Below are 102331 nucleotides of genomic sequence, written 5' to 3'. Positions count from 1 at the left end.
TTATTTCATTCCAATTTACGTAATATGTTTTTAATTTAGTTTTTATATCCGTAATACATTTGTAATTCGATTTTGTATACATAAGAACTCAATAATAATGTTATATAAGCCGCATTAAGTGCAGTTATCTCTTTTTACATAGTTTTATAAGTCTCGATTATTTAGAAATCGAAGTAAAAAAGCGGTAATATTTTTAAAAATTTGTTAATTTTTCTATCTCGGATCATCAACCAACCGAAGTCTATAAGGACTTTTATGCTTCGGTTATAAGTAAATCGAAGCCTATAACTCATCAGAATTCAAAATTTTTCAAAATTGTCATTGTCAACCGAGTTTTTGGCCTCGGGTGGAGTAAGATCGAGGCAATATCGAATTTAGGCCTCCATTATTAATTGAATTGAGGTCATATGCCCTATTTAGGTTCTCAAATTCGCGAATTCACAATGTTCACATTCGTCCCTGTGCGAACACTCTGCGCACGGTGGAGGCGTTTTCGTCTTCGTTTTCTCGTGCGGTGGCGTTTGGTTTGTCACTGGCGGAGGAGGCGTGCTCGCGAGTCGCAACAAAGGTGTGATTTGGTTATCACTCTCTTCCTTTGTCTGCAGTGGTGATGGCGGCATTCAGGCTCAGCTCCTGATCTGGTTGGGTATGCGAGAGTTGTAGTGTTGTTTGCGTCACAGTAACCCACCAAATTCAATATATGTATATTTCTCATAAATTTGACAATCACATATTCTTTGAACAAAAAACATGTCTTCCGTAACAATTAACATTTTGAAAACTAAGTTTTTTTTATCAATACATGGAATTAAACTACCAATTAACAAAAATCTCCAAATTTACTAAAAAGGAAATTTCCAAACTTGAAACAAGAACAAACCTATAATTTCATAATTCAATAAAAAAAAACATACTAAGTCACAATCATTAGTTTCTCTTATCTTAAAAGATGTTAATCCAACAACATACTCCAAAGAAAAACACCACGACATGACTATAAATTAGAGAGACGAAAGAAGAACGTTTATTAAGTTCGGAGCAGAACGTAGCTCAAGCCTAAGAGAGCTCATGTTTCAAAAAAGAGAAAAAGACAATGAGTAGTTGCTAAGTAAGGAAATAGAACGAGAGAATGAGTAGCTAGAAAAAAGTCCTAAAAATAACAAGCGGACTAACCTTGAATCCTTTAATAAAACTAACCCAAACTTTTTTAAAACATAAAGGGATATTACATTAATTCTGAACGAAAAAAACCTTTTAATTTTCTTTCATACATACAATATCTAATTCTAACTAAAAAAAATCCTCATCATTTAAACTTAAATATTGGAAACGTACAAGCATTACTAAAATTTAGTTCGTATTTAGATCTCAACAACTCCAATAGAAGATTAATTAAAGCTGAAATTATCATAATTACAACTCTATATTTTCAAGAGCAAAATATACACTTAAAAAGAATGTCTCTTTTCCACCTAACAATCTATATGTTGTTACATTTTTTTTATTAAGTATATCTTAGGTATTAAACACTAGAAAATGGTTTAAGATATTTTTTAATTTCTTATATGATAATACACTTAATTAATTTTATATAGAATACTATAAACTTTAAAGAAAAAAAAAAATTCATTCTTACATTTAGTATGGAGTTGTGAAAATGGTTCTGATGACAAAGTTGAGTTTGCCAACAACATCCCTTCACCACTTCAATTCGAGAGATTCCGAACACAACGGCGGCGTCACCACTATCAGCCACCATCAAACCACCGCGACCTGAAACTCGTTTCACAGAAATACAGTAAATTTTTGGGCATTCGCCACTTCAGACTTGAGCCATCTCCATCATACGTTAGGGTTTGCAGATTCTCCATCGTGGAGCTTGCTTCAGGTGATAATTTGCAACTCTTGCTTTGTCCACGCAATGATTAAGCCTTGTTCTTATAGAAAAAGTATATTATCCAAATGGGGGTTGTTTACGAAAATGCACAGCACAAGTGAGGCGATTCTGGACATTGGAGAAGCGAGCGAGAAAGTGAGCAAGGTTATGATGACGTGTCCCACACTGGCACTTGACACTGCTCTTAATCAAACTGGAGTTAGAGTTTCCCCTGATTTAGTTGAAAATGTTCTCAAACGATTTGAGAATGCGGGCATGTCAGCATTTCGGTTCTTTGAGTGGGCAGAGAAGCAGAGAGGGTACTCACACAGCGTAAGGGCATATCACTTGATGATTGAATCTTTGGCTAGGATCAGACAGTACCAGATTGTGTGGGACCTTGTTAATGCAATGAGGAAAAAGGGCATGCTAAATGTGGAGACTTTTTGCATCATGATGAGAAAGTATGCTAGAGCTAACAAGGTCGACGAGGCTGTTTACACCTTTAATGTTATGGATAAGTTCGATGTGGTTCCAAATCTTGCTGCATTTAATGGTTTGTTAAGTGCTTTGTGCAAGTCCAACAATGTGAGGAAGGCTCAGGAGATTTTTGATGCTATGAAGGGTCGATTCGAGCCAGACGCGAAAACTTATAGCATTTTGCTGGCGGGGTGGGGAAAAGCTCCTAATCTTCCCCGGGCAAGGGAGGTTTTTGGAGAAATGGTTCGTGCTGGGTGTGATCCTGACGTTGTTACTTATGGTATAATGGTTGATGTTCTTTGCAAAGCAGGGAGGGTTGATGAAGCTGTTGAGGTTGTGAAGGAAATGGATGAGAGCAATTGCAGGCCTACATCTTTCATTTATAGTGTCCTTGTTCATACTTATGGAGTGGAGCACCGAATTGAAGATGCTATTGATACATTCCTGGAGATGGAGAGGAAGGGAATCAAGGCTGATGTTGCGGTTTATAATGCCTTGATTGGTGCCTTTTGTAAAGTAAATAAGTTTAAAAACGTGCACAGGGTCTTGCAGGAGATGAAGATCAATGGTGTTGCTCCGAATTCAAGGACCTGTAATGTTATCATAAGCAGTATGATTGGTCAGGGACAGACTGACAGAGCTTTTAGAGTTTTCCGCCGGATGATCAAGTTATGTGAACCAGATGCTGACACTTACACAATGATGATAAAAATGTTTTGTGAGAAAAATGATCTGGAGATGGCTCTGAGAATATGGAAGTTTATGAAATCAAAGCAATTTGTTCCAAGCATGCACACCTTTTCTGCCCTTGTCAATGGGCTGTGTGAAAAAGGTGATGCCGCAAAAGCTTGTGTTGTGCTTGAAGAGATGATAGAGAAGGGAATTCGACCATCACGTATTACGTTTGGGAGGTTAAGACAGTTGCTTGTAAAGGAAGGGAGAGAAGATGTGCTCAAATTTCTTCATGAGAAAATGAATCTTCTTGTCAAGGAGCCTTTATATGGTTGAAAAAAGTGAATGCAGTTGGCAACTAGAAACATATAGCAAGCTTTGAATACTTGATTTTGTCGTCAAAACAGTTTTGTATACTTGGGACCTGCATGTAATATAGAAATCAGACCGCTTAACTTGTAAACTTTTTGCTTTACTTTTTCACTCTGATTTCTGTTATTATAATTTTTATGTTGCTTCTTTCATAAGATTTTCCTTTTCCTCTGGCAGATATGCGGATATTGCCAAGTCCTTCCCAAATATGAAATGCATTGATGATCAAACGTTGTATACCATGTCATGCTGATGATATCATAAGACCATTATCCACTAGATTTTCGAATGTGACATAATGATGTCGTGCATGTTATAGGAAAAAGTTCCTCTAAAGTTAGATATCTCTAAATTAGCATGGGTGTATTCACCCTTTGAATTTGAGTGAGTTAAGATTTGATGCGTCATGATTGATGAAGTTTTATTGGAAGTGAGCGGGTGTTAAAAATATTTGCTTTGGATTTGTCTATAGTGCATTGGAAAATATCCTGATTATCATTTAGTAAAGAAAAATCTTGCGCCAGTGGCTGTTCATGATCTCTGACAAATATCAGTGATGTATGTCACTTACCCTGCTGGTAAAGCTCCCTTTAAAACTTACTTTTATTGATTGCAAACTTAGAGATATGCTTATATTTCCAGTATGTTGTTTCTTTTGGCTCTAAATTTTTAGCTGTTAAAATGCCATTTGAAGTGGGTCTGCATTTCATGATGTCACTTTGTTACGAGCTTGTGTTGTATGTAATTTAATAATGTTGTACATTATACAAATGTGTTCATTTTCTGCAAAAACGGAATCAAATTAGGAATTGTTATTGGGACTAGAAAAATAATTATATTACACTTATTTGGATTGATTTTAATCCTTGGTTAAGATAAAGGTTGTCTGGAAGAAAAATTCAGTCACTTGGGATTTTGGGAAATGGCTTTGTTGTGAGATTTGCGGAAGTTCCGGGTTAGCGTTGAAGGTAAAAGTAGGAATCAATTAGACCATCGAAAAGTAGATTGAACCAAAACGGCTTGCCTACTTTTCTCTTCTGGTGCTCTGATTTTTCTTACTCGTTTAACTTTTACAGGAAGGGAGGGGCTCTTTTTGTTTGATTTGCTGTAGTTAACCACTATGCAATGTGCCTCGGCTACTGGTTTAAAGTTGAAATGAAGCCAATTACAAAAATGACAAATGAGGATAATATGGAGACAGCTAGAGATAGTCACATGGCAGTTGAAATGATGAAAAAAAGAAGAAAAAGCTCACAACCTAAAATAACCAACGGATGGTTATGTGTGGTGAGGCAAATATCATAAAGCTCAAGCTGGTTGGAGAGAGAAAAAGGGAGGAAAAAGTTTAGTGTTTGTTTTCTTGTAAGAAACCCAGTTCGAGGAAATAATACAATTACTTCTTTTTTCCATATAGCTCTCTCTTACTCCTGTTTATTGGTACAATTGTTATATTGGTGCTTTCATAGTGGAAAATATGCACATGAAAGACCTTGCCTTCGATGTGAAGCATTTGATGGAAATGATGAAAGCTTGTGATAAAGGTTACTCGTTTCAATACTATAGGATCAACAATGGAAGAGGATGTTGAAACGTGCTCTGTAGGTGGACTCTTGCTCTTCAAACCTATCCTTCAAGTTTGCAATGTTAAATTGGATTTTTTTTCGTTTTGATGGATTTGATGTTCTCTAATGGATCTTTAAGGCTGAGCAATATTTTTATTATTACCATCCACTTGATACACAACAAATATTTTTATTATTACCATCCACTTGATACACAACAAATGACCATTGTGGTGATTCATTTCGATAAAGATGTGGTTATGTGGTTCCAGATGATGTCACGATCGAATGATTTTCAATCATAAGTTGTGTTCACTAGAGATCTAGTATCGAAGTTTGGACTCTTTCCTCGTGAAGTCTCTCGATCAAATCTGTTCAAACTTACTCAAATTAGTTTCGTACAATATTATTATACTCAATTCATATCAGGTTTACAACATTAAACTGAAATTTTCATGTTTTGATGGATTTGATGTTCTCCAATAGATCTTTAAGGATGAACAATCTTTTGATTATTACCGTACACCTGATGCACAACAATTGACCATAATTATGATACATTTCAACAAATATGTGGTTTTGTGGTTCCAGATGATGTCAGGGTTGCGTTCACAAGAGATCTAAAATCGAAGTCTGGACCCTCCTTTTAAAGTTGCTTAATCAAATTTGTTCAAACTTACATTAGTTATATACAAGATTATTATACTCAATTTACAATTTTAGTTAATCATATCTAAGGAGTTACCATCGAAGCTCTTTTGGATAGTTTTATGGGTGGTCTTATATTGAACATTTGTAGGGATGTAATTGCACAACCCCAACTACTTTGCCCAACTCTAGGGGTGATCATGGATTGGATTTTTAATGATCCAATCCACATCCATTTTGGATCCAAATAATTGGATTAGATTTTCGATCTAAATTCATTTTTTTTAAAAAAAAATAGATTGGATTTTTTAAAAATTCAGATCCAAATATTTAGATCAAATTTAAATTCAGATCTACAAATTTAGATCAAGTTCAAAATTCAAAATTCATTTTTCATAAAATAAATTCAAATTAATTTTTTTAAAACTTGTGTCCATAGAGCTGACACCATAGAATTTAGCAGATTTTTTGTTGGGGCCAACAAGACCAAATTTCAACATAGATGAACTTGGATGACTTTAGAACGAATTTCGATCGGGGACGACGTGACCAAATTTGGGCTAAGGTCGACTTGACAAAATTTCAGTCAAGATGGACTTGACTGGATTCGACTGAATTTCGGTCAGAGCCGATTTTGCCTAATACGACCAAATTTTGGCCAAAGCCGACTTGGCCAAATATGGCCACATTTGTGCCAGGGCCTGATCAGTCAAATTTTGGTCAGGGTTGACTCCACTAAATTTGTCGGTTGGGACCGACTTAACTGAACATGGCCAATTTTCGATCACACTTAGTTGAATATAGTCAAATTTCGTTAAGGACTTACTCGACCGAATACGGCTAAATTTGGACTAGTGCCGACTCGACCAAATTTTGGTCATGACCAACTCAACTGAATTTGGCCAAATTTAGGTCAGGACCAACTCGCCTAAATATGACCAAATTTCGGTCGCGATCGACTCTGCCGAATACGACCAAATTCAGGTCAGGACCAACTCGGTCAAATTTTGGTCGAGGCCAACACGACCGAATTTTGACCGGAGCCGACTCGACTGAATTCGGCCGAATTTCGGTCGTGGCCGACTCAGTTGAATACGGCCAAATTTTGATCGTAATCGACTCATTTGAATACGGCCAAATTTCATCCTAGGTCGTCTCAACCGAATACGACCAAGTTTGGGCCAGGGCCGACTCGGCCAAATCTTAATCGGGGCCAACTCGATTGAATTCGACTGAATTTTGATTGCAGCCAACTAGGCTAAATACAACCAAATTTGGTCGCGATTGTCTCGGTCGAATACAGTCAAATTTTGTCTAGGTCGACTCAGCCCAATGTAGTCAAATTTGGGTCGGGGTGAACTCAACCGAATACTTCCAAATTTTGTCCAGGACCAGCTGGGCCAAATTTCGATCGGGATCGACTTGACAGAATTTGGCCTAATTAAGCCAAATTTTGTACAGAGTCACGCCAACTCAATCAAATACGACTAAATTTGGGTTAGTCCATCTCAACCTTTAGCCTAACCTAACCAAAAATATAAACTGAAAATTTGGATTGAATATTTTGGATTATCCATTTTGAAAATCTAGATTTAGAGTATGGATATACAATCCATAAAATATATAAAATGTAGATCAGATTGATATCCAAATCCAATAAAATGGATTGAATTTTTAATAAAATTAATATTAAATGGATTGGATCATAGCAAAAATGGATTGGATCATGAAAATTAGATTTTTTGTCCATCGTAGTTTAACTTTTCAGATCATCCTTTGCTTCCTTCCGCTCATTTAAGAGTTCAATAAATATAAATTATTGTTGTTATCCTCATAATTTTTATTTTTATGTGTTAAATAAACATTAATTATTACTTTTATCCTCATATTTTTATTCTTTCATTTTTATATGTATTTAATATCTTTTTATTAATACATTTTTTTACAAGAGTATAATTTAAATTTGTTAGTACAAATTTATGGATACATTAATAATTCTTTTATTAAACTTCTAAAATTTCCAATTAAATTGTAAGCTTTAAAGTTTATGAATATAAATTTCAAGGTTTAGTGTTTACGGACGTCAAACGTCTCACGTCGCACGTCTCACGTCGCACGTTTCACGTCTCACGTCGCACGTCTCACGTCGCACGTCTCACGTTTCTCGTCTCACGTCTCTCACGTCTCAAGTCCCACGTCTCACGTCTCTCACGTCCCACGTCTCTCGTCTCACGTCCCACGTCTCACGTTCCACGTTCCACGTCTTACATCCCTTGTCCCACATCTCACATCCCATGTTCCACGTCTCACGTCTCAAGTCCCATGTACCATGTCCCACGAGTCACGTCTCACGTCACACGTCTCACGTCTCACGTCTCACGTCGCACGCCTCACGTCACATGTCCCACGTCTCACGTCTTACTCTTACGTTTCATGTCTCACGTCCCACGTCGTCTCACGTTCCACGTCCAACGTCCTACGTCCCACGTCCTACGTCCCACGTTCCACGTCTCACGTCCCACGACCTACGTCTCACGTCTCATGTCTCACGTTTTATGTCGCACGTTCCATGTCCCACGTATCACACCTACGTCTCATCTTCCACGTCAAACATTGCACATCTCACGTCCCACGTCTCACATTATTGCACTGAAATACTTGATTCTTTCATAAAATAATGGTGCTTTGGTTTACTGGTTGCAATATAGCTAAGATTCTTCTTTGTTGTTTATCCTTCCTCAAGTTTCTTATTGATTGAAAAAAGAGAAATGACATTATTTGACCGGAAATAGGAAAGCTAACCTTATGCAACAACAATAATTTGAAGCTTTTGCAGATGTCTGCTATCATTAAATGGATGATTTTAGAAAAGTGTTTAGATGTTGGCAAACAATAATTTTTTATTGGTTTTTTGTTCTGATATTAATATGCGAAGAGATGTATCAAAAAATTATAATCAAGGGTGGACAAAAAATCCATTTTTTATAATCCAATCTATTTTTTCTATGATCTAATCCATTTAATATATATTTTATTAAAAATTCAATCCATTTAAAATTCATTTTATTGGATATGGATATCAATCTGATATATATGTTATATATTTTATGAATTGGATATCTATTCTTTAAATCTAGATTTTCCAAATGGATAATCCAAAATATCCAATCCAATTATCCATTTTGAAAATCTAGATTTCGAGAATGGATATCCAATCCATAAAATATATAAAATGTAGATTAGATTGATATCAAGATCCAATAAAATGGATTTTGAATGGATTGGATTTTTAATAGAATGAATATTAAATGGATTGGATCATAAAAAAATAGATTGGATCATAAAAATTAGATTTTTTTGTCCACCCTTACTGAGCTCAATGTCTCAGCTAAGTTCTATGAAGAGAAATACCTACCCAAACCAATAACATATTACCCTCATTTTCATACCAAACCTCAAACCCCAAACTCTAGCCTACCCGTGTCCCAATCACTAAAATCTATCCATCTTCTACCCTTATTGTTGTTGATCCCTACAACTCTTACCACCATGACCAATCAAAGAAACACCAACATTAAAAGAATGATCTCAGCTGAAATGCATAAAGAGAATGAAGAGAATGGGTTGTGTTTCACATGTGATTACAATTTTTCTCCAACTCATAGGTTCGGAAATAAGCAATACCTGTTGTTGCATTTGAAAGATGATGATAATACTGACATTCAACCTTATTTTGCCTAACATCTCATAGAAATTTTGTTTCTATAGGAGCATCACTTATCATATAATGTCTTAAAAGAGTCTGTCTTCTGGAATAGGTACTTTGAGGTTCCAAGGAAAGGGTCTATCAAGAGTACGGAGGTGCAAGTCTTACTTGATAGTGGTAGTTTGGATAATTTTTTTTAGTTCAATATTGCTCAATGTTTAAAATTACTAGTTAAGCCCTTACCTATTTCCAAGTATCAGTTGGGGATGACAATGTTCTTGTAGTTGAAGGATTGAATGAAGGGCTAGAAGTAACTTCCGATGATGCACATCTAGGACTTTAACTAGCTATTACTCTTGGGTGATTATCAGGGACAGTAAACATGTTCAAGAGCACTTAGTCTAATGGGAGGGATTGGATAACACTCAAACAACTTGGGAGGACCATAATTTGCATTTTCATAATTTAACCATGAGGATAAGATTGTTCTTAATGGGGAAGGACATGTAATGAAGTACAAAAGAGACAAATGAGGAGCTGATACAAACGATGGAAAAATAAAATAAAATCCACAGCCCAAATAATCTACTTTCGATTTAAATGAGTATTTGTGATGAGACAAATAGCACAAAGTGAGACTAGTAGAAAAGAGAAAAGACAGAATAAATGATACTTCCTCTCTCGGATGGTTCATTCTTGTTTTCCTCTATTCATCTATGTTGCTCGTTCTTATTTTTCTCTGTTCATCTTTGTTGGTCTGTAATTATTGCCATACCTCATCATAGTAGTATTTATTTTCTTGTAAGAAATCCACTTCCAATAAATAAAACAATTATAGAGTTTGTTCTTTTTTCCCGTGTAGCTCACTCCTGTGTTTATTGGTAACGATGTTACAAAATCTTAACCCGTACACTTTTTGGAAGAGCAGGCCTGTGCTATCATAAAATCCGTGACAAATTTTACGGCCAATTTCTCTGGTGTCTTGTGCATGCACACAGGCTTGGATGATCCCGATGTGCCAGGTTTTCTTTGTGCACATTAGAGAGAGGTTGATAAACACGAGATCTAGATGTTTAATATTTGTTAGAAGAAAAATAAAATCGAAGAGAGATATCTTATTACAGATTTTATTGTTAGAAGAAAAATAAAATCCAGCTCCCGATGTGCCAGGTTTTCTTTGTACGTTTGACTATCTTTAGGAAAAACCTATTTTAGTGATTAATCTTTTTATTTTTACGTAGATGTCTCGAATTATAATCATGTTCATTTCAATATTTCATTAAATTTTTCGCCATGGGGGAAAGACAATCTTTTTCCATGCTAAAGCTTTTGCATTGAAAAATTTATTTCACTAATATCCAAACGAGAAATTCGGGACGGTTTCAAATTTTTAAGTTCAATTTCCTTAAGTTTTAATTTCCCCTAAATCCAGAAATGTCTCCTCTAAACACGAGTATCTGGGGATGCATATCACACCAGCTGAGTGTAAACCCAGGCTATGCCACTTCAAAGGAGGTGGAGAGTTCTTTCTCGCTCGAGTTGCTATGAGCTAAAAATATACATGAAAGTTACATGAAAGTTGGATCCATCAGAAGTTTAAACCCCTCCTAACTCATTATGGTTGCATTATTTGATGAATTAAAAAGCCCACCTGTGAAAAAAATGACTGATCGGTTTATCGTTAGACGCAGATCGTTCAAATTGTATATCATTGAAATTGTACAAAGAAATGTCAAACAAACTTAAAACACTCTTGTAATTTATGATCATACTAGGGTTATAAAACTAATACTACTGGGGAAAATTTTCTAAAGATGCCTTTATAGGAAGCATACATATGCTTAAGCTCTTCCACTTTGCTTTTTAGTCCTGATGTCGCTTGTTGAGACAGAAGACCCAGAAATCTTGTTAACCTCGTACAGCAATCCAGCCGAGAACAGGAAACTGCATTTGTGCAAATATGAAGAACATCACCAACGAGTTCATTAGAAAATATGAAAATGATGCATTTTTAGGGTTTTTAAATACTTAAGGATACACAACTAGCCATTGTGTTGCTAAGTTTGAATATGATTTCCTCTTTACAAGCCAGACCACGATAATGACAATACTTTGCTACACTAGGCCATCATTAATTGCTAATATATTCTTCATAGGAATCCTTTTTGTTTCATTAAAATACGTGTACCCTCTGAAATAGAAACATCCTTATGACATTTTGCAATTTGCAAGCATATATTAAGCAGCTAAAACTAATGCACACTCTCACGAAAGTGGAAAAATATGAAAAGCGATTTTCTCGAAATATGTTAAATAGAACGTGCACATTTCTATTTAAGTAGTTGATCTATCTTTTCTTAATAAAAAAAGCGCCATGCACCAATAAGTTGTTGAGGGCATATGATTAACTAGGCCTTAAGAAGGTTTGCCAGCAATATCCTACTCAATTATCAGCAGTTTGATTATTCTAAGACAAGAGGTACGATTGGCTTTTGAATGTGTCCCCGTCTCATACTCTATTAAATACATCACATAAGGCAAAAGAGGATTGAGAGGAGCATACCATGTAGTGATGCAAACTCGGTGAACAGTGCTTGCAGCAATCAGAGCAACTGCTTCTGCGACTATGACTGAAAAATAAAAATTAACTATCTTCAATTTGCATAAACATAAAACGCAATATTAGAAGTTCTTTCTAGAGATAACAAATCCTTATAGCAATGAGTGACCTAGAGAACAAAATTTGCAGTTCTTCAGCAGCATGTGCCGCTAAAATTGTTATTGCTTAAGACAATGTAAATGAAAAATAATTTCGCCATTAACAAATCAAATATAGATAGATTAATAGAGAAAAAAATTAAGAGTTTAAGATACTTGCGACACTAAATTTTATGGAAAAATCTAGTAATCATACAATTTCTTTTTTTACTTGTGTATGTACTCGAGGGAATAAACTTTTATATACAGTCAACCTTACTATACTAAATTATGAGACCAATGGTACGTAATACTGCAGATGTTCACAGAAAAGGTATCACAATTTATAATATGGTACTTGTCTGGGACAAAACTCTCTTATGACATCTTCGTTTTTTTATAAAGAATTGATATCTATCTTTAGCCTTCTGTAAATGCTGGCATAATCTCGTTTGCCTTCTATAAATATGGCAGAATAATATAATCTGCATATGTAAAACCGTCATGCAGAAAGCTCTCCACAAAATAACAGGCTTGGACTTCTTTTCACAATGAAAGAGTGAACGTGTTATGGCAGAGAAAGGAAAGCCTATCCATAACAGCCTAAAAACCAGGCCCCATGCTGGTAGACTGGCATAAAAACTGGTGGAAACTAATAGTACTAATGTATAAAAGAGTGTACACCAAGTTACTAACAAATAAGCGCCTTAACCTTAAGTAGTATGGCTCAATGTTCAACATCACAACATTGGAAGTTACAAACAGTACTCATTCTGTTAAATTGATTTTAAATTCCTTTACTATAAAATGATATCATTAATCATTAACATTCAAATTTCAAAATTATATGTGTACTTACCAGCACCCCAACCAGTTCTTGCACCAATTGTTTCCTGAAAATTTCCAATGAACTGCAAACACAAATGTAAATACCTTAAATTACCTTGAAAGATTTATCCTTTATGGAATTATTGGAAGAATAATGACTAGAAAATAATTAAGAGAAGCTAGACAGATAAATATAAAAATTCACATGTTTCTCATTAAAATAGGCCACCTTGCTTTTCACAAATTAGAAGGATTGTATAAAACCAGAGAAGTATATGTGCGTCTGTGTGTGAGAGAGAGAGAGAGTGTGTGTACACATAAATGAACATTAACCTACAAACTACAAAGTAACAAAAATAAGTATTTTCCAAAATCTTCTGGCTACATTTTACAAAATGTTCCTTCTCATAAAATTAGGAAGACCCATGCAGTGCAATTTGATGCCTTCTAGAGACAAACCGTTGTACAAGTATGCTTATGAATTATAATGTATGTTCAAATAATAGTATCGAAAGGATGCAATGTAAAAGGAATACGTGGTAAACATTCTTTATTTTCTGATGTCACGAATAGCTATTAATTTCCATTCCTTCTAGCATATGATATTATTATTCAGAAAATAACAATATTATCAGCATATAAAACTTCGAAGTTGAGAAAATGTGCACTGATTGTGACTAAAGAGAAAGAAATCAAGAGACAGGTTCAGAACTCACAGTTAGGAGCACAAGAAATAGGAGGGAGCTGATGAATCCTCCCAGTATAGTGAATAGTTCTGATGATGCTAGTTTCCCACGGTACATTTCTTGAAGTGAGAGAATGACTATGAAAAGAAGAAAGGAATACAGCATGGAACTCCCAGATCCCGCCATGGCCTTCTCATTGCAAGTTAAGCAACAACGAACACAAACAATTGTGAGAATAGCAGAAAAAAAAATTACTATCACCTGTCACTCAGTTGCCAACGGAAATAGCGCATACGTATATATAAACTACCTTATACCAAAATTAAAACAAAGACTTGCCATGTGTCTAGCAGCCACATACCTCTAGAGCTACAAGTATAATCCACTAAAACATATTCTACTAAAAAAATTACTTAAATGTTAACTTTAATTCAAATCAAATCAATCCATGACACAACATTCTTTTCAATAGTATATATACGACAAGTCAAGCTCAATTAGTTTTAAACGATTAAACCACCAAATTTATTTTCAAAGTATTACCTTTACCTTTGATCCTTTCTCTTAAGCACTCCTTAAAGTGTAAATAACTACTTTAGTTCAAGAAGTAAGAAAAATCACGATAAGTAGTATCCTAAATATTAAAAAATCCTAAAATTGATTCTCAAATCCTATTATACATCAACTTAGGACTAAAATATTACTTTAGAAACCACTTGTGCGAGAGGATGATAGTTCAAGGACAACATTGATAGTTTATGCACTTCAAAACATGCAGCATAAGCACATTCTCTTAGCCGAAAGTAAACAAAGAAGCCACTGTGTTCAAGAAGAGTTAAGCTATGATACGAAGAATTCTACTCAACAAACAAGCAAAGCAAAGAGAAGCTTGAATGCCAGATTTCGCTTACAAGCAGCTGAAGCTACGAAGTTCGCGAACAAGAAAAGTCAATAACCTAAGTTCAACGGATCTAACAATGTTATCAAGGCACACAGATCCTAAATGTACAATAACTTCCCAAAAACCCTAACTCCAAGCTACGTAAGCCGAGTTTCATCAAATCCTAACAAAAATTCGCCACTCAAACAAGCAGAACAAAAGCATCAAGGAATTAAAGATCTAATAAATCAATTTATTTCCCTCTAAAACTCGCATTTTTCACAGAAAACCAACAGAGAACGATAGAAGTGAAGACGAAGCGCACACCTCAGATCGGAAGCAGCGGTTTCAGTTCAGATCTCCAGCAACCCGAGATCGTCGTTTTAATGAACGAACGAGACAAATACCCGAGGGCAATTTAGGAATTGGATCCTATATAATCTTCAGCTACCAATTTTTAGTAGCTATTTTTTCCACAAAAATAATATTTGAGTTTTTTTTTTAGGTTTAATTAATTGTATAGTACTCAGTTTGGACTTAGTGTGTCAAATAGGTATCCAGTTTTAAAAAAGTGTCAATTGTATCCAAATTTTTGAAAATTGCTTCAATTAGGTCCCTTTCGGACAAAGTTGACTAATGCCGTTAGTCAACATGCCACGTGTCATACTGTGGTTTTTTTTATTTTTTTTTTAATTTTTTTTTAAAAATGCCACGTGTCAAGTCCCTGTGTGTGACACGTGACATTGTCAGTGTCCGTGTCATTGTAATGCCATGTGTCAGTGTCACTATCAGATGCCATTGTGATAATTTCGATTTAGTCCCCATTTATGTTTTTTCGTTTCAATTTAGTATCTACTTATGTGTATTTGATTCAATTTTGATCTAATAATTTTTAATAATTAAAATATTTTTTAATAAAATTAAAAGTAATTAAGTATAAAAGTTTTAAAAAAATTAAGTATTTGATATTTATATTAAAATTTAGTGGTAAAAGTCATTTTATTAAGTCATTTTTAATAAAAAAAATTAGTATAATATTCATACCAATAGAAATTTTGATTTAAAATTAGTAAAAGATAATATTGTTCTATTTTAAAAAAAAAATTAACAAAACATGAGTACTTAATAAAAAAATAATTAATAAAGTAATACATTAAAAAGTCGTTTTTAATAAAAAAGTATTAGTATAACATTTATACAAATAATAAATTTGGTCTGAAATTGAGAGAAACATTATAAATATTAGTACTTAATTTTGTAAAAATATTTATACTTAATTATTTTTAATCTTATAAAAAATAGATTACAAAAATATTTTAATTATTAAAAAAAATTAGGACAAAATTGAATCAGATACACATACTTATGTACTAAATTGAAACAAAAAAACACATGTGGGGACTAAATCGAAATCAACACAATGACATCTAATAGTGACACTGACACGTGGCATTACAATGCCACATGGCACTGACAATGCCACTTATTACACACAGGGACTTGACACGTGACATTTTTTTTTATACAAATTTTTTAAAAAAATTAAAATTAAAAAAAAATAAAATTAAAAAAAAATCAAAAAAACCACAGATTGACACGTGACACGTTGGCGTTAGTCAACTCGAAAGGGACCTAATTGAAACAATTTTCAAAAGTTGGGATGCAATTTATACTTTTTTAAAACCGAGTACCTATTTGACACACTAACCCCAAACTGAGTACTATACTATTAATTAAACTTTTTTTTTAATATTATATTGTTTCACCGGTCCCCGTGGGTATTGCCCGAACCCGTCCCCGTTTTGACGTGGAATCCCCGCATTGACTGGGTATGGGTATGGGTATGGGGAATCCCCGACTTTTTCAGTTGGGTATGGGGATGGGTATGGGGATGTACATATACCCGCTATAATACCCGTCCCCGCCATATCTTCATTCTCGTTTAAATTATTAAAATATTCACAATTAATCAAGTAACCCATATATATATATTCTATTTTTTATTTCTTTTAATTATTTCATTTGTCATTAAACTCATTCTCATCTCCAATATATTTTTTATCTTATCATAACATTTATGTAATTATGTTAAAATAATGTATGTTAATAAAAAAAATTATGCCTTACATTTGAATATTTATACTATTTTTTAATATTTTTATTTATTATAAATTTTCCTTTCACATGAGAATGTTTATACTCTCAATTTAAGGTAATATAAAAAATTCTTTACTTATTATTATTATTATTATTAATTTTTGTTTAATTTGAAGAACTCTTTTGTTTCATTAAAGTAATTTTCGTTATTTTTCAACCATTAAGTATATATGTTGATATTTGAAAAGTTTTCTTAGTTCTCTGAGATATTTTTCGTCTTATCATACCTTAGTTATACATTTGATTTCCTTTGTGTGATTTTTTTCGATCGTCTCTCAAATTATTTCTAAAACACACATTTGTTAGTTTTTTAATATTTTTATTTATTGTTTTTATTTTCATCATGTAGAATAATATATCATAATGTAATTGTTTCACTTTAAATTCTGTTTGAAGTGGTTAAAATTATATATATATATATATATATATATATATATATATATATATATATATATATATATATATATATATATATATAATGATATTTAGGAATAGTATATGATAATTCACTACAAGAAAAAATGAAATGGTGACTGATTTAGTCAGTAACCCATATCAGTCACTATTTTTCGTCATTGGTGGTAGTAGTTGATTTATTGTCTAAATTAGTGACTGATTCAATGATCGAATCGGTACTTGATTTAGTGACCAATTTAATTACTAATTTATTTGTAATTTAATGATAAATTTTTTGGTCACTAATGATATTTCTATTTATTTTTAACCACTTCAAACATAATTTAATAATTAGTTCTCTAAGGTTTTTTCATTTTATCATACCTTAATTATACATTTGATTTCCTTTGTGCGATTTCTTTCGATAGTCTCTCAAATTATTTCTAAAACACACATTTGTTAGTTTTTTAATATTTTTATTTATTGTTTATTTTCATCATGTAGAATAAAATATTTCGATATATTCTATCTAATTATTTGTTATTTTATAACTCACTATTAATCATACTGTAATTTTTTTTACTTTAATTGTATAAATAACTTTTATTTACTACAATATAAAAATTTAATGTAATTTCTATGAATATTTTTTTGTCACTATGCAACATATATTGAAGTTCAAAAGATACAAAATCTATGTCAAAATTTTATTATTATGTTTATTATTTGTTTTTTGTGTTATTTTGATCAAGTGATGTATTATAACTTTTTATTAGTGTATAAAAAAGAGATTCATTATAATTTAAAAAATTGAAGTAAACAAATATTTAAAATATATTTTAATTTGAATATTTGTTCTTTGTGTCATTTTGATCAAGTGATATATTATAACTTTTATTAGTGTATAAAAAAAAGATTCATTAGAATTTAAAAAATTGAAGTAAACAAACATTTAAAATATATTTTAATTTGAATATTTGTTTTCCTTTTATACTTTTTTGAAATATTTTTTAATTTTATCAACTAAGTTCATTAATGTTGTAGATTGCAAATTTAATAAATGTTTTGGTTCACATGAAATTTTATTTGGTATTCTAATATAAAATATAAACAATTATAATTTATTTTAATGTATTTGGCATCGAAGAAAATCCTCCTAATATTAAATATTTCATAATATTATGTTTTCTTTACCGTAATTTTTTTTTCTTTTATAAAAATTAATATTGAAGTAGTTAGAACATGGGTACGGGTATGGGTACGAGATTATACCCGTTACTCGGTGGAGATGGGGATGGGAAAAAAGTTTGATACCCGTTGGGTTTGGATATGGAAATGAGGATGAATTTTTTATGCGGGGATGGGTATGGGATAGTGAAACCCGTCCCCGCCCCGTCCCGTTGCCATCCCTACACCTGAGTCAGGTCAACAGGTAACGTGAAACTGTAGTTTGTGATAATAAATGCATATATAAACGTAAAAAATAAAAAACAGAACCCGCATAAGAAACGACACCGTTTTAAAACAATTAGTTTCGGGTCTTGTAACTAAGTTACTAACTTCGCTTACCACCGCCGGCAATGGAGCTGCCGGAGTGCCCAGTGTGCCTTCAATCCTTCGACGACCGCGACGCAATTCCTCGGGTCTTATCATGTGGACACTCGGTTTGCGAAGTTTGTCTCGTGGAGCTTCCGCAGCGGTACCCGGATACTATTCGGTGCCCCGCTTGCACCCAACTCGTGAAGTATCCTTCTCAACAAGGCCCTTCTTCTCTTCCCAAAAACATCGACCTCCTCAGACTCTCGCTCCAACACTTCCCTTCTTCTTCTAATCGTTCCCACAACAAACGGTCCACGGTCAATTCTGGTTACGATCACTCTTCGTTCTGGTCCCCTGAGTTCTATGATGCATGGAAGAATTGGATTCTTCCGCGCGACGCTGTTTTAACTGACGATCATTGTCATGGCCGGTTCAGTTCGTCCAAGGGTAGGGTTTGTTTCGGAGTTAACCGCTGCGTGAGTCTCGCTCCGATTGTTTGTTTCTCTCCTGGGAATGACTCTAAGTTTAGGTTTAGTTATGTTGCATGGGTGATTAAGTGTTTGGAGGGGATGAGCGAGGCTGCGAGAGAGGAGTTAGCATGGATTCTTGAAGCTTCCGTGAGGCAGAGTAGGGTGTGTAGGGTTTTTGGGTTGTGGAGTGAAGGGGTGGAGGGACCTCTGTATATGGTGTTTGAGAGGCAAAGTGGTAATCTTTTAGACAAGTTTGGTGAATTGAGAAATGGATTTGTTGGTGGGAATGAGGGTGGTTTGGAGTTGGACACTGGTGGGATTTTTAGTTTTTTAACGATTGGGAGGGGTATATGTGAAGCTGTGCTTTCTTTGCATTTGGAAGGTTTGGTTGCTGGTTGTTTAGGGCTTTCTTGTTTCTCTTTTGATGAGCTCGGTGGGATTTGTGTTGATTTGAATGAGGTATTGGGAATGGGAAGGCGGTTGCACGCTGTTTTCAGTAAACATGAGAAAGAAGCAATGTCTAAAGATTGCTTGGAAAATGAGATTTTTGTAAGTCCTGAGGTTTTGTATGAGTTGTTGCACAAGAGGAGATCTGGTCCTGATGGTGGGCGTTTCAGATATCCAATAGGGTATGGCTCAGATGTATGGTCATTGGCCCGTGTACTGTTGTGGCTTCTTATTGGAAATGTGCTGCCTCGGAATACCTTGGAAATGAATGAAGAGAGTGATGGTGATAGCACAGCTAGTTATGTGTGTTGGGTGGAGAAAGTTAGTTCTGTTTTGGAAGACAAACTAGGCTCTGAGTATCTGTCACTGGGGAAGACTCTTTGCAAATGTTTGGACGTCAATCCAGGAAACCGTCCAGATGTGGTAGATGTAAGGAAGTGCATTCAGGATATGTTAGTCAAACCTCAATTTGAAATTCTGGGCAACTTAGAGGTCACCATAAGTAAGGACAGTACAGGTCGCTGTTTGGTTCTAGGGGAGCTGTCTCTGTTGCCTAAGGAATGGTCTGACGAACCAAGAGAGTTTGAGTTGCGGGAGAAACAAATTGGTGGTCAACCAAATTTTGCTCAAGATGGCCAAGACAAGTCTGATGAGGACTCTGCTGCTGGTTTATCTGGGGGATTGACTGAACTCAAACATCTGCGAGGCCATCTTGATTTTGTCAGTGGATTGGCTGTTGGAGGTCTGAATTCTAAGTTTATGTTCAATGTTATTTCTACTAATCATATCTCGTGATATCATTCTTTGAATGTTTGAGTGACAATATCCTTAAGACTAGTTATGGGTGATGAATAAGTTATCTAATAATTGACACATGGCATGGGTTGGATCCTTTGAAGGCCAGTTGAATGTGAGGCTTTTCAATTGATTTGGTCATAGTTTCTCATGCTTTCTGTGCATTGCATTAATATAGTTTGAAACCACATGGTTTAATGAAACTTATAAACTAAGCTCTCATTCAGTATCTGGATATAGGCTGCTTCATCTATACAATTATGCATGGTCAGAGTTTCATTTGTACTCTTCTAATCTGTAAGAAGATGTGGTGATTATGCAATGCAAAATTATATTTCGTTCTAAATGAGTATTTGTTTAGTTTTGCAGGTGGGTATTTGTTCAGCTCCTCATTTGACAAAACTGTTTGCGTATGGTCCTTGAAGGTAACAATTTTAAAACAAAATGATGTGTCACATTCTACTCGGCACATTCCAAATAGCATGATCTCATTTATAATCTTCGCATGAGGATCCCTTCATTATTGTTTCAGTAAATGCGGCAGAATTAGAAAAATTCTTCGATATTTTCTGATAAATAGTTCTTCAAGGTTCTTTCCTCCCTTGACTCCATTAGTAGATACCTTCTGATAAATATTCAGTGATAATATTAATAGCTAAATAAATAAGAGAAGAGAGAGGAAAATGATTGGGATATATTTTTTTTTCCACTTGTGATTTGCTGGCTTCCTTTTTAATGTCAAAATCTAAAACTTGCATACACAGCCTAACTAAGAAGGTCTACTCAAGTGGAGTTTCAATATTAGAATTCTATATTAGAATTCTATTTTATAAGACAAATTGCTTCTGGAATACTTCCTTCAGATGCTCGTAGACTCTTCCTACCTTGTGCTATGTAGAATTGTTGCATTCTTTGTCTTACGTGGATAGATAAAAAGTACCATCTTGGATGCTAGATTGTTATGCAACATCAAAGCATGATTTATGATAATCAAATATAGTGAAACTAGGTTTGAGATTAATCTCCCTTGTGTAGAAAATATACATATGGGCTGTATTTATAATAAAGAAAATATGGGCTAAGCCCAAAATACATATGAAGAATAATAACAATAGAAACAAAAAATAAGATATTAATGATATCTTAACACTCCCCCTCAAGCTGGTGCATACAAATCGTATGTACCAAGCTTGTTACAAATATAACTAATTCTTGATCCTCGTAAAAACTTAGTGAAAATATATGTTAACTGATCATTTGAGTTAACAAACTCAGTCTTGATATCCTCAAACATAATCTTTTCTCGAATGAAATGACAGTCAATCTCAATGTGTTTAGTCCTCTCATGAAACACATTATTAGAACTGATATGAAGAGTAGCTTGATTATCCCATATAAGTGTTATTTGATTAACGTCTCCAAACTATAACTCTTTGAGCAACAACTTAAGCCAAACAAGCTCACAAGTGGCTGAAGTCATGACTTTATATTCTGCTTCTGCACTACACCTTGCCACAACACTTTGTTTCTCGCTTTTCTAAGACATCAAGTTACCTCCAATGGAGACACAATATATGTATATAGACCTTCCATCAGAAGGAGATTCTGCCCAATCAACATTTGAATAATAAACAACTCTTGTATGTTATTAGAACCATATAACAATCATTTTCCAAGAGATCCTTTAATGTACTTCAGTATACGAATGACTGCATTCCAATGATCTTCGCACGGAGAATTAAGAAATTGGCTTACCACACTGACTGCAAAGAAAATGTCAGGACAAATAACTGTAAGATAATTCAATTTCCCAACTAATCTTCTATATTGTTCGGGATCTGACATAGGCTTCCCCTGATTTGATAGAAGTTTAGTATTGGGATCCATGGGTGTGTCAACAGATTTTGAACTCAATAACCCAATTTCTTCCAAAATATCTCGTGCATACTTCCTTTGAGAAATAACAATACCATCTTTGTTGGACTGTGCCACCTCAATACCCAAGAAATATCTGAGTTTTCCAAGATCTTTAGTTTGAAAATGATCACAAAGATGTTGTTTCATCTAAGAGATGCCATGGTTATCACTGTCGGTAAGAACGATGTCATCAATATACACTATCAAGTAGACACATCCAACACTTGAGTGACGATAAAAAACTGAATGATTTGCCTCACACCGAGTCATACAAAATTGTTGAACAACATTGCTAAATTTTCCAAAGCAGGCCCTTGGAGACTGTTTTAGGCCATATAAAGATTTGCGAATACGACATACCAACCCAGAAGACTACTCCTAAGCAACAAACCCAGGAGGTTGCTCCATATAAATCTCTTCTTGCAAATCGCCATTGAGGAATGCGTTTTAACGTCTAGTTGATAAAGAGGCCACTTTTGAAGAGCCGCCATGGCAATAAATAAACAAACAGAAGCCATCTTCACTACTGGAGAAAAAGTATCACCATAATCCAACCCAAAAATTTGGGTGTAACCTTTGGCCACAAGACGTCCTTTGAGATGATCAATAGTACTATCAGGTCCAACTTTAATAGCAAAATTCCACCTACAACCAACAACAGATTTTCCAGATGGTAATGGAAAAAACTCCTAAGTTCCACTATTATGAAGAACACTCAGTTCATCGAGCATGGTCTTACACCAACCAGGATGGGCTAAGGCATGAACAAATTTAGGAATGGTCACAGAAGAAATAGACGAAAGACAGGCATAAAAAGGTTAAGACAATCTATGGTAACTTAAAGCAATATAATGAGGAGAAAGATTACGTGTGTAGAACAAATACCTTTTCTGAGGGCGATTGGAAGGTCACTCGGTGGAAGGGGAGACTTAGTTGTCGGATTCGGAAGAGACACACTAGTTGGCACTTGAGGTGAGTCACTTGCTTGTTGTTGAGGACAATGGCAGCGACTATAAACTTGAAGAGGTAGTGGAGCAAAAACTGATGGCCTACAAGGCACACCTGGAAGAACACAAATCATAGGAATATTGACGGGACTAGGAAAATCGACGGTATTAGATGGAGACTCAGTGGAATGAGAAGAACTTTTATAGTAAAAGGAAGACTCATTGAAGGTGACGACATATGCACAAACAAAATAGTTGTATCCTTTTTGGGATCGCGTAAACCCTTAAAAAATACATTTGTGTGATCGAGAAGATAATTTATCAAGCCCAGGACTAAAATTGTGCACAAAACATGTAAATCCAAAAACCTTGAGAGGTAAGGGATGAAGAGGTCCATGAGGAAATAAAATAGAATGAAGTATGTTGTTATTTAAAACTGAAGAAGACATGCGATTAATAAAATAACAGGCGGTAAGAACAACATCACCCCACACCATGAATTAAAAGAGTGTGAGTTGTTCAATAAGATGTCTATTTTTCCGTTTAGCCACCCCATTTTGTTGAGGTGTATATGCGCAAGAAGTTTGATGCAGAATGCCACACAAAGCCATAAATTGTTTAAAAGAATTGGAAAGATATTCATGACCATTATCACTTCGCAAAATTTTAATAGGAACACCAAATTGAGTTTCAATTTCATTAAAAAAAGATTGAAAGATATGAAATAATTCAGAACGACTTTTCATTAAAAATAAGGTTAAAATACTCCGATAGTCCTCATTTTGGTTTAGAAATCTCAAATTGGTCCTCGAATTTTAATTAATCTCAATTTCGTCCTCATTTTTGTAAATGTGTTTTAAATCAACCCAATCGTTAACAGTGTTAAAATTTTTAACGTTAACTTCATTTTAATTTTCTGACATGGCTTTATGCATTATTTTGAGGACTGAAAAATGGGTGTGTGGACCCTGATAATTAAAATAAGCACAATCCTTGAAACCCTAAATTACTGAATTAGGGATTGGAATTGGGTGGTGAAGGTAGTGAATGCGATTTTCACTGCACCATGAAAAAAAATTGCAGCCAACAACTTCTTCACTTCCACCCTGTCCAACGAAAAATCAACACCACCAATTACATACCAATTACAAAATTAGGTTTTCCAAAATCAAAATACGAAAAAAAACGTCCACCAAAACAACAAATTTCATAACTTGAACTTTCGGCAACCCCAAAAATTTCTCCCCATGTTCTTAGGAGTTCTAGCAGTTCTCGTGATTGCCTTTTCACCGCAATAGCAAACAGGTGTTAAATCGAACCTCCTCACCGCACCTCCATGAGAAGAAACGTTGGAATCTTTCATTTCCCAACCATTGCAAGTGCAGGACGAGCAAGAACGAAAGAGAGACATTACCAATCTTACCAAATCAGAACGCAGGAGACAACTTCACCTCACCCTTTTCAAACCCTAAGCTTCAAAAGTTATGAACTTTTTAAAAGAGAAACCAAGAACACATGTTCCAAAACAACTGAATGACACGTCACAGGAATAAACGCTGTTTGTGAACTGATAACGGAAATGGTTGATTTAAAACACATTTACAAAAATGAGGACGAAATTGAGATCAATTAAAATTCGAGAACCAATTTGAGATTTCTGAACCAAAACGAGGATCATCGGAGTATTTTAACCGAAAAATAACTAAGTACATCGTGAATAATCATCAATAAAAGTAACAAAGTATTGAAAACCTAGACTAGATGCAACATGACTATGTCCCCAAATGTTAGAGTGAACTAAGGCAAAAGGGGACGAAGCACTGTGCGCGACACTACGAGGAAAAGAACTACAATTATGCTTGCCTAACTGACATGACTCACACACCAACTTGGACAACTTGGAGAAGCCAGGAACAAGTTGCTGCAACTTGGCAAGACTAGGATGGCCTAACTGAGCATGAAGAAGAAGAGGTAGAGACTCCATGATTGCGCCAACATGAGAAGAAGGGCAGAGATGATAAAGTCTGTGGGACTCACATCCGGTGCCAATCACCTGTCTCGAACTCCGGTCCTGTAAACAAACAGAAGATTGGGTAAAGGAAATAACACAATCAAGAGGTCAAGTTAGATGACTAGTGGATAATAAGTTAAAAGGAGATCCAGGGACATAAAGAACATTATCAATGGATAAAAAAGGAAAAAGATCGACAGTCCCAACACCATCTAAAACACGAGTCCCATTAGCCATTGTAATAGAGGGTAAATTATTCAGAGAGGACAAAAAGGAAAACAAAGATTTCTTACCAGTAATGTGATCGGTGGCACCTGAGTCGAACACCCAGGGACCAACAAACATAGATTGAGTCAGACCAGCAAAAGATGTACCTGTGTGGACAACAGAAGCTGTGGAACTAGAAAGCTTACAATCCTCACTCCATTTGAGAAATTCATTGAAGAGAGCAGATTTGTCGGTGGTGGAAACAAATGAATGAGGATCCACAGGAGATGGTTGTGACGGAGGATCACTGTGAACAACAGCAGCAGATCGAGGAGGATGACCATGTAAAACATAACACCGATCAATTTTGTGGCCAAACTTGTCACAATGATCACACTTGTGACGCCCTTTTTTCGGTCTTGCATGAGTGATGGCGATCATCACGTAGAGATACCAAAGCAGAGGAATCATTGGCATGGACAGGTGGATCAGCAGAAGGTTGACAAGGCACACGCAAAAGGGTAGAACAAGTAGAGGTAAAATTGGGTATAACAGTAAAACCCAAAATATGATCACAGACATAGAAATATTTTTCAGGAAGTCCGTGTAACATCACAACCATGAAAAAATGTGATTGTTGCTCGATTTCTTCAGTAGAAGTAGAGGCAGGAGGTAATACTTCACAAAATTCATGAAAAAGATCATTCACCTTACCCACATAATCTGCCACAGTCGAGAAGCAACAACATTAAGCAGGTCATGACAAACACCATATAGACGTTGAATGTCATTGGTGTACAGTAATTTGGCATGTTCCAGACTTCATAAAATGCACCGTAGGCACTAAACAGTGGTTTCAAAGAAGTGTAAATCGTATTCTTGAGAACCATGCATAAATCAGCATCAATTCTCTTCCAACGAGGAAACTTAGTGGGATCAACATCAATCACTTTGAGGATGATCAAGATACCCTTGACTCTCAAGCCAAAGTTTAACGTCGAATGCCCATGTCGAATAATTCTTGCCATCTAACTTATCAATGGGCAAGTGCACATTAACATTTGGGGGGAAAACGGACGAATCAGACATGGAGACAACGAAAGTGGACAAAGCAGCAACAAAAGACGCTATGGAGGGGAGAGAGAAAGCCTAAAAATTGAAAGTGCGCCAAAGGAAACACGTAGCCCATATCTGGAAAGCCGAGGATGAGGCGAGTGCAGTAGTGGTGATTGGCACCGGAAATGACTATGCATGCGTCGCCACCGCGGTGGAAGCAGACAACGGCTAAAACATTTGGACGGCGTGGGACCTCCGATGACCGTGAAACCAACGGCGTTGAGGTTGCTTGGCCGAGACGATCACAACCATGTGGTCGCCGGTCGAAACTGGATCTCCGGTGACGGCGGACGGCGGCCGACGACCGTGGAAGGCGGTGCTGGCAGTGGATCAATGACAGAGGTGAAAAAGAAATCCTTAGGCTCTAGATACCAAATTAAATATAGTGAAACTAGGTTTGAGATTAATCTCCTTGTGTAGAAATACACATAGGGACTGTATTTATAATAAAGAAAATATGGTCTAAGCCCAAAATACATATGATGAATAATAACTATAGAAACAGAAAATAAGATATTAATGATATCTTAACAATGATGATTACAAAGTTTGAAGGGCCGCGATATTTTCTATAGATTACTGTGGTTGTTATTGTACAAGCTGTTTCACGGACTTTCAGATTCAGATATAATGAGATTTTCTCATTTAGTATAATTTATGTAGGACCTTTCTCCTTTACACAGATTTAGTGGTCATGAGAATAAAATCATGGCCCTAGTTTGTGTAGATGGAAAAGAACCATTGTGCATAAGTGGTGACAGTGGAGGGGGCATATTTATTTGGGGAACTGCCCCTTTTAGGCGAGATCCCTTAAGGAAATGGTATGAGAAGCAGGATTGGCGTTTTAGTGGTATCCACTCCTTGGCTGTTTCCAAAAATTATTCTCTTTACACCGGAAGCGGAGATAGAACAATAAAAGCTTGGTCATTAGAGGTGAGTCTTTAACTTTCTTTGATTACTTATTTGCTGCCTAAAATTGAAACTTCATTGGTCAATGATTCTTTGGGTTTCTATAACTTTTCTCAGGATGAAACTTTGATATGCACAATGACTGGTCATAAATCTGTAGTTTCCACACTTGCTATTTGTGATGAGGTTCTTTACAGTGGTAGTTGGGATGGTACAGTTCGGTTGTGGAGTCTAAATGACCACTGTCCATTGACAGTTCTGGGGGAAGATAGGATTGCAGATATGCACTCTATCCTGGCTATTACTGTAGATAGGCATTTGCTTGTTGCAGCACATGAGAATGGATGCATAAAGGTTTCTTATTTTTCCATATTTTACCCTTTTGAAGATTAATGGTGAATTTTGTAGCCCAATTGAAGTCAAATATGGACTTGACCCATACAATTAACTCCTGTCAATATTGTTTAAGATCTCTTTTATCATTTGTTTGTTTAGGTCTGGAGGAATGATGTGTTCATGAAGTCCAAAACATTGCATAACGGAGCCATTTTTGCAATGAGTATGCAGGGAAAATGTCTTTACACAGGAGGTTCGGACACAAATGTTAATATACAGGTAGAAATGCAACATCTTGTGCTCTGTCTTGGAAATTACAAGGCAATTTGCTCAGCTTATAATATTTTATTTAATATTGTTTATTCAAATACCCTAGAAATTCATTATAGAATTTGGTGAATTGTAGGAATTATCTGGAGACGAATTTGAACTGGATGTCAAACCATATGGATCCATTCCATACCGTTCTACTGTTACAACTATATTATACAGCCAAGGAAAACTGTACGTCGGATATACTGACAAGTCTATTAAGGTATTCATTCACTTCATCCAATTATTTTAATTTTTAAATTCAGGCCTCGATGAAGTGTATTAAGAGAGCTAATTTAAGTGTTGCTTTAATAAAATATTTTATATAAAAGAAGTCACAGCTCACAGCCCGTAAATTTTGTTCATTTTTAATAACACATTTCCCCTTGCACTTGCTTATTTGTCTTTCTAAATGGAAAAGAGAGAATAATTCAACCTGGAGCCATTTAGAGATTGCTCTTTTCTCCCCATTCAATAGAAGAGAGTGCTTATTGTAAACCATACCAATTGAATTCTATAGGCAGATATGATCAACCAGGAAATATTGTCCTTTTCACATCTCAATTATTTGGCAACATGACTTCTTATCGTGTTCTAAAAGGAGAGTCGATGTTTGACAAACATCTATGGAGTGCAAGACACTACCAGCTGATATAATGGTTGACTTGTTATCACTGCATTTGTCTTTTTATTATGCTTGTGAATTTTTAACACTCAACAGCTATTGTTGATTTGGTTCCTCCAGGTTTATCAGTAAATAGTAAGAGTTAGTTGTGTGCATCTGCTCAACTCATGGTTTGGCTGCTCAAGTTGCAGCAATTTTTTTTATCTTAAATTATGCATCATCCTTGTGATGCTAGGTTTTGGAGTGACATTTTCGACATAGATACAGATAGTATGATCCAAGTGATACGGAAAGGTGTTCTGTACATATTTTACACTATTTCTTTCTCGGGCTTGATGCTTGAGGTTTGTATCTAATTTGAAACTGTTGCGGTGTATACTTAATGTAATACACCATAGTAAATAACTCGGTTCAGATTCAGGATACATGCCAAGTTTCAGTGCAGATTTTTGCGCCAGTTAGTTCTACTTTTTCTTTTTCCTTTTTTGGTACAAAATGATTTCGCCTTGTTGGTTTTTATAAATGTTTTCATCATTCATTGAAAAGGGAGATTTAATGGAGGAAGCAATTTTCAATAAAAATTTTACATAATCAATTACATCTCATGATTATCTCATTTTGCAACATACATATTCACCCTTTACAATTAACCGTATTAATTGATTTTTGTCTTCATTATAAAACAAAAAACAAACAAAATTCAAGAGGTAAAAGTTTATTTAACTGAAACCTGTTACTTTAGTTTTCTTATTTAAACTAAATACATTTTAAATACACATTGGCCTTTAATGTTGGACAGAGGACATGTTAATCAATCAAAGGAGTAGATGAAGAATTTTGGAGACCTAAAATAAATTTAAAAAATAAGATATTTTATTTAAATTTATTAAATTGTAAAATTTAATTTTATTTAATATTTTTATTTTAATAAATTAGATGATAAGAGTAATTCGATTAAGTTTTAAAAAAAAAAATTAATCACTATCATGACTTATTCTCATTAGTTACTTATCTTTTTCCATTGGTTTTTTTATTTATATTTATATTGATATTACCTTGTCTATTCAAAAAGCACACTCACTTGTATTTTTTAGTTTAATTTTCTTATCTATTTTTATGATGCAATTAGTCTTAACTTTTATCTTTCTTTTGGATTTTTAAATAATTTGATTCAATTTTTTTAGTTGACATATCTATAAGTTTTTTTATTTAATAAAAAATTATAATATATAAAATATTATTAAAAATAATTATATAAATAAAATGAATTAAAATAATAAAATCTCATCTTAATTGTCAATAAAATATACTTGATCGTAGACTTATAATATCTTAAAAGTCTGAAATTTTTTCTCCCTCTTAAACTTAAACTATTTCATAAACATGCAAAGTACGTATTTCTAATCTAATACTGTTGGACCATGGACAGTAAACATGTCTGCACAAGCCCTTTGCCTATGCCACGCACACACAACTGTATAGCACGTGTACACCTTCTTCAGTCATGCACGGTTACACCTCTTTGGCACAAATCATCAAACACACAAAATACAATTATATGGAAGATGTGAACACAGATAGAGAAAACAAAAAGAGGACCTTTCTCACGAACCCTAGTGAAAGAATACAAAACTATTTATACTGTCTTGTTAGTTGAGTAAAATTACTATATAAAAAATTACGTAGAGATAAAAAAATAAAAATTGAAGTAAAAGAAAGATAAAAGATGGAAATGAAATCAAAATTAAAGTCATGTAAAGATAAAACAAAAAATAAAATCAAAATTAAAGTCACATAAAAATAAAAAAAAAAGAAAATTAAAATTAAAATCACCAAGATAAAAAAGAAAATAGAATCAATTTGATTATAAGAAAATAAATATTTTTTTCTAAACAAAATTATGATTTATTGAAAAAATATTTTAATTTATTAAATATAATTTTCAATACTAATGACACTAAAAAAATTTAATTATTTTTTTAAACATAAATTTATAATTAATTTACTAAAAATATATTAGTACCAAATTTATTTTTAAGACATTTTTAAATCTTAAATATAAATTTATAATTAATTTAATAAAAATATATTAATACTAATAATTGTTTTAAAACACCTTTTCTTAAACACAATTTTATAATTAATTTAAAAGAAAAATATTAGTACTGATTGAAACCTATATTTTCTTTAACATAACATTATTTATAATTAACCATGTTAATTAACTTAAAAATCAAACTTAAAAATGAAACTAATTAAAATCGGTTATTTGCTTTCTTTTCTTTTATTTGAAACAAAATATAAAACAGTCTACCCGTTTCATTCCGATACTTTAACTATTCAAAATAAAATATTTAAATTTGTTAACTTTTAATAAAAATTGAAATTGATTTTTTTTTTTAATTTTGGACTAATTGAATTTTTATCTTAAAAAAATACATAAATTTAATTATTTTAACCAATTTTATTAAGTTTAAATCTACAATATTTAAAAATAAAGAATTAAATGATCCAAAATTTAAAAAAAGAATTAAATTAAATTTTTACTAAAAATTAACAAAAAAAATATTAAACCCAAAATAATATAAAGTGTGGAAAGACTTTACGATATTACAAATTGTGAATGGGATATTCATCGAGTTTTGATATAATTATATTCTCGTAGGAACATTTTCCATGATAACAATTTACGATGAATAAAATAAAAAGTAAAGTATAAGGACAAAAGCACATTTAAAATTAAACTGATTTTACAATTCAAAAATGCCACAGCGTTTGTTTCTCCGTCACCGGAGTCCTCTGAGCAGTAATAAACACCACTGAAGAAAACCATCGTATCCAAGCTCATTTGCATACGCGCTATTGAAGTTGGAAGCACTAACACACCTTTATGGCCGCGCTCACGTATCCACCTTTCTTCGCCCTTCAGAGAATCACTTCCACCGATGCCAACGCCAACGCTTTCTTCGTTCGCTCGCGTCCTTCTGTTCCGCCCTGGCCTCGCCTGCGACGACGTCGTTGCGCACCCGCTCTCGTCGCCGTTGCCTCCGTTAAGGTGTGTTTCACCTCAGCGCCCGCTACCTGTTCGACGAATTGCCTTAGTTACTTCTCACATCACTTTCTTACTTGTAGGAAAATCTCGGTCGTGTTCAAAAGCGTTTCACCGACTTAACGAGCTTGAACTATTGGGTTGTTCGCGACTACTACCGTCTCGTGAACTCCGTCAACGCCTTCGAGCCTCAGATTCAGGTGCTCTCCGATGAACAGCTGGCCGGGAAGACCTCCGAGTTTCGCCGCCGGCTCGCGCGAGGGGCTACGCTTGCTGACATTCAAGCTGGTTCGCTACTCCTCTATGCTGTTGCGTCATTGCTGGATTTGTCTCTGAACTGTGTTTATGATTGAATCGTAATTAATGTTTCAGAGGCGTTCGCTGTTGTTCGTGAAGCTGCATGGAGAAAACTTAGAATGCGCCATTTCGATGTTCAGGTCTCATTCTATCATTGACTTGCATGTGTATATCTCTTGTGTTGTGCTTTTTTGCATGTCACTGAATGATGAGTATTGTTGATGTTAGATTATTGGTGGGGCAGTGCTGCATGATGGGTCCATTGCTGAGATGAAAACCGGGGAGGGTAAAACCTTGGTTTCCACACTAGCTGCTTATCTAAATGCCCTGACCTCTGAGGGTGTTCATGGTATGTGTTACTGCCAACAGTCCAAAAGCTAGCTTGGGGAGTTTCTTCAGGTGCCAGCACTTGACTTTTCGAAAAGTAAATTTCTCTAATTCTTGATCTCTTTGCAGTGGTAACTGTTAACGATTATTTAGCTCAGCGTGACGCCGAATGGATGGGACGCGTTCATCGTTTCTTAGGTCTATCTGTTGGTCTTATTCAGGTAATTTTTCTCTGCAGGTGGTAAAATTTGTTTTCATCTGCTATGTGTTTGGTGATGAGATAGATAAGAGCACATGTTTACGGATATAACGTACGAATGGGCTGGCTCTAGCAATGAAGTTTTTTATTAATTAATTTGTGAAAACGCACTGCAAAACCTTCTTTTAACTTGGTTATCTGATGTTTGCATGCACAGAGAGGAATGAATGCTGAAGAACGAAGAATCAACTACAGATGTGATATAACATATACCAATAATTCGGTAATTACACTTATCAGTTACTTATAGTGTTTCCTTTTTGCTGTACATTTATATTTTTACTTATATTATTTTCTTTTCTTCCTTTTTATCCTTTTCTTACCTTAGGAGCTTGGATTTGATTACCTGCGAGATAATCTGGCTGGAAATCGTGACCAGCTTGTAATGAGATGGTAGCTTGTATTACTTGGGTAGAACCAAGTTATTTTCTTCTTTTGGTTTGGAATATGTTTTGTTACAAGTGACTATTATACGTGAAAACAGGCCAAAGCCCTTTCATTTTGGAATCGTTGATGAAGTGGATTCTGTCTTGATAGACGAGGGAAGAAATCCTTTGTTAATCAGTGGTGAGGTAGGCTTAACATAATTTTTAATTTTGCTTCTTGTGGTCTGCTAAATCATTATCATCCCGTTCTTTCATACCCAGGTTGGCGGTATTAGAAAGATATTTCAACTGCTCAAGCTCAATGAAAGATGACTGCTTCTCCTTCTTTATCGCAGGCTAGTAAAGATGCTGCACGATTCCCTGTTGCTGCAAAAGTAGCTGAACTTCTTAAACAGGGCATTGTGCGTACATTCTCTTTCACTTCATCATGTCATTTATTTTGTTTTCCTATTTTTCTGTTCTTCTCAGTTTATCCAGATGGTATTATACACTGATTTTATTTTATTAACAGCATTACAAAGTGGAGCTTAAAGATAATTCTGTGGAGTTGACTGAGGAAGGAATTGCTCTTGCGGAAATGGCTTTAGAAACTAATGACCTTTGGGATGAAAATGATCCGTGGGCAAGGCGAGTACTCTTATACTCTAATAATTTGTTGCTCATTTAACATTGGTTGGTGTTTACTTCTTTTGTAGTCCCAATGGTAGTTTTGCAAAAAGTAGATTAGCATTAATGTCAGCATATCTTTATTCATTTTTTCCATTATGCTCTCTCTTTTTGATGAATTGTATAACATTAAAATCACAACGTCCTGCTAATCAGTAAAGTACAAGTTAAAATTTTTTCTTTTCTTTTTTAATGCTAAAAGAATAAATTTATTCAGTTAAAAATAATAATATTAAAAAGGGATTGTCCTTCTTAGGGTTTAGGGTTTAAGCAAAAGCATGACAAGTTAGGAATTAATATAGTAAAACCTCCTGATCCCTTGACATATATGTAAATGACACCCCTGTAAAAAGATCATGTGCTTTATATTTTTCTGTATTTAAAACATATATTTGTAATCACGTTTTTTTAGGTGCATACACTTTCTTAGAGATTTAGATTAGTTTATCATAATCATAATTGTTATATTTATTTATATGAAGTTTCTGGCTAACATGTTGGAATTGGAAATTCCTGTCCAATCAGTTAAATTACATTTGACTAATAAGAGTTGAGTTACTGCAGATTTGTGATTAATGCTATAAAAGCTAAAGAATTCTATCGTCGAGATGTGCAATACATTGTCAGAGATGGAAAGGCTTTGATTATCAATGAGGTAATACTTTCAAGGCTTCTTTATGCTTTCAATATTTTTCAACTTTTGTGTACCTATGAAAGCAAAGACTTGCAACAAAACATGACGCAGGAACACACCAAATTCGATCTATTGTATCATAGGACACAACGCAGATACACAATGAGTAACATGTCTTTTTGTTGGGTGTGTCGGTTGTCCATGCAAGGTTAATGGAGTAATGAAGTTACTTTTCCTCCTTGGTTCTGAATTTAGTAGATTTTTAAATTTTAAAACTCGATATTTAGAGGATAAACATCTGTTATGTATTGTGATTCTTGGCCACATGTTAGTTCCTTTGTTTTCTAAAATTCATCGTGTCATTGACTATTGATACAGCAAAAAGTAATGTTATCAAGTGAGGGCATCCCTCATCTTATGAATTTAGTTTTTGGGGTTGAGTTATGTTTAAACCGAAACTCTATAATATTAGATCTTATTCTAGTGGTTTTTATCCGACTACTCACATGTCAAAGCATTTAAAGTTCATGTTTGAGATGTTTAATTTTTGGAGTAAGGGGAATGTGTTAAGAGATTTGATAAGCACCCAAGTATTTGAGAAACCTACAGGGCGGGAACTTAAATACTTCACCGAGCATTTTATACTACTTGATGTGAAAGTGGAGGACAACTTTTGCCTCATGAGCAAGCTTTTGAATGGATTTATGTCTAAGCCCAAATTCTAAGACGTAGAAAGATAAGAATGAATTGTTATTGAGGCTGTTTGTGGGCCAAGCAGGTAATTTTTGAAGGCAATAGAATGGGTTTAAAGAGGCTATTTTGATGCTGAGAAATGGTCCTGCATTGGGTTTGCGGTTTATAGACTTTAAGAGTGGAGACAAGAATCTATCTTTGTGATAGAATACATTTCTGATGCTGTCTGCTATCTTCATATTTGAGCAGATTACAAAATTAGAGTACTAGAGAATGAAGTAAATAATACAGTTAAGAATTAGCAACCTTGGCCTCACACCCAGAGTTTAAATGCATCACACAATGAAGTGAGTAATTCCATCCCATTGATGTAATCTCATAATATTATAAATTTTAGGGTAAAATATAGTCCTTGTAAATAAGACTAAATTTGGTTTTATCATTTTTATTCATTTTTTTTGGCTTTAGTCTTACAAATTTACAAATTTTGAAGATAATACGTACTCCCTGTCATTACTTACTATTGATATGACATGCAGTTAACTTGCCACCCATGTAATGTCACTACCAAATAATGATAAGTAGAGTTTTATAAAATTAAATTTTTGAGAGGATTAAACCAACAAAAAATATTGGACGGTATAACTAAATTTAATCATGTTATAATTATAGGCATATGGAACATATCCTATATACTTTAAAATAATCTGAATTGTATATGCGTTACTAGGAACATTATTATTTATTTTCGCATTATATCTTTATTATTAGAGAATCTCAACTATTTATTGTATTGACTTCGTTTTCTCAATATAAATAAAACGTATGTGCTGTCATAGAAATGTAAGGTTTCAGCTCACTTTCTCTTTCCTATAGTATACCAAGTAAGTCGTATTTAAAAGGAATAAAAATATATTTAAGTCCAAGTTTATGATTTATTATTCTTTGCTAATTGGATACACACTGAGCAAAATTAAAACTCATGTACATTTATCTAAATCTTAAGTTTAAAAACTAGTGAAATACATGATCAACGACATTTTCTAGAGCTTGTACACCTTGATTTGTACGATTTCTCAAACCTGTTGTACTGTTACTATTTGATAAAACTGGAGGATGTTTGGAAAACCCTACCCAATATAAATGCAAGTGTTTGTTTTATAGACTGTAAAATAGGATAGCTTATATTCTACATTGTAATACAGGGTTGTGCAAAACAACTCAAGATTGAGCACATTAAACATATGTAATACTTCAACAGTAAATATGCATGGCTGAGACATTTTGTTGACGACCAACTATCCCAAAACTTTTTTTTTTGTAGGTGATGCATTGAACTAAATTTCTTTATTATAATGTCTAACATACTCCCTCTTGCAAGAGCTCTTTGGGCCTGAAGTCTGGACTGCTGACAAGCTGACTTTACCTTGTGCTGAATTTAATTTAATCACGAAGAATAGTAGTGAAAAAATGAATTTATTAACAATTTGGTCATTAGAGGCTTTGGTGCCATATTGAGGACTAATTTTCACATAAGTTATCAGGTTGAACCAAATGCATAGTTTTATATCTTGAACATTATTGTTTCTTGTATTTCTAGTAACAGTGTGAATCTTTTATTTTTATTCAATAATTAAACAGATACTTTTTTATTTTATTTTGTTTGCTATTGGTTTTCTTAATAATATGATGAAACCGAATTCCAAAAATATCTCAGCTGACAGGAAGAGTTGAAGAGAAAAGGAGATGGTCTGAGGGGATTCACCAGGCTGTGGAGGCAAAGGAAGGTTTGAAGATTCAGGTATATATGTGGGTTCTTTGATTTGTTTTTATGTTTCATGACACTTGTCATCATAATTAATTGATTCTAAATTTCAAAGTTTTAAACTTGCACAGGCAGATTCTATTGTTGTGGCACAGATCACATATCAGTCATTATTCAAGCTCTATCCGAAGTTGTCAGGAATGACTGGGACTGCCAAAACAGAAGTAAACATTTATATAGTTCTGACATTGCATTCAAGTTTAACTATTACAATTTGTGCTTTTATCAGTTCATGATGGTGGTATATATCGTTGCAGGAGAAAGAGTTTTTAAAAATGTTTAGGATGCCAGTCATTGAAGTGCCCACAAATCTTCCTAATATTCGAAAAGATTTACCAATTCAAGCTTTTGCTGTATGCCATTTAATAGCTTCTTTAGCATCTGCAGTTTCAAAAAATCATTTTCCCATTGCAAAAATCATTATTTTAATTAAGTGTACGATTTTTCTATTAATAAATTATTCAAGACTGCTCGTGGGAAATGGGAGCAAGTTCGCCGAGAAGTTGAATATATGTTTAGACAAGGTCGGCCTGTCTTAGTTGGAACAACTAGGTACGTATTATGGCTAATATGATGGGTGCTGTCTATCACTGAGACTTGTTTTGCATTCTTTTAAGCACAAATGGTCATTGCAAAATATTTCTTTCTTAGCCTAATGCTCTGAATTCTGAAACACATGATAGACACTGTTTAACAAGGAAGAACTCTCATACGTGCTCGCTATTTCTTCAGGGTCTTAGATGAACTAAACTGAGTAAAACTAGAGAGAGAATTTGAGCATTGAATTGAATATTTTTATTATGTATCACGCATCAGAAACATGAATACAAGATGTATTTATAGGCATTGCTTACTGACAATTGTACAAGAACTGACAGCTACACAAACTAGCTCACAAAGAAACCTACAGCTGTACGAGACTTACTAGTTGTACAAAAGAACTTATAAAAAAATATGTACGCAAACTAACTTGTTTCTACGAACATGCCCCTCAAATTCATGGAGAAGATTTTTCGGAAGAAAAATTCTTCACATTGAGTTTGCTCTGAAGAAACACAAGGCGAATTGACCACAGAGGCTTGGTTAGAATATCTGCCCATTGATCACGAGCTTGAATATGATAGATACGTAGCTTATTGGATAACCTTCTCTCTGATATAGAAAACATTAATCTTCATATACTTTGTACAATTATGAAATACTAGATTGTGAGTAAATAGACAACACTTTGATTGTTGCACAAAAGAGTTGGAGTAATAAAAGGAAATTGTAGTTCCGTAGGCAATGTAGTAATCCATGATGGCTGAATAGAAGTTTTGCTAAACTTCTATACTCTACTTCAATACTATAACGAGCGATAATTGAGACCACCAGGATATCGAATTAGGACCAAGAAAAAATGTTGCTCCTTAAGTAGATTTCTTTTATCATCAACATCAGGTGCACAATCAGCATCATAGAACACTTTCAAAGACACAAGATGGTCAAGTGATGCAGATTGTAGATGTAAGTCATGAAGTTCCTTTAAGATATCTTAAAATGTGTTTTACTACAGCCCAAAAAGAATTAAGAGGTTTAGGCATAAACCGACAAACTTTCTTTACAGCAAAACTAATTTTTGATCTAGTAGGAGTGGCATACTACAAAGCACCTACCTCTGAGCTATATAAAGTAGGATCTGGAAAAAGATCAACCCCATGTTTTGACAACTTATAATTGGAAACTGATAGATATTGTTTGATATTATTAAGATATTGTTAATCACAATATCAAACAATATCTTCTATTTACTTTTTTTAATTGTACTTCTCTCTATTATAAATAAATTACCTTATGTGTGGTTTATACAAAAGGAAGATTAATTTCAAACCTATTTTCTTTATTCTTAACATGATATCAGAGCCAAGTTCCGATCCTGGGACCTGTGGGTTATAAGAAATACATAGAAACTAACATGTATCTACTAACACAGGGTTTGGACACTATTATTACTTGAACTTACTTGTCATGTCTTTTTGTACCATTTAAAATGGATATGTTGTTGTACTTCAAATTTATGTTTCCTTAGTTGTCTTAAAATTGCTTTTATAAACATATAATTAGGAATTGCGGTCTGTATAATGTTGACCGTTGCAAATTGCACATTAACTTTATGTTTCTAGTGTTCAGATTGTTAAGAAAAATCATTGAATAAACCTCGTGCTTCTCTGAGATTTTGTTTTCATTATAGCCTTAATGTTGATGATTAATCCATGTTGCCAACCCAATATACCGGGATAAAACATGGTTGTTAGTGTTATAGTGTGTCTATTAAATATAATGAAACTAGGTTTGGGATTAATCTCCCTTCTGTTGAAAATACACATAGGGGCTGTATTTATAATAAAGAAAATATGGGCTAAGCCCAAAATACATATGAAGAATAATAATAATAGAAACAAAAAATAAAATATTAATGATATCTTAACACTCCCTCTCAAGCTGGTGTATACAAATCGTATGTACCAAGCTTGTTACAAATATAACCAATTCTCGGTCCTTGTAAAGACTTAGTGAAAATATTTGCTAACTGATCACTTGAGTTAACAAACTCAGTCTTGATGTCTCCAGACATAATCTTTAGTCCTCTCATGAAAGACAAGATTAGAACTTATATGAAGAGCAACTTGATTGTCACATATAGGTGTCATTTGATCAACGTCTCCAAACTGTAACTCTTTGCGCAACTGCTTAAGCTAAACAAGCTCACAAGTGGCTGAAGCCATGACTCTATATTTTGCTTCTGCACTAGACCTTGCAACAACACTTTGTTTCTTGCTTTTCCAAGATATCAAGTTACCTTTAATGGAGACACAATATCCGGATGTAGACCTTCTATCAGAAGGAGATCCTGCCCAATCAGCATCTGAATAACAAACAACTCTTGTATGGTTATTAGAACCATATAACAACCCTTTTCTAGGAGATCCTTTAATGTACTTCAGTATACGAATGACTACATTTCAATGATCTTCGCACGAAGAATTAAGAAATTGGCTTACAACACTGACTCCAAAGGAAATGTCAAGACGAGTAATTGTAAGATAATTCAATTTCTCAACCAATCTTCTATACTGTTCGGGATTTGACATAGGTTTCTTCTGATTTGGTAGAAGTTTAGCATTGGGATCCATGGATGTGTCAACAAATTTTGAATACATCAATCCAGTTTTTTCCAAAATATCCAGTGCATACTTCCTTTGAAAAATAACAATACCTTCTTTATCGGACTGTGCCACCTCAATATCCAAGAAATATCTGAGTTTTTCAAGATCTTTGGTCTGAAAAATGATCACAAAGATGTTTTATCTGAGATTCCATGATTATCACTGCCGGTAAGAATGATGTCATCAACATACGCTACCAAGTAAATGCATCCAACACTTGAGTGACGATAAAAAGCTAAATGATCTACCTCACACCGAGTCATACGAAATTGTTGAACAACATTGTTAAATTTTCCAAACCAGATCCTTGGAGACTGTTTCAGGACATATAAAGATTTGCGAAGACGACATATCAACCCAGAAGACTCCCCTAAGCCACTGATCACATTACTTGTAACAAGTCTCTGTTTTCCTCTTTGTTCTCTCTAGATAATTTACCCTCTATTACAATGGCTAATGGGTCTCGTGTTTTAGCTCACGGTGTTGGGACTGTCGATTTTTTCCTTTTTCATACACTAATAATGTTCTTTATGTCTCTAGGTCTCCTTTTAACTTATTATCCATTAGTTGTCTAACTCGATCTCTTGATTGTGTTATTTCCTTTACCCAATCTTCTGTTTGCTTACAGGACCGGAGTTCGAGACAGGTGATTGGCACTGGATGTGAGTCCCCTGGTCTTTATCATCTCTGCTCTTTTGCTCATGTTGGCGTAGTTATGGAGTCTCCACCTCTTCTTCTTCATGCTCAGTTAGGCCATCCTAGTCTTGTCAAGTTGCGGCAGCTTGTTCCTGGCTTCTCCAAGTTGTCCAAGTTGGTGTGTGAGTCGTGTCAGTTAGGCAAGCATAGTCATACTTTTCCTCGTAGTGTCGCACACAGTGTTTCCTCCCCTTTTGCCTTAGTTCACTCTGACATTTGGGGACCTAGTCGTGTTGCATCTAGTCTAGGTTTTCAATACTTTGTTACTTTCATTGATGATTATTCACGGTTTACTTGGTTATTTTTAATGAAGAGTCGTTCTAAATTATTTCATATCTTTCAACTTTTTTTCTATGAAATTCAAACTCAATTTGTTGTTCCTATTAAAATTTTGCAAAGTGATAATGGTCGTGAACATCTTTCGATTCCTTTTAAACAATTTATGGCTTCGCATGGCATTCTGCATCAAACTTCTTTTGTATATACACCTCAACAAAACGGGGTGGCTGAACGGAAAAATAGACCTATTGAAATCGGTTGCAATCTTTTAATTCTTGGTGAGGTTCCTCAATCTTTTTGGGGTGATGCTATTTTTACTTCCTGTTATCTTATTAATCACATGCCTTTTTCGGTTTTAAATAATAAAATACCTCATTCCATTTTATTTCCTCATGAACCTCTTCATCCTTTACCTCTCAAGGTTTTTGGGTCTACATGTTTTTTGCACAATTTTAGTCCTGGGCTTGATAAATTGTCTCCTCGATCACACAGATATGTTTTTTTAGGGTTTATGTGATCCCAAAAAGGATTCAAGTGTTTTTCTCCTTTTCTTAACCGCTATTTTGTTTGTGCATATGTCACCTTCATTGAGTCTTCCTTTTACTATAAAAGTTCTTCTCATTCCATTGAGTCTCCATCTAATATTGTCAATTTTCCTAGTCATGTCATTATTCCTATGATCTGTAATCTTCCAGGTGTGCCTTGTACGCCGTCAGTTTTTGCTCCACCACCTCTTCAAGTATATAATCGCCGCCATCGTCCTCAACAACAAGCAAGTGACTCACCTCAAGTGCCAACTACTATGACTCTTCCGGATCCGACAACTGAGTCTCCCCTTCCACCGAGTGACCTTCTAATCGCCCTCAGAAAAGGTATCCATATCCGGAGAGGACAAAGAGGAAAACAGAGATTTGTTATCAATAATGTGATCAATGGCACCCGAGTCAAGGACCGACAAACGAAGATTGAGTTAGACCAGCAAAAGATGTACCTGTGTGGGCAAAAGAAGTCGTGGAACTAGAAAACTTACGATCCTCACTCCATTCGAGAAATTCATTGAAGAGAGCAGATTTGTCGGTGGCGGAAACAGATGAATGACGATATGCAGGAGATGGTTGTGACGAAGGATCAGTGTGAGCAACAACAGCAGATCGAGGAGGATGACCATGTAAGGCATAACACCGATCAATATTGTGGCCGAACGTGCAACAATGATCACACTTGTGACGCTCTTTTTCTGGCTTGCGTGAGCAGTGATGATCATCACGTTGAGATACCAAAGCAGAGGAATCATTGGATGGACAGGTGGATTAGCGGAAGGTTGACAAGGCACACGCAAAAAGGTGGAACAAGTAGAGGTAAAATTGGGTATAATAGTAGAACCCAAAATCTGATCACAGACATGGAAATATTTTTCAATAAGTCTTGTAACATCACAACCATGAAGAACCGTGATCATTGCTTGATTTCTTCAGCAGGAGTAGAGGCAGGAGGTAATACTTCATTAAATTCATGAAAAAGATCATTCACCTTACCCACATTATCTGCCATAGGGTCTTGAGTACGAGAAGCAACAACATTAAGCCGGTCGTGATAGACACCATATAGACGTTGGGTGTCATTGTGCGTGGGACCTTCTATGACCGCAAAACCAATGACGTTGTGGTCGCTTGGCCGAGACGATCACAACCGTGTGGTTGCTGGTCGAAACTGGATCTCCGGCGGCGGTGGCAGTGGATCCAGTGACAGAGGCGAAAAACAAGAACCTTAGTATCTGATACCATAATAAATATAATGAAACTAGGTTTGGGATTAATCACCCTTGTGTAGAAAATACACATAGGGGTTGTATTTATAATAAAGAAAATATGGGCTAAGCCCAAAATACATATGAAGAATAATAACAATAGAAACAAAAAATAAGATATTAATGATATCTTAAGAGTGTCCATCTCTTATTATTTGTTGTTCAACATTGTGCAGGCTAAGCTTTATATTTATATTTACATGGTATTGAATTTTGAATAGAAAATTGATCGACTGAAAAAAAAAAAAGAATTTTTAAATTATCAATAATGGCACAATTTTTTCAAGAAGTTATCTCTTTATTAGAGATATAAACTATTATTAGGTCTGATGCTGACAGCTTCAGCTTTAAGTGAATTTATAGGTGTTGAAAAGGGAAATATTCTGCTGACAACTTAAGCTTTGTACACGCTTCGGCCCAAAATGGCTTTGGTTGAGTTGGCAAGCCAAAAAGGGCTGCGTCTATGTTTCTACTGTCTCTATACATAAACTTTTGGGGGATTTGATTTTTGCAACCATCTTCTGTGTTACATTATTATTAAACGAATGGAATTGAATTTGCTTAGCTTTTGATGATTATGTGTCTCGGCATTAGTGTATATCTTTTCAGTAGTGTAGTTTTAAATTTTGGTCTAGTTTACCTATATTTGTTTAAATTAAGCTACCTTTTCCCTTCATCATCATACTTATGTTGTCATTGTCGAATATTTACATTGGATTCTTTACTTATCTGGGCTATATATTACAAATCTATGCACATTAAGCTTTTCTGTTCTCAATAGTCAATAGTCTTGCAACTTTGTAGAATGATTATCTTTCATTCTTTTTTGGTATGCAGTGTAGAAAATTCGGAACTTTTGTCTGGTATGCTATGGGAATGGAATATTCCTCACAATGTTCTGAATGCTAGGCCCAAGGTTTGTGAAATTATAGATTGTTGGTATTTTTATGACTTAGTGTTTCATTTTTAAAGTTTTTCCTACCTCACTAGCCCTCTTCTGCCTCATTTAATGCAGTATGCTGCAAAAGAAGCAGAAGTTGTTGCACAGGCAGGACGGAAACATGCCATTACCCTCTCTACAAATATGGCCGGCAGGGGCACAGACATAATCCTTGGAGGAAATCCAAAAGTAGGTTTGCCCATAAGTTTGTTTATTTGTGGCTAGGTTCTGTGAGAACAATATGAAACCTAGCATACTTATTCTAAGACTGCTAAAATGGTCTAGAAAAAAGGAAATCAATTTTTATTACTTTTTTAAGTAGGTGGTTTTTTATTGGTTTAGTTACATTTATGGTCCCTCTAAATTGGATTGTCTGATTTGTGTCTGCCGAGGTTTGTTCAAGCCTTTCAAGCATTTCTTTTAAAAATCAATAGAATTTGGTTCCCTTGTTAGTTTTTTGTACCGAAACTTCTCAAGTTCTCTTTTTTTTTTTCTACTAAAAATACTTGCACATTGATTTGATCTTATTGTCTTTTTGTACAAAACCTATCAACCAAAATATCAATTTCACCCAAAATAAAAAAGATCCCAAATTTCTCTTCTTCAAGCCCTGGTTCATATCTTATAAAATTCTTTAACTTTCTTTCTCTCCTTCAAACACTGGTTCATATCTTATAAAATTCTTCAACTTTCTTTCCACTCAATTTCATATGTTTAAACTTTCAAAATATTTCATATCCCAATTCCACTACACACCTGCAAATATTTGGGTAGAAAATAATAATAATTTGAAGTAGAAGGAAATCAATGGGATTGGGGGGTGGCAAATTTGCTTAATTTTAATGATAGATGTAATTAATCCAAAAGAAAACTGAGAAACCAAAATCCCACACATTCCAAACTAGACTGACATAAAGTGCAACTGAGCTACCACCCACCCCATCCATTTGACATGTCACTTTGGCATGAGTTAAATCTAGGAAATGACATAATACATTTTCTTCCTGGTCTATACAGATGCTTGCCAGAGAAATTATAGAGGATAGCTTACTTTCATTTTTGACACGGGAGGATCCAAACGTCGAACTTGCAGGGGAAGCTATTTCACAAATGGTAATTGTGTCTTTTACTTGTTGCATTTTAATTTTCTTTATTTAAACTTTCGGTTTTCCAATGAATCTTTTGATGTAGGTGCTTCCAAAGATAACAGTTGGATCATCATCAATGGCCTTACTGGCTAGAACAACCTTAATGGGTCTGTGGTTCTACTTGAGAAATTTTCTCGTTTCAGATGAAATTATGCTCATTTTTTCTCATAATTACATGTTTTTAACTTGAAAGTGTTATATTCTCTGCAACATGAATTATTCAGCCAAATATGTATCCAAAAGTGAGGGTAAAAGTTGGACATATCAGAAGGCTAAATCTTTTATCTTGGAGGCTATTGAAATGAATCTTTCATATAGTTTGGAAGAGCTAGAGAAGCTTGCAAATGAAGAATCTGAGACCTACCCTCTTGGTCCAACTGTAGCGCTTACCTATCTGTCAGTTTTGAAGGATTGTGAAGAACATTGTTTGAATGAAGGTTCTGAGGTAAAAAGGCTTGGGGGACTTCACGTGATTGGTACATCTTTACACGAGTCCCGGAGAATAGATAACCAGGTGGGTAATTGCTAAGATCCTCTTTTCAGAATTAAAAATTTTAAAGCCTAACAAGAGACAACAGTACACAAGGAGAAAAAAATTCTGAATTTCCTCTATTTCTTAAAATTCATTACTAGCCCTTGAAGTTTGTTGCTCTGACTGGTCCTTACAGTACTTAGCATGGTAAAAGTCTAACATTCCAACCTGTTTTTCTGTATTGCTTGCTTTGTATGATTAATGGGTGGGAGATGCTAGAAGTCTAGCATTCCTGTGTACTCCTTCTGAAATCCTTTATTTAGTTGGGGAGTGAAGTGTTAAATTGTTTTGAACTGGGAAAAGCTATTCCTCATGAAGAATCCTTACTGCATGGTAGCTGAATGGGGGAACGGTTCCTGAGTAATGTGAAGTCTGTTTGGGACATTTAACTTTGGATATGATATGACCATATGTCATTTGATTGTTGTTGTTTGCTGAACTTGTGTATGTCTCTAGCTTCTGCAGACAAACAATTATAGTGCAGCTTCTTTGACCTGACTCCTTAACTAATTTGGCAATCCATGACTAATTTGGTTTGAGCGTAAATGATATAATTTCTTGACTGACTTTTTTTTTCGAACACTTTTTTTTCATATAGCTTACTGTTCGATAATGAATAATGTTAACTTGGTATCAAAGTGTTATTTACTTGTATATACAAAAAAATATACTGTAGGCATATTTGCATCATGTAATAAATATTAGTACTTATGCCTCCAATAATATATTATTTGGGCTTCGTGAGAGTTTGGGACAGTATACTGAAGTTCTACTCAGCTAATTTAAGTACCTCAATGATGGAAACTTATCCTTTTCTCCATTTATTTGTAAAAATACAATTATTATTATTATTATTATTATTACATCATCATCATCCTGGCACTTTTGTTCTCACATCTTGTAATATTCTTTTCTCTAGCTGCGTGGCAGAGCAGGGAGACAAGGGGATCCAGGATCAACACGATTTATGGTCAGGTAGTAAGAGTAGACTACTCACTTCTCAATCTTACTTACTGGCAAACTATTGTTTTGATCTTTGGATGCTGTAATTGTTTTTGGATAATGTGATAAGTGCATGTTTGGTTTGACACAATTAATTAAACGTGATGTGATCCACATCCAAGCTGAAACTACTTTCAGTAGCTACTATTTTTTACATCTGAAAAATGGATCTAAGGTTTCAAATGCCAAACAACGCACTATTATTGTAAATAGAAGAGAGAAAATAGCCAAATTCATTGGTTTTCACGGGGTTCTATACTAGTGGGAGTGTGTAACATAATGTCTACATGGCAACAAGGTATTGGAAAGTATAATAGTGTTAGAATCTTGTAGTTGTAGATATGTTAGAATCCTATAGATATAGTAATTAATTGATATAATGATCAATTGATGATATTCGGAATATTATGTAATTTTTTTCTCCTCTATAGATTGAATAGCTCCTCTATAGATATACGCATTCTTAATTTCTCTCTTCTCCACATGATATCAAATCTAACAAGAAGGGAACCCTAATTTGTGTTTTTCTCGAGAACCCACTGCCACTGCTCTTAGGTGTTAAAGTTTTTGAAACCGAGTATGTTTTCCAATTTCTTTTTTTCCCTTGCTGTGTTTCATTGTTCATTGCTACCAGCAACGCTGTTCCTTGCTGACAAGGATTTGGCAAGCTTTTTTTGGCTGACAATCACAACCACTGGCACTGCCATGTTGTGGACTAACCCTGACAACCTCTCTTGCATAGAATGACCCATGCCCTCATCCCCCCAAACCCCTCTCACCATATTTCACTCTCTGCTGCCACCTCTGATGTCAGCACATCCAGCTATCTTTCTAATAGATATCTTTGTGACCAGACTCACCTTGCTATACTTGTTTTGATTTGTGGTCCTTCTTCCATTCCACATTGTTTGGCTAATATCCTCTGTTTGGCCGACTATTCTATGTTTGAATACTTTTTACACTATTTGACTTTTGTTTCTCTCTCTAAGGCTGATTTATGAAAACTACGAAACCTAATGCATCAGTTTTCACCAACTTTGTGGTTGTCTGGCTATCTACTTAACAACCAGGATTGCAATAACTATGCTTCTTGGTCCTCAAACATAAATGTTGACTTAAGCATCAAGGTTATCTTCACCATAGCACTAAAGAAGAAATTGTGTTTGAATTGAAAGTGTCCAGCCTAAATGGAGTAACATTGATGCTCAACCTTGTAGGGTGTCTACTATTCATTCCTCAATCAAATATATTTTTTTCACTCCCACGGCAAGTGTAAATTGGTTTGGACATGGGCCAAGTCAATTTATATGCTAATGATATACAAAATGTCTAGAGTATGTTAGCACCACATGGATGCGATTCTGTGCCACAGACACTTCATGGAATCATGCCAACCTATTCAAGTCATCTAAATAATCTTCATGATGTTAATGAACTTTTTTCATTTGCTGCCCTTGCCAAGGAATTGGAGAATCCTGATTGCCTTTTTGCTTTGCTAACTTTGTATGGTTTATCTGTAGAGTACTCCTAGGTTGGGACTAGATTTTAGGATCCCCTTTTGCCCTCACTATGTCTACTACTTGGTCTTCTTTGCTTTGCATTCCTTCTAAGCCAACCACTGACTCAATTAATTCAACCTTGATCTTACAAGGAGGTGATAACGACACCTATCACAAAATAAATGTGATCGTAGGTCACGGTTCAAGTGTGACCATTGCAGCAAAATTAGTCACACCATTGATTTGCTTTGCATGATCGACCATCTAAAACAACTCATGTAGTAAACTTCACCCTTTTTGATTCTACTACATAGTCCGCTCCTACAAAGTATGTTCTTGATCACTTCCTACTGCCAACAATTTTCAACAATTTCCATGGATGGTATGGGGATCGTTAGTGATACGATCCTAACAAGAAAGATGACGATCTTTTCTGACTTTGGATTTCTTTTGTAAAAATAATCAATATAATTAGAATAAAGAACGTGGAATAAGATTGATATGAAATGCACCACAATCTAGCAGATTGATAAGAAAAGGAAGATTCGCTACAAAGAGGTCCCTCTTTGATAAGAATCAAGGATAGACGCCACAATCAAAAGATTGATAAGTCAAAGACTCCACAATTAAAATTGATAAGTCAAGGAAGATTAGTCAAGACGATGTTAATATCTGATAAGAACTTGACACTCTAATCCAAGAACCAAGAAAATATTCTCTTAAAAAAATAATTTCATTAATAACCGAAGTGAATAAAAAAGTTTTGAAAATGCGAATAAATAGACTTTCCTAGGACTCTAAAGAAAGGTTCAACGGTAAGGGCCTGACAATCAACTTAAGAAAATAAAAACTGAAAAGATAACAAAAGATATAAAAAATTATCAAAAGATATCAAATATATCGGAAGATAACAGAAGATATCAAAAAACAACAAAGATGTCAAAAGATAACAAAAGATATCAAAAAATATAAAAAAGATAAGCTGGATTAGTTTGTGTAGCCTCGCCATGTGGTCAGGGTCGCCCAACAAATTTACATAATTAAATTTAGGGTTATATATGTTTTTGATCCCTCAAGTTTCAGTGAATTTTGGAATTAGTCCCTCTTCGAAACTTTATACCAATTTAGTCCTTCATCTTTAGAAGTGCGTCAATTTAGTCCTTCTTACCAAATTTTATGAAGTTTATTTGACATTTTAAACGCATTTTGTGATAATATTTGAGTTAACATTGAAGCAAAAATGTTTCAAACGGTGTAAATAATTCAAATACTATCATGAAATGCACTTGAAATGTCAGATAAACTTAACAAAATTTGGTTAAAATGACTAAATTCACGCATTTTTAAAGATGAATGACTAAATTGGTCAAAAGTTTTGATAAGGGACTAATTCAAAATTTCGCTGAAACTTGAGGGACCAAAAACATATTTAACCCTTAAATTTATTTATCTAAATTATTCTTTAATTGTATGATCTTCATGTCCTTTTAATGCTAAAAGTTCCGCTTCAAGTTCTTCTTGTATATGATCAGGAGATAGTCCTCTATCATACCATTCTTCCTGATGAGGCTCGGGGTCACATCACTTCCTATTGTCCTGAACTTAGGCCTTCAGTTCCATTGCTTCTGATGCACACTAGTAATTCTCTTGCTAACGTCTCACTATTTGGGCTTATGGACTATCAATTCTGAGGCCATTGATTAATAAGTCAGTTCACAACACTTTCCTTTCAAGAATAATTTTGTTGGTCAATATAGTCTGAAAGGAATTGGAAGGCCAAATTAAAATTTACTTTCTGTCTGCATTTGAAGGTTCTTCCAATATACAAAACAGTTGGTATTAATATACTGTCTTTTTTATTAAACTATTGATGTATATATTTGGATTGATGTCTTGATTTTTGCTTAAAATGGGAAATCCTTCAGTTTTATGGATGAGCTGTCGAATACTATTTTCTTCTTAGTAGTGTATTTTGAGGGGAGCGGGATGACTGGGTGTGGTTTACTAATTAAGGCTGTCAGTTAGTTCTTACACTATCTCATCATGTTATAGCTTGCAGGATGAGATGTTTCAAAAGTTCAATTTTGATACTGAATGGGCAGTGAGACTTATCTCAAGGATTACAAATGATGAGGATCTGCCAATTGAGGGTGATGCCATTGTAAAGCAGGTTATTATCTATTTATTATTTAAATTATTATGATTGATAAGTAAATATTTGGTCTAAAAAGAATTTAGGGTGTTTAATCGTTTTCTTGTTTTGTAGTTTTTAAAAGTAATTTTATAAAACAGTTTTCAAAAACTGAAAACTAATTTCTAGATTGTAGGAATGGGTAAAGAAGACGGGATAGTGCAAAGAAGTACATGAAAACCAAAAGTAGAAAACCAAAATAACTTCAAAGGCTCTCTAGTTTTTTATTTTAACATCTGTAAAAGTATGACTTTTGAAAACTACTTTCAGAAGCTATCAAACGAATTTTTTTTTCTTTACAATCAGAAAACTGTTTTCAAGAATAGGAACAAATAGGCCCTTAACTCTGTTTTTCTCCCCTTTTCTTTCTTTTTCATGATAAATTTCTCCTTTATTCAGTGGAATAAAATATTGATTTTTCTTCTATTTACATACTTTCTGTGTGGTCTCTTTTCCCATCTTTTTTATTCTTGTGTCTGTCATATGCTGTAATTAATGAATTTCATATTTCCAATGCTAATTGGGAGACAACATGTTTATAGCTTTTGGCGCTGCAAATCAATGCAGAAAAATTCTTCTTTGGCATAAGGAAGAACCTCGTTGAGTTTGATGAAGTGTTGGAGGTATGTTTCGACTACTAAGAGATGTTTAAAAAATACACATTCCAGAGAGGTTACGCAATTAGTTAGATGTTGTCTACTGCATAACAAGTTATAACTTCTGTTGTCATATTTTATATTGATTGAACTACGTAAAACTGTAATTATTTTTGGAATGAAATAGACTTTTATTCCATGCCAAACTTTGTTCAAGTATTAAGAATAACGTGCAATAATATCAGTAGTGGTCAATAGCACACAATAGCACTGCAATGTCCACTAGAAACAAAGAAAATGAAGTTGATAAACGAATGAAGGTGCTAAAGGTCAAATTGAATGAAGATGTGATCTCACGTAGGAAACAAAATGATAAGAATTACAAGAAAAAAAAAACGGAGGAAGAAAACAAGCATAAAAAGAGATCCAATTTGAAATTTAAAATTCAAATTGAGCCTTTAGGGATATTAAGGCAATGAAGAGTGTTGAGAATATATGCCTAAATATCTGGAAAATGAACTAGCTTTTAGAAGGTTATTTTTAATGTTCAATTTTTAAAACATTCTTTAGATAAAAGAAAGATATTAGATTATTTTTTTGATTTAGGAAGTTAAGATTAAGATATTGTTAGTATTTGATATTTTGTTACATTTTCTCTTTCTATATAGAGAGTCCATGAATAAAATACTGTTGGAGCTTCTTCACATATCTTTTATCCTTCTAAATTATATTTTCTAAATATAAAAGCTAATATTATTAATCATATACTAAACTATTATAAAACTATAATGTACTCTGCACTACTTTCGAGAAATGCTAACACACAATTTGAATACACTTATTAATTTAAATTTATTAGAAATCAGAATTTTGAGGGTCTCAATTATTTAACGAGTCTCGCTCATCATTTTGTAGTTTTTAATCGATTTTAACCAATAGTAGAAAGTGTGATAGACAGATCGTGTATATTAGGTTCATGAAAGAGAGAGAACAGAGGAACTGAACAAAGTGTTATTGATATTACAAAAGCCACATAAAATTCTGTACAGAGATTGTATTTATAGAAATACGAGAAAGACAGCTGTATAAGAGAAAGGACAGCTGTACATGACAGTGTCCATGAGTAACTAATATTATCATATACTAACAGTGTAGCTAAACACTCCTATTAAGAATATAGAAAAAAAAATATTAATACATAATTATAACTATATATAGAGACACGCATATAACACAATAATATCTGAATATAACTAAATTTATGAATAAAAATTTGTAATGATTAAGTAGAATTAGTATAATAATAATAATGGGAAAGAATATAAAATATTATATAAAGCTTGCTTTAAGTTATGGAACAGACTAATAGTTTGTTCAAGTTACACAATTATTATTTGATCTCTCTCTCTCACACACGCAAGACATGATACCTTGTGCCAAGAAAATTCCCTTTACACCACTTAATAACTTTTTATAATCAATCTAACAGTCAAATCATTGACATTATCTTTGTGTTACTAAGTATGTCAATTTTGACCTAAATTGGACATTTGTAGGTGTGATATCTAGCAAGGAATATTTATTTTTATTTTAAATAGCACATTATCTCTAAAAATGAGGTATTGCGTGAAGTAGTAATCAGTTTTTAATTTGAATGAAACTTTTTGAACTTGATTTGCTTTACAAAAATTTCACTTTGCAAATTTGATTTTTAATTTCATATTCTATTGCAAAAGCTTGCACTTGGTGTCAATTGATCCGGCATACTGCAATCTTCTATTGACTACACTCATAGTATTATATTCTCTGAAAGATAAAACAGATACAGGGTTTCACACACATTTGACTTGGCACACTTTGTCACTTGATTTCATTTTTCTTCTTCTTGCCAAACCCCTGGAAATAAATCTACAGAAATTGATAAAATGAACGAATACAAACCAAATATTCTGAAAATACGAAAAATAGTTTATTCCAAAGGATTCACATAGATTGGCTGGGGAGAAACAAACACAATTTCAGATTCAGATGTACATGACATATATATATTAGCGGAGAGAGAAATATGGGCCATCTAACCTGCAGAATGTCATTAGTATTGATTGACAAAAGAATGTTTTGACCTTAGAAGAAGCTTTGGAATTCCAAATTGGCACATCCAAGGCAAAGATTCACCTTGTAGGAGAATGTTTGAGAAACTAAAAGTAATATTGGAAAAAGAACAGTAGAATCGTTCCGTATTCTCATACAAGATTAACCAATAAAGGGGCACTTTATTAGCTTATCTATCATATTGGCTTCTTAAAAATATGAAAATTGTAGGAGCATACAGAATCATGTTAAGTAAACAAATATTTGATAGGATAATTGTGAGCAGTAATGGACAAAGAAATCTAAGAAGGGATATCACTTAACTATTCTCCCAAAATATAATTTTCGTGCTATCTCCTATTTATTAAGTAATCAGAATAAAAAAATTAAAATATCATTGAGAAATAAATTCCTGAGAACTTATGTGAGTCACATTCAAGAATGTTTAACTGTATATATATTATATATATATGTGTGTGTGTGTGTGTGTGTGTGTGTGTGTCATTGAGTAAAATTTTGCCCACTTATATAGAACAGAATTGTGGAATTTATCTTCAAGTATGCAAAATCATTATCAACTAATTTGTTTTTGTATTATTATTTTATAAGGTGCAACGAAAGCATGTTTATGATCTAAGGCAATTAATCTTAACAGGAGATGATGAAAGTTGTTCCCAACACATACTCCAGTGAGTGCCTTTAAATTCTTATCATTGCTGTTAGGTTTAAGTACTTATATGATGAGTAGTTTAAGCTATTATTACTGCCTTGTAGGTGGCTGTTAAGTATTAATTAGCTCTAAATTAGATGATTCTGTTTTGTAATTAATATAGTTCATGGTTGGACCTAGAGTTTCATTGTTAGCCTTCTTCTAAATCTACAGTGCCTGGTTGCCTACTATATTGTGCCTATCCCATTTGATAATGTCTATCAAGGATTATTGGAATGCCGCCTTGATTGTGGTCACCCTTAACCTACCTCAGTTGCAGCATCTTTGGTGGCCTCAATTGAAATATCAAAAGCAGTGTTTAGTTCCGTATCAACTAGAGACATGACATAAATAGAGTTTATAAAACTTAAGCACTTCTCATTTTGTAAGTCACTTTTAGGAGATTGAATTAAGTCTTAAGTCCGACTCTAGGCTTGTAGACTAAGTTTATGTGTGGGCGGATGGAGAGGGTTGGAAAGCTGCCTCAATTGTGGTCACTCTGGTCCAGTCTTAGCTGTAGCCTCTTTGGGAGTTTCCTTAATGGTAATCTCACGAGTGGTGTTTGATCTAACATCAAGTAGAAATATGGATTAAATACAGCATATAAAACTTGTCCAGTCTTCACATTACAAGTTAGACTCTTAGGTACAACTTCTGTGGGGGATGATGAATCATGTTCTGTCAGGGAGTCCCCTTCAAGTTCTGGTGTTATTGATACTGGTCATAGTAGGACAAATCACTTTTGTCATTTTAATCTTTAGCTTTTTCAGGTTCATTTATTTGTAATTTAAATTTTAATGTCTCTTGTCTTTCATTCTATTTGTTCAAACATTTTGGCATTTTGATATCTTATTTTATTATTCAATATTAGGATCAAATTCATTTGAGGAATGGTCAGACTCAATCTTCCCATCTAAATATCTTATTCCGAGTCTTTATCATTTCTTTGGAGCATGAATAATTTAAGTTCTTGATATGACTCACTGCCCTAGCCTGAAACAGATATTTCTTGTGTCCTTGTTTTTGGCACTATCGTAATTATAATTTCCTGTATTCTTTAAAAATCTAAGTTCTAACTCTACTCTACTAATATTGTCTTGATACTATGATACAAACAATAACTTTACCTTCAGATTCTGAGTTGGGCTCAATAAGTAATATAAAATGTGAATTAATTCTATAAGATACACAAGAGTCAGCTGTCTTGGACCTTTTCTTTCTGCTCTAAAGTAATAAAATATAACTTATATGATCCTGACGTGCGTCTAGAAAAGGATTCTGATATAGCTTGGGTTTTTTACTTACAAGGGTGTTGACTGTTGAGACTGGAATAGGAGTCATTGACTTTTGTTCACCTTTTTGTGATTGAGGTTTATTCTTATGTAGTTATATTTTCTTTTCTACTGCTCTTTCCTCCCTTCTTTCTTTGATTTGTGTGCACTGCCTATAGGTACATGCAAGCAGTGGTTGATGAGATCGTCTTCAATAATATTGATCCAGTGAAGGTGGTTCAGCTTTTTCCTCTAGCCTTTTGCATATTTCTTACCCACCCATTCCTTTAATCTATTGTTTTGAATGGATTTTATAGCATCCACGTAGCTGGGGTTTGAGTAAGCTCTTAAAAGAATTCGTGACTGTCGGTGGAAAGCTGTTGCATGGTAGGCTTGTTTGCTACAACTAAGCCCTTTCACCTGCACAAATATATCACCCTCTTTAACTTTCTGTGTTTGGCTAAATCAGCTTTAACTTTTTCTAATGACACGCTCAAATGGTTTTTGGCAGAATCTTTTGAAGGAATTAGTGATCACACTTTGCTAAATTCACTTGGGCTACTAAATGATGTGAGCTCAGTTGATATTGTAAACTTTTCCCTTCCAAATTTGCCAGCGCCTCCAAATGCCTTCAGGGGAATACGCAGGAAGAGCTCGTCATTAAGACGATGGCTTGCTATCTGCACAGATGATTTAATTGGGTAAATTACTTAATTTACTGTGGATTGTAGAAGTTTAATGGAGTTCTAATAGTCACTGATCATTAGCATAATGTAGGAATGGGAAGTATCAAACCACTTCTAATCTTCTTCGCAAGTATCTTGGAGATTTTTTAATTGCTTCATATTTAAATGTTGTTGAAGAGTCTGGTTATGATGAGAGACATGCAAAGGAAATTGAGGTAAGATATTCTATTCAACTATTTTTTCTTGTAATTGAACATTTTTGTTGCTTGCCGTATATTTCCTAACGTAAATAATACCTGCAATCGTGCAGAAAGTTGTGTTAGTACCATACACGGATTATTTCATTTGTGTAATTGCATCCAAAGATTTCAAAACCAATCACAAACATTAAAACGGGATACTTCATCAGGTCTGATCCTTGATTTAAGTGACTTATACAATCACATGGACCAATAAAAATAATTAATTCAGTTGATTTTGTTGAATTTTAAAACAATATACCAAATTTACTCTTATTATGGATAACTTTTAAAATTTCCTTCTCATTCTTTATTAATAAAACAACACATTCTTAATATTTATTAGGGACAAAGACAGAAAAGGAATTTAATGCTTCACAGATACTATAAAATGCTTGTAAAAAGGACTGTCAATTTCTTTTAAACTATGCTTTAAACTTTTATATTAAGGATCAGTGGGAGTATGTTCTATGTTAGGATTAATCGTAAATACTTCTAGTAGAAGCAAATTAGAAGAAAATTTAAAATGACTAAGCTAAAAACTAATTTATGCACAAGTTATTTTTTGTAAAACTTTTTTCTAGAGCTTCTCCAAAATCTGATTTTTAACTTATGCATGATTTAAGTTTTTGGTAAAACCTATTTCATTTTTTTAAAGTGTTTCAAGATAAGTTTGTGCAAACAGACCCTGTGTACTATCAGCTGCAACTAGGCAATGAAAATTGAAAATGGATTCTAGAGAACCATTTTGATATAATGACCTACAAAGGAAATTAACATAGAGCCCATAGAACAATAGTTTGCCTTAGGTTAAGAGGAAATGATGTGAGTGTCCTAAGGTTTTACTCCATTTTGTCATCAGTATTACCATCTGTTTTTCCATCCTAAACATCCATACTCAAACACAATGAAACTTTTACTTTTGACAGTTACTTAGACATATTAGATTTACAAAGCAATGATCCAAAATTTGTACCGTCGGGAAATGATACTGCAATAGTAATCCTACCGGCCTACACAGTCATTGCCTATCATTTAAAGTAGAAAAGAAAATATTGAGTCTTACTACAGTAATGATGAATAAAATCACCCCAATCAACTAGTATTAGATACTGTTTTTTGTTGTGATGAATGCTCCTCCCTTTCTATTGATTTAAGTCTGTAGATTAACATTTTTCTAATTTGGAGAACATTTGATGCGTTTTATACAAATGGTAAATTTTGCATTGATACCATATCCAGTATAAGATTGTTTTCTATTATCTGTTTTGGCTCACTCTATTCTAGTTGCTGCTTGTTCACCCATCTCTGGGTGGGGAGTTTTCAGTTTCTGTAAGTAAAATATTCATTGCATTTAATATTTTTTGAATTACAGAGAGCTGTTCTTTTGCAAACTCTTGATTGTTTCTGGAGAGATCATCTAGTAAACATGAATAGACTCAGCTCTGCGGTAATATGTCCTTTTGCTCTCATAAATATTTTGGCTTTCTTACCAGTTAAAGGCTTATCTCAGAGTTGTGGCAGGTGAACATTAGGAGCTTTGGCCATAGAAATCCTCTTGAAGAGTACAAAATTGATGGTTGTCGGTTTTTTATCTCAATGCTAAGTGCCACTCGGAGGTTAACTGTAGAAGCACTGCTGCGGTATTGGACATCTCCAATGGAATCTGATGAACTATTTTTATCATGAAATTGATATAGTTCAAGAAAATTCTGCAAGGCCAATCTTTTGCGCAAAAGCTAATGGTGTTTCAACTAGTCAGTTGTTTTACGTGATATAGATGCGAAAAAGTTACATGGCTTTTGGAGCACAGGTTCCTTCATCTCGCAGCAGTGTTCTCCTTCTTCTGCTTTGTCAAAGATGAGCGTGCACCTTATTACATTGGTATCACGAGATAAAGAAATTTAATATCTGCGTTACTTGAGGCTTGGAGAAGGGTCTTAACTTTTTCCCCCTTCCCCTTTTTGACAGGCGAAGCAATCAAAGGAGCCGATCCTATTTATTTGAATGCTTTTGCTTAGTTTACATGATTAAAATGAGGTTTGCATGATGGACTGATGGTGCCTGGAGTTTAGCAAGAGCTGTGCTTCCCATCCAAATTGTTCTTCCAAAAAGAACACGAAGCTATTCAAGTTATGCACAATCCTGCATAATATTTTTTTTCTTTGACATTGGTCATTGTGGATCACGTTTAGTATTAACAGAAGTCGTAGTGTATCATGTTTTATCCCGAAGAGTTTATACAAAAAGTACAGAATGTAAAATATTAAGCATCTATAATGTATAATGCAATGAATTACATCTGCTGTTCATTCATTTTTGTTTTGAAAATTATTTCTCTTCCTGCGCTACAACTAGAGGGCGCCTTTTGTATCCATGTTCTAAGCCATTTGTTCATTATTTGTTTATTCTTAAAAAAAAAATGATATTTTAATTCATTTTTTTTAATCAAATTTTAATTTACCATTTCAATTACTATTAGATTATCACATTACAAAAAAAATAAAAAAAAATAATCTAATGATAATTGAAATAGTGGGTTAAAAATAGATAAAAAAATAGTTTAAAATATTATTATTCAAAAAAAAAAAAAACCCAGAGGTGAGTGTTGCGTTCTGGGGCTGCATATTAGATATAGAGGGAAGTGTCTTCCTACACCTCCATAACTTTCTTTCTGCACTTCTATAATTTTTTTTTTCCATTTTATCCTTTCCAGATCGTCTCATCCAAAAGTCCTTTTTAAACTTTTGGATTGTACTTGGAAAACCAAAAATGATTTTTAGATTTTCCGAAAATTAGTTTTAGATTATGTATTCCGAAGTTAATAACTTTCAAATTACACTATGTGGAGGCAATTCAAAAACTATTTTTTTGAAAGATTTTGTAATTCAAAAAACTATTTTTTTTAGAAATAAAATGACTTTCAAATTACTTGAAAAACTATCAAAAGGCAAAATGAAAAGTTTGTCTATATGGGATGCAGGAAAAAAATTTATGGTGCAGGAAGAAATTGGCCAGATAGAGATGTATGTAGGAAATATTATATTACCTTTTTTCTACTATTTATTATATGAACTTGTCTGTAGTAGCCCATGCTGATTAAAAATTGAAAAATCAAACTTATGCGCAGTTGTAAAAGTAAGAGAAATGTGTGTAGCAGTATCCCAACTTCAAAACATATATAAACTTATTCTTGATTTCGTTATTATTTGGAAAATATCAGAAGAATTATTTTTACCTGGTAAATGCACGTAGTATTGTCTCGTATTATTTCTTTGTTATTTTCCCTTCAGTAAAATTATCCTTTAACATGGTTTGTATCTCCTCACTAATTGAACTACAGTAGGTGAGAGCGATGGTGATGTAGCTTGCACTAAAGTGGATGCTAGGTGAGTAATTGAGTAGAGAGAAATAGAAGTGAAATCGATTAAAATGCGGGATTCTTTAACTGCAATAATTTGAAAAGCCTGTGTGGGCTTGTTGATATAGGATAAGGCCTGGGTTCATAGTGTTGCAGTGAAAGTGTTTAATTGAATGGTATCTTTGTCTAACTTATTCGGGTGTTTGTTTTTGGTTTGGCGTACATGGCAAAGCATCAAAACGATAAGCAAGAATGTGTTGAAATTGGATAGAAGATGCAATTAATGGTGAGATGAAGTAGATGGTAGCATATTGAATAATTTGATTTAGGGTTGAATAGGGGGATATGCTTCGTCTTCAGTCGCATTTGTTTCGTGAATAGCGCTGTCCTCATTATGGTTTGTGGTGGCAAGTGGCTACGACTGCTATGCTATATCACACATCACATGCTTCTGCTCACTGCCTGCTATTGCCAATCACTCACTCATACACAAACTTAAGCTGCCCCACAAAGTGTACATCATAATTTCATTTTAAGTTTATATAAGTAAGAAATTATCTTATGTGTGTATCACAAAAAATCAAGTTACTCTAAAACTACTATTCTTTTAGTTTCTTTTCATCTTTAATTTTTTATTTTTTTTCATCTCACTAAAGATGACAATGAAGAACGAGTCCCGTGGATCAACTCACAAGAAAAAATGTGGAACAGATTAAATATTTTAGTTTGTTGACTTGTTTAGGTCCGTCCCGCATAAGTTTCTGCTGTCTGCACGAATCAATAGCAAGTTGACAAGCATTTGGTCTACATAGCCCTGATTACTTAAATTCCTAAAATCTAGTTGTTCTAGCATAACATTAACATGTCTTTATATTTTTTGTAAATAACTTATACATTTACATTCAATTTTTTCTTCTGTTCATTTAAGAGTATTTTGTTGTTCACATTTAATCTATCCAAAAGTAACTTTCGTCATTTACATTTATTCTCTTGTTTCAATTTATTTCAAAGTCATTTCTATTTTTAATATATTCATACAAGTTATAAATTAAAAAATTTTAAATATCAATTATTTTAAGAAATTGACTTATATAAATTATCATTTCTACTAATTTAATTAAAAAACAAGTAGAGGATGGTAGAAAAATGCGAGTGTTAGTAAGTAATTTTTCATCCTCACTTCTTTATCTTCTTTCAATTGAATGTTTAAGGATTATTTACTGGTTGGAACCGTTCTATAAAATTATAATTTTAACGTAATATGATAACTTAAAAATATTTTAAAATTTTAAAAAATTTATATCACATTTTATAGTAGAAAAGGTTAATAGACTCAAAATAATTAGAAGATATTTATTATTATCTCGTTATAAAGACAAATGCAAATCCAATCTCATTACTAATTAGTTATCAGACCTTATTTGCTTACTAAGTCAAGCATTTCTTAAAACTAATAATTTATTAAATATGTCGTAAACAATGTTCTTTAAGTTTTGAATATTCTCCGTAGATGTTTTTTAAGTCTTTTTTTTTGTATTGGATTTCTTACTTTAAATTATGTTATTTTAATTTCCAGTTATTTTTCTAAAAAAATTAATAAATAAGTAAAACATCGCAAAAAGAAATCAATCACAGTAAATAAAATATAACATATTTGGGTCTATCACTAATTAGAAAAAAAAAATATTAAGCATATGAAGGAAAATGGAGATGAAGGATTTAAAAACGCATGGAAAAAAACGTCAAAATGAAGGGTTTAAAAAGGCATGAAAAAAAACGTGAAAAAATGGAGATGCGGGGTATCGATCCCCGTACCTCTCGCATGCTAAGCGAGCGCTCTACCATCTGAGCTACATCCCCATTTGATTTTATATTATTATTAATAATTCTTATACTTTCATAATATTAACATTTATATAATTAAAGTATTGAAATTTATTATTTAATAAGCTATTCCCAAACTATTCACATCAATATTACTTTTTTTTCTCATAAAAAATATATGCATATATATTCCCGTCATTTAAATTTATTTTTTACGAGAGGAGTCTATTTTTAAAAAAAAAATATAATATTAAGTATTTTTCTCCACAATAAATACTAATAATGTTAACTAATTAATCCAGTGCAACTATATATATATATATATATATATATATATATATATATATATATATATAATTGTATTAAAAGATAATTCTTACTTATATGTCCATAGAAACATTTAACTAATTTGAAAACACTAAATACCTTCTATGGCCACCTTACTTCAATCATATCTGTTCCGTAGCTTCCTATCTCTCTAATCCATTCACCACTTTCAATTACATTAAAAAAATATTTCATTGATAATATAACATGTTTCTAATATAATATGTATACTTTCTTTTCTGATAAAAACTCTTCATTTTTTAACTTCATATTATCGTCACTATAGATTACCCTTCTTCTTTTAACATCAATACTTTGTAGTAAAAATAATAATTTTAAATTGACGATTTTATAATTTCTATGCGTATTACTTTAAATAACCTATAAATAACGTGATATAGTTAGAGTTTCTTTGATGAGTCCACTAATAAGAAGACAAAAAGTACAATAAACCCTTATTATAAATATTTTTTACATAAAAAACATAAAAATATTTATTTAATTCTCATAAATGAAAATATAATAGTAATACATGAACTTATAAATATTTTTTTATGTTATAAATCATCCAACTTGAATAGTTTTTTAAGAAAATAGTACTGAGAAGATACAAAACTAACAACATATAATTTAACCTCTTATCTAAAATCCTTAAACAGTAAGTATATGAGTTATTTTTTTAGGGTATTCAATCTTTTATTTCTATTCAATTTGAAATTTAGATTTGAAATTTACAACATTTTCTCTCTCAAATGTGACATTGATACTTCTCTCAAACTCAATATTGCAAAAGAAAATCTTAATAAAGTGAAAATATATATTATAATGTAATGAAATCTTTAGTCAACTTCAAATCTTGAATATATTACTATTTAAAAGTTAATTATATACAAATTTAATCTCTTAAAATAACTAAAAATATTTGAAAAATATATTTAATTGAACAACAACAAAAATCTAATAAAGCGATGATCGATGTTCTGAGCCACATATTTGGATAGCATAATTTGAATGATAAAGAGTGTAGAGTGAAACCACCATAAATAGCTCAATCAACCTTGACTTTCGGCAGTGAGACAAAAATAAAGATTATTATTTCTGTCCCTATTAAGTATTAGCTACTTCAACAAGCAATCTAAGTCTCTTAACTTCATTATTTTCTACTCTATTATCCTTAAACAAACATTAAGGTCGTCTTAATCTCTTCTTTTCCAACATTTAATTAATTGATTATGTCCAAGTAATCCAAAAAACACAGTATACAACTGCTTAATCATCTCAGTTCCGTGTTTCAATTTTTATTCCAAGTCATATAATCAAATTCTAAAACATACAAATACTGAAATAAATTAACTGATATTAGATAAGCACTGATCTAAATGCACTAAATTATGAAGATTACTAATTAAGGAATGACGTATGAAAGATTTGTGAAATCTGATTTTTTGAAAATAAGTTTTCCTGCACTTTGGTGTTGTTAAAAAAATTCTAGCAATAGACACAAAATGATCACAAATTTTTGAAATCCATTTGTATTTTGTTTTTTTTTTTCAAAATTTTGACCCAATTGTGTAATGTAGGAAAGTTATGGTAAAAAAATGTAATAAAAATAAGATATTTGTTTTTTTTTCTCATCAATAATTGGAAGACCAAAATAACTATGTTAAGGCTTTGAAAACTCTATAGTTGGCCATGCTTATATTTTTAAGAAATCTATTTATAATCTTAAGTGCTTACGAAATTCCAAAAGGTTTTCGTGGTAGAATTAATACAGCAATGTATAAAACGTCAACTTAAAAATAAATGTGTGTTACAAGTAGATAACATGATTCCTCATAAACCAACACGTCTTCAAATTGAGCCAAATCGATTTTAATGACAAACTAGAATTATTATTTAATCCTTCCAACTTTTCTCTAATTTATATATCTTCTAAATTTAAAAAAAAATACACAATTAAAAGATAAAATACTATTAAGAAGCCACTAAAATATGAGGAGATAAATCATAAAAAAGTTGAATATATATCATGAGAACGTGCTTTACCTTAAAAGAGTTATGACTTTTTATTCTTTCGAAAGTGTGTAAAGAAAACGAAGAGAAGGTGAATAATGATGAAACAATTAACTTTTTGAACCCACTAAACTGAAACATGATCTGTTAAAATAGTTACACGACAATAAGAATAATTGGTACAAGGATATAATGGCATTCAAGTTTTAACTTTGACTGATGCATAATAACTCGTACAATGTGGTACCTATTTAATTATATTATAGTTGACCTTCAATACATAAGTGTTTAATTTTGTCTACACTCATTTAATGACACTGAAGAGAAGTTGTCAACAGAAGCATTGTACTAGAAGTAGAATTTGTTGGAGATTTAAGTTTATTATAGATTAACTTATGCGGTATAAATTTTATTTTATAAAATTGAATTACATTTAAAGTTAAGTTAATATAGGGGTATTAAAGTGAGCCAATTTGGTTATGTAGGTTGACTCACTACGAGTTGAATTAACAAATGGTCAGCTTAACTCGACTCATTTTTTGATGAACTAGAAATTTTGCAACCTGATTTGATTCAACACGGATTTGGTGGATTAGTGGATTTGCTCACTTATGAATGTTTGTTTTATTTTGCAATTTATTTTATATATGTATTGCATTACAATGAGAGTGAATTGACTTTGTTTATTTTGTATAATAGTGGAATCAAAATATTCACCTAATTTTCAAAATATTATTATAAAGTTAATAGTTAAAGATTAAAGTATCAACATATATAACTTATCAAACAAATTAATTAAACATTCAAACTATTCAAATATTATTGAGTAACATTCTAACATTTAAAAATATGAAATTGTGAACCTATATAATTAGAAGTAGTAAATAATTATAACAAAAAATTTAAAAAAAAAATTGTAAAAAAATGTTGGTGGGTTAAGTGGGTCAACACATCTTCAACCCGGCTCAAACCTATTTAACTCGTGGATTAAGTGAGATGAGTTCAATTCAACCCACTTTTGAAAAAATCAAAAATTTCTCAATCCAATCCGGCTCGAACTTGTAGTGAGTCAAGTTGGCTCACGAGTTGGAACCCATTTTGACATCTCTAAGTCAATACGATTAAGAAGTGGACTTACAAACTTGTAAAGTGAAATTTGCATCCATTATATATATTCGCCTTACCGTGATAGGTCAAATAAATAATAAATTTCTTGATAGCGAAATACACACTAGATCGAACAAATAACAAATTTCGCTATAATAGATTCTAACATATGACTCTATATTATTTTAAAAAGTGAACTTTAAATCTAACTCAATCTTATAAAATTGACTTATAAGGTAAAATTTTATTCAATTATATCCCGTTAACTCATCTTATATTTAATCGATGTAAGAATTTTAATAGGAAAAATAAAAGGAATAGCATGGATAAGTTGGTGTGGTGTGGTAGGGTTTCCTTTCCATAACGGAGGAGACAAAATGAAGCGAGTACCCCACTAAGAGGGCATTCACGAAACCCAAATACATCATCACCTACAACTACAATTACAGGTAGCTACAAGCTATTCTATTCATTCATGGATACATTAGTTAGGTTTAGATATTCACACCCAAACTCACTTCACATCAAAACCAATTCATTCAATTAAAACAACAAACCCTTATTTTACTTTTACTCAATCCGGCTCCAATTAAAACAAGAATCTCAAATATCAACTAATAACACTTTGATCTATTAAATTTAATATTTAATATCCTTGTATGCTTAAAATATTTTTACTTTTAATTTAGATATTCTATTATTTAATTTTGCTGTCAACGAGATTATTTTATTTTTACTTTCATTTTCTTGTTTTTAATTCTCTCATTAATTTACACCTTTCGTTTCCAATCAATTTTCTCCCACTCTCTGGTAAAATTATTCTTAGAAAATAAGAGTTTGATTACCAAATGGAAAAGACAAAAAACAAGTTGATGGGTGAATTTGAGACAAGTGTCATTTCGTTAACGACAAAAACAAACTCTTAATTGCAAATAAACACACAGATTTAATGAAGTATTTAAAATTTAACTAAGTCCTTAAACAAAAAGTGATTATTAAACAAATATTAAAATAGGTTTTATAAAGTTCTTAGAAATTTAAAATATTTTTTTCACCATCGGGGAAGTAAAATTTTTTGTATTGGAAAACCAAAACCAAAATAAACTCGTTACCCAGAGACTAATATATACAATTAAATCAAACTTGAATTTTTTATTACAAGATTCATGTATCAAATAATTTGTGTCAATAACTTTTGATTTTACGTAACTAATTATAATGTCACTAGATTTCAGTGAAAGTTAAAAAAAAAAAAAAAAAAAAACTGTATGTAAATTTTTCATCTTGAGGAACAATTTTGTAACGCTGTGAAAGATACATGTGATTTCTAAAGATGTTATTAGATAAATAATTGTTACTTCAACAATCAATTATATTAGAAAAGAAAATCTTATCTTTATTCATAAATTTAAAATATAATTGTTAGAAGTAGAGTTTAAGTTTAACTCAATCCCATAAAATTCGACTTGTTCAAGAAGGTATATTTATCTTGTGCGAAATTAGGAGTGGTTCGTTAGTGGCCTAATAACGGGTGAACATAATGTCTAAAAAATCTCACTAGGATAGGTTCTAATCTGGTTATGAAGTGGAGTTTAAGACTAACTCAATCCCACAAAACCAACTTGTAGAATGAGAGTTGAACTCACTTATGTATTATGAATTGACCTTATCTCTAATGGACGTGGGACTTCCAACAATAATATTGATTATTTTCATTGCATATTTATTCCTACGTGAAACTCTTAAAAAAGACTGATGAAAAAAAGAAGTTGAGTGATTATTAAATGAATAGAGTTAAAGTTGTTTAAAGTGAATAATAAATAATAAAGTAATTAGTGAATAAAGCAATATATAGTATATAGAATTGATTAAAAAAATGTATACAGAAATAAAAGTATAGTGTATAGAATATTAGTAGCAATAGAAGAAGCTTGGTTGTTTAGTTGGTGGATATTGATAAAGAAAAGAGTTGACCTTATTGTGTGGAGCAATAGATATTAATTGTTTTTGCAGTTTAATGGGATTTACGATGAGAATATAATTAAATATGAGTTTAGTTAAAAAAGAATGATAAATTAATGAAATGAGAAATTAGAAGTGGACATGTGGTGTCTTCTCCCTGCTAAAAAGGTGGGTATAACACCGACCAGGCAACGACTTTAGTGTAGATTATTTAATTATTAGTAATTAGCAATTGTTTATGACATTAGAAGCAAGCAACTGGTGAAAACCATGTTTTACCAATAAAAGTTAGAAAAAAATAATTAATTATGGAGAGAATGTGTGTGTGCATATTCAGGCACCCTAGACGAATTGTTAGTGATTGTGAAAGTGGAGAGAGTGGTGGTGGGTGGCTTGTGAGGGACACTATTACTCAGCACCATGTGTTTTCAATTTCATCTTCTACCTTCACAATGAGAGGGATCTTGAAATACAAGCTATGTATAAAAGGGAATCCAATCACAATTTTTAAAAGGGACATGCAAATACAATGCATCAATCTAACCCTAGACACACCCTCATCTCTTCCTCAAACCCTGTCTTGGGGGAATGTATTCTATTTCTCTCTATGCCTCACTGCCTCTCACTATTGTTTCATGCATCATTATATATCAATTCTCACCTTATCCTCAACTATTTTCAATTAGGTATCAAAATTGCTACGATCATAAAATGGATACTTCAAACACGTATATGTGAATCATGGATAAATGATATCCGTTTATAAATGGGTTGTCTCGTCTATATCAATGGATATCTTTTATTCGTAAAAAATTAAAATTAAAATTTAATTTATATATTATGAAGTTCAACTAGACATGTCAAAATGAGTCAATCCGGCTCACACGGGTTGGTTCATCACGAACCGGGTTAAAAATGAGTAAACCCAATCCAACTCACTTTATGGTGAGCAGAAATTTTGCAACCCGGTTCAACCTACCATGGGTTGGTGGGTTAAGGGGCTTGGTTCACCAACCCACAAAAAAATTATTTATTTATTTATTTTTAAGTATTCAAATATTTAAATAATGTTTTAAACAATCAATGAGATGACAATCACAGGAAAATCAAGAATCAATATCTTCATCATGCTCACCACCAATATATGATGAATTGTTTCCAATAAAGTCTTCATATAGTCCAATAGAACATGACTAATGTTATACATTTTTTGTCATGTTATTCAACAAAATATAAATAAAAAATCTACACATTTTTGTCATGCTAATTTAGAAAATTTTGTTTATAAGACGGTTGCTCAAGTAATTTACTATAAAGATTATAGTTAAATATTAAAGTATTAACTTATACAATCAAATTAATTAAACATTCAAACTATTCAAATATTATTGAACAATATTCTAGCATTTAAAGATATGAAATTAGGAACCTACATAATTAGGAATAGTAAATAATTATTAAAAAAATTTAAAAAATTGTAAAAAAATGTTATAAGGTTAAGTTGGTCAACCCACATTCAATCCGACTTGAACCCCGTTTAACCCGTGAGTTAAGTGAGAATGGTTGAGTTCAACCCACTTTTGAAAAAATTAAAATTGTCTCAATTCAACCCAGTTCGAACCTGTGGTATGAACCGGATTGGCTCACAGGTTGAAACTTATTTTGATTTCTCTAAGTTCAACAAACAATATTTTTTGTTGGATAGACTCTTTATGACTTTAATATTATCTTAAAAAGTATATTTTAAATTTAACTCAATCTTATAAAATTTACACTCACTTATATACTATAAATTTGTTGAAGGAATATCCAACAAATATAAACATAACCAAAGTATGGGGATATAAAAAAAATAGAATTTATAGTATGTTTTTTAGATTCTTCACATTTAGAAAAGAAATGTCAAACTAAAAACTACAATACATAAACTCTATGTTGTCCAACAAATAATATTATAACACCTAATTAACGGGAGTGATAAAGTGGTATAATGACTAAAAAGAAAGAAATGGAGAAAAAGATCGTGAATTTGCTCTTTTTACTAACAATTTGAAGAAATAAAATTGATTTTAACTCTCCTAAGAAAATACTTGGATTCATACTTTCAATTTATAATTTTAAGATTGATACTTGAATTTTTAATAAATACTTATCCATGGAAAGGCTTCCCCACAATGTCAACACTCATTAAATAAATTGATAGTATGAACAAGGCTATAGTAATCATCAAATAGGCTATCGATTAAAGTAAGTTAGATCTTAAAATTAACATGTTGATGGAACTTGAATCTATAGTTTATTTTTTGTTTACGCTCCAATCATCTAATACTGGATTTGAAGGAAAAAAAAAAAACGGAATAGGAAAGAAATGGAAAAAAATAAATTCAAGTAAGACATTTTTTGACAAAGCTTAAGGCTAATTAATAGTCACCATAAGTCGCAATTGACAAAACCTTCAATACAACACTGTTAAACTTATTCGTCCACTCGAATAATAATCGCACGTGTATTCACTATATAATACATGGTATTGTCATAAAAGCAATTTCTTAACTAGTGCTATGAAAGTCCTCGAAATTTTTATTGATATTCTTCCCTTTCATTTTATACAAGTTCAAACTCCTTTTTAATTATGAAATGAATGTTCAAATTCTCACGATAATATAAAAAGAAAGAACCATAGTTGGACCAACACCATAATCGGGATCGATTGCGAACTTTGAAAACAAAAAATCTTGGTTAAAAAATAAAATATACGATAAATTGTGAATCTAGTTGAATCAAGTTGACAAAATCTACCAACACTCATGCAGCCATGTTGAAGCAGAACAGGTTTTAGAACGTGTGCTTCTGCCATTTTTATTTTTTCAACATCAACTATATTTCTAGATTCTATTAATAATTGATATATAATTTATATTTTTTTTAGTAACATTTCTTCTTTTAATCATAATTTTTTATCTTCAGAATTTAAACATAAGATTTTAGCTAAAAAAAAATCTGAGAAAAATGTTACTTATATTAGTGCTCACTTTTCCTAAGAAAAAGGTTGTTAACAACACAACATGTTATGTGAAAAGAGAAAATGTTTTAAATTAAGTGGTCGTCACGATATGAAACTTTTGCAGCCTTTGCATCGCATTGTTCACCACATTTTTATAATATTAAAGTTTCTGTAAGATTTCAAAAAACGGAATTAGATCACAATTTAAAACCTTTGGTTCAAGGATTCAAGACATTCATAACAACACTTCAAAGTTGGTCAAAAAAATAAAAGAAATAAGGTCAAAATAGCAAGTTGGATTTTAAAAATAAATAAATAATAACAAAGTAGGACATTGTTTCTCACAGTTTGTATTGTGCTAATGGTTGTATGTGATATATGTCTCGACAAGTTCGCCTTTAAGCTAATCGATTGCGAAAACACATGCATTTTGTAATAATTAATTTCTGAGAAAATTGTAATAATAATTGAGCACTAAATGAACATTGTGTTTGGGAAAGCATATGAATAACGTGGTAACCATAAAGAACAGAAGAATGTGAAATGGATCCATGGAAGCCGCTCAAGGAAAACTGCTACTTTCTCGCCCATTGGATTTCTCTTTCTTCTCAATTTTATATCTACCTATGTTAAGATTAAGCTTCTCTTTGTCTACTTTTTTATGAAAGGAATTTTGTATAAGTGCTTTATTTTTGTCTCTTACAATTCATCCACATGATTTCCACTTCCTATTCTTTGTTCAATCATTATAATAAACTCTTTAACTTTATACAATATTTTTAAGATTAATCTAACTCAATCTTATAAAATCAACGTGTAAAGTGAGATTTATACTCATTTATATACTATAAATTTGTTTTATTTCTAGTCAATATAAAATGCCTAACACATCCTTACGCTGAGGTATATACATCCTAAACGTAAGACTAGACATTAATTGTGATCAGATAAGGGTGACACAATAGGTCAAAAAAAATAATAAATTTCAAATGGATGCATTTCAGATATGTCATCTTAAGAAGTGAAATTTAGTTTAACTCAATCTTAAAAAACTGACTTATAAGATAAAATTTGAATCTCGTTATATAATTAAATTCATTCATTGACAAAGTCATTCATCATAATATAAATAATATTTTTTTTAAGAGAGAAATGTTAGAAAATGGATTTAAGCTTATCTCAACACCACAAAATCAGCTTGTAAGGTAAGGTTTGTACCTTATTTTTATATTATGAAATTGTCTTATCTCTACTCAATATGAGACTTCCAGAAAAAAAAAAACAAATCACTATCCAAATTAAAGAGGCAATTATGTAATAAAATAATTTTAAGTTTGTCTAAAAGACTGAAACTTTATTTTAAAGCAGTAAATATTTAGATAAGAGATGTTCAACCATATTAAACATCAATGTCTATTATTCTAATTTGTAGTATTCTTTGGTTTATTGTTTTATAGTTTGATTGTACGCGTAAAAGTTTTTCTTACTAACATTATACATAAGAACCGAGTACAAAATGTCATATTAGCGTTTCTCAACCCTAATTACGAGTAAAATTCACTTAAATAAAATTTGAAGTTGCACAAAAAGAGACACAACGTGATTTCTTGAGAGATTTGAAGCAAGTTACTTAAATTTGTGTGTATATATTTTGTTTTGCCTTACATATAGATGAGCTTTGGTGGCTAGAACCGTGTTGACCTTCGATAACGAAACCCACGTTCCGATGAAAATGGGACATTTTGGGGGAACGCACTTATGTTGTTGTTCTTCTTCTTACTTTAATTTTGACATAATAATAAATAGATAGAGTTTAGGGTTGAATTACATTTCTAATCTTTGTCTCCATAACTATTCTAACCAAGCTCCTGGATTTTCTCTAACTATAACTTTGCCTGCATTTCAATCTACCTCTATTTAAATTATACTTTATATTATTGCAAGTGCTTTTTTTTTTTCTGAGTCACAGAGAGCTGAAGATTAATGTGATAATTATATCGTTCAAAGTAGTTGTTAGTTGTATCCTTTAATATTATTACATCAATAAAAATCGGGTTTTTCGGAAGTTAAATATAAAAAATGACATTAAATGTATTGAAAATCAAAGTAAAAATGAATTATAATAACACCAATTAATGATAATTTTCTATTTTAATTTTTTTAAAATAATTTCATTGGTTAGCGTTTGTCATACATTAAAAAAAACGCTCTAAAAAAAACAGAGTTAATTAATTATTTAATACCATTGACTATATGTAAATCTAAGCACACAAATACTTTGAAGGACTTTCATTCACGCACACGTTGCAGGACTTTTAGAAACATTACAGAACACACTTTGAAGGATTTTCATAAACATACAAAAATAGTAAAGTGTTAACATATTCTTTGATGAATGAAAGTTATAATTTATTTAGCTTAAATAGGCCAATAACTATCCAACTTTAAGTATATTAATGTACACTAATAATATATTTTAGTCAATAGTATATTTTATGTAATAAATTTATGAATTACTGAAATGAAGCAACACATTACAATTTGAAATGTATCCAAGTTGCTAAAAAGAGTTCAATCGATCAATGATGACAGTTGCTGAGACCAAACTTGAAAAATATTCCAATGCAAAATCATGATGCATATACATACATATGCATGCACATAGAATAGGCACATGAATATGTACATGGACAGCTGGGCACCCACGTCTAGGTGAGAGGTTAATGAGATGAAGAAAGAAGAAAGAAGAAAGAAGAAAGAAGAAGATAAAAAGATGAACTAAAAAAATGCAAGAGAATAAGTAAACATTGCATTGGAAACCCATGCCAACCAAAACAAGACCATGCATGCAAGTGATTAATCATGTGGGAATGTGCTCAAGACCTAACCCAGTTTATTTAAATCTCATTATTGTTGGAATATTGCATTTACAGGTTTTTAAATTATGTTCGAAATATTTTTTAGATAAAGTAATTCCTTTGGAGTTATTATCTTATTTAGTAAAGATATATTGTATAATAAATAATATTTACATTTTATTTCTTCCAAATCTATGAACTAAATAATTTTGTAAATACAATAGTTATATAAATTAATTATATGAATCAAATTAACATTAAGATGTAAAAAATAAAAGTTAATTTGGTTTCAATATGAATAATATAACTATAAAAATAATACTATGAAAAAAGGTCACCTGAGTTTTATTTAAAGATGATTTTTAAAAGAAAAAAAATAGAAAGATTATAAATATAAATTAAATGTTTATCTTTTATTCATTCATTTTTTTTCTTTTTTGAACTCAAATTTGTTGAACTCTATAATTTTAGAGAATAATTGGATTAATATTGTGTTGTCAAATTTAATTACATAGGAGCCTGTGAGATAATGAACAATATACATTATATTAAAGTTGAGTTTTTGAGTATGTAATTCAATTCCTATTAAAGAGCGTATCTTTTTCTTCTTCTCTTTAGGTGGTTTGTTAAACAAAATGTTACTAAAGCATACCTTTCTTTTTATTCGTAATATTATAACAATGTAATCCAATATATATATATATATATATATATATATATATATAATATTATTTATGGACTTATACGTTATATCTATATAAATATTTAACATGAGATTTAAATTCGAGATTATTGATTGAAATAAAATAATATCTGTGTTTAACAATATATTTATTAAAAATAAAAATGAATAAAATCTATAATAATTGTTTGAATTGAAGATAATAATTAACATATTAACATATACTTATAAATGTGAAAAAATAAATAAAGTGATTTATAATAATAAATTTAAGGTGCATGTTCCGAAACTTATTAGTCATATGCCTCGTATTGTAATAGGGGACAAGGTGAGCAAGTTGACAAATAGAAGTGGCAACCAATACCTTTCGTACCAAACTTATCAAAGATAAAGCTCTTCAATACTTCACAACAATATAGTTTAGCAACATTAAACTATGAATTAATCGTATATTAATATAAAATTATTTGATATCTGATTTTTATAAATTAAAATTAATAGAATATATTTTTAAAAACATATTAAAATATAAATTTTTTTATCATTTATTATTATTATTACTATTATTCAATTTTAAATTAATTTAACATTATAATTTAATGATTAAATGAATAAAATTTAGTTTTTATCTAAAAGAATGATTTATCGAAATGAAATACGTCAAACAAAATTTTCTTATCAGGAATTAGTGTTTCTCACCAATTAACATCTAATCGTTTTCTTTTTAAAATTTCTAATCATTTCTCTTTGAAATCACTAGTGTTTCCTTAACATTAATAAGTGTTTCTCACTAATTAACATGTAATTGTTTTCTTTTCAAATTTTATAATCATTTCTCTTTGAAACTCATGTAATCAATGTTTCAATAACATTTATTATATATTACATAAGCAAAGTTTATTAACATTAACATAATTAACATAAAATACGTACATTATATATAGTATTATATTATAATAATTCATACCATTTTTATTTTTATTATAGACTAAATTATTAATTTAGTTCTTTAAGTCTTTCATTCATTCTGATTTTTATATTTTTTTACTCAATTAAATTTAAATATTTATCAAATGGAATCAATGTGACATTAATATCATTTTATAGGTAATATAGAACAAGAATGAATTATAAACAAATGAGATTAATGGAGATCATATTGATTCTATATAATAAATATTGGAACTCTATTAAGTTAAAAATAAATATAAAAACCAAAACAAATTAAAAATATAAATGCAGAAACTAAATTATTAATTAAATTTTGATTATAGAAACAAAAGGTCGAAAACTATTTTAAATTAATCAAATGATATATTTGATCCAATCAATTATTATGAATGGTAATGACTTTTTATTAATTAATAATTATTGAATATTTTAATTATGTGAAAAAATATATAATTAATCAAATTCATTATTATTATTGTAAGGTCATCTAAGAGGAAATGGTCTTTAAAAGTGGATTTTGATCATTTTATTAACAAAACTTGAGTTTATAAATAGAAAAATAAGTTACTCATCCTTCTAAAATTATTTTTTTTCTTTGGCCTACTCATGTGATTGACCATCAACCATCAAAGTATGTCATAAGAGTCCCAACAACAAGAAGTGCTACTTGATCAAAATATTACATAGAGTAAATTCATTTATTATCCTTTTTTTTTAATTTGTTTGGTAATTTATTGCATGTGATTTTTAAGGACTCAAGATGAATCAATTGCATGTGAGGGTTGTTAGGATTGCATCCTATGTAATTAGAGGTATGTAGAAGTAGTGGAGCCCTTTGTGTTACTAACTCGTAGTAAGGTAAACTAGTAAATTATAATATTATTAGATATGATAAGTATGTGATTAATGTTTGGATGAGAAGATATTAGTTGTAATGTGTGATTTAGTATATTGACCTTTTAAATTTTTGAGTTAAAGATGTGTTGAGGAATATAAATTTGTGAACTATGTTAAGGGATCTGAGTTATAGTGTATTCAATTGGTTAATTTGTATTATCTGAAAATATTTTGATTTAAATTATACTATTTTGATGCTAGAAAAGAGTAAAAATAACTCAAATAAACCAATGGACCAATCATATATATATATATATATATATATGATCGATTGTTTGAGATGAGAAATATGATTTATAAATTGTGTGGATGGTGAAGGTATGGTGACTTCCAAGGAATAAGTACTATATTGAGTTGATTGTATGGTGTATTGAATGGTGATTTGATGAGATTATCTTAACTCTCCTAGTATCCAACTCACATAGAAAAAAAGATATCTACTAGTGATAATTGAGGGAGATTCCTATAATCAGATGCTTCAGTAAGAGACATGATCGAACCATGTAATACACCATAGTTAGCTGGTCATACTTGAAGGTGGCCTTGATCATAGTTTATTGCTTCGAGGGAACAAGAGATAGTATGACATGTGTAGAATCTTTGAGTCTACTCAATATATATATCTTTCAAAAGTAGAGTCAAATGTCTAAGTTGTCATAGCCTTGTGAGTTAAACTAGTTTAAGTTATTTTTTATGTCAGTGAGGACATGAGTTATATTAGACATTTGATTCTTATTGGATGATATTATTGATGGGTTGTGGTGATGAACATTGTATATATGAAGATATAAGATAAATAGATTTTACTTTATGTGATCATTTAATGTATATGGTACAGCACAATTTCACTAGCTTATCTTGTACTATGTTTTGATAGTGGTTTGTCCACCTATTATAATTGTATCTTGTATGTGATCATATGAGATAGTGAGATAAATAATGTTATGTTTAGAGAATAGGTGTTGCTATTTATATAATTTTTGTAGTGTATAAATCTTTCTCGTTAATAGAGTTTTATAAATTATATGTTTTGAAGTTTAACTATGATTTCTCATAAATGACAGCTACTTATATATTTGTTTATGTTCATTATCTATTATGTAAGAATATAATTAGTAATATTTCTAATTAAAGTCATTACAATAATAAATTAATCAAAGGAAATATTTGAAATGATCAATTAATACCTGTAGTAATAATTTTGAGACTGGCGTTCTTTTTAGATATAAATATATGTTTTTAATTCCTACAAATATAACTTCATATATTTCTGTTCTTGCAAAAATATATATTAGCTTTTGCTCTATCACACTTTTTTAACTATTTTATTTTACTTTTTATTAACTTAGACTCACATTTAAAATTTTCAATTAAATGCTAAGCCCACTTTCTGCAAGAACTCTAATGAGCTTGAGGAATAAAATAATATGAATGATTAGAGTTTGGGATGAAAGGAGGAGTGGTTGCAGTGAAGAGTTATTTGTCTTGATATAATGATGATGATGATGGTGTATATAAGGAGTGGTCCCATATGAATATTTTGCTTCCAAAGGCCATGCCAGTAATGCAATCGGAAGCAGTTTATGATTTTTGAGATGCTCAAGTACTGCAAGTACAGCAATGGATGAGTTAAGTATGTAAAACCCAACTCCTTAATCAGACGCCAATATCACCTGTTTGCTCAGAAATGTATCCTAACATTCGGACATTTGGAATCAAATCAAACCCCAATAATGCACTAAGTATTCAATTATTCAACATACAATAATGGTAGTTTTGATCTGCAAGGGATCAGTGAACAAGGCAAAGAGGAAACTAAAGCGATTTGATGTTGCCATGTTATGCTTAATAATTACAAAAAGGAAAATATTAACTATACTTGAATGTCAATTGACGAAGTTGACAACCTTATTAAATTAGAGGTAAATGATTGTGTAATGAGTTATATATTGAACCCTTGACTCTGCCTTCCTTACCCCTAAAACTATGCCTGCAAATCTGTGTATTAACACCATATACTATTCGAAATGGCAATGGTCACAAAGGAGCACATCATGTGTGAATTCATTGCTAGAACTTCTACAAAGCAATATGGGGTGGTCAACATTTCATTACATTAGTCGGCACAGATTTAAACTATACGCAAAATCATCATTTTCAAACTCTGCTAAAGGATAAACTAATCATACTTTATTACTAACAAGATAACAATTTCACATTAATCAATACCAAAAGGAAAACTAAATTATCCCAACATGGTTTTACTTAAGTATAATTATGCAGTGCTAATGGTGGTTTAATGAAAGTGCTTGTGCTGGTTTTGGACAAAAATGAGGTCAGCCATAGTGTTTGACTCGGTCAGCCACAGATCTGTTATGAATTGCTATATTTTAGCTTTATGTACAGAGTATATAAATCAAATAAATCACAAAAGTTTCTTCAAGTAATGTATATTTTATATTTTTAAGAATCAAAATCCTAACATGATTAGCAATATGATTATGTTTTAATTAAGAAAATACATTTGATAATTAATATGATGCATCACCTGAAAAGTGAAGGCCTTTGTTGTAGACTTGTAGGCTAAAACACGCAGTAACTCCCAAAGCAAGCATTGACATATGAAATTTTAATTAAATGTATCACCGTCTGTGACCTAATTCTAACGGCTGCTTACTTTTAAAGGGAACATATACTATTGGTTGATATCCAACTATGTATCCAATAAGGTGGGAAGTTTTGCTATAAATAGCTATAGGTACTTCCCACCCAAACCACAGCACAAAACAACACTTGTTATTATCTCTTTCCCTCTCTCACACTTCCACTCTATCACTTTTCCTCACTTTTCTGCACCTTCTCATCTAATGGCAATTCCAGTGATTGATTTTTCAAAGCTGAATGGAGAAGAAAGAGCCAAAACTATGGCTCAGATTGCAAATGGCTGTGAAGAGTGGGGATTTTTTCAGGTACTTACTTACACTGTTTATGTTTCAAAGAATGGTTCCTATGATGTTTAAAACATGTTTATGCATATCAAAACTCATGCTTTGTGTTACAGTTGGTCAACCACGGCATTCCAGAGGAACTCCTTGAGAGGGTGAAGAAGGTTGCCTCTGAGTTTTATAAGCTGGAAAGAGAGGAGAATTTCAAGAAGTCTACATCAGTGAAGCTACTGAGTGATTTAGCTGAAAAGAAGGACAGTGAAAAGCAGGAGTATGTGGATTGGGAGGACGTTATCACTCTCCTTGATGATAACGAGTGGCCAGAAAAAACACCAGGCTTCAGGTATATATAAATAAAGCAATTCAACAGTTCTTCATACTTCAACAAAGTCAAACAAAAACCAAAAAAAAAAAAAAAAGTCGAACATCACATAAAAAATTATATTTCATACAAGGTATAATTTCATGCACACTCCCTTGTCACATATACTTTCTCTTATGTTCTTTTGTACAAGTTGAAGAAAATTGGAGTAAATCAGAAATCAATCCATCTTACTCTTAAAATTGGTCATTTCAGCAAACATATAGATGACATGAAATTTGAAAACCATGGAGAACGACCATAGAACATACCGATTGGGTGGTGTCATGTCACGAAACAATAGGTAGAGCTTCGTGATGATTGCATAACTGAATTTTGACATGGATGACAGGGAAACCATGGCGGAATATCGGTGCGAGTTGAAGAAATTGGCAGAGAGGGTGATGGAGGTGATGGATGAGAATCTGGGGTTACCCAAAGGATACATGAAGAAGGCACTGAACGGTGGAGAAGGAGAGGGTGCATTCTTTGGCACCAAGGTGAGCCACTACCCTCCATGTCCCAATCCAGAGCTTGTGAAAGGTCTGCGAGCTCACACTGATGCAGGAGGTGTCATCCTTCTGTTCCAAGATGACAAGGTTGGTGGCCTTCAGATGCTGAAAGATGGGCAATGGATTGATGTGCAGCCTCTGGAAAATGCCATTGTGATCAACACTGGTGATCAGATTGAGGTCCTCAGCAATGGAAGGTACAAGAGTTGTTGGCACAGGGTTTTGGCCACTCCAGATGGGAACAGAAGATCCATTGCCTCCTTCTATAACCCTTCATTCAAGGCCACCATTTGTCCTGCACCTCAACTCGTGGAAAAACAAGACCAACAACTGGATCACACTTATCCTAAGTTTGTTTTTGGTGACTACATGTCTGTCTATGCTGAGCAGAAGTTCCTTCCAAAGGAACCCAGGTTCCGGGCTGTTAGGGCCATGTGAAGAACCAACCCACTTGCTTTCTGCATAAAAAATACATTTGCTCCTCCCCCACTTTTTCTTTTCTTTCCTATAAACTTCATATTTTCTTTTGTTTTCGGGTTTTGATACCATAACATATGCTTGATAGTGGCAAAGAATACCATTTGGTTATCATTCTCCACAATCGAAAATCACCATGGGTATTTAGTATTCCCTTTTCTAGAATTTCATGGGGGGAACTAGTGTGTATCCATCTGTGCTTGCATGGTACAATAGTTCTATTAGATGAATTCTACTATAAAGTTGTCCATCATAAATTTCTCTTTCTTCTTTCCTTTTGTATATACTGTTGTTGTTTCGGTTATTATCCACTAAATCATCTCCATATCCTGTTATATTTCCCAAAAAAACATACCCTTAAAAGGACAACCACGGAGCGGTTATCTTTCTTTTTTTCTTAACGCAATCAATCACTTTTTAAGTTTAAGTTTTGGGACAGGTAACTGAAGCTTACCCACTGGCATGCTATGGAAATATCGAAGTATACATTTTCCTTTTCGTTAGCGAAGCATCATAACATAATAAAATTTATAATTGATTCAAGTTACACCCTTTTGCTTGTTGAGTAGACAAATACAGATTTTATAGGTCATCAAAAACTTTTAAATCGTAAAATCTTCACTATAAAATTGCAGAATACTTTGACATAGTTAGTGTAAATCCAGTTAGTTGACAGAAACTGTAACCCTGGATTTTTCTTCTTCCCAAAAGTGAGGCCATTGTTACACAAACATGTACATAATATCGCAGAATTTATGTTTACCGGTTTGTTAAAATAGAGAGAAAAATCCGAGGAGAACGTGAATAGGGATCAGGGAAGAGTCTAGAACAGTACGCCTGTGTTATTTATATTAAAATGAGGCTAAAGTGCAGCAAAATAGTAATAGTAACTCAACTACTCTATATATAGAGTATAATAATGAGAAAAAAGAAGCCCAATGGTGAACTTCGAAACGCAACAGTGAACTGCTTCTGAGATCAATTTACAGCTTTAAATGTCAATACATATCATCTTGCGACAATAGTATGCATGAGAAGCCAATGTTAAAATAATGCAGTAACTAGCACTCTAGTAAAGTTGTGTAATCCTAACGTATAATCTGTACAGGTGAAGAAAGCATCTTCGCTCTTCACTTTCATATGCTTTACAGAGCCTTTTGATCAAGCCTTTCATTCCAATTTAGGCAGCGAATTAAGCTATGAAACCAATCTCCTGTTTGATCAAACTTGTTAACTGTTGGAAGTGGATACTGACTCATAGATATTCGTACTGAATCTCCTCTTGAAAGTTGCTGCCTTCTCTTTCCATCAAATGAAACCCAGGCATTGCTTCTTGCATCCTGTGGAATCTGTGAGCAATAAACTCCTGTCACTCATATTCTAATCACGAAATCTTAAATTAATTAGTTAACCCCTCAATTCCAAATCATACAAAATAAATTATGTCCCTAAATTTGTTGATCGCAATTACCATGTGACCTTAACCATGTAGCTTTTTTCAATACATATCTGAGACAACTTAGCATATCTGAAGAGGAACATTTTTTTGGCAAAGATGCATCATAAGCAATTAATCATACAACTTTATAACTAACTTCACCTTCAATTCAAGTTGTGCAGAGTCTGGAAGTATGACTGGTCTAAATGAGAGCGAATGTGGACAGATTGGGGTAAACAGCATGCAAGGAACATTTGGATGGACCTGCAGTTTATTTTTTTCATTAGAAAAACTTATCGATGAAAACAATTAATTCAGGCCGATTTCATACTGTTACAGAGTAGATACCATGCCACTAGAAGATTTGTGCACAAATAGAATTTAAGAATTTATATTCACGGAAAGGAACCCACACAAGACTACATCTATGAGGTTTATATGCTAACTAAAACTCTGAACACAAACTCTTTGGATAGTTACATGATTGCATCTTCAGAGTCCCTTTTTTCGATCGATGTTCACTATTCTACTTTCCACATGATAGAAGCCACATGCAAAAGGAAAAGTAAAAATAAGAACATTTTCTTTATAATGTAAGTATAGACTGCATGAAACTTCTTTTGGGAAAGGTTCCAGAAGGAAGAAGGGCGGCCTCTACTTAAAATTGTTCTTTATTTTACAAAACGAGGACAAACCCAAAAGGTGGGTTTGAAGTAGAGGGGGACTGTGTCTTGGTGCAGTTATCTGCAACTCGCTCAGCTTTGTCAAATGTCAATCACCAACATTCCGAAGAATGTAAGAAAAGATTGTTTATTACAACTTAATTAATATCACGAGTTCCAGTTTTCTTAGAACAAATAATGATTCTCATAGGATTTCTAATCTGCCTGCTGTAAATAGGAGCTAATTTAGGATAGAATCTCCCTGTATATATTCAGAATATATTTGTAATTATTAGGATAAATTTTATCTTTCCTATTTTGTCCATATTTCCCTTGATAACTTTAGTTTCCATATTTCCTTTTATAAGTTTGGCCGACAAACAGGGATTAGTTTTCATATTTCCTTTAGCCAATAAATAGGGACTAAAAATTTGACTAAAAAATCATTCACAATATCCTCTTGCCAAGTCTGCCACTTACAGAGCAATGCACTGAAATTAGGAAGAAGACGTGTCAGTACAATGTTCACCATTTACTGAGGGTAGAAAGAGCAGGTTAGGAAATATTGCTTGAACCAATAATAGCCAATGTTTGTAAGCACAGTTTATCAGGATTAGAAATAATAACCGTTTATCCAGGGAAGGAGTAAATTGGTCATATTCCTAGCCAACATGGAACATTTTAACATCCAAATCATTCCAAGGGAAAGATGTAAGCCAGTAATTCTATTTAATTTAGTAAAAATACAGCTCAAACCATGCTCCTAAAGAAATCTCGCTCAACCTTACCATGGAACCTCCAGCAGCTGTAGAATAGGCAGTGCTTCCAGTAGGGGTGGCCACAATGACTCCATCAGCTTGTACCTGAAAGACATGACAATGATCGTATAGAATGAATGACACTGCTTTCTAAAGGTGTTTAAAGATACTGAAAGCTCTCATCACCAAATATAAAAGACAGAAATTTGGTGTGCAAATAACAATAACATAATCAAACATGCCTTGGTTATAAGTCTACCATGTTCATAACATTCAATCTTTGACAGGTATGGATTAGAACCCCGATCAACAACAACCTCATTGAGAATATCAAATACTTTCCCTGGTGCAGCTTTACCCTTACGAAAAATTTCACATCGGAGACGCATTCTGAGAGTGATGTACACTCCATCTTGTGCACAATTACCATGGATAATTTGTTGTAAGTCCTGCTTGTAGTCTTCAAACTAGAAACAGAAAAAAGAATAGCAGTCAAACACATGACCCAAAAAGATACCAACATTTCTTTATGGTGAAATAAATGATGGATTTGAAAGGCGTACATTATGAGAAGTCAGGAAACCAAGAGAACCAAGGTTAAATGACACAACAGGGGGTACAGCACCTCTGAACAGATTCGAAGCATGCAGTATAACACCATCTCCCCCCAAACAAGCTACAAAATCCACTTTCTCGTGTAGATCACTGAACCAGAGGTATTAGATATACTAATCAACAATTTAATGAAACACAAATTTTATATAGTGGGAAAAGGTAAAGTTGTTACACATAAATTCACAAACTCATGTACCAAGTATCTTGACTATAGAAGGTCTGGACAAATCCAAACCCAGGAATGCTTGCAAATATATCATGCACATCTGGTTCCACAAGTACATTCATTTTCTCTTGGTAATACAGAAAAGAAGCAACCTGCAGATTAGTTACCAAAACTAGTTATAAGAAATTCAGAACAAATATATAGTTCCCAAAAGGATCACTAAGTACAAATTCTGTCAGAATACCAAATTAAGCTAATAATAACATTACCCAATCCCCAGTTCATACATTCACTAAAAGATTTATTTCCCCAGTTCATACAGAGACGTGTTGGGCTGAAAGTGTGTACTTAGACACCATGGAGATTAGTTTACCCATGGTAGACTTGGTTCACTTCTTGTAGACTCGGTTCACTAGTGGTAGACTCACGAGATAAAGTTTGAGTTACTGAGTCTGTGATTGGGCACAAAGTCGACATGAAATGTTTTTATTCACGTTTTGAAAACCCACATTGTAAAGAACAATAGGTTGGGTCAGAGATTCTCCAAATAGAAAGCATACCTCCATTTTGTGCTTCATCTCTAGCCACCACCACTTCACGTCACATATTTGGTGCCATTCACGTCTTCTCTACACCTTGTTCCCCAATGTCATCATGTCACCTTTGTGAAAAGCATATATAGTCGCATCTTCTCTGCACAATGTCTTCGACCGCCGTTGTGTGGCTCTTCCCCAACATTGTTCTCTTCTCTAACAAGTCACGTCTAATCTCTCCAAAGAGATGAGAGTGTTCTTCCCACTCACCACATATTTCCTATTGTCCATTTTCTGTTTTTTATTTTATTTTTCTTTATGTTGGATCTATTTTGTTAATTGCTAATGTTTTTTCTTTTTTTTCCTATTTCATGTTTAGTTGCAAAAGTTTTACAATGTCTGAAAGTGGAACTGGTTCAAATTATTATGATCCCAATATAGAAGCACTTCACTTCCTAGACTTAGAAAAATGTTGTAGGAAATAGGACATATGTTGTTGGATGGCAATAAAGATGATGGATGATCTTGGAGATGACGTCATTAGAGGATTGGAGACCAAAAAATTTAAGATATTTTTCCACTTTTAGTAATTTAATTGTCATGGCCTTAAGAATGTATGTGTTATAATTATATGAACTTATTTATTTGGTGTGGTTTGAACTTATACAGTAGTCGTGTGCTAAGCTTAGCTATTTTAGAATCTCAAAACTATTGTTTACTATTTTGATTAATTATGGTGTTATTTTTTATATGAGGTACACTATCAAGAGTTTACGAGTTGGGTCTATGAGCCGAATCTACAAGTTGAGTCTACATAGCTCCCACGAGCTTATGTAGACTCTCCTGATAACCTTGATTAAGCCTATATAAAGGAGTTTGGGCCTAAATGAATCTCCACATACTTATGATTCTTCACACTAGTGGAAAAACGAATATGCAAGGTTGAGCAAAGATATAATTAAAGAGTACATATGAAAGGAACGTCAATGCTTGACAAATATGATGCTAAATCATTGTTAAATAAATTGTTGTCACTAAGCTCCTTCCTTCATAGTGTCATAGCATATATGCTGAGCCCACCTCTATTTGCCTCTCCCCTCCCCACTAAACTCCTCTATGTAACCAAAACACAAATTCAAACCTAAACTTCATTGTTAGAAACTTTGGTATCTGGGCCATTGGAAACAAAACAAAAACTATTTTGAATGGCTTGAATGATTCCTAGAGGTGGAAAGAAAAGGAAAATATTACCTGTCTAGCTTCTTCCATGAGATGCTCTCCTGGCTTTTTCAACAGTAAAACAGTCTTTGGCGTAGATTTCCACAATAGCATCTGTTGCTGGGTGCTGGGATGAGTAAAGGCTAAAGAGGATTCACTCACCCTCTCTCTTGCACAAGAAAATCCATCTGTTCGTACTAAGAACATCTCTGCTTTCTTCCTTGACTGCACCCTTACCACCCCAGTTGATGATGCACACATGTCTCCTTCAATAAGCCCCAAGTCTTGATCTCGTAAGGCTAACCTAGCCTTATCTTTATCATCTCCTGTCCTTCGGGAGTTAGTATTCACATTATCAATATCACTGTTCACAGCGGTAGAGATATTGGCATCAGCCCTGTAGTTCCTTTCCCCCTCACTATACCCATTAAATGTTGTCCTAGCAGAACGGGAATTATTCATACTCTCTAATTTCCAACCGCTACCAACTGTGTGATGTGACCGAGCTGACCCATTGGAACTTTTCACTCGGCCCACAATTTTAGGTTCAGAGCTCCTTGAGTCTGGCAGACATTCCACCCTTTTAACCTGATAACTGAAATAAGAGGGTTTTGACATTTTCCTACTTCCCAAAAATGTGGACATATCCTTTTTGGAAAAGATATCAAAAGGAGGAATTTGAGCTTCCAAAGGGTTAGTTTTACCGGAGAAACTTGGAAAAGATCCTTCCCCAGAAGCACCAGTGGCTTGTGATGAGGCCCTACTATCAGGATTAAGTTGACTTATGCCCCCATTGCTTTTTGTTTTTTCATCATTCGTCTTCAAAGAGTTACGTGAGTCAAATGAGGCAGAAGAACCATGTGTTGCACCCTCTCGTAGCAAATTGGTATCCTTTTCCTGGAAGGACCCCTTGGCAATCATTGAGTCCTCCATTTTTCCAGATCCATTTGTGTAATCTGATAACACGACATTGGAAATAACTGCTTGATTAGAAACAAGCTGTGATGTAGTACGAGTAATGTACTGCCTCCATCTAGAGACCATGGCAGATGTTCTCCAAATTCCTTCCTTGCTATGAAGATAAATTGGTCTTTTACTGCAATCTGAAACATAAGATGCAAACCTCTCAACCTGTTCCATGGTAGGTGCAGTCCCATCTTTAACAGGGATCCTGACCAACTCAATACTTCCAGATGAAATAGCATCATACACAGCTGCTTGATAGAAGCTATCTTTTACATCTTCTTCTCTGAGGTCTATGATGGTCTTATATCCTTTATCAAGTAACCACTTTAGACCTTCTTCCGTTACCTGCCCACCTGTCCAAAAAGCTGCTTCAGATTCTTTGGATTCCATGTCCTCTATGGGAGTGTTTAAACACACAGGACTCCAATTCGCAAACAGCAAAGGACATGGACATTCCTCCCCACGAGGAAAGCCAGAATCATAGCACAGATTCTTCAGTCTCTGAAGTTTCCTCCACACATCCAAGTTCCGATCATCACCAGGAACTAAATAGTTCTCAAGAGCAACATGCAAGCTCTCACAACACTTCTTCATCTCGCTCCTGAAAAGGGCAAGTGGGGGAAGTGTATCCTCCATCGCACCAACCTCTGCAGCACGAAAGGGAGTCACAATGGATGATCTTCCAGAAAGAAGATCCCGCCTCCCACTATTCACAAGGGCCACAATGCATCCAAGGACAGATACTATTTTATCCTCTAGAAGCCGTTTCTCGTCAGACGGAACCTCATAGGAAACACTACATTCGCCAGTGATCGGGTTACACAAGGCATCCATTAAAGCAGAATGAAGCCTTTCAGAATTCCTAAAGATCCTACAATATGCCTCCACTTCAGCAATATCACCAGGAAATGGACCCATCCAAGGCAACCGCGAAGGAACATGCGATTGAACGGAATTCAAACACTGCAAAATGCAAACAAAAAGATTTAATTTTTTTAAACAAAGTAATATCACTGCATGGCAACAAAACTTTGCAACGGTGAATTCATGAATGAATATAAACCCTTAATTTGAAAACGACGATTTATTCACAGAACACAATTGGGTAGTCAAATATTTATGTTTTGTTAACACTTAAACTTTGTGAATAAGTGGAAAGATTAAAGGAGTGAGTGAAAGAGTGAAAGAAACCTGGGAGTGAGAATGAAATCCGAAATTGGAGAAAGAATTGGAAAGTTGAGCAGTGAGAAGGTGTGTGTTCCTTCGAAATTGGAAGCGGAAAGCCAACAGTTTAGTGTTGTCAATGCCAGAGAACACAGACACGACGGTCGGAGTAACCCGTTCGACGGAGAAAACCATGTGGCACGTGCAGGCAGTGCGAGCCGTCATGGAACTTCAATAACAGAAACAACCGAAGAAGCACTTTGAGAATGAGAATATTTGGGTTTGTGTGTCCTTTTCTTTGATTTTGATGGACATTGCCTTCTGTAAAACATGAAATTAATGTAAGTTGTTTTTTTCTTTCTCAGATTACTTTTTTTTCTCAATTTTTTTAAAACTTTTTTTTTTTCATTTCTTGATCAACAAAACTTTATTAGTGTTTTCTTTCTAATATTTTTCTTGAGAATATGGTTACTATTCGTCATCACATATTGCATGTTAGCAATAGCACTAATTTAATTTAGAGGCAGAGCACAATTTTGTCCTAATTTAATTTCAAAATTAGAGTAACTAAAAAGTAAATAAGATTAAATTACTTTTTTATCCTTGTATTTATTAATTAGTGTTAAATTAGTCCTTTAGATTTATTTTTATCTTAATTTGGTCATTATTTTTTTGAAAATTATTCAATTTGGTCATTGTTGTCAATTTTGACCAAATGGTGTTAAAGTCAAGACCATGTGTTCCTTTGTGATTTTTTTGAATTTTTTTAAATTTGTTTTAATTTTGTACATGTGTCATTTTACATTTATGTCACGTATCAAAATGATTCCATTTTGTCCCCATGTGTTTTAGTTTTAATTTAGTCTCAATTTTTATAAAAATGAAGCAATATTGTTTTTCCTTAAATTGAGACTCAATTTACTTTTTGTATAAATCTTATGATGATATTCTTACTAAAATTGACATTTTTATCAAATATTTGTAAAAATACTTTTAAAGAAACTTGTTGTGTTCTCCTTGGTGTTTGGACTGAGGTCTCATTGGTGTTTGTTCTCCCTAGTGATACCCCTCTCTCTAAAACCTAATAGACACAACTGTGAATCATTTTAAAAAATACAAGGCCCAAATTGAAATAGAAAAAAACTTAAAGACCAAATTGACATTAATTGACAAATACCCTAAATTTTAAAAAAATAATAAACAAAGCTGTGTTTTATATGAATTTTATGGAGGACGTATTTTATGTGTTGCTTAAGTATAGGAATACAGTGATAAATCTTATATGTCACTTTGAGAGGAAAGGAAGAATTTTAATTTCACAAGTATTAAATTAAAAAAGCATACTTAATCCTAATTTAAAATATAAAATAATTAAATTATTGTATTATTGATTATTTTGATTTTTTTTTCAATTTTGTTATAGAAGAGTGATTAGATGACAATCACTTTTGGATTCATCTATAATAATAATAATAATAATAATAATTCATCTATAATTACTTTTGGATTTTCTATTTTGTGTTCACATTTTAAAATACCAATTTTACCCTTTAAAATATAATTATTTATTAAATTTTTGAAAATTGACTGTTATTTTTACAAACTTTTTTATAAAATTGTCTATCTCTATTTTTCTCTTTTTCTCTATTGATTAACAGTTATTCTCTAATCTTTTCTGATATATTTCATTTTTATTTTATTTTATATATTAACTTAATAACATTACATTATCATCACCTACTAATACAATATCACGTATATTTAAAAATGCGCACACATAGGCGCGCCAGTGCTGATTAAATTTTATTTATAATTTTATCATAATTTATCTAATTAATTTAATTGTAACAAATAATAAAAATGTTCTGTTAATAGTTTTAAAATAAAAATTGTTAATAGAATGACAAAATAGTTTTAACATAAATAGTTTTTTGAACAAACTCGTAACTTTAATATCTATTATACACTGATATGTCAATTTGGAGTCACACATTCGTGTTTGACACATTTCCATGTCTGATACTTTAGGACAATTTATTGATATTTATCAATGAAGTAATCTAATTTATGAAGTCGTAGTCAACTACAATAAAATATTTGAATAATGATTAATTTTAGTTACAAAAAATAATTAGTTACATGATAAAGTATTGTTGTTCGTATGTTACATGACTAATTTAGGTACCAATTTATAAACTAAACATTATTGACAACTAAAATAGTTCAAAAAATTATAATTGATCTATAAATTGGTAACTAAAATTGTTTTTATTATAAGTTGGTGAGTAACATTAATTACTAAGATTTTAATTTAGATCCACACAATAATAATCATATATTTATTATGATTTTAAAAATCATGTTAGAGGACAACTTCACTTCTCAATTAAACTAAAGTCGTTCTCAAAAACGACGACGTCACTTTAAAAAAAAAAAAAATCGGTTTGGGGGAGGATGACTTTACCTTGAATGTCGTCCTGCCCATAACGATTTGACCCAATTAAGAAAAATTAACGGATCCTATTTTACAATTTTCTAGTTAAAGAGACACTGAAATAAAAAAAAAAAAAAAAAACCTTTTTTTTTCACTTTTTGGACATTGACTAAAAGCTTTTGCGAAGACATTATGGATCCACACTAGTTATGTTAACTTATTATCTACTTGGCTAAGTAATTAATTTAAAAGAAAAATTACTTCACACTAAACTTATGCATAATTTAATTTATTAATTACACAGTTTATAAGTGTCTGAAATACCAAAAATTTCATATTAATTTGATATTTATCATGTATTAATTGATCACATTTGTAAGCAAGATAACTCTTTTTAGCTCTAAAGAACAAAATGAGATATAGAGAATTAGAAATTAGTGAATTTGATGATATTTGATTTTTTTTCAGGCATTTTGGAGGAAAAACAATAAAGATGCAATTGAGCCACAAATGTTGGCGTTGAGCCCTATAAGCAGAAAATATAAACCAATGAATCTTGGTCTTCCAGCTAAGCGGCGCAGAATGGTGTTGAGCACAAAACGAAACCGCTTGCAAGAGAACTTGAAGCACAAAATAAAGGGGCTAAATGGCCAAAGAAACTCTCCAAAGAAGAAAAACTTAAGTGTTGAGCTGAGAAGAAAACTTACCTTGACAAGAAACATTTGTTGTTAAGCACTACTGAATGAGGCTGACCACCGTCTAAAATTATCTTTAAATACAAGACTTTGTTCTTAGTTGTAGGTGTCCAGTTCTTAGTTTCTTTAAGCACTTCCTCTATATTAAAAGTAGATTATATTAGGAGAGGCATTGAATAATTAACATGCAAAGAATAAAAGATAAGTAACAATACATTAGAAGAAGAATAGATAAAACTCAACTTCAACACGCATTTATCATTATATTTTCCAAGTCTTACTTTAACTTTGTTTTTATAATCAACACTACTTTTGCAAAAATTGTTCCATTCAATCCAACCCTAAATATTAGACAATATTAACAAATCAATATGGATGCGACACTTGTTTGATACTGCTATACATCAAGTGCACTTGCTGAAATTAGTTACTACTCTAACATCTCTCAACTATCCATACTTTTTAATTATTAATAATCAATTCATTTGTAACAACATTGGTAATAAGTCTACACATTTATTTTGTCTTGATAATTAATTTTTTGTACACTTAAAAAATGTATCCAATCCAAAATATATAAAAAAAATCGAAATAACTATTCTAGAAAATATTTTCAAAATCCAAATATTCTGGAACACTCATTCTTAATTTTTTCTTTATTTTATATTTCAGATTGAGTATTTTGAAAAAAAAAATTCCACATTAAAAATACCTTCTGAAACGTTCATTTCAAAAATGTAAAAAATAAAGAGGTATAAAAAATTTTATTATATTTTTATGAGAATAATTGAAGAGTTAGAACTTTCATGGAGTGCAAGAAAAAAAGCGGACAGCAGAAGAAGCAGCCATTTTCCTTTCTTTACTTTTTTCTTTTCTTCCTTCGTCTTGATCCGTTCCACTTTATACGTTTACCTATACTTACTAATTACATTATTCATTTAATTTTTTACTAAAATGTAATGTATTAAAATCAAAATATATTCAGAACAAAAGTAAATCTAAAATAATTGTATTCATAAATTTAGCTGTGATAAAAAATTCACACCTGGGAAACTAATGATTTTTTTTCTAACAAATTTTCCAACTCAATAGCCCTTCAATTTACACATTATTTATGCAACCATTTTAATTTCATAATTAAAATCAATAAAATAAAATGTAGAATAAATTAGCACTTCGATTTTTTTATTTCAATAAAATAATATGTACTTTTATTCATCGGGTATAGAAATTTGATGTAAGTACAGCCACTACACTAAAATTGGGTTAATGAGGGTTCGTTGTGGAAGCATACAAATTTCCTTAAGTAATATTTGGTTTGGAACTAGGCTAATGTAACTTTCTCTACTCAACCAGCATTGTTAGAGACGTTTATGAATTGATGTTATGCATGGTTAACTTCCGAAAATTGCATGCGGAGTAGAGAAGAACAATTGGCTTAGAGAAGCGTAAGAGCCAAATAAGAAGCTTGGCCAGTATCACTAACAACAATAAATCTATCTATATTTGGAAGAACATTGCAAGGACATTTAATTACAAAAATGATAGGATAGGAAGGGAACTATTTGATAGAAAAGGGGGATAAGAAGAAAAATGGAAAGAAAAAAATAAAGGGGCATTGGGACTCGTAAACCTCTAAACCTACATGAAATGACGTTAGCTTGAGTGTTGAAGATCAGGAACAGATGTTGGCTGAAGATTTGATTTGTTGGGAAGTGGCCCTGAGGACTGCTGCTTCAGGGACCTAGGCCTTTCTTCTCCCTGCAAGGAAGCCACCTTCTCAGAAACTAAATGTGCTTCCAACTCAACTTCTGGTTTTCTCTTTACCTTCTTTGTTAGCACAGCTTCTGCAACCCTTACATCATCCAGGGAACTGCTTGAACTTCCCTTTGCTTTTTCTTGTTTTAGACCGTTTATTGGACTGGGTACCCGCCCAGTTGGGCTTGCATTAGAAACTTGCTTGCTCCCCGAAGTAAAACCATGACTGCTGGACTCGGGAGCTGATCTCTCTCGTTGGTTCTGTTGTGAAGTAATTGAATTCGCATCAAATCGGACGTTCTCCTCTTGCTTAGGTACCAGCAACTTTTTCCTCTTAATTTTTTCCTGGTCCTGATCAGCAACAAAGTAAACCCATGAGATAAAAATCAATATAAAATCCCGATGATCATCTGGGCATAAAAAGAATCAAATCTTATTCTTTCGTTTTTAAGATCAATTATTTTCCCTATCAAATGAAGAAAATGAATTTTTAAAACCTAAAATCTACTAAAGATACAATGTCCTCCTTTTTCATGTTATGTTTGTGAAAAGTTTAGATCCTGGGCTAGCTAGATAGTGTATATATATATAAGTAAATACAAACCTCAAATTCAAAATCAATTTTATAAGTTTGAATAGACTTAAATTTACTTTCTAAGATAATATCAAAACTTATCCCAGTAAGGTTTGTTAGATATGTCATCACTATTGGACCACCTAAATGTAATCTCATGCTCGAGATATCTAATCCTCGGGACATAAATGGGTGTCCACAAACTGATTTTGTAGGATTCAATCAGGTCTAAATTTACTCTCTAGAGAAAGTATACAGTATGAACATTGAAGAGAAACTAAAGGAAATCAAAACTTTGGAGACATGATGAGAAAAAAGAAACATGATCCTTGGAGCAACCTAGTTTTGTAAGCCTAAACAGTTTCAGTTGTCTGAATTAACATCAACTTTATAGTTTGAAAAGCGATATGTCCTTCCAGTAGAGAAGATAGATGTAATTGAAATAGAATACCATATTACCATGAAATGAAAATGGTAAAAGAAGTTTCCACTGCCTATATGATGTTCATTACTAATTTCTATGGGTAATCATTTCTAAAACTTCCAATACAACAAGAATATTAGTTTATCCTCCTAGGTCACACCAGTAGCATGGATTAAAAACCAAATTCTCAAGGATACTATTCACTGAAATCACTTTTAATAATTTCCTGCAACGTTCCTTGTAGATATCTCTATCATATAGGATTTTACAGCCTAGAGCACAGACAATCTTCTACTGAGAGAAAGTGAGGTTGAATAATGCTCCGCTAATATAAAAATCATTATTAACTGCAAAAGCCATACCTTATGCTTGTTGTACAGTGCTCTGCGCCTCTCTTTTGCCCTGCAAATTCCACGTTTGATCCCATGGTTGTCCATGTGACCTCTGGGCCATAGTTCTGCAAGCTGGAGACAAGAAAATTGAAAGTTAAGAAAATATATATTTGTTCTTCCAAAGTAAACAGATAAACTTCACACAAGTCACAACAAAAACTAAACACATATTAACTATTAAGTGGAACTAATGCCACTGAAAGACGAGAGTTGTTTGTTGGGAAAAAAGTGGTAGTCAAGAAAAGTTCCCTGAATGTATACTTCATAATACTAATAAATTCTCAAGACAAAAAATTGCAAACATTTTAATCATATACAAACATAAAAACCAAGTTGATTTGACTTTTTCATCCTCAGCACAAAAAATACAATGCAAGCAACCCAGTTGCTTGAAAAAACAGCATTGAGAGGAAGATTTAGAAAATTTGAACCACCTCAGCATACAACTTTCTGATCTGTGGACCTGCGTTTTCATCCAACCCCTACAGCAATCACAAGCAAGGTTGAATAAGAAAGCTTTATCACAACCAAGAATTTCAAGATAAATATCTATAGATGAAATCCATACATCAACAAAAAGATCGTAGAGATCACAAATCTTGTCCTCCAATGCAGCATCCATGGCAAACTTTCTTTTTGTATTTGTTTTTCCATCTGGACCAAATTCTTGAAAATCACCAGATGCTTCACCTTTCTGCTGCTGCTGAAGTGCCTGAAAACACCATGTGTTCAAAATTAAATTATCAAAATATAAGTTGGCAAATATATATAAGTGAATGTCAATATAAAGTGCCAATATAAAAGGATACAGAAAGAAAACACAAATTTGAGTATCATAACTAAAACCGATTAAATCTCTTTCCAATGATCCAATGGAAGAGCAACCAGATAAAGGATAACAGGATAAATAATACGAATTGTGATGAGGGACATAAACAATAATGATGAATCACAAAGGCTACAATGATGAACATGCAAAACACACACCAAAGAACACATCACATGATGCTGACAAATAAAACAACAATTTAAAGAATCTCAAGCTACATATTCTAGACATTGTGAATTCATCAGAATTCAACATAAGTGAAAATACAACGCATGTAAGCCAGTTTACCAATATATGATAAAGGAAGCAAAAGCAAGTGAAACTACACTAACCTTGGATTCAAGAGTTGGGGGCAGCATCTTAATCATGTCAACAACTTCTTTCTTTATTTGTTGAAACCTATTATCCTCCTCCTGCTTTGCTGACAGGCCCATACTGATCATTATTTTTAAGTTTCTCTGCAGTAGAAAAACACTATATGAGAAGATAAGTCGTTTCAGGAATTAAGAGAACCTAAATACACATAAACCACACTGAACAAAAACAGCAAATATCAGTTCAGAAAATTATCAAGATACTATAAGATTAAAAAAGGAAAAACAAGAGAAATTACAGATGAAATTTTTAGTACTCGTGAAGACAGTTCTAATTGAATTAAAAGTTGACAAAGTATTATCACTTTTTAAGTTTTAGATTTAGAAAGAATAATATATTTCAAAATGAGACCATTGGACCTATAAATACATGAGCCTGTTGGTTATTTTAGGAAATATAGAGTTAATTCTAAGGAAACAAATTCCTGTAACTATGGGATTGTTATTAAATGCATAATCATAGTATTAATGGCAAGAGACACCTGTAATAAAGAATAAAACTATAGGAAGGATAAAACAAAAAACCTCCTAAAATCCATAATGAGTAGAACGGTTTTGACACTCCCCTCAAGTTGGTGAGTAAGTATTATTCATTTCCAACTTGGATATAATTCTTTCAGAGTTAATACAGTTCAGTCCTTTAGTGAGTATGTTTGCAAGTTGATTATAAGTGGACACATATTGGGTGCAAATCAAGTCATTGTCTCCCTTTTCTTTGATAAAATGTTTGTCCGCCACAATATGTTTAGTTTTATCACATTGCACCTAGTTGTGGGCCATATTAATCGCAGATTTATTTTCATAACATAACTCATAGGTTCACCCACTTTATCTTTAAGTCTTACAGTATAATCTTCAACAATAAAAGTTTACATTTTCCTTGGGTCATTGCGGGCCATATTAATCACAGATTTATTTTCATAACATAACTCATGGGTTCACCCACTTTATCTTCAAGTCTTCCAATATAATCCTCAACAATAGAAATTTACATTTTCCTTGGGTCATTGCTCAAAATTATGCTTCAACACTTGACATGGCTACTACATTATTTGTTTAGCTCCTCCAAGTAACTAGGTTTCCACCAAGGAAGGAGCAAAATTCGGTGGTTAATCTCCTATTCACAACTGGCCCAGCATGATCTGTATCCATATATGTTTCAAGACTTTAACTCTTGTTTCGTTTAAAAAAATCCCTCTTCCTAGAATCCCTTTTAAATATGAACAATTCTAAGAGTAGTTTGTAAATGAGCCTCCTTCGGTTGGTGCATAAATTGGCTTACTAGATCCACAACAAAAACAATGTTTGGCCTAGTATGTGATAAGTAAATAAGTATGTCAACAAGTCATTAATACATTTCTTTGTCCACTACGATATCCTCCACTCTACTTGTCAACCTTATGTTTGAATCAATTGGACTACTAGTTAGTTTGTAGGTTGTCTTCCCTATTTCAATGACGGTATGTCCCATTATGATGAAAGATAGTACAAGTAAGGGTTGATAGTAAGATATCCATGGTTAGAAATACTTTCGCTTGAAGGAATGTACCAACGTTGAAGGGACTCCACTCTTGAGAGGGAGATAATTAGAAAATCCATGTATAAGTGTATGTCTCACATTGAGTAGAAATGAAAAAGGTGAGCAACATCCAAGGAACCAAACCCACAAACCTATTGCCTTAAGATTTTAAGTTGAAGATTGTGTCAATCTCTTATGTGAGTTTGGACTCATGTCTTATTTGGTATTGTATTATATCTCCACGGTGAATCCCCTCTCAAAACACTATTTTAGTAAGTGGGTTTATGCATAACTAAACATCACAAAATCGGCATGTAAAGTGAAGATTTCACCTCACTTATATATATATTCTTATTCTTAGATATTTATGGATCGGCTAATAGTAATAGCCAAATAATTGACTTACGATACTTGGGATAAGAAGCTCTCAATAACTTTGATACCATTTCAAATGTAGAAAGAATAATATATTTCTTCTATGTTTCAATAATGAGGCCATTGAACCTATAAATACATTAGCCTGAAGAGCTAATTCGAAGGAAATAAATCCATGTAATTATGGGATTGTTTTAAATACATGATCCTAGTACTAACGGCAAAATACAAATGTAATAAAGAATTGAATTATTGGAAGGATAAAATAGAAGACTTCCTAAAATAAATAATGAGCACCACGATTTTGACATTAATAGATGGTACTGCCATAGCTTCATAGTTACATCACATTAACGCACTCAAACAGAAGCAAAAACGGGAAAGGAAAATTGAATGATTTTTCTAAGAAAATCACCAAAATTAACTAGTCTCTCAATGGACAATCCTAAATAAACATGCAAATGGTTAGGTCAAGAATGCCCACAAACCATATTTTATTGGTCTTAAATGATATTCTAATAATTAAATTAACTAAAAAAATGTACAAAACACAGAAACAGTAGACAGGGAACTTGAGAAACAAGCATACTCAAACACAGCTTTTGGATATCAACTATATATGTCAGCTAAAAGAAGCGGAGGGGAGACTAAAGTTGGAAACTGAAAGAACTAACATTAACGTGTTGTCTGTTTATATTTAACAGGATGCAATACCTTTAATGTTCTTAGCTGAATCAGATGGCCAAGAATACTCATAAGACGGTTAATTAACTCTTTTGATACTTTCCCATGGGTTGCCTGATGCAGCAAAAACATATAATTAATATTTCAATGTTAAAAGTCTTTAAGTAAACAGTATAAAATAGTATAAATCTCCAGAAGCATAAAGCCAACAAAGTATCATTTTCCAGTACCGCCAGTCTAGCAACTTTAGCAAGCTTTAGCTTTATTTCTCTAGGCAACCTCCTTTTCACAGCATCCTGGTTATCCACTGCTGGTGGCCTGGCTGTAACATTATTTCAAAGGAGCAAAGGAAAAAGAAAAGTAAAATTTAGCATCAGAAGGAAACACTTCACAATTCCTATCCATGTTAATTGAGAACATTAATTCCAATCTTACATTCTGCAACCATTTTTTCCAACTCACGAAGAGCCTTTTCAAGCATTGAAGTTTTTGGCCTAACACTAGAACCCTCTTTCTTCTGCATGTTTTCATATTTCTGCGTAACATTCAAATAAGTTCATCATCAAGAGAGAAACTAATAGAACATATACAGTTTCATCCATAGATATTCATATGCACAACCATCATTATCTCTATAGTTCAAAAGTTATAGTTAAAAGGATAGTTTACTTTGTTATTTCAATTGCTTTTAAATATAACACACCCCATCCCTGCATGCCAACATCCTTTAAATAAGGTAATTGTCATTTCAAATGAAAATCATGCTTCATGACAACCAAGAGAAATAGTCAAAGGCCTGGGTAAAAGCAGTACTAGTACAGAACTAAGTTATGGTACTGCTTAACATCTACCAGCATCTTCATGCAAAGAAAAGGGATCAACAAGGCTTATTCTATTGCCCTATTAATCGGTTCACCATTGGGGAGTTTATCTCTCTTTTCATCTGACACATAGCATGGATTGGATTGGAATATTTTTGGAAGGTAAAAGTTTTTCCCAAGAATAAAAGTTGTTCTCAAAAATGCTGGCATGTTGGTAAATATCAAAGTGATACAAAATGAAAAGGATTTTTTATACAGTAAAAGGTTTTGAGGCCTGTGATTCAACATTACCAGCTACTCTTTGGCTTAACTTTCATTTTTCCCAACAATTTATTATTGTAAATACAAAACCAACTACAACAAAAACACTTCATACACCATTTTTGTAATTTTACTATGAAAACCGATTCTTCTATGCAATGCAATCAAAATAGACTATCTTAAAATCACCTTCCACCTAACATAATCAAACACGACTAATTTCATATAATTAATAACAATAACAAATGACTATAAACATATTGAATATTGAAATAATCATTTTCGTTGATATCTCAAACATAGGCAGTGTAATTCTTCAGTTTCAGAGAACTTGCTCCCTTAGTTGCAAAAGTGGTTCTGTTGAGAGAATGCTCTTTTGAAAGCAATTGTTGAAAGTAACATGAGCCACTTGGGACTTCGAGAGGGGTAACCCTTTTGTTTAGTAGAAAAAATGAATTGATGAAAACAATACAGTGCAGAGGACCTCTTTTGTTGGTATCACTGTTTTATTCAAGTATTTATCAAATCAAAGTTGAAAAAGGGAGCACAGAAAGCAAACAAAATAAAAACTTACTGTTGCTTGGGTAGCAGACTTTCCCTCAGACAGGTTAAGATCTGGCAGTTCACACATACCACTTTTTTCTTTTGTCCGAATAATATTTTCCAAATCATCAATACTATTTGGGGGTCTTCCAGGTTGGGATTTGGAATGTGCATAAGCACTTTTCTCATTGTACTTCTGATGAGATGCATCTAACGATCCAGTTCCGTCTTTACATTTATCACTAATGCTCTTAGATTGAAAAACTCCTATCCTTTGCTTGTCAGCATCTTTTGCATCTGTTACACCGGGAACATCATCATTTGATGTTTTCAAAGAGATGGAAGAGTCCAATGTCGGTTTAGTATCAACAGTTTTCTTTTTTGAAATAATTCCAGAGACATCTGACTGATTTGAAAGTTTCAAGTCTTCATAATGTTCATCCGGTGCAACCAAATTCTCAGATGAATTTAACATATTTTTTGCATGCAGTGAAGCTGTTTTGCCAGATGCTGGCCTGCCAACTTTTACATTTTTATTTGATCCATGGCCATCGCTGTTTTCACCACCATTCTTCATTATATCTTTTCTGCGTCTTTTCTTTGGTTGCTGGTTAGGTGGTGCAGGAGGTTCATTTCTTGTAATATAGAAAGAAACAACAATCAGTAAGAAGAATTTTTGATTGGTTGTTAGACTCTATTTGCTCCCATTTTCAACAAAATATATTCAATAAATTGCTACAATTTTTTCCTTAGTTGAATTGAAAAGAAAAATTGTTTGCCAATAAGACAAATTCATGTCAATCTTGTAAGGAACACAGAAAAAACTTATAAGGCAAAACTATCTAATAAAGATAAGCATGGTCATAGATATCTAAAAAACCAAAAAGGTTATAACTCATGAATAAATATAGCCAGCTAAAAGACGAGGCTATTTAAAAGCAAATACAATAAAATGGTAACAATAGACCAACCTCAGGTATCAACAAACAAAACAAAGTAAGTTGAAAGTAACCCTTCTATGATTTGTTTTAACCTTGTGTGTATTGATAAGAAACAAAATGCGATATTCAAAAACCACAAAACTTACATGCGTTCCAGTTTCCCCCTATTTACAAAGAACCCATCATGTTTGATTGCAGAATTATCAACCTCAAAATATTCATCCTGCATAAGGAACAATTTAAGAACATAAAAAAATATCCAAAAACAAAAAGTCCATCACAAAAAACAGTACTATTCCTGTTTCAGCAATACAAGGTCAAGAGGGTCATAAATGAACCAAATAAATATGTGAAGTACCTACCAGTTCAGCATCATCTATAAAAGAGTCTTCGGTATCATATTGATCATCATCAGGAACATCAAGCAGATCCTCATCGTCACTACTATCCTTGCCCTGAAACAATTGGGAGTCCCATTTATTCCCAATAAGAAGCTACATATTAATACTTAAACACACATTTACAATATTAATAAAAGGTTCAAAAAACAAATTCATGCTGCTGATGAAGAGCATAAAGTAAAAATCCTAGTAAGAAAAAAAAATACCATGTAAAGGCGTTCAATCTTCTCTATTACAGCACTGAAACGGTTTGGCTGAGAGGGATCATTTTCTTCAACATCAACAGGTTCACCCTTAAAAAAAATGGGCAGAGACTTCTGAGAATAGTGCAGCATAAGAGAATGCATAATTTCAAAATGACAATAAGCTGGATTTTACAATGATATACAATATAAAAGCGCCTGGAAAATAATTTTGTGGGAAGGGGATGGTGCACGGAAGCATGAAATGAGAATTTGGTATCAAAAGCCTATCAATTACAAAACAACATAGTGAAGAATTAAGAAAATAAATTCAAAATAAGAAAACTCGAAACCAGGAAAAATCGTATGCCAGATGCTAGTGAAGTAGAGCATATCTACAACTGCAAGTACATATCCACTAACCGCTACATCTTACGTTATTCTCAAATATTAAAGGCTACTAGATCTTAGCACTCGAACCGTATCTATTAATGAAAGCGTAAAACCAATCTCATAAAATTCTCATCATTATGCAAATATGCACAGAAGGAAGAACCCCTGAGGTATGATAAAGCAGATGCTTGTTAAATAGGGGGAGAATTTATGCAAATAATAATGATTAACGTATGAACCAATATTATTGGTTTAAACTAATGAAATAAATTTCAGCACAAAATCTTCGAAACTGGTTTACCTCACAAACATCAAAAGAATCACGTTACAGAACAATTGCTCTTACATTCCTGGTTCACATTTTAGTACTCGGATTATACTTCTTTTCTTTAAAAGCTCAGATTAACCATACCACTTTACATCTACTCAACTCGTATTAGCTACATCATGCCCAGTAAACACTGAAATAGGATCCTACATTAGGGTAAAACGACAGATACAGCACCATTCAAAATAACGAACTTGAAGTCAACTAGGATTGATAGTTTCGAAGAACAATAACTCCAGTTTAGCACAAAAACCCCTTTCAAACCCGAAATTCGATCCAAAAACAACACCGTACCAAAATGCAAAAAATTGAAGCAAAACACTAACAGCGAAAGCTGAAAATACTTCACACATAGCAGCGAATTGACAGTGCTGTCAGAAACAACATCGAGAGAGAAACTGAGCGAGATGGAAGAAAAGTCTCACCGGAGCGATTGCGACTTGTTGCGGTGCCGAATTGGATCCGTTAGGCTTGCTAGAGTCCTTCATCAGCTTCTTCCACGAAACTATGGTCGTCTCACCAGGCCGGAGGTCCACCGTGAACATTTGCCGGTCACCTTTCTTCACGAACGACGACGACGCCCTCTTCTCCTCCGCCATGAGAATCCAATTCACCGACGATACAGAAATTCAAGAATTAGGGCGCGAGAGAGAAACATTAGACAGAGAACAAGTGAATCGCGCGGGATTCAAACATAAAGTTTCACAACAAATTGATTCCTGGAAATTAAAGAAAATCGAATAATATGAGTGTCTGTTGGGGTTTTAACTGCAATTCGAGTTTGATTGTAAAAATTTTCTTGCTCCCTCTTTTCCAAGAAAAAAACAGGGAGGGAAAAGGAAACTGGGTCGGGTAATATTATATGGGTCGGGTTCGAGTAGAACTGTATTGAAATAGCTTTATAATAATTTTTTGTTGGATACCTTTACACTAACTGTTATGAACTACGTGATGTCTGCTTTCAACAAAAAGTGTTGTTTGGTTTGTTTACCCTACTAGGTATCTAATTCTATTACTTCCAAAAATATCATGTGTTTTATATTTATGAAATAATATAATTTTAAATTTAGTAAGAATTTTGCACATATTTCTATATATTATCAAATATCTTTAAGATGTCTATTTTTAATATCTTAATATAATAATTTTTTATCATACTTTATTTATATATTTTGTAACATGTAGGTTAAAATAAATATTTAGTTTTCTTTTCGGTTCAATCGTGTCAATTCAATTTTAATATTTTTTTATTCATTCATATCTCAATTTTACTCAGCATAAATAATTAACTGTAATAAAATATTTTTTCATGATTTTTTTATTTTTTCTCAAAATATTTAATTTTTTATTTGAAAAAAAAAATATCTACTTATTAACCTATCAGAATGTCATATATGTTAAAGTCAATGTTTTATATTTAATTTGGTTAAACTTTAATATTTTTTTTATTCAATAAAATCTCAACATTTGTAAATTTTATTCAATAGGCTATAAATAATTAACTGTAATGAAATGTTACTTGATGATTTTTTTGGGTTTCTTTAATTTTTTTAATTTTTCTCAAAATATTTAATTTTTTTATTTAAAAAAATGTCTACTTACTAACCTATTAGCATGTCATATATCTAAGAGTTAATATTTAATGTTCAATTTGGTTTTTATATTCGTTATTTTAATTTAATTTCAATGTTTTATTTAAATGTAACAATCTTGTCCATCTCCAAATTGATACCAAAATTAATTTTTGGCTTAATTACTCGGAATATATCAGTTTGGTTCCAAAATCTTAAAATGGTACACACTTTTAAGTTTGTTTCAGTTTAGTACTCAAATTGGAAATTGTGCATCAATGTAGTACACTCCGTTACTTTTTCACAGCATTAACGGCGTGACACGTGTCAAGCCTCTGGTTTTTTTAATTTTTTTAATTTTTTTTAATTTAAAAATAAAAATTGTCACATGTCAAATCCTTGGTGTGAAATG

At 32.6% G+C, this 102331-nt stretch overlaps 6 protein-coding genes and 1 non-coding gene across 14 annotated transcripts; 3 read left to right on the top strand and 4 right to left on the bottom strand.

Moving 5' to 3' along the window:
* The first annotated feature begins 1642 nt into the window (after positions 1–1642).
* LOC114164201 (pentatricopeptide repeat-containing protein At1g77360, mitochondrial) lies at positions 1643–5143 on the top strand. 3 transcript variants are annotated; one of them, XM_028048772.1, is made up of 2 exons: positions 1643–3486; positions 3578–5143. In XM_028048772.1, exon 1 carries the CDS (start codon positions 1922–1924, stop codon positions 3362–3364), a length of 1443 nt encoding a protein of 480 aa, XP_027904573.1. In that variant the 5' UTR covers positions 1643–1921; the 3' UTR covers positions 3365–3486; positions 3578–5143. The 3 variants fall into 3 exon arrangements, with proteins under 3 accessions (XP_027904573.1, XP_027904576.1, XP_027904574.1); XM_028048775.1 differs by having other exon boundaries at positions 1643–3978; positions 4477–5143; XM_028048773.1 differs by having other exon boundaries at positions 1643–4368; positions 4477–5143.
* Positions 5144–10970: 5827 nt separating this feature from the next.
* On the bottom strand, positions 10971–14816 carry LOC114162151 (protein KRTCAP2 homolog). Its single transcript, XM_028045939.1, has 5 exons — positions 14735–14816; positions 13558–13716; positions 12873–12924; positions 11880–11946; positions 10971–11260 (listed from the first exon to the last, which is right to left on the bottom strand). The coding sequence occupies exons 2-5, from the start codon at positions 13711–13713 to the stop codon at positions 11158–11160; spliced, it is 378 nt and encodes a 125-aa protein (XP_027901740.1). The 5' UTR covers positions 13714–13716; positions 14735–14816; the 3' UTR covers positions 10971–11157.
* A 3656-nt stretch (positions 14817–18472) lies between these two features.
* On the top strand, positions 18473–57931 carry LOC114163107 (protein translocase subunit SECA2, chloroplastic). Of its 3 annotated transcripts, XM_028047197.1 has the most exons (35): positions 18473–20158; positions 20581–20636; positions 27073–27342; positions 27436–27672; positions 27814–27933; positions 28061–28189; positions 31724–31928; positions 32013–32077; positions 32166–32286; positions 32394–32485; positions 32681–32746; positions 32852–32916; positions 33008–33095; positions 33245–33310; positions 33421–33536; positions 34140–34230; positions 36620–36703; positions 36799–36891; positions 36985–37080; positions 37194–37279; positions 43553–43631; positions 43731–43844; positions 44673–44768; positions 44847–44910; positions 45028–45317; positions 46255–46310; positions 49889–50006; positions 50570–50650; positions 53324–53403; positions 54874–54928; positions 55012–55081; positions 55206–55395; positions 55472–55595; positions 56995–57069; positions 57144–57931. In XM_028047197.1, the coding sequence occupies exons 1-35, from the start codon at positions 18541–18543 to the stop codon at positions 57306–57308; spliced, it is 5421 nt and encodes a 1806-aa protein (XP_027902998.1). In that variant the 5' UTR covers positions 18473–18540; the 3' UTR covers positions 57309–57931. The 3 variants fall into 3 exon arrangements, with proteins under 3 accessions (XP_027902998.1, XP_027902997.1, XP_027902996.1); XM_028047196.1 differs by lacking the exons at positions 18473–20158; positions 20581–20636; positions 27073–27342; ... (1 more) ...; positions 27814–27933; positions 28061–28189 and adding an exon at positions 31343–31646 and having other exon boundaries at positions 55218–55395; XM_028047195.1 differs by lacking the exons at positions 18473–20158; positions 20581–20636; positions 27073–27342; ... (1 more) ...; positions 27814–27933; positions 28061–28189 and adding an exon at positions 31343–31646.
* A 2836-nt stretch (positions 57932–60767) lies between these two features.
* TRNAA-AGC lies at positions 60768–60840 on the bottom strand. Its single transcript has one exon. It is a non-coding gene; the product is annotated as a tRNA-Ala (tRNA).
* Positions 60841–77308: 16468 nt separating this feature from the next.
* On the top strand, positions 77309–79182 carry LOC114163926 (1-aminocyclopropane-1-carboxylate oxidase 5). The gene is made up of 3 exons (XM_028048318.1): positions 77309–77574; positions 77667–77893; positions 78264–79182. Exons 1-3 carry the CDS (start codon positions 77473–77475, stop codon positions 78859–78861), a joined length of 927 nt encoding a protein of 308 aa, XP_027904119.1. The 5' UTR covers positions 77309–77472; the 3' UTR covers positions 78862–79182.
* Positions 79183–79817: 635 nt separating this feature from the next.
* On the bottom strand, positions 79818–86721 carry LOC114163925 (NAD kinase 2, chloroplastic). 2 transcript variants are annotated; one of them, XM_028048317.1, is made up of 8 exons: positions 86448–86721; positions 84324–86219; positions 82570–82691; positions 82322–82463; positions 82001–82225; positions 81789–81863; positions 80501–80602; positions 79818–80249 (listed from the first exon to the last, which is right to left on the bottom strand). In XM_028048317.1, exons 1-8 carry the CDS (start codon positions 86643–86645, stop codon positions 80046–80048), a joined length of 2964 nt encoding a protein of 987 aa, XP_027904118.1. In that variant the 5' UTR covers positions 86646–86721; the 3' UTR covers positions 79818–80045. The 2 variants fall into 2 exon arrangements, 1 of the variants encoding a protein (XP_027904118.1); XR_003599449.1 differs by lacking the exon at positions 79818–80249 and having other exon boundaries at positions 82018–82225.
* Positions 86722–90966: 4245 nt separating this feature from the next.
* On the bottom strand, positions 90967–101168 carry LOC114163901 (ubinuclein-1). 3 transcript variants are annotated; one of them, XM_028048284.1, is made up of 14 exons: positions 100774–101168; positions 99652–99762; positions 99407–99499; positions 99191–99267; positions 98135–98738; positions 96914–97013; positions 96709–96800; positions 96509–96592; positions 93859–93984; positions 93266–93409; positions 93132–93179; positions 92668–92769; positions 91377–91658; positions 90967–91310 (listed from the first exon to the last, which is right to left on the bottom strand). In XM_028048284.1, the coding sequence occupies exons 1-14, from the start codon at positions 100945–100947 to the stop codon at positions 91206–91208; spliced, it is 2142 nt and encodes a 713-aa protein (XP_027904085.1). In that variant the 5' UTR covers positions 100948–101168; the 3' UTR covers positions 90967–91205. The 3 variants fall into 3 exon arrangements, with proteins under 3 accessions (XP_027904085.1, XP_027904083.1, XP_027904084.1); XM_028048282.1 differs by having other exon boundaries at positions 90967–91658; positions 100774–101166; XM_028048283.1 differs by having other exon boundaries at positions 90967–91658; positions 99652–99738; positions 100774–101165.
* Between the last annotated feature and the right edge of the window lie 1163 nt (positions 101169–102331).

This window comes from Vigna unguiculata, chromosome 9, assembly GCF_004118075.2.
Source record: "Vigna unguiculata cultivar IT97K-499-35 chromosome 9, ASM411807v1, whole genome shotgun sequence".
NCBI lineage: Eukaryota > Viridiplantae > Streptophyta > Magnoliopsida > Fabales > Fabaceae > Vigna > Vigna unguiculata.
The sequence above is the reverse complement of the archived record's forward strand: the minus strand, read 5'-3'. Positions and strand labels throughout refer to the sequence as shown.

What these genes read in the sequence shown, in the direction of transcription:
- LOC114164201 (XM_028048772.1), top strand. Translation starts at nt 1,922, where the DNA reads ATGATTAAGCCTTGTTCTTATAGAAAAAGTATATTATCCAAATGGGGG.
- LOC114162151 (XM_028045939.1), bottom strand. Translation starts at nt 13,713, where the DNA reads ATGGCGGGATCTGGGAGTTCCATGCTGTATTCCTTTCTTCTTTTCATA. An exon ending in TATTTCTTGTGCTCCTAACT is followed by an intron (nt 12,925 to 13,557) that starts GTGAGTTCTGAA and finishes TTGTGTTTGCAG; the next exon opens with TTCATTGGAAATTTTCAGGA. An exon ending in AAGAACTGGTTGGGGTGCTG is followed by an intron (nt 11,947 to 12,872) that starts GTAAGTACACAT and finishes TTTATTTTTCAG; the next exon opens with TCATAGTCGCAGAAGCAGTT.
- LOC114163107 (XM_028047197.1), top strand. Translation starts at nt 18,541, where the DNA reads ATGGAGCTGCCGGAGTGCCCAGTGTGCCTTCAATCCTTCGACGACCGC. An exon ending in CTTTGTTAATCAGTGGTGAG is followed by an intron (nt 33,096 to 33,244) that starts GTAGGCTTAACA and finishes TCTTTATCGCAG; the next exon opens with GCTAGTAAAGATGCTGCACG. An exon ending in AGTTTGATGAAGTGTTGGAG is followed by an intron (nt 50,651 to 53,323) that starts GTATGTTTCGAC and finishes TTATTTTATAAG; the next exon opens with GTGCAACGAAAGCATGTTTA.
- LOC114163926 (XM_028048318.1), top strand. Translation starts at nt 77,473, where the DNA reads ATGGCAATTCCAGTGATTGATTTTTCAAAGCTGAATGGAGAAGAAAGA. An exon ending in AAGAGTGGGGATTTTTTCAG is followed by an intron (nt 77,575 to 77,666) that starts GTACTTACTTAC and finishes TTTGTGTTACAG; the next exon opens with TTGGTCAACCACGGCATTCC. An exon ending in GAAAAAACACCAGGCTTCAG is followed by an intron (nt 77,894 to 78,263) that starts GTATATATAAAT and finishes CATGGATGACAG; the next exon opens with GGAAACCATGGCGGAATATC.
- LOC114163925 (XM_028048317.1), bottom strand. Translation starts at nt 86,645, where the DNA reads ATGACGGCTCGCACTGCCTGCACGTGCCACATGGTTTTCTCCGTCGAA. An exon ending in TCATGGAAGAAGCTAGACAG is followed by an intron (nt 82,692 to 84,323) that starts GTAATATTTTCC and finishes ACTAATCTGCAG; the next exon opens with GTTGCTTCTTTTCTGTATTA. An exon ending in CTGCACAACTTGAATTGAAG is followed by an intron (nt 80,250 to 80,500) that starts GTGAAGTTAGTT and finishes TATTGCTCACAG; the next exon opens with ATTCCACAGGATGCAAGAAG.
- LOC114163901 (XM_028048282.1), bottom strand. Translation starts at nt 100,947, where the DNA reads ATGGCGGAGGAGAAGAGGGCGTCGTCGTCGTTCGTGAAGAAAGGTGAC. An exon ending in AACAAGTCGCAATCGCTCCG is followed by an intron (nt 99,763 to 100,773) that starts GTGAGACTTTTC and finishes CACTATTCTCAG; the next exon opens with AAGTCTCTGCCCATTTTTTT. An exon ending in AGGGGGAAACTGGAACGCAT is followed by an intron (nt 98,739 to 99,190) that starts GTAAGTTTTGTG and finishes CTATATTACAAG; the next exon opens with AAATGAACCTCCTGCACCAC.